Source organism: Anolis sagrei, chromosome 8 (genome assembly GCF_037176765.1).
Source record: "Anolis sagrei isolate rAnoSag1 chromosome 8, rAnoSag1.mat, whole genome shotgun sequence".
NCBI lineage: Eukaryota > Metazoa > Chordata > Lepidosauria > Squamata > Dactyloidae > Anolis > Anolis sagrei.
The window spans coordinates 20,633,306-20,764,127 of NC_090028.1; the positions used below are offsets into that span (position 1 = coordinate 20,633,306).

Consider the following 130,822-nt stretch of genomic DNA (forward strand, 5'->3'; position numbering starts at 1 on the left):
GACACAATATTCCAGGTGTGGTCTAACCAAAGCGGAATAGAGCATGGGTAGCATTACTTCCCTAGATCTAGACACTATGCTCCTATTGATGCAGGCCAAAATCCCATTGGCTTTTTTTGCCGCCACATCACATTGTTGGCTCATGTTTAACTTGTTGTCCACGAGGACTCCAAGATCTTTCCTTCCTTCCCCTTTTTTCTTCTTTCTTCCTTCTCTACCTCTTTCTTTCCTTCCTTCTCTATTTGCATTACTATTCATAACAGCAAGAAAATGACAGTTATGAAGTAGCAATGAACATAATTTTATGGTTGGGGGTCATCATAACATGATGAAGCGTATTAAGGGGTCGTGGCATCAGGAAGGTTGAGAACCAATGGTCTAAGGGCTTGTTTGGACCCTTCCACACAGCCAGATAACTCAGAATATGAAGGCGGAAAATCCCACACTACCTGCTTTGAACTGGGTTATCTGGGTCCACACTGCCCTATATTCCAGTTCAAAGCAGATACTGTGGGGTTTTACTCAGCTGCGTGGAAGGGGCCTACATCTCAAACTGCACAAAGGAACTTCACTGGGGAGAAGGAACTGAGTGGGGCGTGAGGAGCGGTGTTCTTGCAACCGAGCTTCCTGCCACACTTGGCAGATATGAATCAGCCCAGAGGCAGAATGGAAGGCTTCCTTCTGGCGAGGAGGCGCTTCTGAGGAGCCTCCCGCCTCTGAGGCCCGCTCCTTCGGAGGGCCCTTCTCCTCCCAGCCTCGCGGGGACTAACGGCTCGGCTGTGGCGAAAATGGTGGAGGTGAACCAGGCCTTCCTGCGCTCCGTGAGGGGCGGCCTCAAGATGGCGCGCATGGTAGGCCGCGCTCGCTCTCGCTTTGGCTTCCTCGGCCTTGAGGCGGGGAAGGCGCCAGGAGGAAGGAAGAGGCCTAGGCCAACTTGGGCCTTCTCTGCAAGTGTTTTGGACTTCAGCACCCACAATTCCTAACAGCTCCTCCCTTAGTCGCTTAAGGGGCTGAGGGGGAAAGGAAAGGGTCTGAGGCTGTTAGGGATTGTGGGAGTTGAAGTCCAAAACACCTGCAGGGAAGGCCCAAGTTGGCCCAGGCCTGCACTACACTGTTTCCAATCTAGTTTTCATACAGTTGTGTATAAGGGGACTAGTTCAAAGGAACAGACTGAGGCCCCTTCCACACAGCTGAATAAAATCCCACATTATCTGCTTTGAACTGGAATAAATGGCAGTTTAGACTCACATAACCCACTTCAAAGCGGATACTGTGGGGTTTTCTATATAAATAAAAATGTAATGTTCGTTTGTGGGATTAACAGAACTCAAAAACCACTGGGGGAATTGACACCAAATTTGGACACAAGACACCTAACGGTCCAATGTATGTTCCTCACTCAAAAAAAAACACTGAAAAACACAGCAGAAGGGACTTAAAAAGCCCCTAAATCTAAATGACAATACAGAAAACAGGGAGGGAAGGGGATAAAAAAAGAAAGAAAAGAAGAAAGAGAGGGGAGAAAGAAGGAAAGGGAGAAGGAAGAATGGAAACAAAGAGAGAAGGAAGGAAAGAAAGAGGTAGAGAAGGAAGAAAGAAGAGAAACGAGGAAGGAAGGAAAGTTAGAGAAGGAAAGAAAAACGAAGGAAGGAAAGAGGGAGCAAAGGAAGGAGGGAAGATGTAGAGAAAGAGGGAGGGAAGGAAAGAAGGAAAGAGAAGGAAGAAAAGAGAAACAGCAGAAGAGAAAAAAAGGGGGAAGGAAGGAAAGAGATAGAGAAGGAAGAAGAGAAGGAAAGACGTAAAGGAAGGAAGGAAAGAGGAAGTGAAGGAAGGAGGGAAAGAAGGAGAGAAAGAGGGAAGGTTGGCCACAGCAACGCGTGGCGGGTCCAGCTAGTTCTGTATAAAATCCCACATTGAACTAGATTATATGGCAGTGTGGACATAGGTCCCTTCTATACAGCTGTATAAAATCATTGTCTGCTTTGAACGGGTTTATACAGCTGTATAAAATCCTACATTATCTCTTCCACACAGCCATATAACCCAGAATATCAAGGCAGAAAATCCCACAATATCTGCTTTGAACTGGATTATCTGAGTTCACACTGTCATGTATTCCATTTCAAAGCAGATATGTACCAATGTGAGAGTTTATACAGCTGTGTGGAAGGGGCCTAAAAGAATCCAGTTCAAATCGGATAATGTGGATTTTCTGCTTTGATAACCTGGGTTATCTGGCAGTGTGGACTCAGATAACTCAGTTCTAAGCAGATCTTGTGGATTATCTGCCTTGATATTCTGGGTTATGTGGCTGTGTGGAAGGGACTTGCGGAAGAATCATACAGCATCGCTAAAGCACTCAGAGAAGACTTAAAACGATTCACCCAAAAATCGGTTTAAGCATACAGGCAGGGCCCTTCCACACAGCCATATCACCTAGTATAATAAGGCAGATCATCTACAATATCTGCTTTGAGCTGGGTTATCTGAGTCCATACTGCCATATAATCCAGTTCAAAGCAGATTAATGTGGGATTTTTTTAGAGGTGTGTGGAAGGGGCCTCAGAAACTAGAGCTGATGTGGTCTTTTGAATGCAATTTTATGAATCAGGGCCCCAAGTAAGTCCAGCGACTGGCCTAAAGACCAAGACACCAAGGGAAACACATTTTTCGTAGGCTGTGTAATAGTTCTAAGGGAAACAGCAGACATCAGCTCATCCAATGACTTCACACACAGCTGTTGTATTATCCCCCCCCCCCCCCGATAATTTAGTTCTTTAAAGTGTGGTAATTTCTGGTATTGCAGTTTATACACTGACATTTTTTCCACTTCAAAAAGAATGAACTGTAATTCCGACTTTTGGATTCCATTCAGAGCAGTAGTTCCCAACCTTTAATTGGAAGTACCCCACCTCAGCATCTCTAAAATCCCGACTCCCCCCCCCCCCTTTATGACATATCTATGTCCAAGTCCTTGAGTTGAGAAAATGCATGTTTGATGGGAGGAAATACTCATTGAATACATAGTGGATGTTTGAACTATCTGTCAGAAACATGGAATGTACCAAATTCTGTATACATGTGTCAGGGTTTTTAACTTAATGTGTTGTTGTTGAAGGCTTTCAAGGCTGGAATCACTGGGTTGCCATAAGTTTTCTGGGCTTTATGGCCATGTTCCAGAAACATTATCTCCTGATGTCAGAAGACAATGCTTCTGAAACATGGCCATACAGCCCGGAAAACTCACAGCAACTCAATTTTTAACTTAATTGATTAATTCAGCAACTTCCAGATGGATAGCTTGACAGGACTGGAAACTTTGTAGTATGACTGTATAGATGCCAAGTGAATGTTTTTTCTTTTTCTTTTTTTCCTTGCAGGCCTTAGCTTTCATGGCAACTGTTACTTTTGGTGTTGGTAAATCTCATGAAGCTTACCTAACACTTGCAATCATTGAACTTGTCATCAACTTCTTGTTCTTTTTATTGTATCTGCTTCATCTGCAAAGAGTACTCTCATTCTTATTTTGGCCCTTGGCTGTAAGTATTAATTTGCACACAGATGTACCTACTGCAGAAAGACAAAAGGCTGGGCTTGCTGTTAGCAAACTTGTAGAAGTATTTGTCTCTACTTTTGAAATACAGACAACCTGCAAATAACACTATATAACACAATTTTTGTTCCTGGGTTATAAATGCCATTTCCTAATTGGTTCTATCATAAAAATATAGAAAAGGTTTATTAAAAAGCTTTGCTTTTGAGGGACATGCTGCAGCACATTTTGCTATACTTTTTCAATGAATATCTCATAGAGTCTCAACCAGTTCAATATTGTTGAAATATGACGCTCCATGCAGTCATGCCGGCCACATGACCTTGGAGGTGTCTATGGACAACAGCGGCTCTTCTGTTTAGAAATGCACCACACCCTAGAGTCAGACATGACTAGACTTAATGTCAGGGGACAGCCTTTACCTTTTTTATGACCCTCCAACCTCTGTTTTAGGGCCCTTGCACACAGCCATATAACCCAGAATATCAAGGCAAATCCTACAATATCTACTTTGAACTGGGTTAGCCGAGTCCATACTGCCATATATTCCAGTTCAAAGCAGAAAATGTGGGATTTTATTCAGCTGTGTGGAAGGAGCCTAAAAGCCTCCAAGGAAGGAGCAGTTAACACTAAGGAGTACAGTAAGTGCCATCTCATGTCCCCTGGCCGACTATGTAAACAGTTGTGTTTGGTTCCATCTCAGAACCAGCCCAAATGTTTACAAAGGTCCAAAGTCGCTGTTTGCACTCATTTCCTGGGGGAAATTTGACCCAACCCGCAATTTTTGTTAATGCAGTTCAATGCTAATCCAGATCAGGTCTGTACATCTTGCAGCCATCACAAGTTCATACACCCTTTGGTCAGTGTAAATGTGCCTATATAGCCCTGTCTGAGTGTATTTGACTCCCAGATACATACTGTGTCTTCCAGACTGCAGTTGAAAATATACTTGTTAAAATGTAGGAATGATTTCCAGAAGGACTTCTAAGATTTAAGGCCTTTTCACACACTCCTGTTAAAATGTTTTATTCTGATTCCACTTTTAACTGCCATAGTTTCGCTTGATGGGACCTTGGAATTTGCAGTTTAGGTAGGGACATTTTGAATTCTCCATCAGAGAGTTCTAATGCTTCTCTAAACTACAAAGCACCATGGTAGTTCAAGTTGAATTATAGTGCTGTAATAGTATGAAAAAACAATTTGGAACCACAATTACTTAAATAACTTCAACATTTCAAATAATTTTCACAGTTTAAAAAAGTTAAGTTTTTAAACTGAACTTGTATTTCATTAAAGCAGCCTTGGGAACCTTGGGATGGAAGGGAAACGTGTATTTAAGGTCAATTGAGAAACAGGGAGGGAACCGTGTACATATCCCCCCTGTTATGCCACTGGGTGCTGGTCCATCTCCGAGCCCAATTCAGAGTGCTAGTTTTGACATATAAAGCTCTATATGGTTCGGGCCCAGCTTACTTGTCCGAATGTATCTGCCCCTATGTCCCACCTCGCAATTTAAGATCATCCGGGGAGGCCCTGCTCTCGCTCCCGTCAACAGCGCAAATGCGGCTGCCGGGGACAAGGAGCAGGGCCTTCTCAGCTGTGCCCCCCCCCCCCCCCCCGGCCTATGGAACACACTCCCAAAGGAGGTAAGACCTGCTCCCTCGCTCCTGACATTTAGAAAAAAATTAAAATCATGGTTCTGGGACCAGGCCTTCGGACAATAGATGTATGCAGCTTTTAGTGGGACAAGGACTGGAATGGTGACTCGACTGATGATATTGCTTTATGGTTTTAATAACTGTTTTGATATTTGATGATGTACTGTTTTTAATATGTTTTATGTTTAAAGTGTGGTTTTACTGTTGTAGTTGTAAGGCATTGAATTTTTGCCATTATCTATGTGTAAACCACTTTGAGTGCTGTATAAATGCTGTAAATAAATAAATAAGGGATTCCATATGGTTGGGACCACTACAAGTAAGGTCCATAACTGCTGTGCCTGCCAACTTCATAGATTGGTGGACACAATAGCAGAATATGGGTTGAGCCTCTTTATGGCATAGTACAGGGGTCCACAAACTTTTTAAATAGAGGGCCAGGTTATAATTTGAAGAAAAAAATGAATGACATCCTATGCAAGCTGCACATATCTTATTTGTAGTGTAAAAAACACTTAAAAACAATACAATAATTAAAATGAGGAACAATTTTAACAAATATAAATGTATTAGTATTCCAATGGGAAGTGTGGGCCTGCTTTTGGCTGATGAGATAGGATTGTTGTTGTTGTTGTTGTTGTTGTTGTGTGCTTTCAAGTCATTTCAGACTTAGGTTGACCTTGAGCGAGGGCCAGGTAAATGACCTTGGAGGGCTGCATCCAGCCCCTGTGCCTTAGTTTGAGGACCCCTGGCATAGAATATTGAACTGAGACACTGGAAAACGAGGATTAAAAGCCCCCCACCCTGCAAGAAACCCACTGGATGATCTTGGCATGTTATACTCTAGCAAGCCTGAGAGGAAGTCCAGGCAACCCCATCTTTGAACAAATATTGCCACAGACTCCTATGATAGTTTTGTCTTAGGATCACAGTAAGTTGAAGGCATACAACAGTCACAACAACAAATTGTATACAAATCCAAGATGTTCTTTGAAATAACATTTTAAATATATAAAAAATACATAACAAGTTCCCAACCATGAGCATGGACATCATAGAGCAAAATTCAGCAACTGTCTGTGAAATCCACTCACATATGAACTATGTCTGAGAGCCCCTCCACACAGCCATATATCTCAGAATATCAAGGCAGATAATCTACAATAATCTGCTTTGAATTGGATTATCTAGTTCTACACTGCCATATAATACAGTTCGATGTGGACTTTATACAGGTGTGTGGAAGGTGTGTGAGATCATTTTTCCTGATAGGAAAGGTATATCAGTGCAGTTTGAATTGAATGGCAATTTCACAAATGAGATGACTTGATGGGGCAATTTTGGAGGGGTGAAAAATGTGTGATGTTGAAACATAAACCTTAGTTGAACCTAGTTCCAGGTTTAAGAGATAAGATGATAAAATGCCATTCAGATAAAATGCTAATTCTGCAGCGTCTACATTACATTGTGGGCCACTGCATGAAATTTATTTAACATAACTAGTAGCTCTGAGAGGCCCCTTCCACACACCTGAATAAAATCCCACATTTTCTGCTTTGAACTGGGTTATATGGCAGTGTGGACTCAGATAACTCAGTTCAAAACAGATATTGTGAGATTTTGTGCCTTGATATTCTGTGTTATATGGCTGTCTGGAAGGGCCCTGAGTTGGGGAAACGAACAGGTGGATGGGCTTGATCCAAGCTAGTCAGTAGATTCAGTGGACTCTCAGCCAATGCTAAAGAATGCTAAATGCTGACACAAAACCAGAACCCCAAAATAGATGATTTCCTGTAGGTTTTGGTGTTCTTGCTCTCTTCACACTAACATTCAGCCTGTATATATCCTTTGAATATCACAGAAGGGCTTCTCAATAAGTGTGTGTGTGCACCATTTCCGCTATCTACATCCTCCCCACTCTCTCAGTGCCATTACCACAGAGGAAGCTGTTAAAATGAGCAATAAGAGTTTTCACTTCATACATCTTGAGGAGATAATATTACATCAATAAAAGCTTATGCTTATATTGCATCTTCTTTCTCTCAGTCTCGAAAGTACTGCAAGATCCCTTTGGATACTACTATTCAGACTAACACAGCTCTGTCTTTGAAGAGATTCCATACTTCCCATGTTGTCTCTAGTTTGATCCTGATATTAGCTGGTGGGTAGGGATAGGAAGTACGTACCCCACTCCATCCCCGTCCAAGACATTCTTGGGCTGCAAGTATCAGCAAGTACTCACTACTGGTTAGTCTGGTTACTGCTATTAGAAGTGTTGCCATCTAGGACCCTTTCCCACTTTATATCTACATCAAATATTTGAAGTAATTCATGTTCAAAAGATAGTCAGAGGGCAGGCAGGAAATTAATGACTCAGCCTATATTTCAATCTGCATCCCCAACCCCCCCAAAAAAACTACTTTAGCCTTCACTAATAGAGTATAATATTTAGATTTCGAAGGATTTACTTAGACAAGGATTATATAGAAGTGGTTTTTGCCCATTGATTCCTCTGAAATCCTATAGCACCTGGTTTTCATTGGCGATTTCTCATCGAAGTGCTGACCAGAGCTGGCTCTGCTAACTAAGCTTCAGAAATCAGATTGGACCTGGTCCCTTAGGATAGCTAGGTCCTTCGCTCCTCAAGGCTAAAAGTGTTATTTTTCCTGATATATATTGGGGATGTTCTTGTAGATAAGCCTGTGCCAACTATTTCTGTTCCAAAGTAGAAAATTATTTTATTATACCTCATTTGATATACATAACTATTATTTCTTAAACATCTGATATGCTAGTCATGTCAAAATCTTATTCAAAGACTTTCAGTATTTAATTGTTTGTGCTCTACTGATGGAAAATGCATTGGGTGCTATATTGTCATTTCCACGCTACTCATCTTCTGCTTTTAGCACAGTGTGAAAAGAGAACTTGGCAGTTTTGAAATCTGCTTGTTCTTCCACAGAATGATGAGTTCTTCCTCCTATTATAACATGTATATTTCAGCTTATCCACCAGTAAATTTAATTTCCATTTTAAATTATTTTTAAGTTGATTTTTTTAGAATTATACATTTTGTTTAAATAAAAAGAGCAGATAAATGTATTGAAAGTAATTGTTAAATAACAATGGGGGAATCAGTAGTCTGTGTGTTTGCTGTCTTATCTTTACATTGTTTCAACATATGGTGACTCTAAGGCGAACCTATTGTGGAGTTTTCTTGATAAGATTTGTTCAGAGGAGGCTTGCCATTGCCTTCTTTTAAGACTGAGTGAGTTCTTCCAAGGTCATCCAGTGGGTTAAACCCCTGTGCCGGCAGGACTGAAAACCAACAAGTTGCAGGTTTGAATCCAGGGAGAGGCGGATGAGCTCCCTCTGTCAGCTCTAGCTCCTCATGCGGGGACATGAGAGAAGCCTCCCACAAGGATGATAAAAACATCAAATCATCCAGACGTCCCCTGGGCACACCAGAAGCGACTTGCAGTTTCTCGGGTCGCTCCTGACACAAAAAACAAAACAAAACAAAAGAAAAAAACAGTATATTTCCGTGGCCATGCAGGGAAATACCGAGTTCCACAACCATAGTCCAGCACTCAGACCACTATACCAAACTGCCATTCTTGATAATTTTACCATGGCACAATTAATACATATATTTGGAACCGTTTCATTCTGCCCAAGCTTTGGTAATTTCTAATAGCAAACTCAGCTCTATATGTGCCTGTGTTCTTAAATAGTCAAAATAATGCTATCCATGTGTTGTCGAAGGCTTTTTTGAAAGTCCAGGGTGGGAGAAAGAACTTTTGTCTGTTGGAGGCAAGTGTGAATGTTGCAGTGAATCACCTTGATTGCAGCTTCAAGGCCTGGTTGATTCCTGCCTGGGGGAATCCTTTGTTGGGAGGTGTTAGCTGGCCCTGATCTTTTCATGACTGGAATTCTCCTGTTTCAGAGTGTTGTTCTTTATTTACTGTCCTGATTTTAGAGTTTTTAAAATACTATTTTCTGTTGAAATTGTTCACATGCTTATGGAGTTCAATGGCTTCTCTGTGTTGTCTGGTATAGTGGTTGTAAGAATGGTTCAGCATTTCCGTGTTCTCAAATAATATGCTGTTTCCAGGTTGGTTCATCAAGTGCTCTGCTATGGCTGACTTCTCTGGTTGAATTAGTCTGCAGCGCCTTTCATGTTCCTTGATTCATGACTGGGCAATGCAGCAATTGGGGGTCCCTATGTAAAAGGGAGAAAACCATAAAAATGAAAAAATCTGGCTACCAGTATTTTAAAAAACTCTAAAATCAGGACAGTCAATAAAGAACAACATTCTGTAAACAGGGGAATTCCAGAATGAAACAATAATGAAAAATGTTGAAGAGGGAGCTAGGAAATTTGACCCTACATACATATGTGGTGAGATTGTAAATATGTGAAAGATTTTTGGGAATTGGTTGTAAGGGAAATAGAAAATATTATGAATATTGAAATTAGAAGGAATCCAGTAGAAATATTACTTTTAATTAAAAGATAGGATGGGAACGGCAAGAGGGAAAAAATTAATGGACATGCTATTAACAGCAGCTAGATCAGTGATTCTCAACCTTCCTAATACTGTGAACCCTTAATACAGTTTCTCATGTTGCGAGGACCCCCAAACATTTTTCCCCGTTACTACGTCATAACTGTAATTTTGCTACTATTATGAATTGTAACGTAAATATCTGATATGGAGGATGTATTCACTGGACCAAATTTGGCACAAATACCCAATACGCCCAAATTTGAATACTAGTGGGGTTGGGGGGGATTGATTTTGTCATTTGGAAGTTGTGGTTGCTGGGATTTATAGTTCACCTACAATCAAAGAGCATTCTGAACTCCACCAACAATGGAATTGAACCAAACTTGGCACACAGAATTCCCATGACCAACAGAAAATACTGGAAGGATTTGATGGGTATTGACCTTGAGTTTTGGAGTTGTAGTTCACCTACATCCAGAGAGCACGATGAACTCAAACAATGATGGATCTGAATCAAACTTGGCACGAATACTCATTATGCACAAATGCGAACGCTGGGAAAACAGACCTTGGCATTTGGGAGTTGTAGTTGCTGGGATTTATAGTTCACCTTCAATCAAAGAGCATTCTGAACCCCACCAACGATAGAATTGGGTAAAACCTCCCACACAGAATCCTCATGATCAACAGAAAATACTGTGTTTTCTGATGATCTTTGGCAACCCCTCCGACACTCCCTCGTGACCCCCCCCCCCCCCCCCAGGGATCCCGACCTCCAGGTTGAGAAACACTGAGCTAGATTATTAATTGCAAAATATTGAAAAGGGGAAATGAAAATACAAATTAATGACTGGTATAAAGAAGTCTGGACAATGGCATTGAATGCTAAGCTAACATCAAACTTAAAAGTAAAGAAGGGATTATGGGGAAAACAACTTTGAAAGTATTTGGAGAGAGAAAAATAGAAAAGTGTTGGGGGGGAAAGATGGGAGTTTACCTCCAAATGAAGAATTGAACTTTTGGTGGGACTTTAGAAGAAGAGATGGCTGTGGAGAATAGGAGCACAAAGGTGAAAGAAAATAAAAGAGGGGAAAATGTATAGCATATGTCTATATAACTTTAATTTTTTTTAAAAATGGGGGGGGGGGGATTCCGATTCCCCATTTAGCTGTCGGATCTCTTCTGGCATGTCATTCCATAGTCGCTGGAGTAGCCGCCCCCCAGAGGACCCCAATGTCCTAAAGGACATATTGTAAAGGAAAAGGTGATTCTGTAGATAACCTGGACTGAAACCATGCAGGGCTTTAAAGGTCAAAACCAACACTTTGTACTTTGCCTGGAAACTAAGAAGTATATAAGATATAAGTATATTTTGTACTTTGACATTCCTGCTTATAGGGCCAGCCCTTTCATTATGCAGAATGAAGCATACTTATTAGGCCTCAGATTTGTGGTGTCCTATAAGGGCAGCAAATTCATATTTAATGTATGTATAATAGCCAGGAAAGAAGACGGCCACTTGTAGCATTTGTCTTCCACGGGTGCCAAGATAATGCAGAACTGGTATGCAAGTGAATTGTTTGTTGTATTTTTCAGGATGCTTTCAACTCCCTGGTAGCAGCGCTGTTTCTCTTCATTGCAGGCCTGTGTGGAATAATTAAAAAAGCCATTCCTGAAGATTTAATTGGAGGCGTAAGTAAGAGAGTCTGTGATAGCAGCAATACGTACAGATCACGTGCAATCCATTCACCAGGCCAGGCTTTGAAAACCTTTTTGTTGGTCTCATAAAGCTATCATTTCATCTCCTTTATCACAATAAATAGTCACCATCTGCATGTTTTGATATTTCTTGTTCTCTTGACCATAGCATTCCTTTGTTGTTGTTCATTCGTTCAGTCGTCTCCGACTCTTCGTGACCTCATGGACCAGCCTACGCCAGAGCTCCCTGTCGGCCGTTACCACCCCCAGCTCCCTCAAGGTCAGTCCAGTCACTTCAAGGATGCCATCCATCCATCTTGCCCTTGGTCGGCCCCTCTTCCTTTTGCCTTCCACTTTCCCCAGCATAATTGTCTTCTCTAGGCTTTCCTGTCTCCTCATGATGTGGCCAAAGTACTTCAACTTTGTCTCTAGTATCTTTCCTTCCAGTGAGCAGTCGTGCTTTATTTCCTGGAGGATGGACTGGTTGGATCTTCTCGCAGTCCAAGGCACTCTCAGCACTTTCCTCCAGCACCACAGCTCAAAAGCATCTATCTTCCTTCGCTCAGCCTTCCCTAAGGTCCAGCTCTCACATCCGTAGGTTACTACAGGGAATACCATGGCTTTGACTAGGCGGATCTTTGTTGCCAGTGTGATGTCTCTACTCTTCACTATTTTATCGAGACTGGACATTGCTCTCCTCCCAAGAAGTAAGCGTCTTCTGATTTCCTGGCTACAGTCTGCATCTGCAGTAATCTTTGCACCTAGAAATACAAAGTCTGTCACGGCCTCCACGGTTTCTCCCTCTATTTTCCAGTTGTCAATCATTCTTGTTGCCATAATCTTGGTTTTTTTGACGTTTAGCTGCAACCCGGCTTTTGCGCTTTCTTCTTTCACCTTGATTAGAAGGCTCCTCAGCTCCTCCTCGCTTTCGGCCATCAGGGTGGTGTCATCTGCATATCTGAGGTTGTTAATGTTTCTTCCAGCAATTTTCACCCCAGCTTTGCATTCCTAGGTACATTATAATTCACTGAACTATGCTTGGATCCTGATAATTAGTGATGGCGGCGCTCCATGCGGTCATGCTGGCCACATGACCTTGGAGGTGTCTATGGACAACGCTGGCTCTTCGGCTTAGAAATTGAGATGAGCACCACACCCCAGGGTCAGACGTGACTGGACTTAATGTCAGGGGACAACCTTTACCTTTACCTTTCCTCCTCAGACAGATAGCTGGTGGAGGGGGTCCAACCCAAGTTGATATCACAGGGTTGAAACCACTACCTCTACCATGGTCCCAATCCCTATTTCTCTTACTACAGAATCTTTAAAAAAGGAAAGAATGAAATGAAACAACAGCAATGGCACACTCCTTACTGTTACTAATGATGTTGAGACAAAGTAACTGTGAACGCAGTGGGATTTTGCAAGTTTTCTATCATCCATTCATAATTATTCTTATGCCAAGAGAGCTGGCAATTCACATTTTCTACAGTAAAATAGATTAAGGTTCCCCATTTGAAATCATATTTCATATTTGAAAGAGAATATAAGTTACTCTATATATTTGAGTATAAGTCAAGTTTTTCAGCCCCTTTTTTAGGCTGAAAAAGCCTCGGCTTATACTCAAATCAAAGTTATTTATCATTTTACTCTGTTGTTGTTGTTGTTGTTATTGCATTTATTAGTTTACAGTATTTATTATTATTATTACATTTATATGAATTTACTCTATTATTATTTCATTACATTTATTATTTTACTCCATTACTATTGTTATTACATTTCCATTATTTTTATTACTTTTATTATTTTACTCTATTATTATTGGAAGGATACGTAAGCACATTTACATTGAAGAAGGTTAGAATAATGGTTTAATCAGAGTTGGGCAGTATTATCTTAAATTACAGTTTTATGTAAACATTCAAAAACATTTAACCTACTGATGCCTCAATTAATGTAATTTTATTGGTATCTATTTTTATTTCAAAATTTACCAGTAGCATCTGCATTTCCCACCCTCGGCTTATACTCGAGTCAATACGCTTTCCCAGTTTTTTGTGGTAAAATTAGGTGCCCTGGCTTATATTCGGATGACTTATACTCGAGTATATACGGTACTTCAAGTTGACTGCATATATATTACTAGTCAAATCTAGTAAATCCATCTTTTAATCTCCTCTCTTGTTTCCCAAGTTGTATTCAATTTGACAACAGCCAGAACAGTCCTTGGAGCTAATTAGTATACTATAGCTAATGAAATCGAAGCAAGGGGAAATGGAAATGATCCCCAAAATTTTCAAAAAGTGAACAACAGTGGACTTACTTAGTTAATTAATTGAATAATTTTATTGAATTAATGTCTTCAGCGTCAGAAATTAAATATTTGAGCCAAACATTGACAAAACAGAGCTGTGGCTGTTCAGATAATATGGGTCAAAATTATAATAGTAACTACATGCAATGTTCAATAGATTTTAGAAGGATGGTGTAATCTGAGTGAATTTATTTTCATTTGCAGGTGTTTTTCCTGATTCTCTGTGCTCTTTGTATAGCCGATGCTGTGTTTCTCTTGAAGAATATTACTTTTAATAGACCCCCAACAAGTAGGGACATTATTCACAGATAGAAGAAACAACCCAACATTTAATTTGTAATCCATTTGGTACACCTCTTGAACTATAAGGCTGCTTCAGTCATATTTTCTGCATATTTTTCTAACAGGATAGAAGCATACTTTAGCCAGTCAAGCACTCCTGTTTATTCCAGCAGCAGAAAATGAAGCATGTTTTTATCTTTCCCATCAAAAATCAATGTGGTGTAAAAATACATTAACTTCAGATGGATTTTCCCCTTATTTTTAAAATATGCAAGGATTTAAATCTAATATATTCAACTGTCTAAACAATTTTAAATGACACTTTTCCTATGTGTTTTTATAAAACAGTTATAAATGTTACATTTCAAATGATTTGGAGATGTTCCGAAGTTTGTGAACTTTATGGTTTGTGTTAATTATTATTGTTTTCATTAAAAAGCTTTTTTCTAAGTAATGATGAATTCCAAGTGTGTATTGTCAAGCATGCTCTCTACTTTCCCCATGGATGAGAAGTATAAGGGCAGCACGGAAGGGTTTAAGCTCAAACTTTTGTACAGTGGCCCTTATTTCTCATGCTAGTGAGGTAATGCTCAAGATCCTGCAAGGAAGACTCCAGCAATACATGGAGAGAGAGTTGCCAGATGTTCAAGCTGGGTTTAGAAAAGGCAAAGGAACGAGAGACTAAATTGCCAATATCCGCTGGATAATGGAGAAAGGCAGGGAGTTTCAGAAAAAAAAACATCTACTTCTGTTTTATTGACTATTCTAAAGCCTTTGACTGTGTGGATCATAATAAATTGTGGCAAGTTCTTGGTGGTATGGGGATACCAAATCACCTTATCTCTCACCTGAGGAATCTGTATAAGGACCAAGTAGCAACAGTCAGAACTGACCACGGAACAATAGACTGGTTCAAGATTGGGAAAGGCGTGCGGCAGGGTTGTATCCTCTCCCCCAACCTATTCAACTTGTATGCAGAACACATCATGTGATGTGCGGGGCCTGATGAATGCAAGGCTGGAGTGAAAATTGCTGGAAGAAACATTAACAACCTTAGATATGCAGATGACACCACTCTGATGGCCTAAAGCAAGGAGGAGCTGAGAAGCCTTCTAATCAAGGTGAAAGGAGAAAGCGCAAAAGCTAAACAGTTAAACATAAAAAAACAAGATTATGATAACCGATTTAATTGATAACTGGGAAATAGAGGGAGAAAATGTGGAGGCAGTGACAGATTTTGTATTTCTAGGTGCAAAGATGACTGCAGACGCAGACTGCAGCCAGAAAATCAGGAGACGCTTACTTCTTGGGAGGAGAGCAATGTCCAATCTCGATAAAATATTGAAGAGTAGAGACATCCCACTGGCAACAAAGATCCACATAGTCAAAGCAATGCTATTCCCCGTAATCACCTACGGATGTGAGAGCTGGACCATAAGGAAGGCTGAGCAAAGGAAGATAGATGCTTTTGAACTGTGGTGTTGGAGGAAAGTTCTGGGAGTGCCCTGGACCGCAAGAATATCCAACCAGTCCAGACTTCAAGAAATAAATCCCGACTGCTCTTTGAAGGGAAGGATAGTAGAGGCCAAGATGAATTACTTTGGCCACATCATGAGAAGAAAGGAAAGCTTAGAGATGACAATTATGCTGGGGGAAATGGAAGGAAAAAGGAAGAGGACCAACCAAGAGGCAAGATGGATAAATGGTATCCTTGAAGTGACTGGCTTGACTTTGAAGGAGCTGGGGGAGGTGACGGCCGACAGGGCGCTCTGGCGTGGGCTGGTCTATGAGGTCACGAAGTGTCGGAAGCGACTGAACGAATGAACAACAACAACAACTGATTACATAAGGAGATGTATTGTCAAAGGCTTTTATAACTGGAATCACTGAGTTGTGAGTTTTCCAGGCTGTATGGCCATGTTCCACAAGTATTCTCCTGACGTCTGGTGCAGGCATCCTCAGAGTTGTGAGGTCTGTTAGAAACTAGGAAAATGGAGTTTTATATATCTGTGGAATGTTCAGGTTGGGAGAAAGAATTCTTGTCTGTTTGAAGTAGGTGTGAATGTTACAATTGGCCACCTTGATTAGCATTTAATGGCTTAGTCGTTTCAAGGTCTGGGGGAATCCTTTGTTGGGAGGTGATTAGCTGGGCCCTGATTGTTTCTTGTCCGGGATTCCTCAGTTTTTAAGTGTTGCTCTTTATTTACTTTCCAGATTTTAGAATTTTTAAAATACTGGTAACCAGATTTTGTTCATTTTCATGGTTTCGGCCTTTCTGTTGAAATTATCCAATGCTTGTGTATTTCGATGTCATGGTGGTTGTTAGATTGGTCCAGCATTTCTGTGCTCTCAAATAATATGCTGTATTCAGGTTGGCTTTGAAGCTGCAAGGCCATTAAGTGCTCATCAAGGTGGCCATTTGCAACATTCACATTTGCCCCCGGTGGCACAGTGGGTTAAACCCCTGTGCCGGCAGGACTGAAGACCGACAGGTTGCAGGTTCGAATCCGGGGAAAGATGGATGAGCTCCCTCTATCAGCTCCAGCGCTTCATGCAGGGACATGAGAGAAGCCTCCCACAAGGATGATAAAAACATCAAATCATCCAGGCGTCCCCTGGGCAAAGTCCTTGCAGACGGCCAATTCTCTCACACCAGAAGCGACTTGCTCCTGACACGACAAAAAAATGCCTCAAACAGACAGGAGTTCTTTTCCCACCCTGGACATTAAACAACTTTGTGATCACTTGCCTAGTTTCCAACAGATCTCTCAACCTCTGAGGATGCCGGCTGTAGATGTGGGTGAAACATCAGGAGAGAATGCTTCTGGAACATGGCCATACAGCCCAGAAAACTCACAGCAACCCAGTATTTGAGACCATAAAAGCCTTTGACAACACATTAAACAAATCTGTTTCTGCCCTTGTCAGTTTCTACATTAAAAGTGCCAAGTGCTTTTCAAATAATAATACTGCAGTGAAGACCTCCCACCCCTCTTCACAGGAAAACCGTTCCTGATTGTGTTTTTAAACAACTTAGTGATCACAGAATGGAAAACAAAGGCAAACCATTCTTGGTGAGACTGATTTTAAGGGTCTGATGGTATGTCTGAGCCAAAGTTCAACAGGAAAAGGGTTATATTTAGATGCATTGTTATCCCAATGTTTACTACTAAGTCAAACAAGTCTTGGATTAATGGTTTGCTCTTCCCCACAAAGAAAAGATCAGAAGAGTATAGTATTTTATCTACATCACTGCAACTATGGTTTGTCTTTAAAAAGCCATGAAAATGAACAAAATCTCGCTACTAGTATTAAAAAACTCTAAAACCAGCAAATTAAAACAGGAAGCAGACAGGCTTTGAAGCTGCAAGGCCATTCAGTGGTCATCAAGATAGCCAAGGGCAGATCGGGACAGCCAGGTCTTCAAATTCTTCCTAAAGACTGCCAGTGTGGGGGCCTGTCTAATGTCTTTGGAGAGGGTGTTCCAAAGTTGGGGGGCCACCACAGAGAAGGCCCTGTCCCTCATCCCCACCAAACGCGCCTGCGACGCAGGTGGGATCACGAGCAGGGCCTCTCCGGATGAACGAAGAGAGCGCGTGGGTTCATAAACGGAGATACGGTCACGCAGGTGGGCAGGTCCCAAACCGTTTAGGGCTTTGTAGGTGAGCACCTGCACCTTGAATTGGGCTCGGAAAATAAACGGCAGCCAATGGAGCTCCTTAAACAGGAGGGTTGACCTCTCTCTGTAAGGAGCCCCAGTTAACATCCTGGCCCCTGCCCGTTGGACTAGTTGGAATTTCTGAGCCGTTTTCAAAGGCAGCCCCACCGCACACCACACACTGCACTTGCCCTATAATCCTCGTATACCACCTGCCACATCAGCACTTTTAATCCTGTACCCATTACTCTGGCCTGGCCCAGTTTTTATTGTGTCTTGATGTACTGTTATTGTATGTCGTCAATATTGCTTTACTGTTTTTAATTTTGCTTTTGGTGTTATATTGTTGTGTTGTGTTTTGAGGCCTTGGCCTTTGTAAGCCGCATCGAGTCCTTCGGGAGATGCTAGCGGGGTACAAATAAAGTTAATAATAATAAATAATAATAGAGTGCATTACAGTAGTCCAGTCTAGAGGTGACTAAGGCATGGACCACACCGGCCAGATCAGCCTTCGCAAGGTACGGTCGCAGTTGGTGCACGAGTCTCAATTGTGCGAAAGCCCTCCCGGACACCGCCGACGCCTGAGCCTCAAGCGTAAGCGATGAATCCAAGAGGACACCCAAATTCTGGACCTGTGGCTTCTGGGGGAGTGTAACCCCGTCCAATACAGGTTGCCACCCTATGCCCCGGTCAGGTTTACCATCGACCAGGAGGACCTCTGTCTTGTCGGGATTGATCTTCAGCTTGTTCCTCCTCATCCAGATAGACACAGCGGCCAGGCACTCGGCCAGGACCCAGGAGGCCTCCTTGGAGTTGGGTGGAAATGAGTAATAGAGTTGTGTGTCATCTGCATAGAGGTGGCACCTAACTCCAAAACTCCGGATGACCTCTCCCAGCTGTTTCATGTAGACAGGGGTGGCTCAACCCATTACGCAAAGTATTCGCAGTATAGTTGATTTTGCCCAGGGGCGCTCTTGAGGTGCTCTTGGGGGAAAATAGACTTTGACATATGCGAGTTGTAGTTACTGGGATGTATAGTCCACCTACAATCAAAGAGCATTCTGAACTCCACCAATGATGGAATTGAACCAAATATGGCACACAAAACTCCCATGACGAACAGAAAATATATATCAATGATTGGTTGGGGGGGGGGGGGCAAAATACTGTTTGCTTACCATTGAAAATTACCTAGGGCCGCCTCTGCATGTAGATGTTAAAGAGCATGGGAGAAAAAATAGAGCCTTGCGGGACCCCACAGGTTAAAGGCCAGGGGTCCGAGCAGGCATCTCCCAGCTTCACCATCTGGGATCGACCCTCCAGGAAGGATCGGAGCCAGGACAGAACTGTGCCCCTGAGACCCATCCCAGAGAGTCGACCCAGAAGGATACCATGATCGATGGTATCCAAAGCCGCTGAGATGTCCAAGAGAACCAACAATGTTCCTTGGTCGTTTGGTGGTTTCAATTCCCCATGACTTTGACACAAAGATGTCATGAACCAATGCCTTCTGTGCATGGTGCTCTTCTGTCCTCCTTGCTGGGGAGAGAAGGGCCCAGGTGTGACTCCCAGAAGCAGAAAGGGGGAAAGATGGCCGAAGAGGAGCCCAGCTGCAGCCTGGATGCATCTGGAGGGAGGGAGGGCTGGCTCTGCCCTGGACTTGCCCCCGCCCTTCTCTCTCTGTGTCTCTCTGTGTGTGTGTCTCTATGGGGCGGGGTGGGGGGCGTTCCTTTGGGGCGGGGGCTGAAGGCACGGATCCTCTGCTTCCCAAAGAAAGCCATGGAGCGGGCCGGGAGCGAAGAAGAGCCCGAGGGGCCCCAGGCAGTGCCTCCGGGGGCGCGCCTCCTCCTCTCCGCCAAGGGCTTTCTAGGCTCCCACAAAGGACGGCTCCTTCTGGCTCAGGCGGTAAGAGGGGCGTGGATGTGGAAGCAGGGAGCCCCCAGCGCCTGTCCTTCCTTCCTTCCTTCCTTCCTTCCTTCCTTCCTTCCTTCCTTCCTTCCTTCCTTCCTTCCTTCCTTCCTTCCTTCCTTCCTTCCTTCCTTCCTCCTCTTTCTTGGTTTGCCTTACAGAGAAAAAAAAAGGCGGGGCCCTTACTTTCTCATCACACTAAAGAGAAAAAATCCACTTAAAATCCGGTTTCTGCCTCCTGCACAATTTTGGAGTTTGTAGTTTAGGGAGGCTGTAAAGCAGTGGTTCTCAACTTTCCCAATGCCACAACCCCTTCAAACAATCCCTCGTGGATTTCTATCCCAGAGCTATGGATCCATAAGTGATTGGTTTTCATGAAGGCTATGAATTCACAATTGTGGTATCATTTCATAAACACTCCCCAGCCCTACTTTAACAGTCACCAGATGCTGCAAGCCATGGAAGTCTGTCACTACTGAACAGTGGAATAGACTGCTGGAGTGGAATCCAGATTTCCTTCTTTGGAACCCTTTAAACCCATGTTTCTCAACCTTCCTAATGCCATGAACCCCTTAATACAGTTCCTCATAGAATCATAGAATCAAAGAGTTGGAAGAGACCTCATGGGCCATGCAGTCCAATCCCATTCTGCCAAGAAGCAGGAATATTGCATTCAAATCACCCCTGACAGATGGCCATCCAGCCTCTGTTTAAAAGCTACCAAAGAAGGAGCCTTCTCCACACTCCGGGGCAGAGAGTTCCACTGCTGAACGGCTCTCACAGTCAGGAAGTTCTTCCTCATGTTCAGGTGGAAACTCCTTTCTTGTAGTTTGAAGCCATTGTTCCGCGTCCTAGTCTCCAGGGAAGCAGAAAACAAGCTTGCTCCCTCCTCCCTGTGGCTTCCTCTCACATATTTATATATGGCTATCATGTCTCCTCTCAGCCTTCTCTTCTTCAAGCTAAACATGCCCAGCTCCTTAAGCCGCTCCTCATAGGGCTTGTTCTCCAGACCCTTGATCATTTTAGTCGCCCTCCTCTGCACACATTCCAGCTTGTCAATATCTCTCTTGAATTGTGGTGCCCAGAACTGGACACAATATTCCAGGTGTGGTCTAACCAAAGCGGAATAGAGCATGGGTAGCATTACTTCCCTAGATCTAGACACTATGCTCCTATTGATGCAGGCCAAAATCCCATTGGCTTTTTTTGCCATCACATCACATTATTGGCTCATGTTTAACTTGTTGTCCACGAGGACTCCAAGATCTTTTTCACACGTACTGCTCTCAAGCCAGGCATTGTCCCCCATTCTTTGCATTTTGTTTTTGAAGGCTATGAATTCACAATTGTAGTATTATTTCATAAACACTCCCCAGCCCTACTTTAACAGTCACCAGATGCTGCAAGCCATGGAAGTCTGTCACTATTGAACAGTGGAATAGACTGCTGGAGTGGAATCCAGATTTCCTTCTTTGGAACTCTTTAAACCAGTGTTTCTCAGCCTTCCTAATGCCATGAACCCCTTAATACAGTTACTCATGTTGTTGTGACCCCCAAACATAACATTATTTTCGTTGTCATTTCATAACAGTCATTTTGCTACTGTTATGAATCGTCAGGTTGTATTTTCATTCATTGGACCAAATTTGGCTTGAATACCCGATACGCCCAAATTTGAATACTGGTGGGGTTATGGGGGGCGGGGGATTGATTTTGTCATTTGGAAGTTGTAGTTGCTGGAATTTATAGTTTATCTACAATCAAAGAGCATTCTGAACCCCACCAACGATAGAATTGGGACAAACTTCCCACACAGAACCCACATGACCAACAGAAAATACTTACAGATACTTACAATCAAAAAGCATTCTGAACTCCACCAAAATTGGAATTGAATCAAACTTGGTACACAGAACTCCTATGACCAACAGAAAATATTGCAACATATACCCTATAGGACATTTAAAATGCATTAAGAATGGCTGTCATAGGTGTTCACTTAAAATGTATCATAGCAGCCATGAGGCAGAAATGAGTTAGCCAGCATTCCGATGAAATTTTTTTAAGTGTCCTAGTCCTAGACACTTTTGTACTGTGGTGCTGGAGGAAAATGCTGAGAGTGCCTTGGACCGCAAGAAGATTAAACCAGTCCATCCTCCAAGAAATAATGCCTGGCTGCTCACTGGAGGGAAGGATAGTAGAGGCAAAGATGAAGGACTTTGGCCACATCATGAGAAGGCAGGAAAGCTCGGAGAAGACAACGTTGCTGGGGAAGATGAAAGGAAAAAGGAAGAGGGGCCAACCAAGGGCAAGATGGATGGATGGTATCCTTGAAGTGACTGGCTTGACTTTGAAGAAGCTGAGGGTGGTGACGGCCGACAGGGAGTTCTGGCGTGGGCTGGTCCAGGAGGTCACGAAGAATGAATAAACGACAAAAAGTCCTCCTCTCCATGTACATAGGTGCATTTTCAATAGCTTTTTTTAAAGGAGAGGAGGGTGCAGGGCGTTCTTATTTCTTTAGGGAGGAATTTCCAGAGATAGGGAGCGATCACGGAGAAGGCCCCCTCTCTCATCACCACCAGCTGTGCTTGAGATGGAGGTGGAACTGAGAGCAGGGCCTCCTCTGATGACCACAGTGAACAAGATGGCCTATATGGGGAGATGTGATCAGACAAATAGCCTGGACCCAAACCATTTAGGGCAGTGGTTCCCAACCTGTGGGTCCCCAGGTGTTTTGGCCTACAACTCCCAGAAATCCCAGCCAGTTTACCAGTTGTTAGAATTTCTGGGAGTTGAAGGCCAAAACATCTGGAGACCAACAGGTTGAGAACCACTGATTTAGGTTTTTATAGGTAACAACCAGCACTTTGTATTTTGCCTGGAAGCAAACTGGCAACAAGTGGAGCTGCCATAGCTTGGGAGTAGTTCTCTCCGTGTACGGGTCCCCAGCTAATAACCTGGCTGCCGCTCTCTGAACTAGCTTCTGAACTATCTTCAAAGACAGCTCCATGTAGAGAGTGTGGATGTCATCTTTATTAATGACTTAGATGAAGGGTTAGAAGGCATGATCATCAAGTTTGCGGACGACACCAAATTGGGAGGGATAGCCAATAGTCCAGAGGACAGGAGCAGGATTCAAAACGATCTTGACAGATTAGAGAGATGATTGGCCAAAACTAACAAAATGAAGTTCAACAGTGACAAATGCAAGATACTCCACTTTGGCAGAAAAAACAAAATGCAAAGATACAGAATGGGGGACAATGCCTGGCTCGAGAGCAGTACATGTGAAAAAGATCTTGGGGTCCTCATAGACAACAAGTTAAACATGAGCCAACAATGTGATGTGGCGGCAAAAAAAAGCCAATAGGAGTTGGCCTGCATCAATAGGAGCATAGTGTCTAGATCTAGGGAAGTCATGCTACCCCTCTATTCCGCCTTGGTTAGACCACACCTGGAATATTGTGTCCAGTTCTGGGCACCACAATTCAAGAGAGATATTGACAAACTGGAATGTGTCCAGAGGAGGCTGACTAAAATGACCAAGAGTCTGGAGAACAAGCCCTATGAAGAGCGGCTTAAAGAGCTGGGCATGTATAGCCTGAAGAAGAGAAGGCTGAGAGGAGATATGATAGCCATGTGTAAATATGTGAGAGGAAGCCACAGGGAGGAGGGAGCAAGCTTGTTTTCTGCTTCCCTGGAGTCTAGGACGCGGGACAATGGCTTCAAACTACAAGAGAGGAGATTCCATCTGAACATGAGGAAGAACTTCCTGACTGTGAGAGCTGTTCAGCAGTGGAACTCTCTGCCCTGGAGTGTGGTGGAGACTCCTTCTTTGGAGGCTTTTAAACAGAGGCTGGATGGCCATCTGTCGGGGGTGATTTGAATGCAATATTCCGGCTTCTTGGCAGGGAGTTGGACTGGATGGCCCATGAGGTCTCTTCCAACTCTATGATTCTATGTGACTAAGGCATGGGCTACCATGGCCAAGTCAGGCATCCCAAGGTATGGGCGCAGCTAGCGCACAAGTTTTAACTGTGCAAAGGTGCTCCTGGCCACCACTGACAGCCAGGGTTCCAGAATCAGCGATGAGTCCAGGATCACCCCCAGACAGCGGACCTGTGTCTTCAGGGGGATTGCGATCCCATCCAACACAGGCTGTAATCCCACACCTTGGTCCACCTTCCGACTGACCAGGAGTACCTCTGTCTTGTGTGGAGTACCTCTGTCTTTCAACTTGTTAGCCCTCATCCAGTCCATCACTGATGAGAGGCACTGGTTCAGGACCAGAACGGCATCCTTGGCTTTTGGTAGAAAGAAGTAATAGAGTTGGCTGTTGTCTGCATAAATTTGACACCGAATTCCAAAACTCCAAATGATCTCTCCCAGCACTTTCATGTAAATGCTAAACAGCATGGGGGACCGAATTGAGGGACTCCACTGGCCACAGGCATTATCTCAAGGAGTTATGTTTTCAGAGGGAGTTTGCCTTTTCCTTCCTCCGAGACTAGGAGAACGTGATGCTTCAGATCGTCCGGTGGATTTCAATGGCCAAGGAGGGATTTGAACCTGGGTCTCCAGAATCGTCCTCCAACGCTCAAACCGTTGCATTACACTAGCTTTTGGGGAGACCCAGAGACAGCCCTAGGTAATTTTCAACAGTAAGCAAACAGTATTTTGTTGCCACCCGCCCCCAACCAATCACAGATATATATTTTCTGTTCATCGTGGGAGTTCTGTGTGCTATATTTGGTTCAATTCCATCATTGGTGGAGTTCAGAATGCTCTTTGGTTGTAGGTGAACTATACATCCCAGTAACTACAACTTGCGTATGTCAAGGTCTATTTTCCTCCAAGAGCGCCTCAAGAGCGCCCCTGGGCAAAATCAACTATACTGCAAATGCTTACTTTACGTAATGGTTGAGCCGCCCCTGGGGAGACCACAGATCCCACTCAATTTCCATCCTTTCCTTCAAACATCTGCCCTGTCCTTCAACCCTTTCTTACATCTCTAACACATCTAAAACACACTGTGATGATGAAATTAGATTTTCTCAACCTCCATGATACTACTCTTGTTGCTATCTTTTGCAGAAGAGAAATCACTTCTATGTTCTAAATAAAGCACATTGCGGAACTGTTTCAAAACAGCCCGCAAAAAATAATATAAAAACTCTTTGTTTTGTAGCTGATTTGCATTGGCTGCTTTGCAAGATTTCCTAAATTTTAGATAGTGAGATTTTGTTTCAACGGTCAATGAAAAGAAAATCACCTCCTTTGCTTCCAAGTGTCTCTCTTGCAGCGCAGTCCGATGCATGTTTACTCTCTGAATTCTGTATCTCAGGGGGGATGGCTTGAGATCTCTGGTCCCATCTACACTGCCATATAATGCAGATCACTGTAGTTAAACTGTGTTTATATGGCAGTGTAGATGCAGCCAGTCACTTCCTCTCATCCTGGTTGAGCATACAAGGGTGTGCAGGTACAACTGTACCAGGAGCTCCTATTTTGTTTGCTTTGCATTGAATGTTTGTTGTAGTCCTAAGTTTCAGGGACTCTGCAGATAGGTGGCTTCTTTTGGCTGCAATCATAGGGCAAGCCACCTGTCAATTATAGTTAGGTTCCCTGGTCCCGCCCCCTTTTGGGTTTTTGGAGGGAATAGGTGCCATTTTGGGTTCAGTCCACACAGAGAAGCTTTCCATGCAGGACATAATACTAAGAGCTCCTGTAGAAAGCTTCGTCTTCTACAGCTTGGCCGGGGAGAAAGGTCCTGTAGCTTGGCCGAGGACTATACAGCCTTACAGCTCCTTTGCTGAGGGACTTCAGCCAGCCATCACCGAAACCTGAACTCCTTTTTTCCTCTGGAAGTCTACAAAGCTCTGCTTGGTAAGGGTACCTCGTGGAAGCCAGAAGTAATTGGTACCGGGTGAAGGGCCTCCACGCCAACAGAGGTAAAGACAGACTGCCCAGATTAGAAGTTAAGGATTTCCCCATTAGTTAGTATACAGTTATGAAGATAGTGCCCATTCCCTGTGGACAAGATTGAGAGAGAGCCAAATAGACTGTTAAGAAAGCCTTAAAGTACCTGTTTGTTTTCAATAATAAATAACTTTGTTGAACCTTTACGCAATCTAAAGACTCTGTTTTAAGGAAATCCAAGGGCCTTTAATCTGAGGCAGCCCCGGCATCCCGCTGAGCACACAGAATTTATGTCCTGTCTACAGTCTTATGCACAGGCCCAGCGTGCGACAGCACAAAGGGCCTTATCTATATTGCCACTTAATGCAGATGTAATTGCATTATATGGTCAGTGTAGACCTGGCATGGGCAAACTTAGGCCCTCCAGGTGTTTTGAATTCCAACTCCCACAATTCCTAATAGCCTCAGGCCCCTTCCTTAGTTGCTTAAGCAACTGAGGGGGAAAGGAAAGGTCTTGAGGCTTTAAAAAAAAGGAATTGTGCGAATTGGAGTTCAGAACACCTGGAGGGCCTAGGTTTGCCCATGCCTGGTGTAGACTCAAATAGAATAGTCTGTCTCCTGTCCCTATAGGCTAACTGTCTGTGCCTTCCTTTGTCTTGCACAGGTGCTGTCCTTCATCATCTTCATCTGTTATATTGCCTCCGACGCTGCATCTTTCTTGACGGTCCCCTTGTTGACCTTTGTGTTGGCTCTCTGCTTTTTCTTTGCCTATTCCTTGAGGCTTAACGACAAGTTCAAAGCAATCTACTGGGTTTTGGCGGTAAGTAGACCAAGCAGTGGCATCAACAGTGTATGCGTGTGTCTCTGTGTCTATGTCGCCCAAGCATGTAGTGTCGCATTTCTCAACCTGGGGGTCAGGACCCCTGGGAGGGGGTCATGAGGGAGTGTCAGAGGAGTCACCAAAGACCATCTGAAAACACAGTATTTTCTCTATTGTCAAAGGCTTTCATGGCCGAAATCACTGGTTTGTTGTAGTTTTTTCGGGCTATATGGCCATGTTCTAGAGGCATTTTCTCCTGACGTTTCACCTGCATCTATGGCAAGCATCCTCAGAGGTAGTGAGGTCTGTTGGAACTAGGAAAAAGAGGTTTATATATCTGTGGAATGACCTGGGTGGGGCAAAGGACTCTTTTCTGCTGGAGCTAGGTGTGAATGTTTCAACTGGCCGCCTTCATTAGCAATTGATGGCCTGGCAGTGTCTGGCTCCAACAGACAAAAGTTCTTTGTCCCACCCTGGTCATTTCATAGATATATAAACCCATTTTCCTAGTTCCAACAGCCCACTGTTGTGGCTGAGTTTGATTCTGAGTCTGAACCTGAACCCTGTGGGTCTTGTGAGCCAGAGTGCCCTGCTGAAGAGGATGATGGGATTCCAATTTCTGGGCCCGTGTCTGTGCCTGTCTCAGACAATGCAGCAGGAGAGACAAGTCAGTTCTCAAGGGAAAAGAATGCCAGTGAGCTAGATAATGGCCAGCTGGAGTTGTCTTCGCCTGCTCAGCCTTCCCACGGTGATTTGGTCCAGCTGAACCAAACTGATAAGGAGAGCACTGAAGATACTGAATTAATGAGCAGGCATGAACACTTAGATTGGAGGGCCAGGAGGAGTTCTCGTTTAGCTATTAAGAAAGAAGCCAAGTCTGTCAAGGGTCAGTGCAATGCCTTCATGGTTGCTAAGGGTATTTAGGTCTCTGACAGACAAAGAGAAATTGTCAGTTCAACGTGGCTCTTTCCATGCAAGCTTCTATGGGATTAATCTTGGCTTTAAGCAGCACGCTTTTGGTTTCCTGATTCTGGGATTTTGGATCTTGTGTTTCACTGTTTTACCATGGACTCTTGCTTGGTCATTGCCTAAAGGATCATGCTTCATGTTTTTGCCTTTGGAATTTGAGAACTGTGTCTTTGCATTTAGCCTTTGTCTTTGGAACTTTACATTGCTTACTCTATGTTTTGACTTTGTTTTTCCTCTAAACTACAAAATCTACAGCTCTGGTGTGGTGGTGTTTTGGGAGCAAAGTGAAGCCTACTCAGAGTTGCAACACTCATTACCTCTGAGGATGCTTGCCATAGATGCAGGTGAAACGTCAGGAGAGAATGCCTCTAGAACATGGCCATATAGCCCAAAAAACCACTACAACAACCCACAGTATTTTCTGTTGGTCATGGGGGTTCTGTGTGGGAAGTTTATCCCAATTCTATCGTGGGTGGGGTTCGGAATGCTCTTTGATTGTAGGTAAACTATAAATCCCAGCAACTACAACTCCCAAATGACACAATCAATTCCCCCCCAACCCCACCAGTATTCAAATGTGTGTGTACTGGGTATTTGTGCCAAATGTGGTCCAGCGAATGAAAATACATCCTGCATACCAGATATTTACATTACGATTCATAACAGTAGCAAAATTACAGCTATGAAGTAGTAACGGAAATGATTTTAGGGGTTGGGAGTCACCACAACATGAGGAATTGCATTAGAAAGGTTGAGAAAGAGTGATGTAGTGTGTGATGATTGAGTCCTTGCTCAGAAGCCTATTAGCTGCAGCTAATAGTTATTCCTGAAAGTGACCACTAGGTGCCGCTGTGCTCCCAAATAAATGCCCTGCTTGGTGATTGAAGCTGGAGGAATGCAACAAGGAGGCAAGGGAAGAATGCAAAACTGACCTCAGTATATTCCTCCCTTTAGTGTTCATGACTTCCCATCAGGCCTCTGATTTCTCTGAGTCATAGAGAGTGCAATGTCCTCAGCATCTAGACATGCAATTATCAGTGATCGGGGTTGTTCTAGTCATTGGCAGTGGAAACTAACTAACTTGCCCGTCGTAAGCTTTCCTTATGGAATTTTGCAGCATATTTAACAGAAACTTGGGAGGGACATTAAAAGTGAAAGTTAAACAGACTTTAAGGCCTTTTCTACATGCCAAATAATCCAGATTATCCAAGTAAATAATCCTCATTATCTCCTTTGAGCTGGATTATGAGTCTACACTGTATAGAATCATAGAATCATAGAGTTGGAAGAGACCTCATGGGCCATCTAGTCCAATCCCCTGCCAAGAATCAGGAATATTGCATTCAAATCACCCCTGACAGATGGCCATCCAGCCTCTGTTTAAAAGCTTCCAAAGAAGGAGCCTCCACCACACTCCGGGGCAGAGAGTTCCACTGCTGAACGGCTCTCACAGTCAGGAAGTTCTTCCTCATGTTCAGATGGAATCTCCTTTCTTGCAGTTTGAAGGCGTTGTTCCGTGTCCTAGTCTCCAGGGCTTGCTCCCTCCTCCCTGTGGCTTCCTCTCACATATTTATACATGGCAATCATATCTCCTCTCATCCTTCTCTTCTTCAGGCTAAACATGCCCAGCTCCTTTAACCGCTCCTCATAGGGCTTGTTCTCCAGATCCTTGCAATATAAGCAGATCATCTAGGATCCCCCAGTTGCACAGTGGGTTAAACCCTTATGCTGGCAGGACTGAAGACTGACAGGTCGCAAGTCTGAATCTGGGGAGAGTGCGGATGAGCTCCCTCTGTCAGCTCCAGCTCCCCATGCGGAGACATGAGAGAGGCCTCCCACAAGGATGGTAAAACATCAAACATCCAGGTGTCTCCTGGGCAATGTCCTTGCAGACAGCCAATTCTCTAACACCAGAAGCAACTTGCAGTTTCTCAAGTCACTCCTGACACACACACACACAAATCTGGGTTTTATATGGCAATGTGAAGGGACCAAAGTGTGTCAATAGGCAAGTACAGGCAGATTCTCAAACAGTGATTATCCCTTTCAAGCAGAGCTTGGAAAAAAGTGTAACTAGTAAAACTTGAACAGGAACATAGAAAATTTCCATAAAAAACTCAGGCTTAGCTTTGCACTCTAATGCAGCATTGCCTGAATCGACCTTAAGGTAAACAACTTGTTGCTTAATAGACACCCATAAATCATTCCTTTTCCCATGATTTTACTTCACAATTTTCCCATGTAATCTCTCCGAACAATGCAATCTATTTTTGGCTCCAATTTGATCTCCGTAGCTGCAGGTGGGTTCTCATGGGAACCCTCTTTATCACTGAGCTCTTCACTCGTTTCCTTACCAGCTGTTGCTACTTCTGCCTCCCCGAATGCCCTTGAGGCCCTGTACTTTCTCAGCCAGTTTTCTTACAGAGAGAATCATTATTTCTCAGACTTGAGAGTCCATCACTTTGTGCCACAGGAAAGCTTACAGTCCTCTCTAAATCATCAGTTAAACTATCATCTGGTGGCTTGAGCTACAACGGGGTTCTATTGGATTTGTGTTTGGGCGCTGCATTTGGTGGTCCCTATGTAGACTTGTCCACAGCTGCATGGTATGGAATCAAGGAACATGAAAGGCACTGCAGACTACTTCAACCAGAGAAGTCAGCCATAGCAGAGCACCTGATGAACCAGCCTGGACACAGCATATTATTTGAGAACACAGAAATGCTGGACCACACCAACAACCACCATGTCAGACTACACAGAGAAGCCATTGAAATCCACAAGCATGTGGACAATTTCAACAGAAAGGAAGAGACCATGAAAATGAACAAAATCTGGCTACCAGTATTAAAAAACTCTAAAATTACAACAGCAAAACAGCAGAGAGGAAACAACCAGGCACATCTTAACACCTCTCAACAAAAGATTTTCCCAGGCTCAGCCAGGCCTTCAAATGCTAATGAAGGTGGTCAGTTGAAACATTCACACCTAGCTCCAGCAGAGAAGAGCTCTTTGCCCCACCCCAGCCATTCCACAGATATATAAATCCATTCCAGCAGACCTCACTACCTCTGAGGATGCTTGCCATAGATGCAGGTGAAACGTCAGGAGAAAATGCCTCTGGAACATGGCCCTATAGCCCGAAAAAACCCACAAGAACCTAGTGATTCCAGCCATGAAAGCCTTCGACAATACATTGAACATTCCTTATGTTAAGAAGGAAGTCAACACAAGCCTTGTGTTTGTTAACACCAATCAAGAAGATCAACATCTGGCCAGGAAACTGAGATGGATCCAGGATGGAAGACGTCTATCATTAATTTACAACTTTGGGACCACATCAACAGAATATTCCTATAAAAGACTCAGTCTAATAATGCTCAAAGTGTGACAGACCTGAGGAGTCTGGTTCACCTGTTACGCTCTGCTCCATGGGAAGGAGAGAGATGGTGTACCTATGGATAGTGGCAGATCTGCAAGAAAGCAGTCTGGTCACTTTGGGGCTTCTTTCTCAAGGGAAGAGGAAAAAGTGCGCTTTTGGAGTCTTAGATTTTGTGCAGGGAGTCAGGTTCTGCTGTAGGGAAAACAGAGATCTGGTCCTTGGCATTGTTCTTAGGGAAAGAAGTTGGTGTTTTGAAGTTTTGGCGTTATGGAAGTTATGGAACTCTGCTTTGGCAGGCTGCAGGAAAGCAGGGTCTGGCCTAAGAGGTGCTTCTCCAAGGAGGGAGAAAAGGATATGGCAATATTTTGGATGCATGTGGATGAATGTGTGTACATGTGTATGAATGTTGAGTGAAAATTTAATTCCCCTTTGTTTGTTTGTTAACTAATGTAATTGTAAATCCAATGTAGTTGCATAGAATCTGTATGTTTGTATGTCCAGTGTCATTCTTTGTCTAAATGTTTTTCTGTAATTTGATATACCCTCTCACACTGGAAATTGCAATAAAAAGAACCTATGCGTCAAAATTATTGAAAAGTCATTCATGACAGTTACGTGTAGTGTGTTGACTTAAATTATCATTGTATGCTGTTTATAGCTTCCTCCCCAATATTCTTTATTTTGCAGGATTTCTTATGCGGTATCATCGCTGCAATTATCTATTTCGCCATATCCATTGCTGCAGTCTCAAAATATTCCGACACGGCATCCAAAGCTGCAGGAGTAAGTTGATCTATTCAGACGGGTTCCAATTCAGATCCTTGGCCTTTCCGATGTTTTGGGGCATCAGCCAAGTGATATGTGTTGAGCGAGTGGACTTATTGACAAAAGACTCTCCCCATAAATGTACGACAGAGTAACTTACTAGCAGCAGCATGACCCAGCACCAGTAGCCAAAAGTGATAAAAAGGAACAAAAACACAGGCCAATGTTATCTCTTTCTTTGTCACATTGCCAGGGCTCTGCTTTATTTAGGTAGAGATTAATCAAACTCCCAGTTTTATCAAACAGTTTAATTAAAACAGCACTTACTTGCTGGTTGTTTTAATAGATCAAAACATAAAACATAAAGATAGCACTCAGCTACAGAATAAACAAAAATTGATAGCAAAAATAACTTCGTAGTCAAAAGGGTCCGGTCCAGTGGTCAAACGCCGAGAGTTCAATAACAGAGTCCAGGGATCAAGAGTCTATACTGTAGTCAAAAGACAGTCCAAAGGTTCAAGGTTCCAGGGTTCCAAGATTACAGGAGACAGGTCAGGATACCGAAAATCCAACAGACCTGGGGGGGGGGGACCAGCAGCGTCCACCACCAAAATACAACAGATACTTTTCTCCCAAAGATAAGTCTCAAAATTAGCTCCTTAAATCCAGTAACACCCAGCTGCAACCCATCTCCTGCACACCTTCACCCCTAATTGCTTTCACCCATGAACTCCCACTTACTGATTACCAAACCCTCTAAAACTAATACTCACATTAACCCTTCCATCACCAACCATCAACTGCAGAACAGATGACATTCTTAGGAGGTCTTTCTTTATAGCAAAATAATATGGTTGCACTATTTACAAGATCAAGATCTCCATAACACAAATAAAGTTCTTTATACTTCCTTCTTTACTTCCACGCTGGCTTCTTTCTCATGTAGATAAACTGTTTCTCTGTCACTGAGCTTCCTCTCATGCCTAACTTAAACAGGAGCTTCACACAATATCTTTTTACACACAACAGCCTTCACACTGGAGCTTTACCCAGGGCTTCTCTTATTGAAGCCTTCTCACACCAGGCCTCTCACACTCTGAGGCCTCTCTCACTGAGGTTTACCTCACACTGAAGCCTCTTCATCCTGAGAGCAACTAACACTGAGGCGTACTAAGCTACAGGCACACCTGCTTATATATATATATATATATGTAGCTTTTACTGAGTCATTGCATCCATTTAACCCTTTCAGTGCTTGACTCACGTTTTTGTAATTAAAAATATTGAGTTAATTTTTAATATTTTGGACAATATAGGCGTTATCACCAGAAAAGCCTAGGACAGGAGAAGGCCACTGTAGAAAGGTGGGGAGAGTCTGCAAAAATGTGCTTATCTCTTCATATTGAATATAGAAGCAGTTGAAAATATTAAAAATGAGAGACTGAGAAACTCATCAATTCTTCTGTCCATACACCTTTCACCCTTTAGGTGTTTGGCTTCATTGCCACAGTCGTCTACTGCGTGTATGTTTACCTTACCTTTAATGATCTGATGGCATATCTCAAACAAGGTGATTCCTCAGATGCCCCTGAGCCACGTAAATCCGAAGGTAGGTGCAGACCAGATTGGCCTCTTTGCTGTTGTGGTTCAGCTTGTGATTGTACCACTGCCTGAGGTTTCAGGGGACGTTGTGACGGTCTGGATGAGGGCGAACAAATTGAAATTGAATCCAGACAAGACAGAGGTACTCCTGGTCAGTCGCAAGGCCGAACAGGGCATAGGGTTACAGCCAGTGTTGGACAGGGTTGCACTCCCCCTGAAGACGCAGGTTCGCAGCTTGGGTGTGATCCTGGACTCATCGCTGAGCCTGGAACCTCAGGTTTTGGCGGTGACCAGGGGAGCATTTGCACAGCTAAAGCTTGTGCGTCAGCTGCGCCCGTACCTTGGGAAGTCTGACTTGGCCACGGTAGTCCACGCTCTGGTTACATCCCGTTTAGACTACTGCAACGCTCTCTACGTGGGGTTGCCTTTGAAGACAGCTCGGAAGCTTCAACTAGTCCAACGCTCGGCAGCCATGATTCTAACAGGAGCGGAGTGCAGGGAGCATACAACCCCCCTGTTGCGCCAACTCCACTGGCTACCGATTTGCTACCGGGCTGAATTCAAAGTGCTGGCGTTGGCCTTTAAAGCCGTAAATGGTTCCGGCCCAAGCTACCTATCCGACCGCATCTCTGCCTATGAACCCACCAGGACTTTGAGATCTTCGAGGGAGGCCCTGCTCTCGATCCCGCTTGCCTCCCAGGCACGGCTGGTGGGGACAAGAGATAGGGCCTTCTCGGTGGTGGCCCCTTGGCTGTGGAACACCCTTCCCACGGACATCAGACTAGCTCCATCATTAATGGTATTCTGCAAAACGTGAAAACCTGGTTGTTTGAGCAGGCGTTCGAATAGTCAGTGCAATGAATGTAATGAACATAGGAATGGAACAATGGATGACGGATCTGAATCATGTTTTTAGTGATGAGACGCTAGTGAATGGCTATTGGTGTTAATTGTATATTGTTGTTAATTGTATATTTTTCTTTAATATGTATGATGTTAATTGTCTTTTATATCGTGTGTTGGTAGCATTGAATTTTTGCAGTTGTTGTTAACCGCTGTGAGTCGCCTAATAAAGTAAATAAAATAAATAAATAAATAAATAATCTGAGGACTTACAGGAGTTTGGTTCTGTTCCTGGCGGGACTGAGGATCCTGGGAATGCTAAGCTAGCAATGGTTTTGAAGTTGGGGATAGATTCAGAGGCTGACAGGTCTGAGGTAGATCTCTCAAGGGAACCAAGGTCAGTCCCTGATCAGAATGTGGTAATTGCAGATATGTCTCCTGACTCCCCTGTTTCTCTGAATTAGATAGAAGAAGAGCAATTTGTAAACAAAGACAAGCAGCTGAAGGGAGGCGCTGCTCTCAGCAGCTGTTAATGAGAAGGGAAGCACCATAGTTTCTTAAGTATAAATGAGGTTTGATTTGGGTTGTTCCTTAGAGGAGTCAACATCTGGGTTCATCATCATCATCATCATCATTTACTTATTAATCGCCCTCCATCCAAGAATGCTCCAGGCGATTTACAGCTAAATTACAAAAGATAAAATACATATATACAAAAATTAAAAATCAACAGAGATCAAATGCTCTAGTAAAAAGCCAGGTCTCAAGCGCGAGAGTAAAAGGCCCTAAGTCACGCATGGCTCTCATGTAGGGCGGCAAGGAATTCCACAAGGCAGGGGCAGAAATAGAAAAAGCCCTGCGTGTGGTCCTTTCCAAGTGCACTTCTCTAGGACCCGGTATATGGAGCAAGTCACGTTGGGCTGGTCGTTGCGACCTCCGATGATGGGAGAAGGAGAGGAGGTCCCTAAGGTACGATGGACCCTGGCCGTAAAGAGTTTTAAAGGTCAGAACGAGCATCTTATACAGGCCACGGTACTCAGTTGGAAGCCAATGTAAATGTTGCAGAACTGGTGTTATATTGCATTTTATGGGCGTTCTTGTGAGTAGCCTGGCTGCCGCATTCTGAACAATACGAAGCTTTCAGGTCGTAGACATCGGAAGGCCCTCATACAGGGCGTTGCAATAGTCCAGCCTAGACGTGACCATGGCATGGTTGACAGTTGCCAGAGCCTCGTCAGATAGGTAGGGTGCCAGTTGCCTCGCTTGTTGTAGATGGAAAAAGGCTTGTTTGCTGGCAGCAGCGACCTGAGCTTCCATTGTCAGCTGTGAATCCAGGATGACACCTAAACTCTTAACAGTGGTCGATGGAGATAGGGCGGCACCATCGAAGGTGGGTAATGGAGGAGTCAGACCTGCCGGGCGGCCATGCCAGAGAATCTCAGTCTTCACCGGGTTCACCTTCAGTCTGCTAGCACGTAGCCAGTTTGACAGAGCTTCCAGACATAGGGTGAAATTGTCTGGAATTGACGTTGCTCCAGGCTCCAGACGCAGAAGAAGTTGGGTATCGTCTGCATATTGGTAGCAGTCCAACTCCGAGCCAAACTAGCAAGGGGTCTAACGTAGATGTTGAAGAGAAGAGGAAAGAGAATTGCACCTTGGGGGACCCCACATAGGAGGGGGGATCTACCGGGTTCAAGTTAGAAGCTACAAGTTCCTCTCTCAAGTTTTCTCATGTGTATGGGATTCATGGACTCAAGTCTTGGGGTCTCCTGTATCTTTGGAATCATGTTATAGCAGCTGTATATTTTTGTTCTTCTGGGTTGCTGTGTTTTGGAAAAGACTCCAGTTTTAAGATCTTGCCTGTTTTCTGGACTTACGCATGGATCATTGCTTTTAAGTTTTGTCAAGTGTCTTGTTTTACCTGGATTATATTTTATATTGACTTTGCTCTTTTAACTATTTTTTGCTGGAGTTATTTTTATTGCTTAATAAACCGCTTTGCTTATGAATTGAGCTCTGGAGTGTGAGATTGGTTTAAAGGTGCCCGTTCAGCCCTGGCGTGCGACAGTTGCAAGCCACAGAGACAGGGCTGTTGGCTGGCCTTCTGTCATGTTGCCAGGGCTCTGCCTTATTTAGGCAGAGATGAATCAAACTCCCAGTTTTAACAAACAGATTAATTAAAATAGCACTTACTTGCTGGCTGTTTTTATAGTCCAAAATATAAAACACAAAGATATAACGCAGCTACGGAATAAACAAAAACTGATAGCAAAAATAACTTCATAGTCAAAAGGGTCCAGTCCAGTGGTCAAATGCCGAGAGTTCAATAAACAATGTCCAGGGATCAAGAGTCTATACCGTAGTAAAAAGCCAGTCCAAAGGTTCAAGGTTCCAGGATTCCAAGATTACAGGAGACAGGTCAGGATACCGAAAAATCCAACAGACCTGGGAGAAAAACCAGCAGCATCCACCACCAAAATACAACAGAAACTTTTCTCCCAAAGATCAGTCTCAAGGTTAGCTCCTTAAATCCAGTATCTCCTGCACACCTCCATCCCTAATTGCTTTCATCCATGAACTCCCACTTTCAGGTTACCAAACCCTCTAGAACTAAAACTCACATTAACCTTTCCATCACCAACCATCAACTGTAGAACATATGACACCTTCATTAGCCGCAGGTGGGAGACTTTGAGGATTGCCACTGCCAATGGAGAAAGTGAGGAGACTTCATCTTCTGCCTGAGATGTAATTCATTCCAGTGTGGGTGTTTTGTGTGGGCTTTGGTGACACAGTTCTAATTCTGATTTTAAGGAGACTGGGAAGTAAATGGTGAAGAAAGACATGTTGCATAGTCTGCAGTTCATTGCATAATCTGTAGGAAGTGTTAGTATTGTTGAAGGCTTTCATGGCTGGAATCACTGGGGTGTTGTGTGGTTTCTGGGCTGTATAGCCATATTCTAGCAGCATTTTCTCCTGACATTTTGCCTGTGTCTGCGGCTGGCTGCTAGAACAAGGGCATGCAGTCCAGAAACCACACAACATCCCACTGGTAGTGCATTGTTAACCTAGTACGATGTAGATCCTGACTCTTACTGAGGGCTACTTGCGCCAAGACACAGTTTCCTTCTGGATGTCACTCCTGCAGAATCCATCAGCATCCAGGCTGCATGTCCGATCCACTGGGTTCTGGGTGATGCTCAGATGCTCCAGATGTTGGGCTGCTGTTATTGGCTGTGCCAGTGGGAGTTAACAAACAGTCTTGGTTTGTCGAATTGCTGGGTTGTTATAGGTTTTTTGGGCTGTATGGCCATGTTCTAGAAACATTCTCTCCTGATGTTTCACCTGCATCTGTGGCAAGCATCCTCAGAGGCAGTGAGGTCTTGATTTGTACATTCATGTCCTTTTCTTTTTCAGATGATGATTCAGATGACGATTCAGACTGAAGTACGATGGGTTGCCAAGCTGTCCCAGAGAGAACCAAAGAGACACGTCCTTCCATTTCAGTGTTTGTGGCCTTTTTGCAAATACCTCTCTCACCAAGCCACTGCCAATGAGATCTCAGCCTCTGAGGTGCTTTGACCTTTGCTTATGTGAGCCTCTATTTGCTCCTCAATCTACCAACACACTTTGAAACTGCAAATTTTGCAAGTAGATTCGTATTGTATGTTGTGCCTGACCTATAACTGTATCAGTGATAGTGAATCGTTCTGGGCCAGGGACCACTTACTCGCAGCAGGCATGTCTCACACACTATTTTGGCTTGGATATCTTGATGGATCTGGTCAAACAGGCCCATCAACCCTGCAAGTCAGGCCTGGGCAAACTTGGGCCCTCCAGGTGTTTTGGACTTCAACTCCCACAATTCCTAACAGCCTCGGGCCCCTTCCTTTCCCCCCTCAGCTGCTTAAGTCCAAAACACCTAGAGCAGTGGTTCTCAACCTGTGGATCCCCAGATGTTTTGGCCTTCAACTCCCAGAAATCATAACAGCTGGTAAATTGGCTGGGATTTCTGGGAGTTGTAGGCCAAAACACCTGGGGACCCACAGGTTGAGAACCACTGACCTAGAGGGTCCAAACTGGCCCAGGCCTGGTGTAGATGCACACTTAATCTCCAAAGCAGGCTTCTACTTCCTCAATATGCATGTTTGCCCATTCCTGGAGTGGACACATGCAACCAATAGTTGAATGGTAAGTCCCTGTGTAGGTAGATTCCATGATTCAATGGGTTTAACCATCGTTGCATCAAAGGTTGGGTTAATTGATCATTCACCAGATGCTTTCTTGCTACTGCAACAGACTAACACAGCTATCCTCCTATTCCTCAAAATTCCTAGTGGAAAGGGTGGTTAGATATCCAAAGCACCCATCTGGTCTTGTAGCTAAGCAGGGTCAAGCCTGGTTAGTCCTTGGATGGGGAAATGCAAAGGAATACCAGGTGGTGTAGGCTGTATTTCAGAGGAAGTATTGACAAGCCACCACTGAGTATCCACTGCCTGAACAAACCCTTTGAGGTCACCATAGGTCAACAAGTGCTTTGAAGGAATGTCCCAATAGATGTTGACAGTGGATTAGATTACCTCTAAAGTGCCTTCTAACTAGAACCATCCAGGGAATCTTTCTAAATATACACAATATATATATTAAAAACAAACTATGTGAAGGTTAATCTGTGGAAGGACTCTATGACTTGATGTCATAGTGACATATCCAGGCATATATGTCCATTGTGACAATATATGTCTTTCTGAGGTCATTGTGGAGTGTTGTGCCTCCATCTTGGATGATCTTCTCTTGGCGTCACCCACCTTCTTGCTTCAAGGATACATCCAATGGTCATGTAGTTTCCAAGGAAGTGGTGGGTGCATTTGGTTGTGCTTCTAGAGCAGGTATGGGGAAACCCAGGCCCAGGGGTTTTCTCAAGCCTTCTCTCTCTCAGTGACTATCCTATCCTTCCTTATGTCTTTCCTCCCTTCCTTCCCGCCCTCTTCCTCCTTCCTTCCAACCTTTCATCCTTCCTTCCTTCCTTCTTTCCTCTCATTCGCCTTCCCCCCCTCTCCTTCCTTCCTTCTCTCTCCTTCCTTCCTTCTCTCTTTCCGCCCTCCCCTTCATCCCTTCCTTCTGTCCTTCTCTTCATGTAAGGAAGGAAGGGAAGGAAAGATAGAATGAAGGGAGGGACCTCCCTTCATTCTTTCTTTCCTTCCCTTCCTTCCTTACATCCCTTTCTCCCTCCCTCCTCCTCTTCCACCCTTTCGTCCTTCCTTCCCTCTTTCCTCTCATTCCCTCTATCTCATTCTCCTTCCATTCTTCCTTCTCTTTCCTCCCTCTCTCCCTTTCATCCCTTCATTCTTTTCTTCCCCCCTCTCCCTTCTCTTTCCTTCCTCCTTACCTTCCTTCCTTTCCTTCCTCCCTCCCTTCTTTTCTTCCTCCTTACCTTCCTTCCTTTCCTTTCCTTCCTCCCACTTTCTCCCTCCCTCCTTCCTTCTCTTCCACCCTTTCGTCCTTCCCTCCCTCTTTCCTCCCTCCTTCCCTCTATCTCATTCTCCTTCCATCCTTCCTTATCTTTCCTCCCTCCCTCCCTTTCATCCCTTCATTCTGTTGTTTTCTTCTTACCTCCCTCTTCTCTTTTCTTCCTCCTTACCTTCCTTCCTTCCTTTTCTTCCTCCCTCTTTCTCCCTCCCTCCTCCTTTCCCTTCCACCCTTTCATCCTTCCTTCCCTGGTGGGATTTTCACCAATGTATTCTTACACGTAATATTCACCATGTATGCCAATTCATTATGTATGACATTAGTTTAGTAGTTAAAGAAATCATTACGAGACCAAAGTCCTGTTTCTGTGAATACTGCCAGCGGGTTTCTAGCAGTACATGAATGTGTTTTTCAGGAATGGCTTGACTTCGACAATGCAATAACAGAAAGAATGCAATGCCCCAAAGACTGGTTTCTGAGCTGGGCAACTACAAGTCTTGTCACATTCAGAGGCAAAAGCCTTTGGGAATCTCCGACGAGTGTTTTGTATTTCTGTCTCTTTTTTAAAAGACTTTGAATGTGATTTTATAGTATTCGAACCCATGTGTCTTCAATTGAAACAATAACCGATGCATTTATGAACTGTAATGGAATAAATTCCATCGATAATGAGATTAAATGTGTAACTTTACTTCATATTTGTTTAACTTTCCCAATTTGGAAGATGCACCATAATGGATTGCCCTTCTCCAGTTGGAAAGACCAAGCATTATGTTGAAAGGTGGTCTGTCAGGTACACAAAACATTCTGACTCGTGTGAACGTATTTTGACTATCAGTGGGGAATGTCAACCACTTAATACTCACAGATACTTCTGCGTAGGACATTTTTTCCCCTCGTCTGAATATATGTTGTTTCTCGTGGGGTCTGAAATTACTCCCGATGGCACCCAGCGCACCTTTTAAGGAGCCCTTGGTGGCGCAGTGGGTTAAACCCCTGTGCCAGCAGGACTGAAGACCGACAGATCGCAGGTTCGAATCCGGGGAGAGGCGGATGAGCGCCCTCTATCAGCTCCAGCTCCTCATACGGGGACATGAGAGAAGCCTCCCACAAGGATGATAAAAAAACATCAAAATCATCCAGGCGTCCCCTGGGCAATGTCCTTGGAGACGGCCATTTCTCTCACACCAGAAGCAACTTCTGACACGACAAAAAAAAAAGCGCACCTTTTTAGTCCATGTGGATAAGGGTTACATGAGTCATTTTCCAAAGCAGATCCTTCAGAGATAGTGACACCTATTCCCTCTGTTTGAATGTTTCCTGTAACCACCATTTTGCTGTGAAAGTGTGACACATGTCATGATGAAGCCACTTGTGTGCTGGATTCAAAAGATTATCCTGGTGCAGAAACATTGCACTAACTTTATCCTGGTGCCAAAAATGACCAAGTGTCAATGGACTGGATCACAGGGACAGTCACAGGAGAGTGGAATATGTTAGGAAGATATACCTCATTCTGAGCTCAGCATTCCATGCAATTTAAAAAACTGAATGATTTCTACCTCACTATTGACTTTTGTTTGGTTGGTTGCATACTGCAAGTCCAGGTCGCAGGTTCGAATCCGGGGAGAGGCGGATGAGCTCCCTCTATCAGCTCCAGCTCTTCATGCGGGGACATGAGAGAAGCCTCCCACAAGGATGATAAAAACATCAAATCATCTGGGCATCCCCTGGGCAACATCCTTGCAGACGGCCAATTCTCTCACACCGGAAGCGACTTGCAGTTTCTTAAGTCGCTCCTGACACGACAAAAAAATAAATAAATACTGCAAGTCGCTGTGCGAGAATCTCATGACTCATGTCTCTTAATGTTTAACATTTACACAAATGATCAGCCACTGCCAGAAGGGACAGAGTTTCATCTATGCTAACAATCATGCCATCACTGCTCAAGCAGGGAGCTTTGAAATAGTTGAACAGAAGCTCTCCAAATCGTTAGGTGCACTTACTGACTAGCTGATTCCTAATCCATCTAAAATGCACACCTATGCTTTTCACCTTAAGAACAGACAAGCATCTCGAGCTCTGAGGATTACCTGGGAACGAATCCCATTGGAGCATTGCAGTTCACCAAAATACCTGGGAGTCACCTTGGACCATGCTCTGACCTACAAGAAACACTGCTTGACTATCAAGCAAAAAGTGGGCACTAGAAACAATATCATATGCAAGCTGACTGGCACAACCTGGGGATCGCAATCAGATACAGTGAAGACATCTGCCCTTGCACTTTGCTACTCTGCTGCTGAGTATGCATGCCCGGTGTGGAATACATCTCATCATGTTAAAACAGTGTATGTGGCTCTTAATGAGACATGCCACATTATCACAGGATGTCTATACACAATACCACTGGAGAAATACTGTTTAGCCAGTATTACACCATGTGACATCCATCGGGAAGTAACAGCCAGCAATGGAAGGACCAAGGCATTGATATCTCCAGCCCACCCTCTGTTCGTATATCAGCCAGCATGTCAACAAGTTAAATCAAGAAACAGCTTCATAGAACCATAGAATCCTAGAGTTGGAAGAGACCTCATGGGCCATCCAGTCCAACCCCATTCTGCCAAGAAGCAGGAATATTGCATTCAAAGCACCCCTGACAGATGGCCATCCAGCCTCTGTTTAAAACCTCCAAAGAAGGAGCTTCCACCACACCACACAGAGTTCCACTGTTGAACGGCTCTCACAGTCAGGAAGTTCTTCCTCATGTTCAGATGGAATCTCCTTTCTTGCAGTTTGAAGCCATTGTTCTGCATCCTAGTCTCCAGGGCAGCAGAAAACAAGCTTGCTCCCTCCTCCCTGTGACTTTCTCTCACATATTTATACATGGCTATCATATTTTCTCTCAGCCTTCTCTTCTTCAGGCTAAACATACCCAGCTCCTTAAGCCGCTCCTCATAGGGCTTGATCATTTTAGTTGCCCTCCTCTGGACACATTCCAGCTTGTCAACATCTCTCTTCAATTGTGGTGCCCAGAACTGGACATAATATTCCAGGTGTGGTCTAACGAAGGCGGAATAGAGAGGTAGCATTACTCCCTAAGATCTACTCGCAAGAACACCTCAGCAAGCAAGAGTCCAAAAGTGGCAGGTTAAAACCCAGCACCTCAATCAGTGGCTGATACCAGATGAGAGAATCCTGAACCACATTAGAAGCTATACTACAAATAATTAAGAGGTGGAGAAAAATGCATATAGAAAGGAAAAACACACACTTTTTTACTCCTATCCATTTATTAAACAAAACTTTTACAATGATTTCCATACAAGATTAGTGTTCAGAAAAAATTATGATTTTCTCTACATACAAAAATACAGGATTTGTTTTAAAACACTATGAAAAACAGATACGTACCATGAGAATTTTGGTGTATCAAAAAGAGCAGGGAAAAAAATCAGACTTGATCAAAAACGAGAGTCACATGAACTTGTGAATTATCCCTCTCCCGATTGTGCTAATATACAGAGCAAAACTGATCAACACTGCATACAAATAAATTTAAACACAGACTTGTTTAAGCACTGATTGCCTTCAGTATCACAAGAAGTGGAAAAAAAAGTCATTACAATCCTTCATTTTTAAACGACGTTGTATAGCAAATTTTAAAAAGGAAGTACACAGCCTACCACTATTATTTACTCCAGAAAGGTTCAGTATGGGGAAGGAAGGGAAAAGAGATATTCACAGCACAAAGGAGTCCTCGAAAAAAAAAATGGAGTCCTGGAGTACCTTAGCACAGGAAAGTATAACGGTGCTCAATTTTCACTCTCAAAGCAGCAAAGGCAAGACACGGCAGAAGCAACAAAGGGTCGAAGGAGAGCATTGGATTTGCCACTGAATTGATGCAGGCAGCGTGGTTGGTGGCATGTCCTCCCCTCTCATATCCCATACAAGATGCAGGAGCAGTGTCAGTGGACCCAGAAACGCAAGTGACACCAAATGCCCCCGGGGTACTCACATGACATGTTACATTAGTACGGCCGACTACAAGTACAAAATACTGTAGTCCAGCATTTCTCAAACTGGGGGTCGGGATCCCCGAGGGGGTCGTGAGGGGGTGTCAGAGGGGTCACCAAAGACCATCAGAAAATACAGTATTTTCTGTTGGTCGGGGGGTTCTGTGTGGAAAGTTTGGCCCAATTCTATCGTTGGTGGTGTTGAGAATGCTCTTTAATTATAGGTGAACTATAAATCTCAGCAACCACAACTCCCAAATATCACGGTCTATTTGGGCATATTGCGTATTCCTGTCAAGTTTGGTCCAGATCCATCATTGTTGAGTCCACAGTGCTCTCTGGATGTAGGTGAACTACAACTCCAAAACTCAAGGTCAATGCTCATCAAACCCTTCCAGTATTTTCTATTGCTCATGGGAGTTCTGTGTGTCAAGTCTGGTTCAATTCCATCCTTGGTGGAGTTTGATTGTAGGTGAACTATACATCCCAACAACGACAACTCCCAAATGACATTAACAATCCTACCTCCCAACCCCACCAGCATTCAAATTTGGGAATATCGGGTATTGGTGCCAAACTTGGTCCAGTGAATGAAAATACATCCTGGATATCAAGTATTTACATTACAATTCGTAACAGAAGTAAAATGACACTTATGAAGTAGCAATGAAAATAATGTTATGGTTGGGGGTCATCACAACATAAGGAACTGTATTAGGGGGTCGTGGCATTCGGAAGGTTGAGAAACACTGCTGTAGTCCATGTTGGTGGATTTTTCTGGAGTCTATGAATGAGATGCAACGTGTTGGTTATAACTAGAGTTGTCAGAGTTTAGGGGGATGCTCAAAATTCATGACATTGAGAACAGACAATGCTGCGTCTTTATGAAAACCATACAAGCATATCTCAGTTAACAAAGATATTTTACATCAATTCAGCCCCCTTTATTTCCTTTCTCATTTTCTGTCTAGATCAGTGTTTCTCAACCTGGGGGCCGGGACCCCTGGGGAGCGGGTTGCAAGGGGGGTGTCAGAGGGGTTGCCAAAGACCATCAGTATTTTCTATTGGTCATGGAGTTCTGTTTGGGAAGTTTGACTCAATTCAATCACTGGTGGTGTTCAGAATGCATTTTGGTTATAGATGAACTATAAATCCCAGCAACTACAACTACCAAATGTCAAGGCCTATTTTCCCCAAACTCCACCAGTTTTCACATTTGGGCATATTGAGTATTCGTGCCAAGTTTGGTCCAGCCTCATCATTGTTTGAGTCCACAGTGCTCTCTGGATGGATGTGAACTACAACTTCAAAACTCAAGGTCAAGGCCCACCAAACCCTTCTGTTGATCATGGGAGTTCTGTGTGCCAAGTTTGGTGAAATTCAGAATGCTCTTTGATTAAAGGTTATAAATCCCAGCAAGTACAACTCCCAAATGACAAGATCAATGGGATGGGCTCCTGGGATATAGGGCCTGCCAGGAAGGTTGCCTTTAGTCTGGTTTTACAGTTTGCAGTTCAGACACATTCTGAAGGCTTCTGGAACTGGAGGCGTCTCTAAATAAGGCACTAGAGATGGCTCTCTCTAAGGCAGTGATTCTCAACCTGTGGGTCCCCAGATGTTTTTGGCCTTCAGCTCCCAGAAATCCTAACAGCTGGTAAACTGGCTGGGATTTCTGGGAGTTGTAGGCCAAAACACCCGGGGACCCACAGGTTGAGAACCACTGCTCTAAGGGGAAAGATACAGTTTGGATCTTTTTCAAATAACATTTTTAGGCCTGATGCAACCAACAATATCCTCAAGAAGGGTTCTTGCAAGTGAAACTGAAGACTCCAAAATGGGCAGAAAGCGATCAAGTTATCCCACAAAACCAAGGGCTGTGGTATAAATCTCAGCAAAGTCATCTCACCTCAAGGGCAGGTTTTGTTAGTTTAAAGCAGTGGTTCCCAACCTGTGGTCCATAGACCACCAGTGGTCCACAAGAATGAAATATGATCCACGGCCTCACAATTACTACACCGTTGCCTCGAAACCAGATGGCAACGAGAGCAACTGGTCTCACAAAACGCTTATAGTGCAGAGACAACAGGGATGTCAGGAGGGGAGAGGCTGACTGCCCACGAAAGATTACTACTACCATATCAGCTCTAGGTTATTAAATATGGTTTTCTGTGGGCGAGCAGATGGCGAGTAGTATGGTATATGTTCTGTGTATCTCCTCCATGATGACATGATGGCAACAGTCTTGGACAGCAATGTCTCCCAAAGTGACCCATTTAAGGTGGAATCGGGTGTCAAACAGGGATGTGTTATTGCCCCAACTTTATTCTCCATCTTCATCGCTATACCACCTTGTTGATGGGAAGCTTCCCACTAGAGTGGAAATAATCTATCGGACAGATGGCAAGCTGTTTAACCTCAGCATACTGAAAGCCAAAACCAAGGTTACAACAACATCTGTTATAGAACTCCAGTATGCTGATGACAATGTCGTCTGTGCGCATTCAGAAGAAGATCTACAAGCCACTCTAAACACCTTCGCAGAAGCATACACGAAGCTTGGCCTTGGAACATCGAGAAAACCAGGGTGCTGTTCCAGCAGTCACCAGCCATCCCCTCTCCAATGCCAGAGATACAACTTAATGGTGTAACATTAGAAAATGTTGACCATTTCCGCTACCTTGGCAGCCACCTCTCCACCAAAGTCAACGTTGACACCGAAATACAACACCGCCTGAGCTCTGCGAGTGCAGCATTTTCCCGAATGAAGCAGAGAGTGTTTGAGGACCGGGACATCCGTAGGGATACCAAAGTGCTTGTCTATAAAGCTATTGTCCTCCCAACCCTGGCTCTATGCCTGTGAAACGTGGACTGTCTACAGACGTCACATGCAACTCCTGGAACGATTCCATCAGCACTGCCTCCGGAAAATCCTGCAAATATCTTGAGAAGACAAGCGGACAAACGTCAGCGTGCTGGAAGAAGCAAAGACCACCAGCATTGAACCAATGGTCCTCTGCCATCAACTCCGCTGGACCGGCCACGTTGTCCGGATGCCTGACCACCGTCTCCCAAAGCAGTTGCTCTACTCTGAACTTAAGAACAGAAAACGGAATGTTGGTGGACGGAAAAGAGATTTAAAGATGGCCTCAAAGCCAACCTTAAAAACTCTGGCATAGACACTGAGAAGTGGGAAGCCCTGGCCCTTGACCGCTCCAGCTGGAGGTCAGCTGTGACCAGCAGTGCTGCAGAATTCGAGGAGGCACGAGTGGAGGGTGAAAGAGAGAAACGTGCCAGGAGGAAGGCGCGTCAAGCCAACCCCGACCGGGACCGCCTTCCACCTGGAAACCAATGCCTTCACTGTGGGAGAAGATGCGGGTCAAGAATAGGGCTCCACAGCCACCTACAAACCCACAAAAATAGGAAGACTATCTTACTCGTCCAACGAGGGATCGCCTAAGTAAGTAAGTAATATGTTCTGTATCAGAAACTACAGCTAATGTGGTCTATCCAATGTAATTTTCCAAATCAGCACCCCAACTACCCAAACCGAATCTAAAGTTGACCAAAAACCAATTCATAACCCTTTTAGTGCTAATGTTGGAGAGTGGTCCCTGGTCAAAAAAGGTTGGTAAACACTGGTTTAAAGGTACATGGTTTGTGAGGAGATACTGTAATTTGCTATTTAAACAGATCCATCTATGTGTCAGACAGCATCTTGGATTAAAGGCCCCAGTTGAAAGCCAGTTTAAGCCCAGTCTAAGCTAAGGCTGCAACTGGAACAACTCTACAACTGCAGCCTTCAGTCCTGTCCAAGCATGGTCACGGTTAAGTACCAGCATTGCATTTGCTATTTTTTGTTCAGACAGAATTTGGTATGTGCTCTAAGCACATGACCGTAACCACAGTTATTTGGAAGTAAAAATTCTTAAGAACACTTAAATCTACAAAACCGGCATCCAAGAATGTTTAGTACTGTGGAGTCATGCCTCTAGCCCTCTCATGTATTCAGAATGGATATTTATTTTACATTATCCAGCAAATCTAGACAGAATGATAAAGGGCACGGGAATGCTGCCAAAAAGGAAAACTGGGCATATTCTACTTAATGCAAAACAAAAAATATCTGGATCAATTAAAATACGGAGCCCACAGTGGTACAATGGGTTAAACCCTTGTGCCAGCAGGACTGCTCACCAAAAGGTCAGCGGTTAGCATCCGGGGAGAAGGGTGAGCTCCCATTTGTCAGCTCCAGCTTCTCATACATGAGTGACGCCTCCCACAAGATGGTAAAATATCCTGGCGTACCCTAGCCAATTCTCTCACACCAGGAGTGACTTGCAGTTTCTCAAGTCACTTCTGACACGAAAAAAAAATTAAAATAGTATTGTATTGTCGAAGGCTTTCATGGCTGGAATCACTAGGTTCTTGTGGGTTTTTTTCGGGCTTTAGGACCATGTTCTAGAGGCATTTCTCCTGATGTTTCGCCTGCATCTATGGCAAGCATCCTCAGAGGTAGTACCTCTGAGGATGCCTGCCATTGATGCAGGCGAAACATCAGGAGAAATGCCTCTAGAACATGGCCCTATAGCTCGAAAAAACCCACAAGAACCTAAAATAGTATTATTTCTGGAGACCATTTCTGAGCTCCTTGTCATTGACATCGACTGGAAATTTACAGCATTAATCAAGATATTAATATCTATTCTTTGAGGTTAGGATAACACAGTATCTTGTATACTATCCAGCAACCCAATTTTTGACTTGCAATATACATAAGATAACAAACTGACAGGTAACAAAAGCCACCTTAAAGAACAAATAATGCAAATAAAAAAACAAGACAGTTTACACTTAACTAAGACAATATTTTTGGTCGTAAAGAGTTTGGTTTGTGAAACCAGTCTTTTGGAGTGCCACGCAATTATCACACAAAAATGACAAAAAGAACACAACTGCAACAAAATAATACTAAATACACTAAAGGGATATAAATAATTATAACTAGGTAACTTTGGAATGAAAAAATTGCATATTAATGAAAAGCATTTTATTATATTGGTATTAATAAATAATTAGATAAAATGCGTGATTAGAAGCAATATGATGAATGCAACGTGAGAATCGAAACCTAACAGGTTCAGGATCAAGAAGTGAACCATAAGAGAAACTGTTTTAATAAGTTAACAGAGACAGGATAAGTATATTAAAATTGATTGATACAGGCTTCTGGATATTTTCCTATTTTAATAGTATCTTCCTCCGAATAGCCATAATTTGTTGGTATTTTTTAAGCCCTGAAAACCAAAGTAAGGCACTGGAATGTGTAACTCTTAAGTCTTTTAGCGAAAATTGTTTTCTTCTCTCAAAAAACAATGTAAATGCCAAAAAGTGGCTAAATTTCAAATACTTCCATATGGAGCTTCTGCCAAATCCTTCTTCATATAACTTTTTGTCCCTGTTGACGTCTTACTACAATTTTCTCATGTCAGCTTCTTGTTCTGAAACCTGCTTTCTCAGGGCCCTTCTACACTGCCATATAAAATCCAGATTTGAACTGGATTATATGGCAGTGTAGACTCATATAATCCAGTTCAAAGATAATGTGGATTATCTGCTTTGATAAATCTGGATGATATGGTAGTGTGGAAAGTGCCTCTGTGTCTTTTGGTTTCGTTTGCCTTTATCGTACTGCGCTTGTATAATCACTTTGTGTAACCCTCTCCCAATACTAATGGAATGATTTCCCATGAATGTTGAACTTCACAATTCCATGTTTACATTACCGTTAATTAGATACCCTTTGCAATTTAGGTCTACATCCTATGATTAACCCTAGATTAGAAAACACACTGAATCAGTGGGATTCATCCTTCAACAATGAATTTGATCGGCCTACTCTAGTTGGAATGACCAACAAGATTCCAGCTTGTGTATTGTGTATAGTACAGTCAGCCCTCACATTGCAGATTTGAGTTATACAGATTTGATTGAACTACTGATTATAGTCATCCTGAAGAAACTAGATATTCCCAGAGAGTTGTACTCTCGTGTAAAAGATTTAGCAGTTTTATTACCGTTTCCCCAAAAATAAGACATCTGCTGAAAATATGACCTAGGTGCTAAATTGCTAAATATAATGCTTCCCCCAAAGGTAAGACCTAGCAAAGTTTTTGAGCTCCACTTGGTGGCCGGAAGCTGTAAGACTGTCCCTGTTGTACAAGTGGTCCAGAAACTGGGTTGTTGTAGGTTTTTTCGGGCTATATGGCCATGTTCTAAAGGCATTCTCTCCTGACATTTCGCCTGCATCTATGGCAAGCATCCTCAGAGGTAGTGAGGTCTGTTGGAACTAGGAAAAAGGGTTTATATATCTGTGGAATGACCAGGGTGGGACAAAGAACTCTTGTCTGCTGGAGCTAGGTGTGAATGTTTCAACTGACAACCTTGATTAGCATTTGATGGCCTGGCAGTGCCTGGGGCAATCTTTTGTTGAGAGGTGATTACATGCGCCTGATTGTTTCCCCTATGTTGTTTTGATGTTGGTCCAGGAACTGTTGTGGGAGATTGTTACAACAATAAATGTCAATTCTTCTTCATGGAAAAATAAGATATCTCCTTAAAATAAGATTTGGGAGCAAAAATTAATATAAGACACTGTCTTGTTTTTGGGAAAACAAGGTATTTGTGGTTTCTCACTTTTGCAGGTATCCTATAGCCCTAACACCAGCAAATGTGGAGAGCTGGCTATGTGCATTTGCACTTTCCTGGGGTTCTGGTACCAGTTAATGGAAGGAAACTAGACATATATTATTACAGGCTGTCCCCAAGTTACAAACATCCAACTTACAAATGACTCATAGTTAAGAATGGGGGTGAAACAACAGGAAGTGAGAAGGGAAATTCCCAGAAAACAGGCTCTGCTCCCTTGCGGACAGTTTCACTTTTGTTCCACCATGAACCCAGCAAACCTATTTCCTTTTCTATATACATCCAGTAGATCAGTGGTTCTCAACCTGGGGGTCGGGACCCCTGGGGGGGTCACTAGGGGGTGTCAGAGGGGTCGCCAAAGATCATCAGAAAACACTGTATTTTCTGTTGGTCATGGGGGTTCTGTGTGGGAAGTTTGGGTCGATTCTATCATTGGTGGGATTCAGAATGCTCTTTGATTGAACTATAAATCCGAGAAACTACAACTCCCAAATGTCAAGGTCTATTTTCCCCAAACACCATCAATGTACACATTTGGGCATATTGAGTATTCGTGCCAAGTTTGGTCCAGATCCATCCTTGTTTGAGTCCACAGTGCACTCTGGATGTAGGTGAACTACAACTCCCTAACTCAAGGTCACCAAACCCTTCCAGTATTTTCTGTTGGTCATGGGAGTTCTGTGTGCCAAGTTTGGTTCAATTCCATCATTAGAGGAGTTCAGAATGCTCTTTGATTGCAGATGAACTATAAATCCCAGCAACTACAACTCTCAATTGACAAAATCAACCCCCTGCTCAACCCCACTAGTATTCAAATTTGGGTGTATCGGCTATTTGTGCCAAATTTGGTCCAGTGAATAGAAATACATCCTGCATATTGGATATTTACATGGCAATTCATAACAGTAGCAAAATTACAGTTGTGAAGCAACAACGAAAATAATGGGTTGTTGTAGGTTTTTTCGGGCTGTATGGACATGGTCTAGAGGCATTCTCTCCTGATGTTTCACCTGCATCTATGGCAAGCATCCTCAGAGGTAATGAGGTCTGTTGGAACTAGGAAAAAGGGTTTATATATCTGTGGAATGACCTGTGAATGATCTGTGGAATGAAAATAATGTTATTGTTGGGGGTCACCACAACACGACAAACTGTGTTAAGGGGTCAAGGCATTAGGAAGGTTGAGAACCACTGCAGTAGATCTTTACTGAAGGGCTTATGGTTAGTGCTAAGAACACAGGAATTGTGTCAAGACAGTGAGATTATACCTCTCTAATTCTACTTTGAAAATAGAAGCCTGAGGATTCTATTAAGGCTGGTGTTTTAAAATATTTTTTTTAAAACCACGCCTTACAATGTATCGCTATTAATAGTGATAAAATAGTTCTAGAACCTCATTACATTAAGAAACACTCAATTTCTATCAGTATGCACCCCGTCATTTTAAGTGTTAAAATACTCTATTTTCTGTGATGTTTCACAAGCAGATTTCAACGTATTACTGACAGGATGCGGCAAAACATGTGATTGGATGCATTCAAAGCCATTCCCAAACTGTCTCAGAAACAGAGTATTTCCTAATGTGATGAGGTCCCTAGTGTGAAGGATCTCTATTTCACTGAGACATAGTTATGCTACACAAACACATATTTCACAAAGGCACCCTAGGTCAAACTGGGTCTTGTTTGACAACAGGTATGACAAGGTATAGCACGTGTCAACTTCTCCAAATCCAGGCTGGGAACGATACAATGAGTAATAAATATACAATTTACCATTTCATTATTGTATTATAACCGTTACATAAACTCCAATATATACAAATAGGTTCTGTCCACAATAATGCAAAAGAGAAAAATTGTCTCTAGAAGACAACTTAAGTGCATCGTTTATTCTGACTGAGGAAGTCTATGGGAGAGATCAGAAAGTGAACCAAACCAGTCACAACCCAAGGCATGCTTTTCCCCAGGCAAGCTGCCATTCTTTGCACCCAACCGAGTGCCCTGAGCACCCAGGGCACACAAGGAAGTACATTCATTGCCCACACAGAGACAAGCGACAAAGACAGAACTGAGCGGAAATGAAAAACAGAATCAGGATATTCTACTGGTGAGGCTTCTGGCCAAACCTGGTCTATTTTGACTGAAATGTCGAGATATGGGCTCTGTTAAATCCTACAAAATGAAGCTTCCCAAACAAAAACTTGCAGTGCATGTCTACTCAAAAGCAAGCTCCACTGGTAAATGGGTATATAAATGAAGATTAAAATGAGGTCAAGATTTTGTCTCATGTGTGATTTTAGACTGAGTTATGGAAAGGAACATGGAAGACTTTCCTATCCAAAGAAAATCATGACTGGAAATGATAAAACTATCATATTAAAAGCCACTCGCTCTCAGTCCAGTCAAAACATACTTAGAGATAAACATTAAAATGCTACACTCCTAAATGGCTGTTTCAAAGTAACCTTGGATATTAATAAGAAGACTCCAGAGTAAAAGCTCCAGAAGGCAGGTAACAAAAAATATCAGATGAAAACTAGTTACAAGCTAGACTTCATGTATTTTTCTGCTACTCGATCCGTATGCATTAAGCTACTAAAGAAGCATACTGTAGCAGATTACAAAAAAAAGGAGATTTTCTACCACCAATTTGTTTTATCTCGCAATTATTTGTACCACAATAGCAACCAGCTCTAAGCACAACAGCCTCAAACATGAATATCTGCATTTTGTTTTGGGTACTTATGTTTTCAAAATTAACTAAAAACACACAATTGAGCAGCCTTGCACTGAAACATTTTCTATGAAAACTGTGGGGAAGAAATGAATTAATCCTGGAAACACCATGCCCAGTAACACAATAATCAAGGTCGCTGTGTCAAACTATATACAGTAATACACAAAGGGGAAAGGTTCCCAACCATTAATACAACCAAGTGCCATTAATGTATTGTCGAAGGCTTTCATGGCCAAAATCACTGGGTCGTTGTAGGTTTTTTCGGGCTATATGGCCATGTTCTAGAGACATTCTCTCTTGACGTTTTGCCTGCATCTATGGCAAGCATCCTCAGAGGTAGTGAGGTCTGTTGGAACTAGGAAAATTGGTTTATATATCTGTGGAATGACCAGGTGGGACAAAGGACTCTTGTCTGTTGGAGCTAGGTGTGACCACCTTGATTAGCATTTGATGGGCTGGCAGTGCCTGGGGCAATCTTTTGTTGAGAGGTGATTAGATGTTCTTGATGGTTTCCTCTCTGTTGTTTTGCTGCTGTAATTTTAGAGTTTTTTAATACTGGTAGCCAGATTTTGTTCATTTTCATGGTTTCCTCCTTTCTGTTGAATTTGTCCACATGCTTATAGATTTCAGTGGCTTCTCTGTGTAGCCTGACATGGTTGTTGGAGTGGTCCAGCATTTCTGTGTTCTCAAATAATATGCTGTGTCCACAAGTCTACATAGGGACCACCAAACGCAGCATTGCCCAAACACGAATCAAGGAACATGAAAGGCACTGCAGACTAACTCAACCAGAGAAGTCAGCCATAGCAGAGCACCTGATGAACCAACCTGAACACAGCATATTATTTGAGAACACAGAAATGCTGGGCCACTTTAACAACCACTATGTCAGGCTACACAGAGAAGCCACTGAAATCCACAATGCCTCTAGAACATGGCCAGAGCCCGAAAAACCTACAACAACCAAGGGCCATTAAATAACATGACTTCTAGTCCCAGCATGCCATAGAATTGCATTGGATGATCTAGATATTCATCAAAAGTTATGGATTTGGGTAACATGATTACATGTTTTAAAATAGGATAAATGCATGATGATATCTAAAGCATAAGAGGAGACACCAATTCAGATACCACAAACTGCTAAAAGGCACCCAACATTTCTTCTCAAGACAAGTGAAGACTTAAAATATACACCAACAAAAACTCCATATCATACTTCATAAATAAGGTGTATTATTTAATTTTGGCTGCTTCCACACAGCAATTAATTTGGGCTGGATGTGGATTTAAGAAATCCAGTTTGCTTTCGAGTCCTCACACAGGCCCCCCACAAACTGGCTGCAAGCTGCAAAGGAGTCCCCAAAGGAGTCAGATGATTTCAAATCCATCTGAACCAAGGAGTGATTTTCTTCACTCTGGAGAAATGCGCTGTTTGACAACAGCTGATTGGTGTTTGACTTTAGCAGAGCAATGTAAGAGAAGGCATGGAGTTTTCCCATAGGAACACCATGCTTTACTTGCCAGGGGAGGCATTTGTTCTAGAAGCTGTGTATTCCTGTCCACATAAGCACTCCACAGCCATCTTTCATGGCCTCCTGGAGTCAATACTCAAACCATTACACCAATCCGGCTCCAAGTTGAAAGCCTCAATCCCAAAGACAGCGAACACATGTTCTAGCTTAGCTCCTGAGCTCCATACAATTAGACATGTTTTAAAAAGTAAGCAAGTAAACAATTAAAAATATTTTAACGCTAGTATCCTTCTGGTGTCTTACAAATGCACAAATTCTCCTATGGGAGCAGCAAGATAGTTGGAGCCCCCGGTGGCGCAGTGGGTTAAACCCCTGTGCTGGCAGGACTGAAGACCGATAGGTCACAGGTTCGAATCCGGGGAGAGGCGGATGAGCTCCCTCTATCAAATCCAGCTCCTCATGCGGGGACATGAGAGAAGCCTCCCACAAGGATGATAAAAACATCAAAGCATCCGGGCGTCCCCTGGGCAATGTCCTTGCAGACGGCCAATTCTCTCACACCAGAAGCGACTTGCAGTTTCTCAAGTCACTCCTGACACGACAAAAAAAGGCAGCAAGATAGTTTTGCCTGATGCAAATGAACTGTATTCGTTTTAAGATTGCAAAAGAGAAGTTGCACATGTGATATACAGGTTGCATAGTGTGCATAGATATTTGTGTCCACTGCACATTGATGCATGCTGGGCATTTTGAATGCAGTGCACATTGCACATTTGTTTACACATTGTTCTGCAAGGTGGCAACTAACTCACAAGTTAGGACTATGCAACTCTGATATAACTCCTTGCTACAATTTACCTTCTTAGTGCAAAATATTGGCCTTAAAGACCTTAATATTTTGTTCTAGTTGCAGATACTGACACCACACATGGCCTCGAGTGGCTGACTTTCCAGTAAGATGGGGTTGACTTCAAGTGCTATAAAGGCTAACTGAAACTAAATGAGCATCTCAAGTGATTAAATTTGCTTTTACAATCCAGAAAGATTTTAAGAAAGAAGCGATATCATGCAAAAACTATGAAGTACTGACATCGCCACCTGACACAGTTCACAACCACCCTACAATTAGTAGCATTCAAGCAATTCTGCCTTCTGGCTCTCCATGTTGGGAAAGGCTGGGCTGTTCAACCATCACTTGAGAAACATTCCTGATATTTTGAGATAAATTGACACCAGATATTACTGACTTTACATAATAGCCGTATGGTTGACCTAATGGAAGACAAATGAAACATGATGCAAAGGAGAGCCCAATTACTAGCTCCAAATCCCCTGTTCTCAGAGTGCATTACTTTCCCCATGAAATCCTGATGGGAAAATGGAATAAATTGACAGTTATATACAGATGTAAGCAAACTAAATAGATTACAGAAATACGACTCTGTCTATCACTGTGCCAAAAGAAGTCTTCACTGTGGACACTTATTCAAACAGTTCACAGATTAACTTTCATGCCTTGAAACGTATTATTTAGCTATCTTTGCTTAAATTAGTCAAACCAGTGTAATCCAAATACATAACCCAGATTGATTTGGCCAGGTGAAATTTTCAGTCAAACAAATTAAGCTTTCACGGGAATTTTGCCATTTCAGAAACAGCGCAGGACATGAATATCATAGAATCATGGAGTTGGAAGAGACCTCGTGGGCCATGCAGTCCAACTGCCTGCCAAGAAGCAGGAAAATTGCATTCAAAGCACCCCTGGCAGATGCCCCTCCAGCCTCTGCTTAAAAGCCTCCAAAGAAGGAGCCTCCACCACACTCCACGGCAGAGAGTTCCACTTCTGAACAGCTCTCACAGTCAGGAAGTTCTTCCTAATGTTCAGGTGGAATCTCCTTTCCTGTACTTTGGAGCCATTGTTCTGTGTCCTAGTCTCCAAGGCAGCAGAAAACAAGCTTGCTCCCTTCTCCTTATGACTTCTCCTCACATATTTGTACATGGCAATCATAGGAAGCAAATGTTTCTTAAACAGATCACACTGAAGCTTCCACACATTTGTGTGCATACATACACAGCCCACAGCAACTGTAACTTTGCATTTAAGTAACTGTTTCTCCCTTGAGTTCTCCTGTTGACGTATCTGCACCAGAAACATTAAATTTATTTTTTAACGTTTTTGGAGCCACTGTGAGGGAGGCTCTGTATAGGCTGAGCTTATTCCTATTCCCAAGATTAGAAATTGCAGGGCTCAGGGAAACAGAGGGATTTGGTCACATTTTCATCATCTCAAGGGTCTCATGTCCCCACCTAATAACTGAACCAATCCAAGGCAGATGGGAGTTGTAGTCCAAAACGACTAGAATCATGTAAAGTGGGCAGAAATGGGAGAGTTACATGTTCCTCAAAGCGCTATGGACAGACTTGGGTACATCCCATTCTGAAGGATGGGACGGTCAACTCATTAAGTTGTTTATGAGCATCACAAATACTATTTTTCAAGCCAGTTGTTTGGGGAATGGAAAGAAGGCGGCCTGCACAATTGGTGAATTTGCCATGGAAGTGCCACCTTCCAGCATGAAAGGTATTATTTAGTAAAATGCCAACAAAAAGTTTCGCAAAGTGTTTTGGACAAAGGTTCCTAGAGACTCCCAGCAAGAGATAACTTTTCTACTCTCTAGATTACTGTATTTTTGTGACTGCTATTGCTGCTTCTGTGGACCTGGCCCAACTCTCGTTTTGTGCCAAAGCAAAGAAAGTCTAAATCCTGAAGCTTCCAAAGGGTGAACAAAAAGGGGGAATGTTTCATTTTGTATGTTTTGGGGGAAAAAACTTTGCATTATCCTTTCTTATAGCAGAAAAGGAAATTAAAGTACTAGACACAGAAAGTAAATCTTAGTTCATACCTAGTTGTTACAAACAGAGCAATCTTTGTGCTTTTTTAGAAGTTTAGGAAGTCATTTAAATAATCCTCTAGCTAAAAGTTTGACATAGTTGTTTGTGGCAGATAAATATCAGAACTACAGGAGTGTATGAAGAAATTGTTTGGGAAACCTTGTCAGGGAAATATCTGGAGTTGTGCAACCATGTAACTGGTTTTACGTTATTGCTATCTGTCTCCCCAGTACATTGTACCTAGCGTTGGATGCTCTCTCTTTCAAAAGCAGAACCTCTTGCCGATTTTAATTCGGATGCTTCTACTGGATGGTGCAAATGTAGACAGGATATCAAGTTTCTTCTCTCTGGGTCTGTTAAGTCAGCAAAACAATGTGCACCAAGAGAGTTTGTCATTGCAATCGATCCTTCTCTTCCTCTTCCTCCTCCTTTATACACAAATATCTTCATTTGAAAAGGTCAATCTTTAGAGCCTTCATGTCAATGACTTCTCAATCCTTCTCCTACTCACTGTACATGGCAGTGCTCTTGCTGACCACATGCGCCTCCTTCATTTCCTAAAAAAGTGAACACTAGTATTTTAAAAGGTCTGCGGGCTTCTATTTGGTTTCCTTCTTCACAGACATCACAATTTGTATGTTATTTTCACCCATCAAGACGTTGAATCTCTGGGTGATGATCTACGTCTCTGGATTCTGTCCGAGCACGAATATAATCACTGGTTTGTCGGCCATTTTGCTGTTGGTTGTTAATTCTCCAATTTTTAACGGCTAGAAATAAATTCACAGCATAGACTGCAGTCGCTAGGAAACCAAATATCTAAAGAGAAAAGAAGGAGAAAATGCATTTTATTAAACATTTCAGAAAACAGGAATGTATAAGCTTCACACAAAAATGAAGCAGCCTTATTCTATCTTTAATCCTGTCGTCAGCAATGTAGTATCTGTCACATGAAGTAATCTCATGTCTTTGAAAGGTCCTGTAAAATGCAAGCCTATTTGCAAGGTTTGCAGCTTGGGAGTGATCCTGGACTCATCGCTGAGCCTGGAACCCCAGGTCTCGGCGGTGGCTGGGAGAGCTTTTGCACAGTTAAAGCTGGTGCGCCAGCTGCGCCCGTACCTTGGGAAGTTGGACTTGGCCACAGTGGTCCACACTCTGGTTACATCCCGTATAGACTACTGCATTCCCAGCTATACTGCATCTCTTTTTCAAAGCCAAATCTAATCTAAACATTCCATATCCAGGTCTAAAATATTTTGAGTCCAAAAGTCAAAGGTAATATGACAGACAATAGGTTGATAATATTGAGGATCACAAGAATCTAGTTTTCACTCTGATCTTCAGAATTATTTTAGGAATGGCTCTGTCTCAAAATGCCAGTGGTCACTCCGTAATTGTTAGTTGTTGTAGATTAACGACTCCAAAAGATTGATTTAAGTAGTAGTAATAGTAGTAATTTTATCAATTAGCCCTTAGGCCATATCACAATAAGAAACAGAACAACAAGGCCTGACAAGACCTGATCAGACTCCACGTAGAAAGTTAAAATAAGACACTTATAATAATACAGTAAATACATATGATAAGACGTGATAAAACTGATAAACTGATCAAGCTGAGTATATACATCATATTTCATTATCACCCCTACAATTTACCCTAATCAGCCCTACATATGTGCTTCTCAGACGTTCTCAGATTTAAGTAGAAAGACTGATAGTTGGGGAAGGATCACTAACATATCAGGTTTTGTTTATATCTTATTCACAATTTTTCAATTTATATTTATTTCTTTTATCCAGAGATGTCAAAGCATTGTACAGCCATAAAACATAAATAATACACAAATCAACAAACAATGCTATTTGGTCCCTAGCGATTAAACAGGGAATGCTCATCCAATATTCGCTTACTAGAATATAGTAATTTACAACCAACACATGAACATTTTCCCAAGAAAAAATAACATTACTATAACAACTTGGCAAAATGGTTGTTACAAGAATCCTCCACCTTGTGCGACTGTGGAACAGAACAGACAACGCATCTGTATGTTTGTCCGCAATGTCCTGCCTCGTGTACAGATGAAGAGATGTTGGAGGCTACAGACAATGCGGTTGCTATTGCCTGTTTTTGGTCATAAGATATTTAGCCACTTGTGTTCCTTCTGTTTTTATCAGTTTTATACTAATTTATGCAAAGTTTTTATAGGAAATAAATAAATAAATAAATATTATTACAACTAGCTCTTTAACATGTCATTCTGAAGCATGACATGAATCAACGGAGTGGAAGTGCAGTATCTGGCAGAGGCAGATATATAGATTAATAGATAGATTAAAAATATAGATTTTGCTTTAATGATCCCTGTGTTACCTTGTGACTCCTTGATTCAGAACTTGTCAAGTATCAGTTGGCTAAGCATGCTGCAACAAAAGGCAAAGCACAAAGCACAAAGCACATGGTCTGCCCATTGTTTGCAAATTGGAGCAAATTGGAGCCATTTCTTTCACCTTTAAGTGATTGAAAGGATTAGTCTATAAACTGGGAAAACAGAAAGCAGTGATGAGATATACATTCCACTTTTATTTTCTTTCAAAAGAATGAAAGTTCTCTTACCACAGCTGCAATTTCTGCTCCTTTTTTATGGTTAAGAGCCGCAAGTACTACCGATGCAATGAAAAAGAAGAAAGTGCAGAGTCCAGTATTGACTAAATCCTATGAAAACAGAATCAGGGAAGATATTTCATGGTGAAAATGCCAAATATTTGTATACAGCAGAATTTTGCAGTTTTCAGAAGAAGCAAATGCGACCGTTATAGATAAATTCTTCACTATTTTGAATAGAAATACCATTTTTCAGCAATGCTTTTTTAAAAACTTAAAAAAACACTTCTTCACTTCCAAGTGGTGAGCTTCTGTGCAACTTAACCCAACCCAGCCTCCATTCTTCCAGCCACAAAAATGTTATATGACCTAGCTATGGAGTATATATAGATTACTTTTTTGTTGCTAGCTCACTGGAATCCAGAATGTTACTCATATGCTTACCACATGCATCCACTGTATTATATAATATAGGACACTTATAATGTACTTTGACTTGGGAGGGAGAAGTAAAAAGAACAGATAGTGCACTGACATGTATGTACAAATATTCTCCACACAATGGAGAATGGTCGTTGTGGTGATTTTAGGATTCTTAGGAATCAAGAGTTCAGAAACATAGTCTATATTCCTGAATTTGTTGGCAATTGTATGTGTATGTGTGTATGCTGATTTTACAAAATTATATGTGTTGTAATTTTTGTTCCACATTTGATTTTGGTTATTTTTGGCTTGGTAAGTCAATAAAGTTCCAAACAAATTTCCTCCATAGAACTGTAATTATGCCCCTAGCAATAGGTTAATGCATGGTCTGGAATGCTGCGAACGTGGAAACATTTGGACTTTATTCCTAAGCAACAGCTAAATCTATGAAATAAAACTGCAGGAATTTCTAAACGTTTTGCTGAGTGTCAAGAAAAAGATAAACAGTTTTTCTGTGATGCTTTCACCTCCATCAACAGAAAGAAAAAGGAGCCGCAATGGCGCAATGGGTTAAACCTTTGTGATGGCTGAACTGCTGACCTGAAGGTCAATGGTTTGAATCCGTGAGACAGAGTGAGCTCCTGTCTGTCAGCCAACAGTTAGCAGAAGTTCAGCAGCTCAGCGGTTTAACCCACTGCGCCACCAGGAGAGATGGTGAGAGGGTAAAAATAAATAAATAAATAAATAAATATTTGTATACCGCCTTTCTCAGCCAACTCAAGGCGGTTTCCAACAAATCAGTACATATAAAAACATAATACAGATTAAAACATTAAACAATATAAAAGACCACAAAAGCAATAAAAACAACATCATTAGCATCTCATTATTATCAAGCATTGTCCAGTTCCATTGTCAAATCGTTCAATTTCCTATATTAGCTACTCTGCAACTTTTTTCTTGATTTCAGTTTTATTATTATTATTATTATTATTAAACTTAAATCAAGAAAAAAGTTCCCTAAGATCCACTGAGATACTTGCAGGAACATCTCAAGCAAGCAAGAGTCTAAAAGTGGCAGGCTAAAACCCGTAACCTCAACCCATGGCTGATACTGGATGAGAAATTCTCCTCTACGCACACAGAAGACTTGGGTGACTCGGAAGGACTGAACAGACTGCGCTCTGGCACCACAAGATGCAGAGTGAATCTTAGGAAATGGGGCTACAAAGCGGAGTCCACAATATGTGAGTACGGAGAAGAGCAAATCACAGACCACCTACTACAATGCAACCTGAGCCACATGCACAATGGAGGACCTTCTCACAGTGACACCAGAGGCACTCCAGGTGGCCAGCTTCTGGTCAAAGGAAATCTAGCGTAATGCCAAGGTTTTTTTTTCTTTGCTTAATGGTTTTTATTGATGAATAACATAAAAAACATTGAACACTGAACAAAAGTTTTGTACACACAAATGTTTAAAATATCCTATACATACCTATACATTGATATTAGTTTTTAGAACAGCGAAAGTAGATGAATATCATAAAGAGAGAGTATAAAGATTAGAAAGAAAAGAAATAAAAAAACAGTAAAAGAAAGAGCAATACAACAATCACCTTAAAACTCACCTGACAAACATACATTTATCAATTTTCCTTGTCACTTCCAGATTGCTTCTAGTGGTATTATTTAATTCCTTTTCCTAATATTCCTGATATACCTGCCACCTTGCATGTGTTTTAAGTCTTAATCGAGATAATTCTTTATTCTGCTTTTACAATCATTTGTATTTGTTCTTTTTTAAGAAATGTAATAAATTTACTCCAGTCTGTTCTATTTGATCTTGATCTGTTTTGGGCACGTTTTTGAGTCAAAAGGTCCATGTTCACAATATCCATCACTTTTGTTGTGGCTCAGCTTGACTCTGAGTCTGAAGCTGAGCTCTGTGAGCCTGAATTCCTACAGGATGAGGATGATGGGTTACAGATTTCTGTACATGCTTCAGACAGGCCTGACGGTGGGGCTGCTGAAGGGGAAACAGTCAGTCAGTTCTCAGGGGAAAAGAATGTTAGTGAGACTGATAACGAGTGTGAATTCCCACACGGCCAGGTGGAGATGTCTTTGCCTTCCCACAGTGATCCGGTCCAGCTGGACCAAGATAAGGGGTTGCATAGCCTTGAAGATAATGAATTAATGAGCAGGCAAGATCGTCTGCAATTAAGGCTCCGGAGAAGCACTTGCTTGGCCAGCAAGCAAGAAGCCAAGGAGGCCAAGGGTCAACGCAATGTGTTCATGTCTGCAAAGGGTATTTAGCCTTGTAGCTGACAAGCAGGAGCTGTCAGTCCAATGTAGCTCTTCCGATGCAAACTTCTGTGGATTAACTTTGGCTTTTAGCAGCACGCTTTTGGCTTCCTGAGTGGGATTTGGGCCTTGTTTTCAACTATGTTCTATGGACTCTAGTTTGACCATTGCTAAAGGATTATGCTTCATGGTTTTTGCCTTTGGATCTTGGGAACTGTGTCTTTGCATTTATGCCTTTGACCTGCCTATGGATTTTATGCATTTCTTATGCTCTGTTTTGATTTTGCCTTTTTCTCAATAAACTACAAAACCTACAGCTTTCGTGTGGTGGTGTCTGGAGCAAGGTGAAAACTACCCTGAGTTGCAACAACTTTTTCAATCCAGTTTCCCATTGTTGCTGTTTTTTCTGCCTTCCAAAATCGTGCTATGCATATTCTAGCTGCTGTGGTAAGGTAAAACAAGATATTTTCTTCATTTTTAAAAAAAATTGGAAATCTGTAATCCCCAGTAAAAAACATTCCGGTTTAAACTCAAACTTTAGTTGTAAAATTTCTCCTTTTTTTTTTTTGTAATGCCAAGTTATTAAAAACTTTTTGTTTTTCAATGCATTTTAACTCTACCCTGAATTTTTTTCTGACACAAAAAGTAAATAAATACTTTTCCGCAGCCTTAGAGCTACAATTGGTTGGGTGCAATTCCCAATACCCTGCTTCCTAAAGTGCAAACCCCAGGAAATGGGGCTACAAAGTGGAGTCCACAACATACGAGTACAGAGTAAAGAGCAAACCACAGACCACCTACTACAATGAAACCTGAGCCCTGATATATTCCCAATGAGGGACCTTCTGATAGTAACACCAGAGGCATTCCAAGTGGCCAGCTTCTGTCAAAGGAAATCTAATATAATGCCAAGTTTTTAATTTTGTTTGTGTTTTTAAATACATTATAACTGTTTCCTCAATTCGCTTCTGACGTGATAAATATATATATAACAATGTAGATAATAGATAAAATGTATAAACAAACTGGTTCTTTTTCTGATATGGGTGAGTAAAACCATTTTTCCAGTCTCCATGCCATATACCAGACAAAGGAAGCCAAGATCTAGAAATAACCCAGTTCTTTTTTATGACTCTATATAATTCTTACATCTAAAATAAAATATTTAATTACACTAGGAGAAAATAAACTTGAAAATTACCTTTGTATTTGCTACTAAAGCATTTATACCTTAGGATATTATAAAAAGTGTTTGAGTGAGTTTTCAGGCATGCCAAAATTTTCCATTACAATATGGAGGCTAGAACTGTTGAAGGGAGGGAATATGAGCTCAGCTGATCTTGCAGTTTGCAAAGTGCAATTTAAAAATTCAGAATAAACACAATGATTTTCTTATAGGGCTGACAATTACAGGTCCTTTGTTTATCTTAGACTTAAGCCAAGAGCCAAGCAGATTTAGGCAATGCCAAAATATTACAGCACATCATAAGATTTTCTCTTAAATATATCCTTATATCCCTACATACAAAAACCACTTCACAGGCTATTAAAAGGGGCAAAAAGTGGTAACAAAGGGATAAGAAAAGACTGATTTTAAAGAATGTTAAAAAAAATTTAAAGACAGAGAGTGCTGACTGTTATTTATGCATTTTAACATACCATATATAAGCTGAGCTTTTCAGCCTTTTTTTAGGCTGAAAAAGCCCCCCTCGGCCTATACTCAAGTCAAAGTTACTTATTATTTTACTCTGTTATTATTATGTATTACATTTATTATTTTATTCTATTTATTATTATTATTATTATTATTATATTATCTTTATTTTACTCTATTATTATTACATTTATTATTTTACACTATTTAATATTATTATTACATTTATTATTTTATTCTATTCTTGTTATTATTACATTTACATTATTTTAAAATGAAGGTAACGGCTTCCCCTGACATTAAATCTAGTTGTGTCTGACACTTGGGTGGTGGGGTGGGGGTTATCATCTCTATTTCTAAGCCGGAGAGCAGGCATTGTCCATAGACACTTCCTAGGTCAGTGGTTCTCAACCTGTGGGTCCCCAGGTGTTTTGGTCTACAACTCCCCGAAATCCCAGCCAGTTTACCAGCTGTTAGGATTTATGGGAGTTGAAGGCCCAAAACATCTGGGGACCCCAGGTTGAGAACCACTGTCCTAGGTCATGTGGCCAGCATGACAGCATGGAGTGCCGTTACCTTCCGTAGAAGTGGTACCTATTGATCTACTCACATTTGCATGTTTTCAAACTGCTAGGTTGGCAGAAGCTGGGGCTAACAGCAGGAGCTCACCCCGCTCCCCAGATTCAAACCACCAACCTTTCAGTCAGCAAGTTTAACAGCTCAGCAGTTTAACCCACTGCACCACCCTCCACATCCCTCAAAAAAGGATATAATAAATAATGCATGAGGCACCTCCTTGTATATTAAATAGGGCCCAGTCTTTATCAACATCTTATTGATTTAAAAGGTTAACTCAATTTTTACTCATTTTTAAAACCATATGTTGATTTTAAGCACAATTTGAAAACTGTAGGCTGTGTTTTCCTCAAGCACGAACAATAAAGACTTGCACCAAAGAAAATCCTGTCTTATGCAGGAAAAAAATATTCATAATACAATTTCAGCTTTATATTCTTTAACATGCAATGTTTCACGACACTTCTTATGCCAGTGGGGTTCATACTGAATTTAACGGAGCACATGTACTCCCTTGGTGCAAAAAACATTAATGAAACATCTCAAGTTTCTGTATGAAGCTGGTAGAGCTTAAAGTCTAAACTTCAACTGTTTATTCAGCTATTTTTATAAAGTGAAGGTTTGGATGAGAACTTACTGTAATGTTCCAGTTGATCTGTGGTATTCTTGCATGGAGATTTAAACAGAACATAAGTAACAGGACTCCAGTAACTACTGATGCACTACAGCTGACAAATTCAAAGAAGTAAATGCCTTCACAAGGGGAGCATTCCATTATCGTCTCTATGCAGATAAAGGAAATCAGTGCCAAAACCTAAGAGAAAGAAAATGAAAAAATATAAATACTCCAGAAACATTCTGAAAAGTCACAAATGATCCTGAAATGGGATTTTGACAGCCAAAACTGAGTGATATGATTTCAATAGGATTCTTGGTTTTAATGGAAAAGTCAAGATGTCTCATATTTTAAGGCTTCAGCCCTGTGCACACTTAATGAACTCATATAGGAATGGGCCATAAGTTAATTAGGTCACTAGTTCTTCCACTACTATGAAGAATATATTACTTATATCTCCATTCAGTACTTTTTTAAAGATATTTTTGAATTCCGAATTACTAGTAAATGCAATTTACCAAAATACTCAGTCCTCTATATCCAGGGATTCTGCATCCACAAATTCAAAAATCCAAAGCTTGAAAACATTCCCCCTTGATTTTATATAAGGAACATCATTTTACTATGCCATTGTATATATAATGGGATTTGAGCATCAATGAATTTTCGTATTTACAGGGGTCTTGCAGCCAAATTCCAGTGGATATCTAAGGCACACTATAAATACCTAGCTCCATCCAATAAAACTATATGAAAGCATAATAATAATAATAATAATAATTATTATTATTATTATTATTATTATTATTTATACCCCGCTCCAACTCCCCCAGGGGGACTCAGTGCGGCTTTCATGAGGTCAAGCCTATCAGTGGAGTACATACATTGTAATACAAAAACATAACAATACCAAGACATAAATATATAAGATGCAAATAATATAATAAACGACACAGACAACATAAAACATGCATTTAAAAACAGAGAATTTCATTGGGCTGGGCCACATTCAAGGTTAAAAATTTTAAAAACTGGGAGATAGGATAATATAAATCATCAGGATGAGGATCTGAGAATGAGGGAGGATTCAATTGCATGAACCATAAATAAAGTGCTTCTAAGGACATTTAGTGCAAAGTTTGGTCAGGGAGTTCTTACATTCAATCACTAAAGGCACATTGGAATAGCCAGGTGTAAAGAAGTTGATTATAAATTGTATGATTTTAACTGTATTTGTGTTTGGATTGGTGGCACTAATGCTGGAGCGGCCTAGCTGAGAGGAGTGCGTTACCATGGAGACGATGCTGTAGAGAAGTGGGAGGAGCTTAGAGGGGAGAGTTTGAAAAACGACAGTTTATGTTCAGTCAGAGTTAGAGTTTAGGTTCAGAGGAGTGAACAGTCAGAGTTAGGGTTTAGGGTTAGAGGAGTGAGCAGTCAGGAGTTAAGATTGGAGGGTGAGGAATTGGTAGAGGAAAGATTAGGAGGTTATAGCTGTAAAAGAGTGAATTGTGAAGCAAAGTTTCGAGGCTTTGGAAAGCCAGATTAAGCTACTGGAAGTTTCTTAGCCAGAGAGTCTGATAAGGGAAACATAACCAGTATTCCGTTAGTCTAAAGAAAGGCTAAAGAATAAGCTTATTAAGTATCTGATCAAGGGAGGATCAGATAAGGGAGACATCCCTGTATTGGAACTTTGTTCTGTAATAAGTGCTTCACCTCAAGAAGATACTGTATACCCTGAAAAAGTGTAACATTCAACTAACCAAGCATTATTCTGAGTTCTATAAGAAAAGTTACAACTTGCAACCACACGCTTTGTGCTCAATAAACTTGTTCTCTTTTGTTTGAAGACTGCCTCATCTCCATTAATTCTGCGTCCAGTGTGCCATATCTCCCAATAATACCTCACATCACACATTGGTGGCACCATTAAGAGTAATAAATAATAAATCGTCCCTCCTCTCTCCTAAGACGTTACACCAGGTTTTCAGATTCCTCCTGAAGATTGCTAGCGTGGGGGCTTGACTAATATCTCTGACTTTTGGCACAGTTCACTGACAGATGGCAGCTGGAAGTCTGTCTGCATCATATGGTGGGCTCTGTCTATGAACGGTTTTAGAAATGTATGGAAACTTGCATGTGATGAAGTCCTTAGCCTTTCCAGGTGCATCTCCATAGCAGGAAAATCCAGGGCTGGTCCAGAGTGCAATACTCTACACCAGGCCGCAGGATGGCTGCACTGCCCACCTCTGTCCTGATGCAGCACAGGACTGGGTGGTGTCCCTTACCCTGTTCTCCTGTTGCTGTTGTAGCTGTGACCACAGAGCTCTTGGCCAACCCTTGGCACCACTCCTGATGTTTCCATAACTTGGGGAGGGTGTCTTCATAACTTGGGGAGGGTGCCTTATTTATTTATTTATTTATTTATTACTTGCACTTATTTACCGCCACTCTCAGCCCAAGGGGCGACTCGTGGCGGTGAACAACAACATGGAAAAGACAATTTACAGTCATCAGAACAATACATAACATGCTACTACTACTTGACATATACTTATACTATACTAATACTAAAAATCCGCTTCGTCGTATCATGGGTCATAGTCAGTCTCATAGTCGTGGTCCATTCCGGTCGTCATTGCCAAGGATATAGTACTCAGTTGAAGGCCAACTCGAAGAGCCACGTTTTCAGGCTCCTACGAAAGGCCATCAGGGAGGGCGCCTGTCTAACTTCAGCAGGGAGGGCGTTCCACAGCCGGGGGGCCACCACCGAGAAGGCCCGCTCTCTCGTCCCCGCCAGGCGTGCCTGTGAGGCAGATGGGACCGAGAGAAGGGCCTCCCCGGATGATCTCAAGGTCCTCGTGGGCTCGTAGGCCAAGATGCGGTCTGCAAGGTATTTTGGGCCGGAACCGTTTAGGGCTTCTACTCTAAGTTGCACAGGCACCCTTGCAACCAATAGACAAAGAGTTCTTTCTCCCACCCTGAATATTCCACAGATATATAAACTCCATTTTCCTAGTTTCCAACAGACCTCATAACCTCTGAGGATGCCTGTCATAGATGCAGGTGAAATGTCAAGAGAGAATGCTTCTGGAATACGGCCATACAGCCCAAAAACTTACAACAACCCACTGTCCACAATAAGTCCTGATGTTGGTACTGCAATACCATATTACTGCAATACATATTTAATGTCAACAGCTGCTTCTATAGGGATTAGTACCACTATTTTTCTCTATTTAATTTGCTGCATTTCATTCATTTAGTTTTTGATAAATTGAGAAACACCAGCAATTGAAAATGGCTCCATTATTATAATTATTATTTCTAACAGCCTTCCTGTTTATCTAAAAGGGTCTACAAAAAGACTTATTGTGTGGTTCAGTGACGTCCTAACTCATGATTATAGAAAACCACTGAATAGACAAGCTTTTTCCTGAGGAATACCCACAATGTTTCAATAAGAATGTCACGATGCCATAATTTATTTTTTAAACCTGGTGACACAGCATTATCAATCATGTAGAGTATTTTGAGCTGTGGGAGGATTCAATTAGCATCTCCTTAAATGTATTCAATACCCCTCTTACATTCAAATATAGGTAGTACTGTTCTAATTTAGCTTGGTCATTTCAAAGTAGGTCCCATGACCTTATGATGTCGTTTCATTTACCCACAGTTAAAATAGTTGGGATAAATACAAATAGCTTTAGTAACAGGCCTTAAAGGCAGCACTGTTTTTCAAAAGGGAAACTACCATATTTATTTACTCAAATGTAAATGAACTTGCCAAAATTAGGGTGCACATTAGATTCGAGTTATATGATAATCTTAGCACTTTAACTACTCGCTGGGTTGCTCTACCTTCATTTCTTTTAAAACCCTACTAACAGATATATCCTACCTCCGTTCATGCCCAGTGTTTATTTTTTAAATTTTAAACTATTGCATTTGGCCCAACCATAGGTTTTTTAAATCCTTGCGTGTTACTGTTTATATGTGAGTTATATTAATTGTATTGTTTTTTGCTTATTGTTTTTTGTTTTATTGATGTGTTGTCGGGCTTGGCCTCATGTAAGCCGCTCCGAGTCACCTTGGGGAAATGGTGGCGGGGTATAAATAAATAAATAAAAATTATTATTATTATTATTATTATTATTATTATTATTATTATTATAGTGTTAAGGCAAAGCAAGCCTCCTATTTCAGGGATATCACTTCAAATTTAATTGCTACAGCTCAATCCTATTTTATCCTGGGATTTGTAGTTTCGTGAGCCCTCAGTATTCTTTAGAAGGGAAGGTTCAAGATCTTGTAAAACTACATGATTCCATGGCATTGTGCCAGGACACTTAAAGTGGATTCATTCTACATCACACCTCAATGTTTTCTTTTCCATTGTTGGACGCTTTGGTATTCTAACACTGTTGTTTTTAAAGAAGTAATTCTAAGAAGGCAGCAACTGTAAGGCACTCCTTTTTTGGCCAAATTACAAAGAGTGCACTTTTTGCCACAGCGTGTTATGCTCACCACCAAAAACAAAAAAAAACCCACAACATTTCTGGGTTTTGTAAAATTGAAGTGTGCATTAGATTCAATGGCACATTACACTCGAGTAAAGATGGTATTTAAGCATCACTGGGATAGATTTCCACCAACACTTCATGCAATGAAGTTCTTTCATATTGTACCTATGGACACTGCCACCATGTAGACAATTTGCATTTTCCTTGTCCACAATGGTCACGTTAATATTACACACAGTCTTATTACAATGAAGTGAGAGCTACACATTTCCTCTATGCAACTTTCTGCGATTTTTTATCGTGTCAGAACAAATTGAGAATATACTGCAAGTTGTTTCTGGTGTGAGAGAATTGGCCGTCTGCAAGGACGTTGCCTAGGGGATGCCATCCTGCGGGAGGCTTCTCACATGTCCCCGCATTGGAAGATGGCTCACAGACGGGAGTCTCGTGGATTTGAACCGCCAACATTTTATTTATTTATTTATTTATTTATTTCTGCTACTTATACCCCGCCCTTCTCACCCCCGAGGGGGGACTCAGGGCGGCTTACACAGACGGCACAATTCGATGCCCTTATACAAATACATACAGATATAAAAACAGTAATTAATAATTAACAGATTAAAAACATCAATATATAGCACCATAGCACAACAGTAAGCAATCTCATGGTCAGTGTTCGCGTTCCATAGGTCCAATAGGTTAAAATAGGTTCCTACACTATTTGCCCTTCATTATGGTCCTTCTTTTTTTTAGCTGCCAGAGTTTCCGAAAGCCTTCAGGTCTTCACATCAGCAGTTCAGCCAGCGCAAGGGTTTAACCAATTACACCACCGCGGCTCAGTCTTGCGATGATCATGTGTGATATGCTTTGTGTTATTTCCAGCCAGACAATTGCGGCTGCTCCAGTTTCTTCACCCGTCATGTATGTGAATGTCCACATTATATATGTATGACTCTATAGGGGTTTTTATTATGCAAAATGCCTGGTAAGAATATTGTCAGAACTAATGCATGTGATAGCAGTGAACATCCTGCCTGACCCTGTCCAGCAGAAATGAAAAAGAAAAATATAAACTGAGATAGCAGCTTAGATAAAACAATATTATTACCAAACAAGGGTGTTATAAAATTAAAGATATTTTCAAAACAGTTGTGAACATACTAAATTAGTTTGGTAGCATGCGAAAGAGGGTGGTGTGCAGCACAACTACTGAACAATTATACTGTTTAGCTGGTATTGCACCACCTGATATCCGCCGGGAAGTAGCAGCCAGCAATGAAAGGACCGAGGCATTGACATCTCCGGCCCACCCTCTGTTCGGATATCAGCCAGCATGCCAATGACTTAAATCAAGGAATGGCTTTCTAAGATCTACAGAGATACTCGCAGGAACACCTCAGCAAGCAAGAGTTCAAGAGTGGCAGGTAAAAACCCTCAACCTCAATCAGCGGCTGATACCAAATGAGAGATTCCCTCCTGGGCACACAGAAGACTGGGCGACTTCGAATGCACTGACCAGGCTGCGCTCTGGCGCTACAAGACGCAGAGCTAACCTTAAAAAATGGGGCTACAAAGTGGAGTCTATGACATGCGAGTGTGGAGAAAAGTAAACCACAGACCACCTACGAGACTATTAACTGGAACGAATTACAGAGAGCGGTCAACCCTCCTGTTTAAGGAGCTCCACTGGCTGCAGTTTATCTATCGGGCCCAATTCAAGGTGCAGGTCTTGACCTACAAAGCCTTGAACGGTTTGGGACCCTCCTAACTGCGCAACCGTATTTCCATCTACGAACCCACACGATCCCTTTGATTTTCCGGAGATGTTCTTCTTTCACTCCCGCCCGCATCGCAAGTGCGACTTGCGGGGACGAGAGAGAGGGCCTTCTCTGCGGTGGCCTCACGGCTCTGGAACTCACTCTCCAGAGATATTAGGCAAGCCCTCACACTGGCAATCTTCAGGAGGAATTTGAAAACCTGGTTATTCAAATGTGCCTTCAATAATTGAATGTAAGATTCTCCCTGACCACACTTTGCACAAAATGTCCTTAGAAGCACTTTATTTTATGGTTTGTGCAATGAAATCCTTCCTCATTCCCAGAGCCTCCTCTTTATAATTTACACTGTCCTATCTCCCAGTGTTTTAAAATTTTTATCCTTACATCTGGCCCTGCCTAGTGAAATTTTCTGTGTTTTTAATGCTTGATTTTATATTGTTGTGTCGTATATTATTTTGATTTTGCATTTTATGTATTTTGCTTAGTTTTACTATGTTTTGTGTTATATTGTTTGTATTGTATTGATGGGCATGGCCTCATGTAAGCTGCACCGAGTCCCCCTGGGGGGGATGGAGTGGGGTATAATTAAAGTATTATTATTATTATTATTATTATTATTATTATTATTATTACAATGCAACCTGAGCCCTGCCACATGCACCAGAGGCACTCCAGGTGGCCAGCTTCTGATCAAAGGAAATCTAGCATAATGCCAAGTTTTTAACTTTGTGGTTTTTTCTACATTATAACTATTCTTAACTCTGCATTTTAGATTGTTTTTAATCTGTTTGTTTGATTGATTGATTGATTGATTGATATGTATTTTAATTGCTTATATATTTGTTGTTGTTCATTCGTTCAGTCGTCTCCGACTCTTCGTGACCTCGTGGACCAGCCCACGCCAGAGCTCCCTGTCGGCCGTTACCACCCCCAGCTCTCTCAAGGTCAGTCCAGTCACTTCAAGGATGCCATCCATCCATCTTGCCCTTGGTCGGCCCCTCTTCCTTTTACCTTCCACTTTCCCCAGCATAATTGTCTTCTCTAGGCTTTGCTGTCTCCTCATGATGTGGCCAAAGTACTTCAACTTTGTCTCTAGTATCCTTCCTTCCAGTGAGCAGCCGGGCTTTATTTCCTGGAGGATGGACTGGTTGGATCTTCTCGCAGTCCAAGGCACTCTCAGCACTTTCCTCCAGCACCACAGCTCAAAAGCATCGATCTTCCTTCGCTCAGCCTTCCCTATGGTCCAGCTCTCACATCCGTATGTGACTACAGGGAATACCATGGCTTGGACTAGGCGGATCTTTGTTGCCAGTCTGATGTCTCTACTCTTCACTATTTTATCGAGACTGGACATTGCTCTCCTCCCAAGAAGTAAGCGTCTTCTGATTTCCTGGCCACAGTCTGCATCTGTAGTAATCTTCGCACCTAGAAATACAAAGTCTGTCACGGCCTCCACATTTTCTCCCTCTATTTCCCAGTTGTCAATCATTCTTGTTGCCATCATCTTGGTTTTTTTGACATTCAGCTGCAACCCGGCTTTTGCGCTTTCTTCTTTCACCTTGATTAGAAGGCTCCTCAGCTCCTCCTCGCTTTCGGCCATCAGAGTGGTGTCATCTGCATATCTGAGGTTGTTAATGTTTCTTCCAGCAATTTTCACCCCAGCTTTGCATTCATCCAGCCCCGCACATCGCATGATGTGTTCTGCATACAAGTTAAAAAGGTTGGGTGAGAGGATGCAGCCTTGCCGTACGCCTTTCCCAATCTTGAACCAGTCTGTTGTTCCGTGGTTGTTTTATATTTTGATGAGATGTGTTTATCTGTGTGGCATTAAATTTTTGCCAGATTTGTAAGCCACCTTGAGTCAAAAAACAGGCGGGGTAGAAATGAAGTAAGTAAAGAAATAAATTGCTTCTGACACGATAAATAAAAGGGCAAGCACAGAATGAACCACTATAATGAGCAAGCAAAGCAAGCTATCCTCTGCCATTATGTGTGGTTGGTTCAGACTGTTAATTTTGAATCAATAACTCTTCAAGAATTCACAAACATCTAGTCGACGTATACCCATTATTTCAATGCCCCAAGAAAACCTACAATTTTAAAAATCATAGTAGAAAAATAGTTATATTAAAAGACAAAAGCACATCTGGAAAGATCAGATCAACCGCGAAAATTAATCAATAATTAATACAACAAGCCTCCATTTTAAATGCTGCATTTTTAAAAACAGGGGTGGCAACTGTGCATCCCGGCAGATGTTGTTTAGCTTCAATTCCCAGCTTTCCTCACTACTGGATTGGGTGGATGGGGCCTCTGGGAACTGCATTTTGACAACCTCTGGCAGGCCAACCAATTCCCACTCCTGTTTTAAATGAGACTAAAAATTAGCAATATAGGCAGTATAAAACAAATGTGTAAGCAATTCCACATTTTGTATTTGATCCCAAGAAAGATAGTCTCGAAAGCATTTGTACAGACAATGTGACTCCTTTTGGGATAGCAATATGACTCATTAGAATGATACCCTTTGACTCAAATTCTGCAGAAGCCAGAAATCTCAGACCATAGTGAGAACTTCAGTCTTATGCTGGCAACATCTGAAAGCCTGCTTCAGCTTCTGACTTTAACACTAAATCAATATATAGAAAAACATGTAGGGTTCATTAAAATATAGATCCCTGTGTTGTAAACAAAACAAATCAAATCAAAAACATTCAGGTGCTCCTAAAGATTATTATTATTATTATTATTATTATGGGAATACTGGTTTCAATGTGATAACCAGTAATGGCTCAGTTATGATGGATCAACGCAATATCGTGCACACATTGCCCAAACATGAAGCAAGGAACATGAAAGGCACTGCAGACTACTTCAAACAGAGAAGACAGCCATAGAAGAGCACGTGATGAACCAACCTGGACACAGCATATTATTTGAGAACACAGAAATGCTGGATCACTCTCACAACCACCATGTCAGGCTACACAGAGAAGCCACTGAAATCCACAAGCATGTGGACAATTTCAACAGAAAGGAGGAAATGAACAAAATCTGGCTACCAGTATTAAAAAACTCTAAAATTACAACAGTAAAACAACAGACAGGAAACAATCTGGGATGCCTAATCACCTCTCAACAAAAGATTGCTCCAGGCACTAACAAGCCACACCAAACAACAGCCAGGCCATCAAATGCTAATCAAGGTGGTCAGTTGAAACATTCACACCTAGCTCCAGCAGACAAGAGTTCTTTTTCCCACCCTGGTCATTCCACAGATATATAAACCCTTTTTCCTAGTTCCAACAGACCTCACTACCTCTGAGGATGCTTGCCGTAGATGCAGGCGAAACGTCAGGAGAGAATGCCTCTAGAACATGGCCATATAGCCTGAAAAAAACCTACAAAGCGACACAATTCACACAATACATTCAACTCTACCATGTGAGCAGGAGTTTATGTGAAAGCTGTATTCTGAAGATAGAGAAGTGTGACATAGGACCACTGGGAAGTTCTGGACAGAGCATAAAGTTGATACTGAACTCACTATTGATAACAGAGCCCTCAAAAGAGGTAACTCGAATACTAATAATCTACATGTTTGTGGTTTGATATCACAGAATCACACAGTTTGAAGATGTGGTGATCCACCACTGGAGTTCTGAAAATCACCGGAGTTCAGCACTATCCTGAGTGTGCATAGTCTTCTTCCTCTTCTTTTGCTTTTTTCAGTTTCCCTTATGGTGGGGAAACTAAATTTAATATCAGCGGCTGAGAGGGAGGCTAAATGCACACTCTTCATCTTCAATGCCTCAGAACTGACCTCAGATTCAAGGATCTCTTAGTAGCCAGTTGGGAAGACATACTGGAAACTGATGGTACCAACATTGATATGGAAAATGTGATAGAGGCCAGAACCAAGGGATTCAGTGCCTTCTCATGCAGGAGAACCTTAAGCTTTGATTCACAGTATTTCTGAGCCTGATGTGGGAAGGCTTTTATTATTTTCGTGTTAACTTTGTTGAAAGCTGTTCATGCATGTAACAGTAAATCGTTGTTTAGCTTTATGTCAGAAAACACATTTTGTTTCACTGTAATCTGTATATCTAATCTTGAAACTCTTTTTTAAAGGTACACAAGGTTGACTTAAGACAAAAGTAGCAGCAGTTTAATCCTCAGCTGCTGAACTTGCTGACCGAAAGGTTGACGTTTTGAATCCAGGGAGTGGGGGTGAGCTCCCACTGTTGGGCCAAGCTTCTGCCAACCTAGCAGTTGGAAAACATGCAAATATGAATAGATTAATAGGTACCACCTTGGCAGGAAGGTAATGGCACTCCATGCAATCATGCTGGCCTTATGACCTTAGAGGTGTCTACGACAACGCCAACTCTTCGTTTTTGAAATGGAGATTAGCACACACACACACAACACACACACTCCAAGTTGGACATGACTAGACTTAAAGTCAGGGGAAAACCTTTACCTTCAGCAGCATCAATGCAACAAACAAAAAGGCAAAGAAACAAAACTAGTCAAATCTGCAAAAGAGAAACCCATGAATGTGGCGACTAACTACAGTGAGCTACCTTGAGGATCTGCTACAAGGGAATGAGTTTATAAATCTAAACAAACAAAAATAAATTACCTGAACAACATGTGAATGTGGTCTCCTTAAGCTGAATTATATACACAGAAACCTCCTACGAACAAAAAAACGACTTCACAGGACAAGAAAAGGAGCAAACACAACTTGGTGAGTTGCCAGTAGGTAGTTACTTCCTCCCCCAACTGCCAAAAGCTGGGGAGCTAACTAGCTCTGGATAAGAAGCAAGTCCAAACTGAACTCAAACAACAAAAGAGGAACAGCAGAAGAGGAACCAAACAACAAAGCTGGTTACAGTCCAAAAGGGCAACAGAGGCAGTGAAAAATGTATGTACAATGGGATTTGAATTAGGTATGTTTCCATTAACATATAGGCACCTGGATCAACCACTACCCTCAGGTTTTTTCCCCATCCACCAACCTCAACCCTTTTATGGCTTTCAATATACCTTGAACATCAAGACTGTCTAAATACTGTTGATTTAAGCAAAAATGGTTGTAGATAGTGTATGTTGACAGTAAAGGTAAAAGTTTCTCTGAAGTTAAGTCCAGTCGTGTCCGACACTAGGGGTTGGTGCTCATCTCCATTTCTGAGCCAGCGTTGTCCATAGACACCTCCAAGTTCATGTGGCCAGCATAATTGCATGGAGCACTGTTACCTTCTCGCCATGGCAGTACCTATTGATCTATTCACATTTGCATGTTTTCAAACTGCTAGGTTGGCAGAAGCTGAGGGTAACAGCGGGAGCGCACCCTGCTCTCTGGATTCGAACTGCTGATGTTTCGGTCAGCAAATTCAGCTGCTCAGAAGTTCAACCCACTGTGCCACCAGAGAGTCCTTGTGTCGACAGTAGCTAAGTTAAATTCCCATCTTAGTAGTTAAAGTATACAAAAAACTCCCAGTTGTTCTATAGTTGCATCTGTTCCTATTTCAAAGCAAACAGAAAAAGATACAAGTATTTCGATGCTGCCATTCTAGGCAGTTTTCCAGAAAACATATTCATTTGATTAACATTAGACTTCCTTCTAATTAAATGTGTCTAAGCATTGCATATTATTCTACCTGGTCTACTGGAACAAAAGCTGTCATAGGTAAAGGCACTTGCCTCATTAGATACATTAAAGCAGAGTTTCTCAAACTGTGCTCCTTCAAATGTTTTGGGCTTCAGCTCCCACAATTTCTAACAACTGGTAAGCTGGCTAGGATTTCTGGAAGCCGAAGTCCAAAACACCTGGAAGAGTAACACTACATTACACAATGGTTGGATTAATCATATCTACTAGGCATTATTTACTAGAACCCCCAGCTCCGTCAACAGGATCTTGAGCCAAAAGGTAATGGTTTCCCCTAGTCGTGTCCAACTCTGGGGGGTGGTGCCCATCTCCATTTCTAAGCCGAAGAGTAGACATTGTCCATAGACGCCTCCAAGGTCATGTGGCCGGCATGACTGTATGGAGCACCGTTACCTTCCCGCTGAAGCGGTACCTATTGATCTGCTCACATTTGCATGTTTTCAAACTGCTAGGTTGGCAGAAGCTGGGACTAACAACAGGAGCTCCCCAGATTCAAAACACCAACCTTTTGGTGAGTAAGTTCAGCAGCTCAGTGGTTTAACACACTACACTACCAGGGTCTCCTTTAACATTATACAGATAAGGAAATTTTATGTCATTCATACTGTTCGATAAGTGAAAATCACAAGTGGCTATTGAGACATCTACCAATACATTCTGATCTACCTTGTATCCATCTCTGTTTTAAATCAATGACAAGAGTCACAAATAAGGTCATTAGCAGTTGAAGCAAGATTAAACATGCTGCAAACAAAGTCACCAGACATATCTTGGGACCATAGAAAGGCCTCAGAAGAGAGTAGAGTACCTCCTACCTATTATTTTTCAACCAGTAAAAAAACATGACCTTGCAAAGCTAGATAAACTTCAACAAACATGCAAAATGTCACCTATTAGCTAAGTGCTCTGTTGCACACACCCTAATTCAATTACCTTCCTAGCAGGATTGAATCTGAGAACAAGAAAAAGAAAAATCTAAATATTTGAAAGAGATGAAAAATTGGTTATCATCACTCTCACAAATGTTTGAAGTTAAGAAACTGCATCCTTCTGGAACCCAGAACACACTTGTTTGTTTTGTTTTTTAGACGTGTATGACCTTTTAGAGCAGGGTCCTCAAACTAAGGCCCAGGGGCCGGATATGGCCCTCCAAGGTCATTTACCCAGCCCTCGCTCAGGGTCAACCTAAGTCTGAAATGACTTGAAAACACACAACAACAATCCTATCTCATTAGCCAAAAGCAGGCCCACACTTCCCATTGAAATACTAATAAGTTTATATTTGTTAAAATTGTTCTTCATTCTAATTATTGTAATGTTTTAAAGGTTTTTTGTACTACAAATAAGATGTGTGCAGTGTGCATAGGAATTCATTCATTTTTTTTCAAATTATAATTCGGCCCTCCAACAGTTTGAGGGATTGTGACCTGGCCCTCTGTTTAAAAAGTTTGAGGACCCCTGTTTTAGAGAATAGCCAAAATTTCTCAGGAAAAAACTAGAGCAAGGAAAGAAAGCTGCATACCAGGACACACATACAATAAATAAGCAACAGGATTATAGATAAATTACTAGAGAAGACTCGAAAAAGGTTGTAATTTCCAATATGTTTCCAAAAGGTATATATAATTTATATAATAGGTATGAAATCAAACATTTACTGATAACAAATCACCATTGCTGATTACTGATAACAATCACAGGCTGATTTTTCCTTTCCTTTTTTTACGAAATACAGCTGAAGCATCTTCTGCAGAGACCACTGTAAACACTGCACAACCGGATTTGCATAAAGGTCTAAATCAGCCACAAGGTGACATTCAGAAAACTTTCCCTGTGGCCAAACTTTTCAGGATCCCAACATTGAGCCAAAGGAGATCCCATTTGTGGTCAAGACCCACAGTTCAAGAAGCAACGAACCGCAAGGAACACAAGGAAAGAAGAGAACACAATTTGTTCTGGTAGTTTCTGACAGATCGATAGAGAGAGTAACCATCTATGCATAAAGTAATCTTGTTGCTTTTTAGCTGCTGCATCACACTGTTGGCTCATGTTCAATGTGTTGTCCACGAAGACTCCAAGATCTTTCCAAGGGAGGGGAGGGAGAAGAGGAGGAAGAAGAGGAGAGGGATGAAAAAAGAGAAAGAGGAGGAGGAGGTAGAAGAGGAGTAAGAAGAAGAGGAGGTGTAAGAAGAAGAGGAGGAAAAAGAGGAGGTGTAAGAGGAAGAGGAGGAAGAAGAGGAGGTGGAAGAGGAAGTGTAAGAGGAAGAGGAGGAAGAAGGAGGAAAAAGAAGAGGTGGTGGAAGAGGAGGAAGAAGAAGAGGAGGTGTAAGAGGAAGAGGAAGAAGAGGAGGTGGAAGAGGAGGAAGAAGAAGAGGAGGTGTAAGAGGAAGAGGAGGAAGAAGAGGAGGTGGAAGAGGAAGTGTAAGAGGAAGAGAGGGAAGAAGAGGAGGTGGAAGTGGAAGAGGGGGAAGAAGAAGAAGAGAAGGGAGAAGAAGAAAAGGAGGAGGAGAAAGAGGAAGAAGAGGAGGAAGAAGAAGAAGCGGTGTAAGAGGAAGAAGAGGAAGAAGAAGAGGAGGTGGAAGAGGAAGAAGAAGAGGTGGAAGAAAAAGAGGTGGAAGAGGAAGAGGCAGAAGAAGAGGAGGTGGAAGAGGAAGAGGGGGAAGAAGAAGAAGAAGAGATGGGAGAAGAAGAAAAGGAGGAGGAGAAAGAGGAAGAAGAGGAGGAGGAAGAGGAGGGGGGAAAGGAAGAAGAGGAGGAAGATGAAGAGGAGGTGTAAGAGGAAGAGGAGGAAGAAGAGGAGGAGGTGGAAGAGGAGGAAGAAGAGGAGGGATGAAAAAGGAGGAAGAGGAAGAAGAGGAGGAAGAAGAAGAGGAGGTGTAAGAGGAAGAGGAGGAAGAAGAGGCGGTGGAAGAGGGGGAAGAAGAAGAGAAGGGAGAAGAAGAAAAGGAGAAGAAATAGGAAGGAGAGGAGGAAAAGGAAGAAGAGGAAGATGAAGAGGAGGTGTAAGAGGAAGAGGGGGAAGAAGAAGAGGAGGAGGAAAAAGAAGAGAAGGGAGAAGAAGAAAAGGAGGAGGAAGAAGAGGAAAAAGAGGAGGAGGAGGAAGAAGAGGAAGGCCTGCCCTTCTCCCTCCCTCTTTCCCTCCCTCCCCGGCCGGCCCCCACTCACCGCCTGCGCCGCCTTGAGCCTCCCGGGCGCGCTCCGCAGGTACTGGGCGTCGCAGCGGAGGCCCCGGATGCCGGCGCGCTGCCCGACGGGCTCTGTGGTGGGCTGGTAGGGGCTGCTGGCGCCCGAGATCATGGAGCTGCTCGAGGCCTCCCCGTCGAAGCCCTCCAGCTCCTCGGCGGCGCCCCTCATGGCGGCAGAGCGGCCCGCCCGCCTTCCCTCACTCCTTCCTTTTGGGTCTCCTCAACCGGAGGAGGAGGAAGGCCCGGGCGGCATGTTGTTGCCTCAGGAGACGCCGTCCCTGCCTCCCTTCCTCCTCCTCCTCCTCTTTCCCCTCAGCGGCGACGGAAAGGGAGGCCCGCCCTGAAGCAGGAGACGCCTTCCCACACAGAAAAGGGTGCCTACCGCTTTAAACGCTGCCCCGCGGAGCATTCTGGGGATTGTCGTTTTGAGCAGCCTGGGACCTCACTGAGTGCGTATGGGAAAGGCCCCTCGCTGGACTACACGCCCCAGAATCCTTCGGGAGGCAGCCGCAGGATTTAAAGTGGCGGGCACACTCTAACACAGGCATGGGCTAACTTGGGCCCTCAATGTGTTTTGGACTTCAACTCCCACCATTCGTAACAGCCTCAGGCCCCTTCCTTTTCGCGGCTGAGGGGGAAAAGGAAAGGGCCTGAGGCTGTTAAGAATGGTGGGAGTTGAAGTCCAAAACACATTGAGGGCCCAAGTTAGCCCATGCCTGTGTTAGAGTGTGCCCATGCCTGGTGAAATCTGGGGACTATCTTGAGCTCCTTGGAGGAAATATAAGTTGTAAAGAAAACGAATACAGATACCACATTACCCTAGAAAAGCCAACACGCAGAGCAGAAAGACAATGGCTTCTCTCCACTGAACAGTCTACATCAGTGGTTCTTAACCTGGGGGTCGGGACCCCTGAGGGGGTCGCGAGGGGGTGTTAGAGGGGTCGCCAAACACCATCAGAAAACACAGTATGTTGTGTTGGTCATGGGGGTTCTGAGTGGGAACTTTGGGCCAATTCTATCATTGATGGGGTTCAGAATGCTCTTTGATGGTTCATCTCAGCAACTACAACTCCCAAATGTCAAGATCTATTTTCCCCAAACACCACATTTGGGCATATTGAGTATTTGTGCCAAGTTATATCCAGATCCATCATTGTTTGAGTCCACAGTGCTCTCTGGATCTAGGTGAACTATAACTCCCAAACTCAAGGTCAGTGCCACCAAACCCTTCCAGTATTTTCTGTTGATTGTGGGACTTCTGTGTGCCAAGTTTGGTTAAATTCCATCCTTGGTGGAGTTCAGAATGCTCTTTGATTTTAGGTGAACTATAAATGCCAGCAACTACAACTCCCAATTGACAAAATCAACCCCTCACCCAACCCCACTAGTATTCAAATTTGGGTGTATTGAATATTTGTGCCAAATTTGGTCCAGTGAATGAAAACACATCCTGCATATTGGTTATTTACATTACAATTTGTAATAGTAGCAAATTTACATTTATGAAGCAGCAACGAAAATAATATTATGGTTGGGGGTCACCACAACATGAGGATCTGTATTAAGGAGTCACAGCATCAGGTAGGTTGAGAAACACTGGTCTACATTCTAAATGCAAATTACACATGTTAACAAGCCTGTTGTTTTCAAAAGGTAGGGCGATAGGTGTTGTAGTTCATTGCGATGGTAACGTTCCTACTACTGGTAGGAGGGAGAAGAGAGATATTGACAAGCTGGAATGTGTCCAGAGGAGGGTGACTAAAATGATCAAGGGTCTGGAGAACAAGCCCTTTGAGGAACGGCTTAAGGAGCTGGGCATGTTTAGCCTGAAGAAGAGAAGGCTGAGAGGAGATATGATAGCCATGTATAAATATGTGAGCAGAAGCCACAGGGAGGAGGGAGCAAGCTTGTTTTCTGCTTCCTTGGAGACTAGGATGCGAAACAATGGCTTCAAACTACAAGAAAGGAGATTCCATCTGAACACGAGGAAGAACTTACTGACTGTGAGAGCCGTTCAGCAGTGGAACTCTCTGCCCCTGAGTGTGGTGGAGGCTCCTTCCTTGGAAGCTTTTAAACAGAGGCTGGATGGCCACCTGTCGGGTGATTTGAATGCAATATTCCTGCTTCTTGGCAGAATGGGGTTGGACTGGATGGCCCATGAGGTCTCTTCCAACTCTTTGATTCTATTATTCTATGACCACTACCCACCAGAGTCAAACATGATTCGACTTAATCTCGGGGGGGGGGGGGGGGGGGGAAGAACCTTTACCTTTTTTTTGGAGGAAAGTTTACAAACGAAGAAACCTCTCAGCAAAGAGATACAATGACAGCCCCCCCCCCCCCCCCATGGCCAGAACAGAGCACAGCCTCCAAAAGATGCCAAATGATGAGAAAAAGCCTAGACATAAATCTATCTGTTGTCTGTCTTGTCATTGTATAATTGAATGTTTGCCATATATGTATTGTGTGATCCACCCTGAGTCCCCTTTGGGGTGACAAGGGCAGAATATAAATGCTGTAAATAAATAAATAAATGTGGATTTACTCGATCTGATAGCCATGCCTCTGTATGTCCAGCACCCATTGGTTTTGCAGCATTTTTTTTTCAAATATTTTTATTGGTTTTCTTAGAATACATCAATACCTTCAATAATCTTATATTCCATCCTCAATTCATTACATCAACCAAAGTGTATCTTGTATACTCCCCCCCCCCCCGCCCCGAGCCACTTCAATTTGCATTCTCTTTCTTTTTGTATCATTTGTTCAACTTGTGTAAGTTTTCCTCCTTCCCTATTATTTTTTATCCAATTCTTGAACCATTGCTCTAACTGTAGACAATGGAACCATGAGAGTTTAATATCTCTAAATTATCTCAATATAGTTTCCTTCCTCATGTTTGCTTTTATTCAATCTCCAATTCTATCTATATTCTTCTCTCTTAATTTTTTATCTAATATATTTTTTAAAATTTTGGGGGATTTTTTTATTCATTATTATTGGTGTTATTGTTGAACTTTCTGATAATAATATTTCCTTGTATCTATTCCAAATTCCTATCACATTTCTCAACATTGGGTTTTTTATTCTCTTAATTTCTTTCCTTTTTATATCCTTAAAAAATATATTCCAAATTTTGTCCTCTACTTCTTCTGAATCTTCCTCCAACCATTCCAAATCCTCCTTATTTATTATCCCTTCTATAACTAGTCTCATCCTGTTTGCTTCATAGTATTTTTTAATATTGGGAAGTGCTAAACCTCCAACCTTTTGTGACTTATACCAAAACTGTTTATTTAACCTGTTTTTCTTATTGCCATTGCAATATTTCTTAATTAATTATTGCCATTTGTTTAATTCCTCCTCCGATATCTGTAGTGGTACCATTCTAAATATAAAATTTATCTTTGGAAGAATTTTCATTTTAACTAGCACTACCCTTCCAAACCATGATAGTTTTATATTTTCATATTCTCGTAATTGTTTTTGAGTTACTTTCCTTAATCTTGTTACATTTGCCTCTTCCATTTCATATAATTCCTTTGTTATAATTTTGCAGCATTATTCCAGGTGTCCTCGAGTCTGCCCTCAGGAAGGTCTGAGTTCTGAGAAGGAGCCTCGAGGGCAGAGAGAGAACTACAGCTTTGGTGCCTTCCCTAAGAATTACAGGAAAATATTTCACTCGAAAGCTGGGGGTGCTATGGTCTTCTTCCCCTCCCTGTTTGATTGTGAAATGCATAACCCCACAGGATGGTGATCTTGCTGTCTTTGGAGGTCTTTAAACTGATTGGATGGCCATCTGCTGGGAGTGCTCTATTGTACAAACCATTGAGTTGGACTGGATGCCACCTGTCATCTCTGTCATTTCATTTCTTGTGAGCCTTGCAAGCTATAGTGTAAATAAATAAATAAATTCCTACTGCTGGCAAAAAATACTGGAAAGTTTTAGTGCGTCGGCATATTTGGTTGGTTGAATTGGTGTATTCTGAATTCAGAATGTTGTTCGCTTCTGACCACAGATCTAGACCCGTACTGCAGTAAAGACACGACACTAGTGAGCAGTCTTGGTTGGTGTTTATTGAAGCCATTAATGAAAAGACATGTCCTCCTTTTTTGCCAGCACTAAAAAGCAAGGTTCAACATAGCTGCTCCTGGTTAAAGCTGTACAACTGGACTAAGGGTTGTGTTGGATATATCTGCAGTCCTCAATGGAAGTTAAAAACATCAATAAACTTAGTAATACAAGAGAGTGAACTTTCATTTACAGCATGGATATGGTTAAGTTCAGTCACTTTCAATGCAGTTAAATTAAATAAAATACAACAAGTTCTGTTCAGTTTAAACATGTCTTAAAATGCCAATAAAAAGTGCAAACTTAAAAAAAAAAACAAGCAGCATAACCATTGCATTTTGATGGAGGGCCAATCCTGTATATTTACCTTCTCTTCAAGTTCAATAGATTATTACTTTAGTTTAAACATGAACAGTAGATGCAATCACTGTACTGTATATAAATATAGCTGTGTAGTAATTTTAACAGTCTACCATAAAAGTGTATCCTGAAAATAAAAATTAATTATATTTCAAAAGGTACTGTTTGCAGTTTGGCCTTTGGTTCCAATGCTTAAGAACATAAAAAAAGACAACTGTGCATCTTTCCAAAGTTACTAGTCCTCAGCAAACACTGCATCGTCTTTCTTCGAGAAACGAGGAGCATTCACTTGTAAAAAGGGGAAGAAGGGGAAATTCCAACTTTGTTTGAATCGAAGCACTCTGTTTTACACAGTGGGAAAGCAATATATATTTTTTGCTTTTGTTCATCTGTAGTGGAGCAAACATTCATTTCATATGGCATTAAAAAAAACAGCAGATACACAATATTGATACTCAAAGTAAACTGTCTGTATGAATGACAACAATATTAATAAGAGGCAGTTAGGTACCAAGGCTCACACTGGAACCACATACATCATGAGATGAAGGACTTTATCACACTTGAACAGTGGTTCTCAACCTATGGGTCCCCAGGTGTTTTGGCCTACAACTCCCAGAAATCCCAGCCAGTTTTCCAGCTGTTAGGATTTCTGGGAGTTGAAGGCCAAAACATCTGGGAAGCCACAGGTTGAGAACCACTGTTCTAGATGGTCGTTGAGGTCCTCCTAAGGTCACTATATAGATCTAGACCAGTGGTTCTCAACCTGTGGGTCCCTCCCCAGGTGTTTTGGCCTACAACTCCCAGAAATCCCAGCCAGTTTTCCAGCTGTTAGGATTTCTGGGAGGTGAAGGCCAAAACATCTGGGGACCCACAGGTTGAGAACCACTGTTCTAGATGGTCGTTGAGGGCCTCCTAAGGTCACTATATAGATCTAGACCAGTGGTTCTCAACCTGTAGGCCCTCCCCAGGTGTTTTGGCCTACAACTCCCAGAAATCCCAGCCAGTTTTCCAGCTGTTAGGATTTCTGGGAGTTGAAGGCCAAAACATCTGGGGACCCACAGGTTGAGAACCACTGGCTTAAAGAGTAAGTAAGGAGTGAAATATCAGAAACTGAAACTGCCCAAATAAGGGACAGTCAAAATGAAATGGAATGAAAGGTTGACAGTCAGGGAACAACTATGGACAGATCTGTGTTCTGCCTAAATAGCAAATGAAAAAAATGATTTTAGTTCACTTAATTATATGTTTCGCAATTAAACAAACACAGTTTGTATTCATAAATTAAAATGTAAAATAAAACACACAATTTCCCAAACAAATTCACTAATGGACAATATGGCCACCAATCTCATGGACCTTCTTGACTCCGCACTAACGGATCAACATGACAATAAGGCTGTCCTTTTCCAAAATTCCAATACTGTTTTAGGATCTTTTTGTTCTGTTCCTTTTCTGACCACCACTGACTTTTGCATCAAAACAAACAAACAAAAACTGGGCAGTTCCAGTTTCTGATATTTTGCACCTACTCAAAGTGCCTCCCACTTAAAATCCTGTTGTTGCCTCCTGTAGAATTCTGGGCTTTGTAGTTAGGGAGGGACATTTAAAATGCTCTGCCAGAGAGGTCCTGGGTCTCCCTAAACTACAAAACCCAGTATTTTGCAGGAGGCCGCCACAGGATTTCAAATGGGATGCAAACTCTTTGCCTAATCTTTAAACTCTAGTGTAAGGTCCTTGGACTTGCTCGTTTTGCTTCCAAAGTGTCATTCTTTGCAATTGAACACGATTTCCACGTAGCCCAGTGGTTTTCAACCTGTGGGTCCCCAGATGTTTTGGCCTTCAACTCCCAGACATCATAGCTGGTAAACTGGGATTTCTGGGAGTTGTAGCTCAAAACACCTGGGGACCCACAGGTTGAGGACCATGGACGTAAACAAATCAACTCTGGATTGCCTAGCCCATCAGAAGGCTGGTTGTATGTTATTGACATTCAGCAAGCATGGAAGGTGGGGAAGCACCTTCTGTTAGAACCCAAGGTGAATTCAAATCAGCCATCCCAGCATGCCAACGCATCTATACATGGCACAACAGCTGCAGCTGCCTAAGAGTATAAGTAAAGCTGCAAACTGCAAGGGCAAGATGCAATAGCATCTGCTGGGGTGGCCCAAGGCTAAAGGTTTTGCTCACAGATTTCTGACAAATCATATGCCAGATGGTCATAGGCAGCAAAACCACACACCAGATCCCTCGGCCACTTTGAATATCTCGTCACTTTAATATCTAGGCAACTGTGGATATCAATGAGGTGTTAAAAGTAAATTTAAAAAAACGAAGGAGACATAACTGGCACAAGTGAACATGCTTTCATGTTAACACAAATAAATACTCTTAGTCTTCTAGTTAGTGTTAAACGGACTTACAAAACAAAGAGAGGGCCTCTTTATGTAACACAGGTTTTACAATTACATCCAGGACTGTATTAGTGGTCAATTTGTTCTGTGTGTTCATTCGTATGTTCTGTATGTCTGTGTGCATGCAAACACACACACATATATGAGCATGTTCTATTCAGAAACAAGATAGCCAAACACACAAATCTCTTATCAATAAAGTAAACTCTGCATAATTCATATGATGTTTTCTTTTTCCCTTCTGCAAGTTGATTATAAACATGTTTGGTACTATGATGCAAGGTAGTGTTTCAGTACAGAAACTCAAAAAGTGCCATTTCAGTAACTTTGAAAGTTTATCTCAGGGGCTAAAAAGTACTAATCTGATTACCAACAACAGACAACATTCGGGTTTCTTTCCACATTGAAAAGCTACACTGAAAGAGATAAAACATGAAAATAACAAAGCCGTGAAGGTCTATGTTTATCTGTGTAAACCTACAAATACGAGTTTACTGCAATTTGGGACGAGATCCTTGGAAGAAAGTCTATCAGAAAAATCATAACACGTTTTTTAAAACCTTAAGGCAGGATTCAGTTTTTCTCTTGGAGTGAACTTTAAAAAACAATGTTTTCTGTCACATGTCTCATTATGGGAAAATGATATGTCCTTGTATTGTCAAAGGCTTTTTCATGGCCGGAATCACGGGGTTGCTGTGAGTTTTTCAGGCTGTATGGCTATATTCCAGAAGCATTCTTTCCTGACGTTTCACCCACATCTATGCCAGGCATCCTCAGAGGTTGTGAGACCTCACAACCTCTAAGGATGCTTGCCGTAGATGCAAGCGAAGCGTCAGGAGAGAATGCTTCTGGAACATGGCCATACAGCTCAAAAAACTCACAACGACCCAGTGATATGTCCTTGTTCTTCCCAGGCCAGGCAGTTTTGAGTATTTGGGAGTGGAGGAACAACCCTAACTAAGCAACGGCTTTCAGGGAAAGAAAGAATTAAAAAATTAAACATGACTATCAAAAGTTAACACATTTCAAAATAAAGTTAAACAAACAGAGACTGTTTGTACTATAGTGCACAAGAGGTTCAAGCACCTTCTAAAAGACACATCTCTCACTGTGCCAGGCACTTGGTCTAAGCAAGTTTCTCCCTGTGTCAGTTATGACAAAAAGGGCACCCATCATACTTTTCCTTACTTCTGTTAGAACAAAAACAAAATGCAGTTGAGAGTAAGAATAATTCCCATGATGTTCAGTGTTGTAAGTTTTGAGCACGCCTCAATTAGAAAGGCATTTTTTAAAAACGTGATTATCTGACCTACAATACTGCTTCACTCCAGTCTCTCCAATACGCTTTTTTGCTCTGCTAAGCAGATCTTGCATTTCATCTTTTTAAAAAAATGCAATCTATACATTCTTCATCTAACCAACAATCGGCTACACCAGATTCGCTCCAAGTACGACTTGAACGGCCCATGCCTGTAAACTTGGGGGAAAGGGACCTCATTCTTCCCTACTGCCAGCAGCTATTAGGGCTTTCCAAAAGGAATTTTGCATCTTGTCTCTTTGTCTCCACGACCCACATCTCCACTTCCGTTTGCCACCCCAAATAAGAGAATTGCCCTGTTTATTCTAAAATGGTTATTTCAAAACAAAGGAATTTCATATGCAAAACTTCCCAAATGTGCACTTGATACTGGGACAAGCCAATGAAGGTTAAGTTTTGTTTCCCCCCTGCCCCATGAAAAACTTATAGCATCTGCCATAGCAGAGAGCCCCTGGTATTATCAGATCAATGTACAGAGTTATTTGGTCATTTACATATGCAGCTCTCAAGCATAATCAAGCTTCATTTTCTGTTGGAGAGGAGTTGGCCGTTACCATAGAGTCTGGCTTGCGCGTCATTCTGTCCAGTTCTTCTTGAACATTTGTCAAAACAGTTTTTTGCCCTAAAAAGCACCAAGTTGTTAGTTTATGTATGGGAACATCAATAGATTTCATTATGTTTGCAGAGCCCACAATTCTACTGTGGCAAAGAAAAAGCAAAATACAGTAGAGTCTCGCTAATAATAATAATAATAATAATAATAATAATACTTTATTTGTATCCCGCTACCATCTTCCCAAGGGACTCGGTGCGGCTTACATGAGGCCAAGCCCACAGCACATCAATAAACAAAGACAATAACAATAGTCAATACAAAACAGTTAAAATAAACTCAAAAATAAAAATACACAATAAACAATAAACAATAACAATAACATACAGCATTTAAAACCTATGGCCAGGCCAAATGTAATAATTAAAATTTAAAATGCTGGGCATGAACAAGGTAGGGTAAACTAGGATAGGGTTTTCAGAGAAAGATGAGGCCGCACAGACAATCCTAAATCAATATTAAAGTGCATTTGAGGACATATTGCTAAGTGTTTTCCTTATTCTGGGAAGGCACACTGGAACAACCACGTTTTCAGGCTCCTCCTAAAGACTGCCAACGTTGGGGCATGTCTGATGTCCTTAGGGAGTGAATTTCAGAGTCGAGGGGCCACCACTGAGAAGGCCCTCTCCCTCGTCTCCACCAATCGCGCCTGCGAAGGAGGTGGGAGCGCGAGCAGGGCCTCTCCAGATGATTGAAGAGATCATGTGGGTTTGTACACAGAAATGCGGTCATGCAGGGTCACTTATCTAACATAAACGGGCCGGCGGAATGTTGGATAAGTGAAAATGTTGGATAATAAGGAGGGATTAAGGAAAAGCCTATTAAATATCAAATTACATTATGATTTGACAAATTAAGCACCAAAACATCCGATTTTACAACAAATCGACAGAAAAAACAGTTCAATACATGGTAACGTTATGTAGTAATAACTGTATTTATGAATTTAGCACTAAAACATTGCAATGTATTGAAATAGCTGTGGAACTGGGCAGGAGGCAGACTGCATTGGATAATACAGAACGTTGGATGACTGAAGGTTGGATAAGCGAGATTCTATTGTATCGAGGTGGAGTTACACATAGTGGGGCTACACATTTGTGTGCTAAAAACATTTCACTCTTCCATTAGCCAAACTGAACCTTTATAGCAGGGGTCCTCAAACTTTTTAAACAGAGGGCCAGGTCGCAGTCCCTCAAACTGTTGGAGGCCCGGATGATAATTTGAAAAAAAAAGAATGAATTCCTATGCACACTGCACATATCTTATTTGTAGTGCAAAAAACACTTTAAAACAATATAATAATTAAAATGAAGAACAATTATAACCAATATAAATTTATTTGTATTTCAGTGGGAAGTGTGGGGCTGCTTTTGGCTAATGAGATCGAATTATTGTTGTTGTGTGCTTTCAAGTCGTTTCAGACTTAGGTTGACCCTGAGTGAAGGCCGGGTAAATGACCTTAGAGGGCCGTATTCGGCCCCCAGGACTTAGTTTGAGGACCCCTGCTTTATAGTCTTAGTCAGGCAGAGGGGGGAAATGGTGACATCCAGAAGTTGCAGAACTGTAACTATGGACATCACTGGTTATGCTGATTAAGACGAACCAAATGAACTAAATTAATTTACATAATTACTGTATATACTTGAGTATAAGCCGGCTCGAATGTAAGCCGAGGAACCTGATTTTACCACAAAAAACTGGGAAAATGTATTGACTCAAGAATAAACCAAGGGTGAGAAATGAAGCAGCTACTGGTAAATTTCAAAATAAAAATAGATACCAATAAAATTACATTAATTGAGGCATCAGTAGGTTAATGTGTTTTAATATTTACTGTATTTCAAAGAAACATAGTAAACTAGCTCTGTAAGTAGAAAAGGAGGATCAAGAAAAACAATATGGTATCAACAATAACATAATAATAATAATAATAATAATAATAATAATAATAATACTTCTTTTGTATCCTGCCCTATCTCTGCATGGGGACTCAGGATGGCTTCCAATATAGTAACAGGCAAACATTCAATGCCTATATAAACAATGTAGAGCTAAGCTCTATCACTATATATACTAATTTCACATATGCATTTCCCCCTGAAACATTTAAAAATCCTCTCTCTATATATGTGCATTTCCCTCCTGCAATATTTGCAAGCCCGATATATCTTTATTTATATCTATCTAGACATCTCTCTATTTATGTGTGTGTGTGTGTGCATTTCCCCTGCAATATTTATAAGCCATATATATCTATATTCATATATATCTTTCTAGACATCTCTCTCTATATAAATAATTATAGTTATATAGGATTTGCAAAGACCTGAGGGGAAAATTTTTATATAAAATTAATGTACCGTATATACTCGAGTATAAGCCAACCCGAATATAAGCCGAGGGACCTAATTTTACCACCAAAAACTGGAAAAACGTATTGACTTGAGTATAAGCTGAGGGTGAGAAATGTAGCTGCTACTGGTGATCGTCAATAGGTTAAATGTTTTTGAGTATTTACACAAAACTGTAAGACTGCCCAACTCTGGTTCAACCATTATTCTAACCTCCTTCAATGTAAATGTGCTTACCTATTACCTATAATGATAGAATAAAATAATAAATGTAATAACATGTAATAAAATAATAATAGAGTAAATAATGGAAATTGAATAATAATAGTCATAATAATAAAGTAATAAATGTAATAATAACAATAATAGAGTAAAATAATAAATGCAATAAATATAATGATACAATAAAATAATAAATGTAATAAAAGTAATAATAGAGTAAAATAATGTAAATGTAATAATAATAATAATAAAGTAAAATAATAAATGTAATAAAAATAATACTAATAACAGAGTAAAATAATAAATAACTGACTCGAGTATAAGCTGAGGGGATTTTTTTCAGCCTAAAAAAAGGGCTGAAAAACTAGGCTTATACTTGAGTATATACAGTATATAAGATAGATAGATAGATAGATAGATAGATAGAAATATATAGGTACATAGGGATTGCAAAGGCTTGCAGGGGGAAAGGCCTATATATCTGGAGGTGAGATTAACAAATATTTCATAGGGAAATGCTTTTATAAGATTAATGGCTATTCCTGACTTGCAAGGGCTTCTCCCCCTCTTGAGCAAGAGAGGGAGGATTTGGAAAAGAAAACACACTGTTAAGAGAGAAAATGAGAGAGAAATAAATCATACATTGCAGGCAATGGCATCCAGGCTCCGCTGCCCAGCTTGACCCCATTATAAGCTGAAGGAGGCTTTTTCAGCCCCAAAAAGGGCTGGAAAACTCAGCTAATCTTCGAGTATATACGATAATTAACTTTCAACCCAACAAGGGCAAAACATCACTCCCTTTGGCATCTAGCTTCCTGCAAAGCCCAAAAGTTACATCATCTAATGATTTGAAATACATTTTAAGTTGCTTTGGGCTTCCTCACTCTGGGTTGCTGGAAGAAAAAAGGAAAGGCTCAACTGGTCATATGATTCTCTGCTCTAAGCTACTCTTTGTAGTTTCAAAACAGGCTCAAAACGCCTGCGAAAAGACTAGTATTTATTGAAAGAATAGAAAAAGGGTGCATCAGCCTGGAGAAAGTATATTAGCTTTCCAGCTCCCACCCGCCCCATTCACTAGATCTGCATCTTCTAAACACACACTGGGGTCACTTAAGAAAGATGTCCTGGTGGATCGGTGTAATTTTCAGTTTAGTTTCTGTCCTTTGTTCCCTTATAACAAATCAATACCTGATTTTTTAGTGACATTCTGTACTCCTCCAGCACCAGGGCTCCCAGGAGAGCCAGTCTTTTTACTCAAAAGACTGTTGAAGAAGCTGGCCAGGACGCCTTCACTTGCTGCATTATCTAAATAAAAGAGTTCAAGACATGTCAAGTTTAAATGGATTACAAACCTTTTGACACTTTAATTGTTTTCAAAACAACAAAGTAAGGAGGAAAAGTTATATACAAATCCCCTAACCATAACTCACCCATCAGAGCTGTTTACTCATACACAATTTTCTGGCTTTATCGTTCTCCTTTCTCCCCAATTTAATGGCTCTTATGCCAACTTCTTACCTAGCCATCACTCCTATGTCTTTGGATATGTTTCCTTTCAATACAAGTGCATTGATCACAAGTAACTTATTCACAGTGGTTATAATTATCACCTCTGCTGCCTTGGAGACAAGGACATGGAACAATGGCTTCAAACTTCAGGGAAGGAGAATCCACCTGAACATTAGGAAGAACTTCCTGACTGTGAGAGCTGTTCAGCAGTGGAACTCTCTGCCCTGGAATGTGGTGGAGGCTCCTTCTTTGGGGGCTTTTAAACAGAGGCTGGGTGGCCATCTGTCAGGGGTGGTTTGAATGTGATTTTCCTGCTTCTTGGCAGGGAATTGGACTAGATGGTCCATGAGGTCTCTTCCAACTGTTATGATTCTATGATTCTATTCTATTTATTTATTTATGTTGTTGTATCAGGAGCGACCTGAGAAACTGCAAGTCGCTTCTGGTGTGAGAAAATTGGCCATCTGCAAGGACGTTGCCCAGGGGACGCCTGGATGATTTGATGTTTTTATCATCCTTCTATTCTATGATTTGTGTGAAATAACAGTTGGATCTACACAGTCATATAATCCAGTTTCAGAATGCAGAGTAACTGAATTGAGCACAACCTACGTGTTGACATAAAATTATGCCAATGTTTATTTATTTTATTTATTTACAGTATTTCTATACCGCTTTTCTCACCCCGAGGGGGACTCAAAGCGGTTTACACATAAGTAATGGCAAAATTCAATGCCAGTACAAATAGTTACAATTATACACTACAATTAAACATAAATCAAATTAAAACCATACATCCATAAGCAATAAAACAATAATTAAAACAATAAAACAGTCTCATTAGTCAAATCGCCGTTCCAGTCATTGTCTTTCTGAAATGCTGCATACATTTACTTCTACTGCCCGAAGACCTGGTCCCAAAATCATAATTTTAATTTTTTTGTAAAAGCCAGGAGGGAGGGAGCGGATCTTACCTCATTTGGGAATGTGTTCCATAGGCGGGGGGTCACAACCGAGAAGGCCCTGTCTCTCGTCCCTGCCAGGCGCATCTGTGCTGTTGATAGGAGCGAGAGCAGGGCCTCCCTGGATGATCTTAGATTACGAGGTGGGATGTAGGGGCGGATGTGTTCGGACAAGTAAGCTGGGCCAGAACCGTATAGAGCTTTATAGGTCAAGACCAGCACTTTGAATTGGGCTCGGAGATGGACCAGCAGCCAGTGGAGCTGGCACAACAGGGGGGTGGTATGCTCCCTGTATGCCGCCCCAGTTAGTAGTCTGGCTGCTGACTATTGAACTAGCGGAAGTTTCCAAACCGTCTTCAAAGGCAGCCCCACGTAGAGCGCGTTGCAGTAATCTATTCGGGATGTAACCATCGTGGTCAGATCAGACTTCCCAAGGTACGGGCGCAGCTGGTGCACAAGCTTTAACTGTGCAAAAGCTCCCCTGGCCAACGCCAAAACCTGGGATTCCAGGCTCAGCGATGAATCCAGGATCACTTCCAAGCTGTGAACCTGCGTCTTCAGGGGGAATGTAACCCCATTCAACACAGGCTGTAACCCTATGCCCTGTTTGGCCTTGCGACTGACCAGGAGGACCTCTATCTTGTCTGGATCCAATTTCAATTTGTTAGCCCTCATCCAGTCCGACACAGCGGCCAAGCACCGGTTCAAGGTCTGGACAGCCTCCTTAGTAACGGGTGGGAAGGAGTAACAGATTTGGACGTCATCTGCGTACAGATAACACATTACTCTGAAACTCTGGATGATCTCCCCCAGCGGCTTTATGTAGATGTTAAATAACATTGGGGACAGCACTGAACCCTGAGGGACTCCATAAGACAATGGTTGTGGAGCCGAACAGGTGTCATCAAGTAACACCTTCTGAGACCGACCCTCCAGGAAGGACCGAAGCCACTCCAAGTCCCATTTCTGTGAGGCGTTCCAGAAGGATACCGTGGTCAACGGTATCGAAGGCCGCTGAGAGGTCCAGCAGAACCAACAGGGACACACTCCCCCTGTCGGGCTCCCGGCAAAGGAACACATGGAAACTAAGGGAACTTCCTCCAAAATAAAATCCCCGAATCTCTATCCATCAACCAGAACCACATCTGCTCTGCCCAGATCAAGGTTTGGATACAGCACAACTTCAGCAGCCTAATTTCAGATCAAATGGATGTTGACCCACTTGTCAACTTGGGGTTGCACAATTAGTTTATAAAGCAGAGAGACTATATATATATATACACACACACACACATTAAATTGAATTGCATACTTTTAATAGTTGGATCTGGCTTCTTAACCGATGCTATTGGTGAGGCACTGGGGACAGTAGTAGGGCCTGGTCGGCCTTGGGGTCTCGGTGATCCAGAAGGCCCTCGTGCAGGAGATTCCTGAACAACAAGACAATGTACACCCAACATGAAAAGTAAGTTTAAGTCTACTGAGCATTAATTTATTTATTTACAGTATTTATATTCCGCCCTTCTCACCCCGCATGGGACTCAGGGCGGATTACAATGTACACATATATGGCAAACATTCAATGCCAAAGACACACAAAGACAGACAGTCAGAGGCTATTTAACTTTTCTGGCCACCAGGGAAGCTGTCGCTTTCATTGTCCATCTGCAACACTGATGAAGCACTTTCCACATTCCCTGCATGATTTTTGCTGGAATGCTTTGGAGTATTTTTTATGGCCTCGAAAATTAGTTAAATTAGCCTCCCCATACATAGGTGGTACCTAATTTTCCTACTTGACAGATGCAACTGTCTTTCGGGCTGCAAAGGTCAACAACAAGCTACACAATTGGGCGGAAGCTCACTCCGACCTGGGCTGGCTTCGAACTCATGACCATTTCGTCAGAAGTGATCTTAATGCAGCTGACACTCAGCCAGCTGCACCATAGGCACGGTGCAATTATCTGATCTCCCACATAGCTCCAAATTAAATCACGCTTTAGATCAGTGATTTTCAATCTGTGGGTCCCCAGATGTTTTGGGCTTCAACTCCCAGAAATCCTAACAGCTAGTCAACAGGCTGGGATTTCTGGGAGTTGTAGGCCAAAATAAATGGAGATCCACAGGCTGAGAACCACTGCTTTAGACTGAAGAGGAGTGAAACTGGATTGTTGTAGGTTTTTTCGGGCTATATGGCCATATTCTAGAGGCATTTTCTCCTGACGTTTCGCCTACATCTGTGGCAAGCATCCTCAGAGGTAGTGAGGTCTACTGGAACTAGCAAAAGGGGTTTATATATCTGTGGAATGACCAGGGTGGGACAACGAACTCTTGTCTGTTGGAGGTAGGTGTGAATGTTTCAACTGACCACCTTGATTAGCATTTGATGGCTTGGCAGTGCCTGGAGCAATCTTTTGTTGAGAGGTGATTAGATGTCCCAAATTGTTTTCTCTCTGTTGTTTTGCTGTTGTAATTTTAGAGTTTTTGGTAGCCAGATTTTGTCCATTTTCATGGTTTCCTCCTTTCTGTTGAAATTGTCCACATGCTTGTGGATTTCAATGGCTTCTCTGTGTAGTCTGACATGGTGGTTGTTAGAGTGGTCCAGCATTTCTGTGTTCTGAAATAATATGCTGTGTCCAGGTTGGTTCATCAGGTGCTCTGCTATGGCTGACTTCTCTGGTTGAAGTAGTCTGCAGTGCCTTTCATGTTCCTTGATTTGTGTTTGGGCAATGCTGCGTTTGGTGGTCCCTATGTAGACTTGTCCACAGCTGCATGGTATACGGTAGACTCCTGCAGAAGTGAGAGGATCCCCCTTGTCCTTTGCTGAACGTAGCATTTGTTGGATTTTCTTGGTGGGTTTGTAGATTGTTTGAATTTTTGACTGAGAATAGACACAGCATATTATTTGAGAACACAGAAATGCTGGACCACCATTGCATTTGCAATGGTGGTGGGATCGAGAACAGGGCCTCTCCAGATGATCTTCAGTTTTGTGATGGTTCGTACCAGGAGATACGTTCGGGTAGTCTGGGCCAGAACCGTTTAATGGTGTATTTCGTATTGTATTTAATAATTTGATTTTTATGTATTTATTTGATTGTCCTATATGTGAAAGACTTATGGTCTAAGCATTGAATAAACTATCTCATTATTTTTCTTTTCTATGTAAACAAGAACAAATTACTTTAATCTCGAGGTGCTACAGGAATGACTATCTGAAATGGTGTGCTTTACTCCAAGAAGGCTGTAAACAAGTGCTGTAATAGAAGAGTTCAATAGTTTCAATTGTCTGGTATTTTGACTTCTTTTCTAGATTGAAAGCAATGTTTCTACAAATATATACTTACAGAAGCCCTTGTGGGTGTGGCTGGTTGCTTGGCAAGGTACGACTAAAAGAGAACCAAACGCTCATAAATATACTGAGATATACATTTCAAAAAGTAACTGTGTGTATAATGTTCTTTTGTAAGTTTAAGCGTCATCCTTTTTGGATCTGACATATTTTTATAAACTATCAAGAGAGGGCACCAGAGTTAAAGAGCAATGAGGATTACTTCCATATAAGTGAATTTAGAATAAGGGAAAGACAAAACCACTTACAAGTATTCCTCGCCTGAGAAAAACTTATGAAATTGATGGAATTTCCATAAGTCAACACAACTTGAAGGCACGGATACAAAAAAGTGATGTGAGACATGCTATGGATTGTATATACCCTAGAGTTGGGTCCAAATAACAGTTAACGAAAAGATTTGTCATTTTCGGATAATCATTTTCGTGTAATTTTTACAAACAGAAAGGGGAAGAGAGAGACAAAAAGACCAGTGAAATGAATTCAGAGAGACAATGTTTTCGGAAAGAGTCGAGTCCACAAAATACCTGAGGCAGGGAATCTGTGGCGTCTTTTTCTCTCCCCAGCAGAAGAAGCCTCCTCCATTTTTTCATGGAAAGTTCCCTCCTCCTCTAGAGAGGGCCCTTGGAACTCACTTTCCCAGTGGCACTAGCATAGGGTGGCCATTGAAAGTTCCTCTCAGAGCATGATGGGAGTTGAAGTCTTTCTCTCTGTGTGTCTCTCAGCCAGTAAAAAGCCTGGTGGTATCCATGCTCTGATTGACTGAGAATGGACACAATCGGCGACTACAATTTCCAGAACCCTCTCTTGCAGTTTGTCTTATTTCTTTAAATGTTATGTTTAAAACTTAAGATAATTCTAAAAAAACAGTAGGTTGGTAGATGTGCTGTCGCACGCTGGGCCTGTAATAATGTCTGTTTAAAGGACATGTCTTCTGTATGCCCAACGGGATGCCGGGGTGCCTCAGCTGAAGGGTCCCTTAGATTTCCCAACACAAAGTTCTGTTGAGGCTCAAAATAAGTTCAACAAAGTTCTTTATTTGAGCTTAAATCTTCAAACAAATGAATTAAACACTTTATAACCTTGGAAAACCGATAGCTTTCTCAATCTGCCAACAAGGGGCAGGCAACTGGTGGTAAACTGTTCCTTTCTTCCTTAGGGAAATCTTCTGACCCCTCCTTGGGCAATCTTTATTTACCTTGCTGGCGTGAGGCCCCTACTTCCGGCTCCAAGCTACTTTATGCATAGCCCGAGTGGTCCCTTACCAGACAAGATTTCTGGAGATCTGCTAAGCTGAAAGGTGTCCTTTAGATTACGCCACGAAGGCTTTAGGAACTGTCCTGTTGCCCCAGCGAAGGCTGGATGTATTCCCCCAGAAAAAGCTGTGGAACTATTCCTTTACTCCCCCAGCAGAGCTGTGAGAAGTGAAGCTTTTGTGCAGGTGGGAAAGAGAATCCCACATGTCCTGCTGTTAGGCTTCAAACAGTGAGACTGAACAAAGGTCCTCCTTTGCCTCCAAAACCCTGGGAAAAAGGGCAGGTCTAAAGACTCTAACGATTATTGCTGACCCTATGGCTGCAATCTGGGGAGGCTACCCGATTGCAAAATGCATGGCTAAATAAATTCATACAAACTAGCATTGCCAGAAAAAGAGGTTAAAATCTCCTGGCACTGCTATGCCAGCACAGTGGATTTTTTTAAAAAACTTGGCAGGCCTGCAGTTGTACATGGGGTCTACAACGGAGGCAGGTTTCATGCAGATAGGACTTAAAATGGCTGAGGATTGAGCCTTTAAAGTTTCCCATTGTACCCAATGGGCCAAATCTCTGCTGAATGAAATGGGAAACACCCCATCCCTTTTGAGTAACTTTATGGTAAACAAAATGAGGAATCAGATGGAACGGACCCGAAAACAGTATATCTTTTGGCCTGAATGCACATGACGAATATACTCATACATAAGTTGACTTCAGGTGTTAAGTCAAAGGCAGGTTTCGGTGCACAAAATATGGATGTTTATATGTCCCGCAAATAAGTCTATGGTCATTCTGCAGGCATCTGTAGGCTGCAACCAGCCCATAAGCCATATGTTGTGCAGGCCTGGTCTAAGCTCTCATCTCTCACTTCTCTATTCATTGTTGGGGAAGGTTCCCATTTTGAAAAGAGTTATGAGGTTGAATTTTTGACAAATATTTCTACATTTATTCATGAGTATATAGAGTAATCTCACAGGAAAAAGATAGGTGTATCAATTTTTTAAATCCAGAGATTTATCACTATGTGTATACTATGATTTTATGCTTGCCTAAAGCAATGGCTTACTCTTAAAGAATAGGGGAATCGCAATGCTGCAGAGCATAGAGCTCTCTCACAACATTCTCACAGAAGCGTAATTCCCAGGTTCTTTGGAAGCAAGTCCTGGCAATTAATGCAATGCAATCCCATACCCTGCCGCTATAGCCTTAACAACCAAAACTACATCTGCACCCATCCTGCACAGAGAATGGACAAACACAGGAGGGCACTGCATTCTAGTGCACTGCATTCACTTTCTGCAGCACCTCAGTCTGATCATCCACATATCAATTTTTCAATTATTTACAAGTGACATCGATTTCAGCATTCTAAACTTAAGAAAATAACTCAACAGTTTTGTTTTCCTACCTGTTGCTTCATAAGAAAGACTTGTTCATCTTCAGCAGCAAGCTCCTTATCGTGAACTAACTGATGAAAGGGGAACAAGAGAAACACAAAACTAATTATAAGGTGAGAACGGAACAGAATTACCTTAGATATCATATATTCATGAAGTCCTTTCTCCAGTCTTCAATTAATCTGAGCAAATTGCTTTTATGTCTGGCACACATTATGTAGAAGATTCATATTTAAGTCCAAACTCAAGCAGACATAATAATAATAATAATAATAATAATAATAATCCTGCAGGTGACAGCAGGCTTGCAGAGAAACAACTGGAAAAGCTGACACTATATGAGGATTTAAAAATCAAACTGCAAAGACTCTGACATAAACCAGTAAAGGTGGTCCCAGTGATGATCGGCACACTGGGTGCAGTGCCTAAAGACCTTGGCCTGCACTTAAACACAATCGGCACTGACAAAATTACCATCTGCCAACTGCAGAAGGCCACCTTACTGGGATCTGCACACAATATTCACCGATACATCACACAGTCTTAGACACTTGGGAAGTGTCCAACGTGTGATCCAATACAACAGCCAGCAGAGTGTCTGCTGTGAACTCATCTTGTTGTGTTTCAAATAATAATAATAACAACAACAACAACAACTACTACTACTACTACTACTTTATTCTTATATCCCACCACCAATTCCCCGAAGGGACTCGGGGAGGCTTACAAATGGCACAAGATGCCTAAAAACATAAAAGTGAACACAATATAAAATACAATAAAATAAAACACATGCACATATAAAAACATCATGCATAAGTTCCAGGAAAGCTCCAGGAGGAAAGTTAGAGAAATCATCATCAGCATCAGAATAATAATAATAATAATAATTATTATTATTATTATTATGTTGGAGCTGCTGTAACAGGGAGGTTGTCCACTCCCTGCAGGCAGCCTGTTAGCAATCTGGCTGCAGCTCTTAGGACCAGCTAGTTTCCAAGAACTCTTCAAAGGCAACCCCACGTAGAGCACATTACAGTAACCCAGAAGGGATATAACTGAGGCATGTTCCGCTGTGGCCAGATCTGTGGCTTCTCAAGGAACGGGCACAGTTGGTGCACAAGCTTTAATTGTGCAAAGGCCCTCCTGGCCTCCGCAGATACCTGGTCCCTCCAGGTGCAGTGCTGAGTCCAAGAGGATCTCCAGACTGTGGACCTGTGTCTTCAGGGGGAGTGTAAACCCATACAGTACAGGCTGAATCCTTATTCCCCGATCTGCCTTCCGAATGACTTGCCTATCTCTGTCTTGCCTGGATCAAGTTTCAGTTTGTTTGCCTGCATCCAGACGTTTACTGATTGCAGACAATGGTTTAGGGTCAGGACAGCTTCCCTGGCTTTAGGTGGGAAGGAGTAGTAGAGTTTGGTGTCATCTGCATATAGGTGGCACTGCATGCCAAAACGCCAGATGACCTCCTCCAACAGTTTCATGCATAGCATGGGGAACAAAACAGAACCCTGAGGCACCCCACAGGACAATGGCTAGGGCAGTGGTTCTCAACCTGGGGTCCCCAGATGTTTTTGGCCTACAACTCCCAAAAGTTCCATCCAGTTTACCAGCTGTTAGGATTTCTGGGAGATGAAGACCAAAAACATCTGGGGACCCCAAGTTGAGAACCACTGGGCTAGGGGTTCAAACAGGAGTCCCGCAGCATAACCTTCTGCATACGGCTCTCCAGGAAGGCTCGGAGCCGCTGTAAGACAGTGCCTCCCAGTCATATCCCAGCAAGACAACCCTGAAGGATACCATGGTCAATGGCAGGGGTCCTCAAACTTCTTAAACAGAGGTCCAGGTCACAGACCCTCAAACTGTTGGAGGGCCGGATTATAATTTGAAAAAAATACGAATTCCTATGCACACTGCACATATCTTATTTGTAGTGCAAAAAACACTTAAAATAATACAATAATTAAAATGAAGAACAATTTTAACAAATATAAACTTATTCATATTTAAATGGGAAGTGTGGGCCTGCTTTTGGCTGATGAGATAGGATTGTTGTTATTGTTGTGTGCTTTGAAGTAATTTCAGACTTAGGTTGACCCTGAGTGAGGGCTGGGTAAATGAACTTGGAGGGCCGTATTCGGCCCCCGGGCCTTAGTTTGAGGACCCCTGGTCAATGGTATCAAAAGCCACTGAGAGATCCAGGGGAACCAATAGGGACACGCCCCACCCACCCAATCTAGTGCTTTGCAGAGGTCATCCACCAAGGCGACCAAAGCTATCAGTTCCATAGCGCGACCTGAAACTAGATTGAAATGCATCTAGAGCAGGGGTCCTCAAACTTTTTAAACAGAGGGCCGGGTCACAGTCCCTCAAACTGTTGGAGGGCCAGATTATAATTTGGGAAAAAATGAATTAATTCCTATACACACTGCACATATCTTATTTGTAGTGCAAAAAACATTTAAAACAATACAATAATTAAAATGAAGACTATTTTTAACAAATATAAACCTATTAGTATTTTAGTGGAAAGTGTGGGTCTGCTTTTGGCTGATGAAGTAGGGTTGTTGTTGTTGTTGTTGTTGTTGTGTGCTTTCGTTTCAGACATAGGTTGACCCTGAGCAAGGGCCGGGTAAATGACCTTGGAGGGCCGTATCCGGCCCCCGGGCCTTAGTTTGAGGACCCCTGATCTAGAGAATCTGATTCATCCAGAAGTCCCTGGAGTTGGGAGGCTGAGACATGCTCCAAAATCTTGCTCAAAAAGGGGACACTGAACACTGGCTGATACGTGTCCATTATGGAGGGGTTCAGGGAGAGCCTTTTTAATATAGGCTTTAATATAGGCTTTAGGCAAGTTGGAATTTTGCCTTGTTCTAAGGAGGCACTGACGATCCCCTTCACCCACTCTGCCAGTCCCCCTCTGGCCTGCTTGATTAAACAGGAATTTGCTTCCTAATGGCTGGGATTCAGCACTTCACCAGCCAAACTGCCACATGAACTGCAAAAGCTGCAAATAGACAAGGGACACATAGGAAATGCTGCCCATAGTACTTCGATCCATTCAGTCCTTCTACCCAGCGTGGAGGTTTCAAGCAGGAGCTAAGCTGCCTGCCTTCAGTGTTATTGTTGGATTAGTATATCCATATCAACAAAACTATGAGCAGATGGTCTCAGCAGCTGCTTGCTAAAGAGTTAATTTTTAAGTCGGAAGATTTAGTGTAACAAATAATCTTTATTATTAGCTCTTAAGCATTGCTCAGGGGCGGGGAAGGCCTTCTGGGAGATTTGGAACCTTTTTGTACTTTAAAAGCTTTATTTATTTATTTATTTATTTATAGCCTGATATACATTTAAAATAGATTTAAATCAAAATCAAAATTAAGTACATTAAAACATTATAAAACATTGGGTTGTTGTAGGTTTTTTCAGGCTGTATGGCCATGGTCTAGAGACATTCTCTCCTGACGTTTCGCCTGCATCTATGGCAAGCATCCTCCTCACTACCTCTGAGGATACTTGCCATAGATGCAGGCGAAACGTCAGGAGAGAATGCCTCTAGACCATGGCCATACAGCCCGAAAAAAACTACAACGACCCAGTGATTCCGGCCATGAAAGCCTTCGACAATATCTTATAAAACATTACTATTACTATAAAACTATGCAACCTGCAATCATAATCCAGGTCATTCTGGTAGTCATTGCATATAATTCCAGTTAATCCATTGCACTATGGTTCTTCTCTGAAGGCTTGATGCCAGAACCACATTTTCACTCTGATATAACATCACAATCTGACTTCAGAAAACTGAACTACTCCAAGTGTTAAGAGAATGCTACTAGTTTACAAAAAGAAAATCCAGATTACAGAGTCAAATTAAGGCCTCAGATTCTGCATATTCTCTTCATATGATAGTTACCAGGAACACTGTGTGTAAAATAAAGCGACATCTACTTCAAAGAGGCTATACCTTTCAGGTTGTGAAAAGGTAGGCACATTTTTTCATATGTGGTGGACTTGTAAGGAAACTTTGAAATATTGGACTTTGGTCCACGAGGAGACACAAACTTTTTTTGAAAAAGACTTTTAAAAAGAAACCTGAGTACTATTTGTTAGGTTTTACAGATTCGGAGTTACAGCTTAGTGAAAACGACAACAAATTATTTACTTTGTAAATTGAATTGTTTTTGCAAAACTCTGGAAACAAGAACAAACCCCAGCCCTTGATGATTGGCTGGATAAGGTGAGAGAAATAAAGGACGTGGATGAATTAACTTTTTTATTAAAGAAGAATACCGGGAAGACAATAAAAAGGACGGATTGGGCTCTCTTTCAAAACTACGATAAAAATAGAAGAGAGAAAGAACGATTGGAGATTTAAATAAGAATTGAAAACTAAATGTGAGGGAATACCATGAAGATGAAATGGAAGTCGAACCTTTCCCCTATTTTTTCCCTTTCTCTCTCTCTCTTTTTTTCCTTTTTTCTTCTTTATTCCTACTTTTCTATCTTCTTTTAAATATTCCCCCCCTTTCCATGTAATTATATTAAGCTTTAATAAAAATTATACAAAAAAAAAGAGGCTATACCTTTCTTACAGGAGGCTTTACAATGAAGTTTTCATATGCATCTTCTGCTTTAACTGTTGTGAAGTTTTCATGTAGAATTGCAATTTTCTTTTCATTGTCCCAGCCAGCAGGTCTAGGGAAAGAAATACAATGTATGTGCATAGAGTTGGCCCTTCATATTTGCAAGTTTTTTTCTTTCACAGGCTTGGTTCTTTGTGAATTTGTAGTTATCATTTCACTAGATCCAATTACTCATTCCCCCCTTCTTTTCCCCTCAATCTCTTATCCTTCCAACAGAGACAGCCACACTTTAATCCTTTTCTGGCCCTTCAACCATATTGTCCCATTGCTCTTCCTCCAAATTCTCCTCCCTCAATCTCCTGTCATTCTAGCAGAACTAACAAGATTTAAACCCTGCTTCCGGATCATGGATGTCCCCACCTCACTCCTCTGCCTCACAATCTACCTCCACTCTGTATTCTGTCCTTTCACAGCAATAATAATTAAGTGCTAAGCAACAACATTACGGTAATGAGAACTGGAATGGTATAAGGAAGATGAGACTGGCTATGATTCTACTAAGAGACGAAGCGGATTTTTATGTAGTTTGTATTTGTCGTATAGTTATATGCTGTTGATACTGGCCTTTGTAACTGTCTTTTTATGTGTACTGTACACCGCCATGAGTCGCCCGTAAGGGCTGAGAATGGCGGTTAATAAGTGCATCAAATAAATAAATAAATAAATAATAATAATGGATTATTGATGTCGCCATTCCAGGTGAGTCGCATTGAGGAAAAACAACAGGAAAAACTCAGCCGCTATCAAGACCTCAAAATTGAACTGCAAAGACTCTGGCATAAACCAGTACAGGTGGTCCCAGTGGTCATTGGCGCACTGGGTGCCGTACCAAAAGATCTCAGCCGGCATTTGGAAACAATAAACATCGACAAAATCATGGTCTGTCAACTGCAAAAGGCCACCTTACTTGGATCTGCGCGCATCATTCGAAAATACATCACACAGTCCTAGATGCTTGGGAAGTGTTCGACTTGTGATTTGTGATACGAAATCCAGCATTCAGATCTCGTTTGCTGTGACATACTGTGCTTTTGTGTAAATAATAATAATAATAACAATAATAATAAATGTATTACCCGCCTCTCCCTGTGCTCAAGTTGGGGTACAACATCATTAAAGCAAGAAATATAACATCATTAAAATGCATACAAGAAGATACACCAGGTATGGGAAAACCCAGGCCCGGGGGCCGAACCTGGCCCCTTGGGCTCTTTTCTCAGGCCCTCTTCTCTCTTACCATCCTATCCTTCCTTCCTTCTCTCTCCTTCCTCCCCTTCTTTCCTCACCTCTCCTGTTCTCACTCCCTCCTTCCTTCCCTTCCACCCTTTTGTCCTTTCTTCTCTTTCCTCCCCTCATTCCCTCTTTCTCCTTCCTTCCTTCCTTCCTTCCTTCCCTTTTCTTCTCTGTTTCCACCCTCCCTCCCGCCATTCCCTTTCACCTTTCCTTTCTTCCTTCTCTTTTCCTTCCTTTTCCTTCCTCTTTTCCTCCTGGTAGATGTTTAGCTGGGAGAAGAGACGATTGAAAGGGAACATGAGAACTATGTTTCAGTATTTTAAAGAGTGTCTCATTGAGGAGGAGTAGGAAAACTGACTTCCTGCTGCTCTCGAGACCAGGGCAGAAATGAGAAATGGTTTCAAATGGCAGGGAAAGAGATTTGACTGAAAAGATTAGGAAGAACTTCCCGGAGAGTGGCTTGGGAGTGTGGTGACGTCTCCTTTTCAGAGGCTTTTCCACAGAGGGGGTGCTTTGATTGTGCCTTCTTGAATGGCAGGGGGTTGGCCCTTGGGGGTCTTTTCCAACTCTAGGATTCTAGGATTCCATATCAGTAGGACATATAGGGTCTCATGGATACACTTTTTACCTTCCATCCACCATCTCATCCTGACCAAGGCCAAGCCTTTTTGGGATCCAAACGTTTCCCGTCTTCCCTTCACTTTCTGCCTCCGAAAGAGAAGAGGGAGGAAAGGGGACTTGGGGAGAATCCCCTCATTCCCTCCCTCCCAGCCTGCCCACCCCTCTCCGTTCCGCCATGTGTCCCCCAAGTTAGAAAGTTTGCCCATGTCTGAGATACACAAGAATTAAAATGCAAGTTAAAATCTACTGATGAAAAACAGATTTAAATTTGACTACATAGGTCAGATTTCAACCCCCTTTTAAAACCCCTTCTCTTCCTCCCAGCCAACCTTCTTTCAAGCTCATTCTTGACTGAAATAGGTTTAAAATTTGGCTGCCGCTATTGGGAGTACATGAGTGCCCCATATACATACTTTAATTTCCAACAAAATACTATTTTAAAGTCTTATTGCAAGCCTAAAAGAGGGTAAAGGCCTCTTGCTCTTCCCTTCAGCTTACATGAAAACTAGAGGCAACACAAAGAAGGGAAATGGGGTGGAATAATTGACCAAAATATAAAGAATTATTAAAGAAAGAAAAAGGTGTGACTGTATTAAAGATACAACAGGAAATGAATATGGGAAACAAAAAACTATCGTGGTATCAATATAGACAAATAAAGGAATGTTTTAAGAAAGACAAAGAAATAGGTTTTCAAGAACAAGATATCTATCTACCTTGGGGTTTCTTCTCATTTTTTCTCATTTTACTCTATTTTATTTCCTACTTTTTTATCTTCTTCATTATATTTCCCCCACTTTCCATGTAATCGTATACTCTTTCAATAAAAATTGATTTTTTTAAAAAAAAAAGAACAAGATATCTTCTGGAACACTATATTGAAGTCAGAACGAAAAGTAATAACAAAAATATATAGGAAACTATTGGAATGGAACACAGAATCGGAGGGAGAAAAATATATATGAAGAGATCGAAAGAAAATATTTGAAAAACAACTAAAAAAGAAGATTGGGAAAAAAATTGGAAAACAAAGATTAAATACACATACGCAACAGACCTAAAAGAAAATTGGGTTAAAGTAGCACATAGGTGGTACATGACCCCTCAAAAACTTGGGAAATGTTACAAAAACATAAACATAAAATGTTGGAAATGTGGAAAGATAGAGGGATCATATTTCCACATGTGGTGGTCATGTACAAAGTCTAAAACATATTGGGGGAAAATTCACAAAATATTGCATGAAATATTAAATATAGGAATCCCATTCAAACCTGGGACATTCCTACTAGGGATAATAGATCAAAAATTAGAAAAAATATAGATAAACTTATTTTTCTATTGAATACTGCTGCAAGAATTTGCTACGCAAAATTATGGAAAAAAGAAGAGATCCCAGAAGTTAGTGATTGGATAGAAAAAATTGTAGATATTAAAAATATGGACAGATTAACATATCTAATATCAAAAAAATAAAGGGACCCCAATAAAAGAAACCGATTGGACAAAAGTGACAAATTATTTGAAACAGAAAAATGGAAATATAATAATATAAAAGGAAGAGGAAACAAGAGGGAAGAAAAGGCAAGACAAAAGAAAGAAGAGGAAAAACCACTTGAAAGATACTCAGGAAGTCAATAAAGGAGATACAACCATCTTGCTCCTGTTTTTTAATCACTTATCTGCTGTTTTTTATTTTATATTTTTCTCTTTTTTTCTTTCTTTTTCCTTCTGACTATTTTCAATATTTTGTATTTTAAAAAAGAAAACCTTCAATAAAGATTATTTACAAAAAAAACTTACATGAAAACTGCATCCTTTTCTACCACTAAGGCAGGAGTGGTAAAGTGAAAGCCGTATGCTTTATGTACAGTATACTTATACAACAAGTCGAGATTCTTTTCTTCCTTAACGGATGTATAGATCAAGGCTGCTCCATCTATTTTAGGTATGTTAAGGAAAGCAGTAGGCAAATGCTGGGGTCGATTCAAATCAAACCAGATTGTTAAAATATGTATTCCAGGTTTTTGATCAGAGGTTTTCAAAAATTAAGTATTTTAATTCAGATACTATAAATGACAAGCCAAAAGTACAACTCTTACAAACCAGACATTTCAGTGTCTAATGAAAGACTATGGAGAAGAAGGACTGGGTGATAGGTACTTAATATGAGGACAGAAAATAAAAGTCGTTATTATGGACAGTGGCAAAGTCAAATATCAACACAACAAACTTATAACTTGTATTTCACTTTACTGCATCACATATAAATTCTAAACATTTTTTAAAAATAATCTGTGGTCTATAAATGGGTGAAATGATGGCATGCTGAGCTATGGAAAGTCGACAACTCAATATGTCAACATTAATTATTAATCTCAACTAGGAAAAGGATACACTGTAAGCAGAATCTACGAATATGCGACTGGATGAAATCGAAGTGTTCTTCTCTGTAGTCATGTTCTTTTTCTAATATACCTACTGCATCACACTGAAAACGAAAGATAAAGAGCAACCTTAGAGTTGAAGATATGTGCAAAACAGGTATGCTTTTACCTAAATCAATGTTCAAAGCAAATTTAATAAGAGATCATTGCCAAAGTCTGACAGGTGAATCATCTTTCTTAAAACATCAGAAAAGCATGAATCTGAAATCTATATACCGTATATATACCGCATATAAGACGACTGGGCGTAGAAGATGACCCCAACTTTTCCAGTTAAAATATAGTTTGGGATATATTCGCCGTATAAGACTACCCCTCTTCCAACGCACATCAAATAAAAATGTAAAAAGCATCAGATTTGATTTCAATATGGTCATTTTCGTATTACTGTACCTCCTTCTCTGCCTCTCAGATCTCGCACCTGCACCACTTCACGGCAGTCTTCAGGAGCGAGATCTGAGAGGCAGAGGAGGAGGTACGGTAATAGGATACAAGGGCGGGCCAGACAGGTAAAAGAGGTGCATTTGTCTGGGCCCAGAGCCACTTTATCTCTTTTTACCATATCCCGGGCGCCCCAGAAGCCTGCAGCTTGCTCCATCCTTCACTTACACCTTCCAGGTGTGGCGCCCCTTCACCTCACCATCGGGACCGCATTAAGTCCACGAATCCTGATGAATGGATTTTCTTCTACCATACTTGTACAGCATCGTCCTTAATGCTTTCATACAATCACTGCATACAGCAGGGACACGGCCATTGTCATTTTTGAGCTTCCCCCACCATATATGCGGCAACCACAGATTCTCCAATCCGATTGGAAGTTTCAGCACCCGGTCTATAAGACTACTCCCACGTATAAGACGACCCCTGACTTTTGAGAAGATTTTCTTGGGTTAAAAAGTAGTCTTGTACACCAGAATATGCGGTATATTACATACTACAAAGTATTATGGTGCTTTGTTTCTGATGTTACATTTTCATCTGTCACAACAAAGCTACTGATTCAAACAAATTGAAGCTATATCCAGACAAGACAAAAGTGCTCCCTGTCAATCCGAACTGGGAATAGGGATTCAGCTTTCATTAGATGGGGTCACACTCCCCTTGAAAATGCAAGTCCGCAGTTTAGAGGTACTCCTGGATCCAGCTCTGAATCTGGAGGCCCAGGCATCAGCAGTGACCAGGAGTACTTTTACACAGTTAAAGCTAGTGCACCAAAGGAGCCCATTTCCTGCAGAAGTAGGATCTGTGATACATGCCTTGGTTAGATCCTGGTTGGACTACTGTAATGCGCTCTATGTGGGGCTGCCTGGGAAAAGTGCTCAGAAACTTCAGTTAGTTCAAAGAGGAGCAGCCAGACTGCTAACTAAGGCTGTAAACCGCTCCGAGCCAAATTGGGAGTAGTGGTATACAAGTCAAATAAATAAATAAATAAATATGTACTAACCAGGGCTGACCTATCAACAAGCCTCATAGCTATAATCTCTTACTATTTCTTTATTTAATTTATATCCCGTCCTTCTCTACGCCAAAGGGAACTCAGAGTGGCATTACAAATTAGGCAGTAATTTGATGCCAAAACATAAACATACACTACAATAAACATTTACATTAAAACAACACAATTTAAAATCAGTTATTAAAATCACACCAACCAGCATCATAATTCAAAGCTGTTCCATTGGTTCATTCACTGTTCCTTATTCTCTTATTGCACTAAAAAAAACTTGCTATCTAAAAGCCCAGCCACATAACCACGTTTTTACTTTCTTCCTGAAGGTCAAGAGAGAGGGGGCTACTCTAATTTCACTAGGGAGGGAGTTCGATAGCTGAGGGACCACCACTGAGAAGGCTCTGTCTCTCATCCTCACCAGTCACGATTGTGAAGGTGGTGGGACCGAGAGCAGGGCCTCCCCAGAAGATCTTAATCTCCAAGGTGGATCATAGGAGGAGATATGTTCAAATAGCTAAGCTGGGCCGGAACCAGCTAGGACTTTATAGACTAAAGCCAGCACTTTGAATTGTACTCGGTAGCAGACTGGCAGCCAGTGGAGCTGGCGTAACAGGAGGGTTGTATGATCCCCGTGCCCTGCTCTGGTGAGCAATCTGGTTGTCGCCCGTTGGACCTATTGAACCTTCCGAACAGTCTTCTAAGGCAACCCCACATAGAGCTTGTTGCAGTAGTCTATTCGTGATGTAACAAGAGCATGTACCACCATGGCCAAGTCTGACTTCCCAAGGTAGGGATGCAACTGGCACACAAGTTTTAATTGTGAAAAAGCTCCCCTGGCCACCACCGAGACCTGGAGTTCCAGGTTCAATGATAAATCCAGGAAACAGTCCCACGCTGTGAACCTACATCTTCAGAGGGAGTGTAACCACATAAAACACAAGCTGTAACCTATACCCTGTTTCCATTGGCTTTCTTAAAGAATGAGTAAATCTAGTTTCAAACTTATATTGGAAAAGAAGATTAAATATAGAAAAATAAAAAACCTTAACTGATTTTTAAAAGCGGCAAGAACTTCTTCCCAAGTAGATGAAAGTTCAACAAATTGAAATGGCTGCTCCCTTCCATTTTCTGACTAAAAATAGAAACCATTCCATTTAGATGAAGAGCCCTCCCATGTAAACATGGAAGTTTTGCCTTCAAATCACAATGTTGTGTACAATTGAAATAAATACCACATATCACCAGTGAGCTGGAGCTCGAGCTCACCTTTGTGCAAACAACTATCACAGGAATCCCAAGGTTGTGGGTCAGCACGTTATCGCCAAGTGGTAAAGTAACATTCTCATCATCCTGTCCTGATGGGCCTCTTCTTTGTGGTGATCCCTGATAACCTTCTTCAGGTTCTATATATTCTTGGAAAGCCTTCACAACTAGGAAAAATATTGATAACATATATTAAAATGCTTTTGTTTTATAACAAAGTGTGATCTCTGAGATTAAACAAACAACAAACTCAAAGCAGAACGTGAGATTCAAAACAATAACAAAACAATCTGCCATTATAAAGATTGAATAGACCGTTAGTGTTTTAAAATGGCTTTGTTTTGCCTGACAGATTTATTTTCGAAGTCTTAAAAAACAACGTTTCAAAATAACACATTCTTTAAGGTGTTCTGATGCCTTATTCAAAATCTATTTATTGTGATTTGAAATGTCAATACAGCAACACTGTATTTTGTATTAACTGCAGTATCTAAGTGGCAGTGTTCAGAGAGTTTACTTCATAGGGAGCTATGAATATGGTTTTGTATTAAGTGCAGTATCTAAGTGGCAGTCTTGAGACTTCTCCCATAGGCTCCACAAGCCAAATTCAAGATGGCTTCTGTAACTGCAGCTCCTGCTTTACCTTCTGTAATCCATAAGAAGCCAAAGACAGGAGAGAACAGATAAAGCCATTAACAAGAATGATGTATGGCATGTTCCCTGCATCACAAGAAATCAGCCAAGTGTTTCCTGCCCCATCAGAGATCTACCAGGAGATACAGATCTATCTTCTATCCACCCTATCTATAAGCAGCAAGAATTGTTCGCTGGCAATTTACCATAATCCAGGACAGTCCTCGAAGTATTGGGTGCAACATGAAAAGTTGGTTAAAGTGTATCTCACTTGCACTAATACAGGCAGACAATACTAACAGGTTTTGATCACTGCAATATATTTAGATGTATTTTAGCGTAATCAGTCCCTGAAGGCTGCTTAATTCTATCCAGTTACTATCAAAACTTGCACACTTTACAAAAGTACCATTTCATTTTTTATGCCTAAGTGGAGTATCTTGCATTTGTCACTGTTGAACTTCATTTTGTTAGCCAGTTGGCTTTCTATTCCTTCATATCACCTTGTTCTAGTGAAGGAGGCAGGCAGTGGTACAGGCAAACCAAGACTGTCTTCCTTACCAGAAGGAAAGAAGTTGGGGTGATCTGCACAGAAGAAGTCAATTTTATATGCCCTTCTCTATGTATGTAGATCACTCCGGGACATCCGTAGGGATACCAAGGTGCTTGTCTATAAAGCTATTGTCCTCCCAACCCTGCTCTATGCCTGCGAAACGTGGACTGACTACAGACGTCACATGCAACTCCTGGAACGATTCCATCAGAGATGCCTCCGGAAAATCCTGCAAATATCTTGGGAAGACAAGCGGACAAACGTCAGCGTGCTGGAAGAAGCAAAGACCACCAGCATTGAAGTGATGGTCCTCTGCCATCAACTACGCTGGACGGGCCACGTTGTCCGGATGCCTGACCACCATCTCCCAAAGCAGTTACTCTACTCTGAACTTAAGAACGGAAAACGGAATGTTGGTGGACAGGAAGAGAGATTTAAAGATGGCCTCAAAGCCAACCTTAAAAACTCTGGCATAGACACTGAGAACTGGGAAGCCCTGGCCCTTGACCGCTCCAGCTGGAGGTCAGCTGTGACTAGCAGTGCTGCAGAATTCGAGGAGGCACAAGTGGAGGGTGAAAGAGAGAAACATGCCAGGAGGAAGGCGCGTCAAGCCAACCCCAACCGGGACCGCCTTCCACCTGGAAACCAACGCCTTCACTGTGGGAGAAGATGTGGGTCAAGAATAGGGTTCCACAGCCACCTACAAACCCACAATAATACTCATCAAGGAACACCATCTTACTCGTCCAACGAGGGATTGCCTAAGTAAGTAAGCAATGTAGATCACTGCATTCTGCACTCCTTTCTTTGTCAATAGCCAAGGAAACACAGCAAAATATTCATAAGAGGCCGGATTGCTCCATATCTAAACTGCTGTGCTATTCTGACATTTAAAGCGATGTTACAGTGAACAAGAGCCTGTTGTAGACAACTGTGGTATAAGAGGCCAAAACTTTCCCCTTAGGGTGAATTGTCCTCGTGCTGCTCAAGCTGCTGCTTCAACTGGTACAACAAATCCTTCCATGTCCAAAGAAGACGAAAAACCACAAAACTGGCTATGGTTGACCTCCTGCAGTGTTCCAACAGTTTGTTTGACAGCTTTCATTACATTTCATGATTGCCACTACTTCTGCATGAAGTGCTCCAACCCAGGAATGACATAACATCACTGCTTAATTCCAAAAGCAGGCATTGCTTTCGCTAATACAAAATGATGTCATTCCCATCAAAAACATCCCTCGTGATAGAAGAAAGGAATCCTTTTATCCAATGAATTTCAGACTATTTGTTTCAAAAAGCCACATGATACAAGTTTGGAAGTAAGCTTTTTGCTGCACCGCTTTAAAATATGCAGATTGTAAGGTTAAAGTTAGACATGTGTGCAATTAACAGGAGAGATTCTGTCAATTATATTTCTTGGCAATGAAGGAAGTACCAAAAGAGAATGTCTGAAATGTAGTGCTTTTTAAGGACATGACAGCAATTTAAAAGGCTATTTTCCAAATTTTAATAATAAACTAGTTGTCCCCTGCCACGCATTGCTGTGGCCCAGTCTGTTAATATGGAAAATAAAGTAATGACAAAGTCTTGGTTTCTAATATATGTAATTTCTTTATGCTTGTGGGTAAACAGTATTTCTTGCTTTCCTTTGTCAGTGTTGATGTGGAGATTGTCTGGTTTGCCTACTCTGGAACAGGCAACATATAATTGTCCTTCTTCAGGGGTCCCTTTCAAATCAATGATACTATATTTGTGTGTGTGAATCATATATACCTATCTATATCTATGGCTGGATGGCTCTTTGTCAGGAGGGCTTTGATTACATTTTCTTGCCCTGATGAAGGGAGTTGGATTGGATGGCCTTAAATATTTTCTGTTGGTATGGGGGTTCTGTGTGGGAAGTTTGCCCCGATTCTGTCGTTCGTGGGGTTCAGAATGCTCTTTGATTGTGAATCCGTGACTACAACTCCCAACTGTCAAGGTCTATTTTCCCCAAACTCCATCTGTGTTCATATTTGGGCGTATTGAGTGCTTGTGCTAAGTTTGGTCCAGATTCATCATTGTTTGAGTCCACAGTGCTCTCTGGATGTAGGTAAACTACAACTCCCAAACTCAAGGTCAATGCCCACCAAACCCTTCCAGTATTTTCTGTTGTTCAAGGGAGTTCTGTGTGCCAAGTTTGGTTCAATTCCATTGTTGGAGTTCAGAATGTTCTTTGATTGTAGGTGAACTATAAATCCCAGCAACTACAACTTCCAAATGACAAAATCATATTTTTTGAGTGATGGTCACTCCTTGTGTTGTAAGAAGTTTTGTTGCCAAATTTTGTGTGATTTCATTCATTGGTTCTTTTGTTTTTGAGGCACTCATTATGCACAGAGCATTTATATATATATAGATTCAAAAGAAGGTCATGCAAACACCGTACTCTTATGATTGAAATATGCAGTTAGACCTCAAAGTCGCCTGTCTTTGTGACTCATTTAACAACAGTCCCATCATAAAAAAGCTCCAAATATATTTATCCCCCTGCATTAGTATATAAATAACTCTTAAGCTCAGAATGTCCAGGTAGACCTCTCCTGTCTTTGAGTATCCTTTATTTAGTAACATTCCCACCATACAGAAATTATGAATAGGCAGCTTCATGACAACCCTGATAGACTCCCTGCGTTAGAGAATAAATCATTATGTTCTGAAAGCAACTATCATACACGTCTCAGACCTTCCATATCGAAGAATATCAAACAGCACAGGTGGTGCTTCAGTTCCTACAAACATTTAATACTACATCCTTGACAATGATGGTGCAGGCCACAAAGTTACAGGAAATCCAACACTGCAAGATATTTCTTGGTTTCACAGTGAGTGTGTTGACATTGTGCTTGGTTCTGGGATTCAGTAAAACAAGTCAACTTTGTGCACATTATTTGCTTTGAACTAGAATATATGGCTGTGTGCTTGTTTACTGCACTCTCCTATAAATCCTCATAGAATCAAAGAGTTGGAAGAGACCTCATGAGCCATCCAGTCCAACCCCCTGCCAAGAAGCAGGAATATTGCATTCAAATCACCCCTGACAGATGGCCATCCAGCCTCTGTTTAAAAGCTTCCAAAGAAGGAGCCTCCACCACACTCTGGGGCAGAGAGTTCCACTGCTGAATGGCTCTCACAGTCAGGAAGTTCTTCCTGCCTTGGTTAGACCACACTTGGAATATTGTGTCCAATTCTGGGCACCACAATTCAAGAGAGATATTGACAAGCTGGAATGTGTCCAGAGGAGGGCAACTAAAATGATCAAGGGTCTGGAGAACTAGCCCTATGAGGAGCGGCTTAAGGAGCTGGGCATGTTTAGCCTGAAGAAGAGAAGGCTGAGGGGAGATATGAAAGCCATGTATAAATATGTGAGAGGAAGTCACAGGGAGGAGGGAGCAAGCTTGTTTTCTGCTTCCCTGGAGACTAGGACACGGAACAATGGCTTCAAACTACAAGAGAGGAGATTCCATCTGAACATGAGGAAGAACTTCCTGACTGTGAGAGCCGTTCAGCAGTGGAACTCTCTGCCCTGAAGTGTGGTGGAGGCTCCTTCTTTGGAAGCTTTTAAACAGAGGCTGGATGGCCATCTGTCAGGGGTGCTTTGAATGCAATATTCCTGCTTCTTGGCAGGGGGTTGGACTGGATGGCTCACGAGGTCTCTTCCAATTCTATGATTCTATGAAAATAAGTATCATATTAAGATAGATGCTTTTGAACTGTGGTGTTGGAGGAAAATTCTAAGAGTGCCTTGGACCGCAAGAAGATCCAAGCAGGAAATAAAGGGAGGGAAGGATATTAGAGGCAAAGATGAAGTACTTTAGCCACATCATGAGAAGACAGGAAAGCTTGGAGAAGACAATGATGCTTGGGAAAATGGAAGGAAAAAGGAAGAGGGGCCGACCAAGAGCAAGATGGATGGATGGTATCCTTAAAGTGACTGGCTTGACTTTGAAGGAGCTGAGGGTGGTGACGGCTGACAAGGAGCTCTGGCGTGGGCTGGTCCATGAGGTCACGAAGAGTTGGAAGCGACTCAACGAATAAACAACAACAATCATATTAAATCTCAGATTACTTACATTGCTGTTCCATGTCTCTCATCTCTTCCGGAGGAATTTTCAACTTATCAATATGTTCACGCAAGACGCTTGCCCATTTCTGTAACGATTCCATAATAGTCCAAGGTCTAGACATATCAGCTACAAATATTACAAGAGTCTCTTGTAATGATTCTGCTGAAACAGCAAACTTTAAGAGGCCTTTATGGTACAAGTCCCCATCAAGTATCCAGACATTACAGCGCGCCTGATCTGAAATGCAGAAGATTATTAATACATATCCAACAACCCACAGTTAAACACCTTACATATTTGTTAAATGCACTATTTTATAACAGTTTAAACTGATTATGCATACAGAAATTAAGACACAAATGAAAACAAGCCTCAAAACGATGGGTGAAAAACCTTTGGCTCCCCAGATTTTTAAACTATAATTTAACCAATCGCTTATCACGAGCCATGATGGAAGTACAGGCCAAAACATGTACAGGAGCAAAATTTCCCATATCTGGCCTAACCTTCCTGAAACAAATAGGACTTTCTTTATTCAAATGTAAGTGATAGGCCTACTAGTCTTATACAACTCACAACTCTAGCCCCATGTGATAAGATTTCCTAACCACCCCTTCTAAATCTGAATGCATGTTCTGCCACAACGATTGGCTACAGAAAGGAATCTCAGGGGGAAACCACAAGCATACAGAGTACAGTGAAAAATTATGTACACTGAATAAATTATTTAATTCTGAGCGAGCATCAAAAATCCATAATGATAAGGTACTCAACGTAAACAAACCAAATGCATTTAGTTCTTAGAAAGTAATGTAACAAAGAGTATGGGAAAATCCAGGATATTCTTATATTTTCCCTTTTAGAAGCTCCATTTACATTTCAAGATATGCAAACAAATGGATGCAAATAAAATTACAAACCTATATAAGTTTACATGTGACTAAGCTCCATCGAACATCTGAGTCCATGGATGAGGATATAAAGAGATATTATCAACCCAATTGTGTCTGTGAGAAGAAACCAGCCTTCTATTTTAAGCAACAGGGATGCAGAAAAAGCAAAATCTTTACCATCTCTATCTTCATCATGAATGTTTAGGTACAGGTATTCAAGTCCTCTTCCTTTCTTGCCATGTTCCGTTCCCTGTATTTTAGTCATTAGTGTCGTTTTACCTGAGCCATCATCACCTGCCAATAAGTTTGCAGAGCAGAAAAGAAACATGAACAAGGCCACTTTGAACGGAAAAAAACAGTCATGCCTTTTCACAGATAAGACATTTTGTGGGTATAGACAAAGTATCTTTATTTGTTGTGACTTCAAAATGAATCAGTAGCTCCACCCAAACACAGTTTAAAATGGGTTGGTGTAGATTTTCTCTGGCTATATGGCCATGTTCTAAAGGCATTCTCTCCTAGGAGAGAATGCCTCTAGAACATGGCCATATAGCCCAAAAAAACCTACAACAACCCAGTGATTCCAGCCATGAAAGCCTTCGACAATACAGTTTAAAATATTAGTAAACTGCAGAGTAAAATACTTATTTGATCCAGTAATTCCACAAAAAGCTACAGTTGCAGTTGTGATTTATGCAAAACAACAACAAAAAACAAAACATCTTACTATAAGGCTCATGTCAATGCATTAGGTTTAAAATACTGTTAGCAAAGAAGATACAAGTTCAACTTAACCTTGGACACAGCCATATAACCCAAAAGTGCCTCTAAACAGATTTTCAAAAAAATTACATTACTTCCTTTTCTAACCAAGCATACTTAAAATTAAATTTCAGTATTCCTGCAACTATCAAAAGCTCTCCATTGCTATTCACTGGAACTTACCAAAGACAAGAATATTTTTACCAGAGGGTAATTTAGATCTGGACCTGGTGGAAACTTCACTCAATATCGAGAACCTGTGGACACAAAAAAGATCCCATATTAGTCTGTCAGAGGGCCTTTCCACAAAGCCCTATAAACTCAGAATACCAAGGCAGAAAATCCCATAATATCTGCTTTGTCCTGGGTTATCTGAGTCCACACTGCCATATATTCCAGTTCAAAGCATATAATGTGGGATCTTATTCAGCTGTGTGGAAGGGGCCTGAACAATGCCACAAACCAGGTGAAAGAAACAATTGTGAGAGGTAAAGAGAAGAATGACTGAATGGTGTGCAGAGAAGCAGAACCTTGACAGGGCACCTTTTTCTTGGATGAGTAAATAAATACCAAGGATGTTTTATTTCTGGCCATGTTTTCATTACAATTGTTTTTTGTTTGTTTTTTTTTGCTCAGGAACATGATTTACCAGGGAAACAAAACTGAATGAATTACAGGTTATTTTTACTGTCAGAGTGTAAATTAAGATGGGGGAGTTGACGTTGTGATCAAGCATTAGACATATGAACACAAATGTTACGAACTGTATTATGATGGACTTTCTACTGGACAGGAAGTGACTAAAGCCCCTTCCACACAGCTGAATAAAATCCCACATTTCCTGCTTCTTGGCAGGGGGTTGGACTGGATGGCCCATGAGGTCTCTTCCAACTCCTTGATTCTATGATATATATGGCAGTATGGACACAAATAACCCAGTTCAAAGCAGATATTGTGGGATTTTTCTGCCTTGATATTCTGGGTTATATAGCTGTCTAGAAAGGCCCTGGATCTTGTACCGGAATATTAGGAGCCCTCCACACAGCCATATAACCCAAAATATCAAGGCAGAAAATCCCACAATATCTGCTTTGAACTGGGGTTTTTTTGTTTTGTTTTTTGTCGTCTCAAGAGTGACCTGAGAAACTGCAAGTTGCTTCTGGTGTGAGAGAATTGGCCGTCTGCAAGGACGTTGCCCAGGGGACGCCCAGATGATTTTTTTGATGTTTTTATCATCCTTGTGGGAGGCTTCTTTCATGTCCCTGCATGAGGAGCTAGAGCTGATAGAGGGAGCTCATCCGCCACTCCCCGGATTCGAACCTGCGACCTGTCGGGTTTTCAGTCCTGCCGGCACAGGGGTTTAACCCACTGCACCACTGGGGGCTCTTTGAACTGGGTTATCTGAGCACACACTGCTATATAATCCAGTTCAATTAAGAATGTGAATAATCAGATTCACAAATGTGGAGGGATGACTGTCAGTTTTTTTTTTTCTGGGAAGCTGTAAATGCTTCATCTTCAAGCAAGGGATCTTGCTTAGTATCCCCACAGGCACAAATATACCCTCCAAATATACCAACTGGGTAAGGACAGTCCCAATTAATCCTCTGTCATCCCACTTTTTCAACTGCCTTTCTGTCTCCTCCTCCCACTTTCCTCTTTTGTTCTGTACTTATTTCAACTGCTGTGGACTGTGTCCAAAGCACAGAGAAAATTTGCATTCAATTAACACAGTGGATGAAGGGGGAGATAGAGAGAGGGAAGGGAGCAGATTCTTGGTCTTCCTGAGAGGCATAGGGTCCTTCCACACAGCCCTACATTCCAGAATATCATGGCAGAACAACCCACAATATCTACTTTGAACTGGGTTATCTGAGTCCACATTTGTGCCATACATCCCAGTTGAAGGCAGATAGTGTGGGATTTTATTCAGCTGTGTGGAAAGGGCCTCAGGCTCAACTGCTATGGCCTCTCCTGAGCTATGATTCTTCCTTTTTACTAATGTTTTCCATCTTGACCACATCTGATGTCACCTGGCCACACATGTCCCGGCTTTCAGGAATGCATATTGGGCTAAACAAATTCATTCATTTCAGCCAGTGCTTTACGACTTCAACTCCTGTACCTACTAGCCATCTTGTCATACAGCCTCATACCAATCCCTAAGCAGGCATTCTGTAGGCAAAATGAACACAATGCAAAGAAATGTTTTCCTAGTTACTGTGGTCAATAAATGTGTACATGTTTAAAAAAAATACCATATTGGAAACTGTTTTTAAAACAATGTTTGACTCTCTTGGTTTGAAATCATTCATCACTTTTGGCTAGCTATCTTTTAGGGGCTACAATACTGAAAGACTGCCACTGGGAAGAACTGCTATGCATCTGTTGGGAATATTCAAAAAGAGTTCTTGCCTATGCAGCACTTTAGTTACCCTGAGTTGAAAAAGGATTTTGGAAACCTGACCTCTAAGGAAATTCTGCTGCTTGTGGCTGGGGTGAGGTCCCTTTTCCCACTGCTGATCCTCAAAGATTGAGACAGACAGCATTACTTTGCTCAAATGTTAAGTTCCATAGTTGAACACTGGTGAACACTTCAGCTCCCAGACTCATTAGTCAGCATGTTGAACAGTTGGGAATTCTGGGAGCTGAAGTCTGAAACATGTGGAGGACCAAAGTTTGCCAACCACTAGTTAAGCCCATTTGTCTATTGCTTTGTCATGACAAGTGTTTTGTTTAACTATTAACGTGAATGATCAGGAAGCAAAAATCCTCTGCTTTCACAGCTTATTAAATATAGCTATAAAAATATGACACTAGTGCAATGCTGAAGGACATGTTTATCATGGTTTACCTCCAGCAATGTCAGTCTCTCCACTATAATGGTAGCATAGATGGTCATGACTAACAGGTATTCCAATCCCTTCTCAACTAAAAACTCATTAAGATTACTTTCCTTTAGTCTCACTTCAATTCCACTGATTTCTTCTCTTCCTAAGTCACAGAAAAGAAGCTGAAAAGCCAGTTTAAAGACCAAAATGTTTAACACAATGGGTTTTGTTAACCATGCTGAAGATTGCACATAGATAATCCAATACTACAAATAACCCTTCTGATATACAATTATTGTATATACCCCTTCCTCAAAGGTTTATCAGGAATAATATAGTGAAATGATCACAAGAGGTAATCTAATACTCTATTATTTATTTATTTATTTGCTGTATTTATATACCGCCTTTCTCACACCTGGGGGGACTCAAGGCGGTTTACTCTAATCTGCTTTCAGAAATATCCAATGCAGGAAATAACACTAGAAATAAAATACTCCAGGACTGAAAGGGACATATAATACAGTTCATAGGAGTCTACACTGACTGTATAACGCAGTTCATTCTGCATTATAATGGGAGTGTAGATGGGACCTAAATGTGTCATGAAATTCTCCTTTCCCAAACAACCATCACAGGGAAATCTGAAGAGTCAGCCCAACCTCTCCTGCCATTAGACCTGCATGGGTAGATTAAGTTTCTGCTGCATTCATGCTGACAGTATTGATTTCCTACTGATGTATATGAGAAAGCCTAGTCTTGTGATTTTTTACTCCTTTCCCCCACAAAATAACAGTGGTGGCTACTATCTCCAAATTGGGCCTTTGAACATCAGAGACGGGGGAAATGGACTTGGCCTCAGGGGAGTCTCTTTTCATAGAATAACAGATTGGAATAGACCACATGGTCTACATAATCCAAACCCGCCATGCAGGAAAAGCACAATCAAAGTATCCCTGACAGATGGCCATTCAATCTCTGTTTAAAAGTTTCCAAGGAAGGAGCTTCCACAACACCTCAAGACAGAGAGTTCCACTGTTGAATAGCTCATATGATCAGGAAGTTCTTCCTAATGTTCAGGTGGAATCTCCTTTCCTGTCATTTGAACCCATTGCTCAGAGACCTAGTTCAAGCCTGCACCCTCTTCCTTATGACATCATTTCATATATTTATACGGGTGAGGAGGATCGGGGCAGTCGCCATATGTCCCTCCTTCCTCCCAGCATAAGGATGAGGCAAGCATGCCTATCCTTATGCTAGGAGAACAACCTGAGGATGACCCAGGTCCTGTCCTGCTCCCTCCTGCCCCACCCTCTCCCGGGCCTTAACCCTCATGGCCTGCCCCACCCAGCATGCAAACAGCCCCCTCCCTCCCCGGCCCACTATGTGGCCCCAAGGCAAATAAAGTTTGCCCATGCCTGATCTAGACATTATATCCTTTTTGATGCAGCCCAAAACCCCATTGGCTTTCTAGCTGCTGCATCACACTGTTGGCTCATGTTCAAGTTGTTGTCCATGAAGACTCAAAGATCTTATCACATGGACTGTTATTGAGCCAGGCATCACCCATTCTGTATTTTTGCATTTAATTTTTTCTGTCTAAGTGTAGCGTCTTACATTGGTCCTTGTTGAGATTATTTTGTTAGTTTTGGCCTATCAACTCTCTAATCTGTTAAGGTTATTTTGAATTCTGATCCTGTCCTCTGGAGTATTAGCTTCCCTCCCAATTAGGTGCCATGTGCAAACGTGATAAGCACATCCTCTAAATCTTCATTTCGGGGCCCTTCTACACAGCCCTATAAGCAGATATGGTGGGATTTTCTGCCTTGATATTCTGGGATATAGGGCTGTGTGGAAGGGCCCTGAGTGCTTTAGCGATGCAGTACGATTCTTCTGCTGGCCATAGGACCCAGATTATCAAGGCAGATAAACCACAATATCTGTTTTGAACAGAGTTATTTGAGGTCTCTTCTACACTGCCAGATAATCCAGGGGCCCTTCCAGACAGCCCTATATCCCAGAATATCAAGGCAGAAAATCCCACAAAAGATCTTGGAGTCCTCGTGGACAACAAGTTAAACATGAGACAACAATGTGATGTGGCGGCAAAAAAAGCCAATGGGATTTTGGCCTGCATCAATAGGAGCATAGTGTCTAGATCTAGAGAAGTCATGCTACCCCTCTATTTTGCCTTTGTTAGACCACACCTGGAATATTGTGTCCAATTCTGGGCACCACAATTGAAGAGAGATGTTGACAAGCTGGAATGTGTCCAGAGGAGGGCGACTAAAACGATCAAGGGTCTGGAGAACAAGCCCTATGAGAAGCGGCTTAAGGAGCTGGGCATGTTTAGCTTGAAAAAGAGAAGGCTGAGAGGAGATATGATAGCCATGTATAAATATGTGAAAGGAAGTCACAGGAAGGAGGAAGCAAGCTTGTTTTCTGCTTCCCTGGAGAGTAGGACGCGGAACAATGGCTTCAAACTATAAGTGAAGGGGTGAATTGAGCTTATTAGGCGAAAAGAGATGTCGGAAATGCTAAGAATGCAAGCCTAAGGAAGAGCCTTGTCCTTTGCCATAGAAAGGAGCAAGGGCAAGGAGAGACTGAGTTTTGGAAAGCACAGGAAGGAACAGGATGCAAGCTGAAGGACTTACCACAGGCTGACATCCAAGAATTTGAAGTCATAACATCTATGAGAGAGGCTCTAAGTCTGTGAAAGGTTATCAGTTTTTGTAGGCGTCAAGTGGCTTTGATCCGCATAGTCAAAGCCATAGTATTCCCTGTAGTAACCTACGGATGTGAGAGCTGGACCTTAGGGAAGGCTGAGCGAAGGAAGAGATGCTTTTGAACTGTGGTGTTGGAGGAAAGTTCTGAGAGTGCCTTGGACTGCGAGAAGATCCAACCAGTCCATCCTCCAGGAAATAAAGCCCGACTGCTCACTGGAGGGAAGGATACTAGAGACAAAGTTGAAGTCCTTTGGCCACATCATGAGGAGACAGCAAAGCCTAGAGAAGACAATTATGCTGGGGAAAGTGGAAGGCAAAAGGAAGAGGGGCCGACCAAGGACAAGATGGATGGATGGCATCCCTGAAGTGACTGGACTGACCTTGAAGGAGCTGGGAGTGGTGACGGCCGACAGGGAGCTCTGGCGTGGGCTGGTCCATGAGGTCACGAAGAGTTGGAGACGACTGAACGAATGAACAACAACACAACAACAAGTGGAAGGAGGTGAAAGAACATGTTTTTGAAAGGATGTTTGGAAGTGTGTGGATCTGTTTCATGACACATCAGAAAAAGGGTATAAAGAATGAATTGGAAAGATCAAATGGCATAGGCAGCCTTTTGAAAGACATCTGATTGTCCGGCTGGTTCTGTCTTTGTGCGGCCGCACTCGCAATAAAATAATTTTTGCTTCATACCTCACAGAGACTGATTGTCTTTTTAGAGTCACCATATTTGCCAATTAAAATAGTTCCCTTCATTTTGGGGGCCTCGTCCGGGATCTTGAGAGCGGTTCAGCAGTGGAACTCTCTTCCATCTGAACATGAGGAAGAACTTCCTGACTGTGAGAGCTGTTCAGCAGTGGAACTCTCTGCCCTGGAGTGTGGTAGAGGCTCCTTCTTTGGAGGTTTTTAAACAGAGGCTGGATGGCCATCTGTCAGGGGTGCTTTGAATGCAACATTCCTGCTTCTTGGCAGAATGGGGTTGGACTGGATGGCCCATGAGGTCTCTTCCATCTCTATGATTCTATCTGCTTTGAACTGGGTTATCTAAATCCACACTCAGATATTCTGGGATATAGGTCTGTGTGGAAGGGCCCCAGGTCATTAACTGTGTTTCTGAAGGGTCTCTGTCCCCATCAGGAGGAGGGGAGGGGAAGGCCAATTTTAGAGGGAAGAGGTGCGACTCCTGGAGACAAGCAGAAGGGCAAAGGCAGAAGCAGAGCCTCGCCCAAGGCCGGGAAGCCCGGCCTATTCCCTCCCCAGAAGCGTCCTGCCAGGGGTGGTGGTGGTGGTGCTCTTCAGCCCCGCCCAAAGCGCCTCCCAGGCCCTCCGAGGCCTCCCGGCTTCCCCTCCAGAGGCACAAGATGCGGGCCGCCCTCCCACAGCACCTCGCCCAGGGCAGGCAGGCAGGCTGGAGGGCTGGGGCGGCGGCTGCTCCTGCTCACCAGAGGCTCTGGCCTTCCTCCTCCTCGCTGGGGAAGTCGGCAGCCACGGGCCCCTCCGGCCCGAGAAGCTTCTTCTCCGCCAGCACCGGCGCCATCTTGCCAACGGCAGCCACCACAAAGAGTGACCTCATCCGCCCAGGCCCCGCCAGGAGGACCCAGGCGTTTCCCACGACGCCAACAAGGACCCCTCTTCTGTCTATGCCGCTGCCTGCCTCCCCGCTTAGGATTTCAAGCTTTCCCGAGCGTTCGGCTTCCACTTAAATCTTTTCATCTTTCAATCCTGGCTTCGCTAGGGCACGAAACGGGTTCTTCAAGGCGGCATTTCTATTCAACAAGAGGAGGGAAGAGTGGTGACAGTCAGGCAGAAGTTTAGTCACCTAAGAGAGTGGTACTTGCTTCTGGAATGATGAGTTCAAGATTTGAGACGGCCGCCGCCCTGCGTTTGAGCAAAGCAGAGCCACCTAGTGGCGTCGAGAAGCATTGCTCTGCCCAGGTGAGGGCATAATAATAATAATAATAATAATAATAATAATAATAATAATAATAATAATAATAATAATAATAATAATAATAATACCATACCATACCATACCATACCATACCATACCATACCAAGCCACTTTGTCTCTCTCCTGAGGAATCTGTATAAGGACCAAGTAGTAACAGTAAGAACTGACCACGGAACAACAGACTGGTTCAAAATTGGGAAAGGCGTACGGCAAGGCTGCATACTCTCACCCAACCTTTTTAACTTGTATGCAGAACACATCATGCGAGGATGTGCGGGGCTTCAGAAATGCAAGGCTGGGGTGAAAATTGCTGGAAGAAACATTAACAACCTCAGATATGCAGATGACACCACTCTGATGGCCGAAAGTGAGGAGGAGCTGAGAAGCCTTCTAATCAAAGTGAAAGAAGAAAGCGCAAAAGCTGGGTTGCAGCTAAACATAAAAAAAAAAAACCCAAGATTATGGCAACAAGAATGATTGACAACTGGAAAATAGAGGGAGAAAATGTGGAGGCCGTGGCAGACTTTGTATTTCTAAGTGCAAAGATTACTGCAGATGCAGACTGTGGCCAGGAAGTCAGGAGACGCTTACTTCCTGGGAGGAGAGCAATGTCCAATCTCGATAAAATAGTAAAGAATAGAGACATCACACTGGCAGCAAAGATCCGCATAGTCAAAGCCATGGTATTCCCTGTAGTCACCTACGGATGTGAGAGCTGGACCTTAGGGAAGGCTGAGCAAAGGAAGAGAGGTGCTTTTGAGCTGTAGTGTTGGAGGAAAGTGCTGAGAGTGCCTTGGACTGTGAGAAGATCCAACCAGTCCATCCTCCAGGAAATAAAGCCCGGCTGCTCACTGGAGGGAAGGATACTAGAGACAAAGTTGAAGTACTTTGGCCACATCATGAGGAGACAGCAAAGCCTAGAGAAGACAATTATGCTGGGGAAAGTGGAAGGCAAAAGGAAGAGGGGCCGACCAAGGGCAAGATGGATGGATGGCATCCTTGAAGTGACTGGACTGACCTTGAAGGAGCTGGGAGTGGTGACAGCTGACAGGGAGCTCTGGCGTGGGCTGGTCCATGAGGTCACGAAGAGTCGGAGACGACTGAACGAATGAACAACAATAATAATAGTAATAATAATAATAGTAATAGTAATAATAGTAATAATAATAAACAACTTTGGGTTGTTGTAGGTTTTTTCAGGCTATATGGCCACGTTCTAGAGGCATTTTCTCCTGACGTTTCATCTGCAGCTATGGCAAGCATCCTCAAAGGTAGTGAGGTCTGTTGGAACTAGGAAAATGGGTTTATATATCTGTGGAATGACCGGGAGGGGGGGCAAAGAACTCTTGTCTGTTGGAGCTAGGTTTGAATGACCACCTTGATTAGCATTTGATGGCCTGGCAGTGCCTGGGGCAATCTTTTGTTGAGAGGTGATTAGATGTGCCTGATTGTTTCCTCTTTGTTGTTTGCTGACAAACAACAAGAGGGATCCTCTCACTTCTGCAGAAGTCTACCGTATACCATGCAGCTGTGGACAAGTCTACATTGTTGTTGTTGTTCATTTGTGCAGTCGTCTCCGACTCTTCATGACCTCATGGACCAGCTTACATGGGGCCAGGCCCAAACAACAATTACAATAAGAAAACCAAAATACAACCGAAAACACAAACAATAAACAACATCATAATTACATAAAACATATGAATACATAACAATATAAGAATTACAATAGACACAGGCTACATGTAATGATAAAAAAACCAAATTAAAACTAATTAAAAACGCAGACAAGATAAAAGAGAGAAGCAGATAATATGCGGAGTAGTACTCATTATGGCGGGGGTTGTGGAGTCAAGCTTTCCCACAAGGGGGGGGGGGTAAATCTACTCCAATGACAGAACTTTAAGTTAAACAGTCATGTGAAATTGTATACCTACTCATCAAAGGCACAGTGGACCACTCGAACAACCACCATGTCAGACTACACAGAGAAGCCATTGAAATCCATAAGCATGTGGACAATTTCAACAGAAAGGAGAAAACCATGGAAATGAACAAAATCTGGCTACCAGTATATATTTAAAAAAAAACCCTCTAAAATTACAACAGCAAAACAACAAACATCTAATCACTTCTCAACAGGCACTAACAAGCTACACCGAAAAAACTGCCAGGCCATCAAATGCTAATCAAGGTGGTGAGTTGAAACATTCACACCTACCTCCAACAGACAAGAGTTCTTTGTCCTAGCCTGGACATTCCACAGAAACATAAACCCAATTTTCCTAGTTCCAACAGACCTCACAATCTCTGAGGATGCTTGCCATAGATGCGGGTGAAATGTGAGGAGAGAATGCTTCTAGAACATGGCCATATAGCCCAAAAAACCTACATCAACCCATCCTCTACAGAGCTGTGGATTTTGAGGAGGAATGAATAAGAGGGTGAAAGGGAAAAATGTGTCAAGAGGAAGATGCATCAAGCAAACTCTTGTCCACCTTCCATCTAGGGATGTATGTCCTCGCTGCGAAAGACCACGTGGGTCCAGAATAGGTCTCTTCAATCACTTATGGACCTATTGCTAAGACTCTACCCAAGGGAGGCAATCATACTCGACCACAAGGGATCGCCTATAATATGATGATGAAGGCTCAAGAGCCATAAGAAGAAGAGACCACAAGAAGAAGAGCACCTAGACATCAGATCTAGGTCCCTTCCACACAGCTGTATAAAATCTATATTGAACTTGATTGTATGGCAGTGTGGACTCAGATAATCCAGGTCCAAAGCAGATATTGTAGATTATTTGCCTTGATATTCTGGGTTATATGTGTGTGTGGAAGGGCCCCTAGAATGCACATCGGTCATTCTTTTCCCCACAATGACAAGAATACTATATACTATATATAAAAAATAAACCAGGAAAGCAATTTTGATTAATTTGAAGGGAGAAAACGCATAAAGGGTCTTCAAATAACAGATGGAAGTCAAACCCAATTTTTAAATTTTTTTTATTCTTTTTTTTTCCATTTTTTCCCCCTCTCTCCCTCCACTTACATTTTTTTTTAAACCGGAGAGTTTTCACACTTTTGGGGTACACTTTTGCCTATGTTTGATTATTTTTTGTCTTCTTGGGCTTAACTATCGTTTCCTACTTTTCTATCTTCTTCACAATATTCTCCCACTTTCCATGTAACCATACTATCCCTTAATAAAAATTATTTTTTTAAAAAAGAGAGAATACTATATTTTGATATTAATTATAGTTGGGATTTCTGCTATCTTGTATTCATCGCTTTGAAATGCATATCTTTATGTTAAAATCAGTATGCACAAGGCTTATATAAATCTGCGCCCGTTTGTCCTGGGAAAGCAATGGTCCATATCTACATGTGGGCCCTCTGGTGGTGCAGCAGGTAAAACTGCTGAGCTGCCGAACTTGCTGACCGAAAGGTTGATGGTTCGAATCCAGGGAGGGGGGTTAGCTCCCGCTTTTAGCCCCAGCTTTTATCAACCTAGCAGTTCAAAAACATGCAAATGTGAGTAAATCAATAAGTACCACTTCTACAGGAAGGTACTGATACTGGTCAAAGGACATTTAACCAACTACTGTCTGTTTGTTTGCTTTGTTCTGTTAGAAATGTAATATAATGGACTGGTTGCTCTGACACGACAAATAAATAAATACAGGAAGGTAACAGTGCTCCATGCAGTCATGCTGGCCACATGACCCTGGAGGTGTCTACAGACAACGACGGCTCTTCGGCTTAGAAATTGAGATGAGCACCACCCCCCAGAGATGGACACAACTAGACTTAATGTCAGGGGAAACCTTTACTTTTACTATATCTACATGCAGTAAAAACACCAGATATGAATTTCCCAGGAGATATTTTAATTCAGATTAATTATTTATTCTGATGATGAAAAAGGGCAAAGGGTGGGAGATAAGAAATTGGTTCTGCTATGCTATTGCAGGAAATGATAAAAGGGGGAAAAGGAATTATACCTCATAAAAACTTGGCTGTGGGACCAAGCTTTTGGGACAGGGCAATAAAGCAGCAATAGGAAAGATTACCAGGCCAGTTAGATTTGACGCAGATGACCAAGACGGTTTTAAATGGTGTATTTTAATATTGAGATAAATGCTTTTCATGTTTATGTATATATGAATTCTTGTTCCGGCATTGAATGTTTGCTCCGCCCTTCGGGGTGAAAAGCCCCCTTCGGGGTGAAAAGGGCGGAATATAAATGTTTTAAATAAATAAATAAATATTCCTTGGTAAGTGCACCCCACATATATTTAACATAGAACAAACTTTTGCAGTAGCATTAC

The 130,822-nt window shown here is 42.0% G+C and overlaps 4 protein-coding genes across 4 annotated transcripts; 2 read left to right on the forward strand and 2 right to left on the reverse strand.

Moving 5' to 3' along the window:
- The first annotated feature begins 616 nt into the window (after positions 1–616).
- On the forward strand, positions 617–14,425 carry LOC132783166 (chemokine-like factor). Its single transcript, XM_067470886.1, has 4 exons — positions 617–851; positions 3,381–3,539; positions 11,319–11,414; positions 13,942–14,425. The coding sequence occupies exons 1-4, from the start codon at positions 789–791 to the stop codon at positions 14,047–14,049; spliced, it is 426 nt and encodes a 141-aa protein (XP_067326987.1). The 5' UTR covers positions 617–788; the 3' UTR covers positions 14,050–14,425.
- Positions 14,426–19,397: 4,972 nt separating this feature from the next.
- CMTM3 (CKLF like MARVEL transmembrane domain containing 3) lies at positions 19,398–40,033 on the forward strand. Its single transcript, XM_060788332.2, has 5 exons — positions 19,398–19,582; positions 26,169–26,324; positions 31,363–31,458; positions 32,929–33,049; positions 37,303–40,033. Exons 1-5 carry the CDS (start codon positions 19,457–19,459, stop codon positions 37,329–37,331), a joined length of 528 nt encoding a protein of 175 aa, XP_060644315.2. The 5' UTR covers positions 19,398–19,456; the 3' UTR covers positions 37,332–40,033.
- An 8,176-nt stretch (positions 40,034–48,209) lies between these two features.
- On the reverse strand, positions 48,210–80,923 carry CMTM4 (CKLF like MARVEL transmembrane domain containing 4). The gene is made up of 4 exons (XM_060788005.2): positions 80,514–80,923; positions 65,389–65,565; positions 59,807–59,905; positions 48,210–58,006 (listed from the first exon to the last, which is right to left on the reverse strand). Exons 1-4 carry the CDS (start codon positions 80,700–80,702, stop codon positions 57,833–57,835), a joined length of 639 nt encoding a protein of 212 aa, XP_060643988.1. The 5' UTR covers positions 80,703–80,923; the 3' UTR covers positions 48,210–57,832.
- Positions 80,924–88,124: 7,201 nt separating this feature from the next.
- DYNC1LI2 (dynein cytoplasmic 1 light intermediate chain 2) lies at positions 88,125–126,141 on the reverse strand. The gene is made up of 13 exons (XM_060788478.2): positions 125,978–126,141; positions 119,162–119,235; positions 118,394–118,510; positions 117,330–117,560; positions 112,035–112,198; positions 109,266–109,359; positions 108,672–108,807; positions 104,955–105,066; positions 100,374–100,433; positions 97,705–97,746; positions 95,670–95,787; positions 93,075–93,191; positions 88,125–89,319 (listed from the first exon to the last, which is right to left on the reverse strand). Exons 1-13 carry the CDS (start codon positions 126,106–126,108, stop codon positions 89,213–89,215), a joined length of 1,503 nt encoding a protein of 500 aa, XP_060644461.1. The 5' UTR covers positions 126,109–126,141; the 3' UTR covers positions 88,125–89,212.
- Positions 126,142–130,822: the final 4,681 nt, after the last annotated feature.

Coding starts and splice junctions, on each gene's coding strand:
- LOC132783166 (XM_067470886.1), top strand. CDS start 789: ATGGTGGAGGTGAACCAGGCCTTCCTGCGCTCCGTGAGGGGCGGCCTC. Junction 852..3,380: donor GCCTCAAGATGGCGCGCATG/GTAGGCCGCGCT, acceptor TTTTCCTTGCAG/GCCTTAGCTTTCATGGCAAC. Junction 11,415..13,941: donor CTGAAGATTTAATTGGAGGC/GTAAGTAAGAGA, acceptor TTTCATTTGCAG/GTGTTTTTCCTGATTCTCTG.
- CMTM3 (XM_060788332.2), top strand. CDS start 19,457: ATGGAGCGGGCCGGGAGCGAAGAAGAGCCCGAGGGGCCCCAGGCAGTG. Junction 26,325..31,362: donor CAATCTACTGGGTTTTGGCG/GTAAGTAGACCA, acceptor TTTATTTTGCAG/GATTTCTTATGCGGTATCAT. Junction 31,459..32,928: donor CGGCATCCAAAGCTGCAGGA/GTAAGTTGATCT, acceptor TTCACCCTTTAG/GTGTTTGGCTTCATTGCCAC.
- CMTM4 (XM_060788005.2), bottom strand. CDS start 80,702: ATGAGGGGCGCCGCCGAGGAGCTGGAGGGCTTCGACGGGGAGGCCTCG. Junction 59,906..65,388: donor AGATCAACTGGAACATTACA/GTAAGTTCTCAT, acceptor CTGTTTTCATAG/GATTTAGTCAATACTGGACT. Junction 58,007..59,806: donor GAGCAGAAATTGCAGCTGTG/GTAAGAGAACTT, acceptor TTTTCTCTTTAG/ATATTTGGTTTCCTAGCGAC.
- DYNC1LI2 (XM_060788478.2), bottom strand. CDS start 126,108: ATGAGGTCACTCTTTGTGGTGGCTGCCGTTGGCAAGATGGCGCCGGTG. Junction 112,199..117,329: donor GAGAGACATGGAACAGCAAT/GTAAGTAATCTG, acceptor TATTTTTCCTAG/TTGTGAAGGCTTTCCAAGAA. Junction 95,788..97,704: donor CCACACCCACAAGGGCTTCT/GTAAGTATATAT, acceptor CTTGTTGTTCAG/GAATCTCCTGCACGAGGGCC.